Genomic DNA, 119,730 nt, shown 5'->3' with positions numbered 1-119,730 from the left:
GGGCCATTAGAAAAACAAGTATTCCATTCACCTTTGGGATAGCCTAGCTAATTTACGTATTTACATCTATTCTCAACTCAACCATATCAATGTCCATTTCTTATTAGTTAACGTGTGTTGTAGTATTTGAGTTGTCTTTTCTCTTTCATTGCAATAGGTTGAACAAACATCTGCATATTGTGACAATTCTCCAGCAAAAAAGAAAAAAGCACAGAGTAGTAAAACACCAGCTTCATACTCTTCAGATTTGTTTGAGGCTGAACTTGCAGGTATGCACATATTTGGTTTGGAATAATTTGTATCTCTATGTTTTATAGATTAGAATTATAAATGTTTAGCTCAATTGATACCATTTACAAGAAAAAATATTTATCTAACAATAGAATGTAGAGCATGGAGCTTGCAACGCAAGGATAGTGGGTTCAATTCCCGAGGCCCACCAGTATGTAAAAAGAATGCGCTTATGACTAAGTTGCTTTTGATAAAAGTGTCTGGTAAATGGCTGGTATTGATATATACATTATGTCTCTTTTTATTTTCCTTCAAATGATAGGTACAAATAGAGAGGTCAACATGCTATTTTCCAAATACTCTGAAGTGTTGAGGTAGGTACAAAAAAAGGTAATGTGACAAATGTGTTGAGAACAGGTTTTCATTCCATTCTTTGTCATGTCAGAACACATTTTGGAGTTTAAATGTCAGTACTTAATCCACATCACATATTACATTAAGGACCCAGGCAAGCATACTGCATACACACACAGTTTTTTATTATGATAAACAAGCATTAGGTGAATATGCTTCTCTTGAAATAATCTGTACACACTGTCATGTCCATCCTACGTAGTGCCTTTGTTTCCTACAGTGAGAGGGCTGCAATAGATGCCTCACAAGTTAGGGAGTTGGAAGACATATTGATGGAGGCTAGAAACTTGGAGTCACACCTGAAAGAGAAGAAAGAACACTTGAGGCGTACCTTGGCTCTTATTTCTGACAAACTACAGGGATAGATTAGCTACACAGGCCTGCATGCTACAGACATTTGTACATATTTCCTCACAGATCTCAATCAGTAACATGTCAGTACTTTTATTTTTACCTGTATGTATGCTTTTTATGTTGACTGTCTTCACTCTTAATCCCACACTGGCAAACAAAATGTGAGTGCCATTGTGGTTAATATCTTTATATATGAGCTATTTATTTGTAGCCTACTCTAAACAATAAATAGGGTTAAAAGATTGTCGTTTCAGTGTGTGCAATATCCAAAGTTAAGCACTCGTCTTTGAAAATGTATATAATCAGTTAACCTTTTTACTTGAGACAGTGAAATATAGCCTAGCCATTACCAATCAGGAAACTAACTTTTAGGAAGTAACTGTGTTGTGTGAGTGACCACACGTGTCAATGGATTCCGTTCAGACTAGGACTAATTCATCTGTGTATCACATGGAATATTGGGTAGTGTTATCATAGCCTATATTTCACTTTTTCTAATAATATTTTTTGAAAGATTTATTACGACCTTTTTGGTGGTGAGTGAAAAAAATGATAAAACATTTGCCCATGACTTTTCTTAATACATATTTTTATTATAAGTTGTTTATATAGAGGATTGATATATTCACAAAACAGGAGTGGACACACATTTTCTTTGTTTGCATGGAACTAACAAGTTTTTCACAGTGCTTTAAAGTAAACTTCACAATAAGGTGCTTTGATGGCTATCTATCTAGTCAATCATTAGAAAGGATATACTTTACAAGAAATGAAAAATGGAGAACACAGTACAATTCACACCACATACTCTGATGGGCCTCCTATTTTTTTTCTGATAGAAGCCTTCTATGAGTCATAGTGGAGTTGAATGTCCCATGGAAACCATAGGGAATGTTCACAGGCACCTCAGCTCTGCCCAACTCTTTGAATGTCTTGGCATCCAAAACCAACAGGAACGTGCTTTTGTCCTTGAGAAGGAGAACATGTTTACATTAAGTTAAGAAGCTAACATTGGGAGTTAGGAGTGCAACAATTGTTTACCAACATTCATAGGTGTTTAAAGGGGAACTGACCTTATTTGGAGTGATGACCACAGACATAATGACGCCTTCATCCTCTTCTGTAGCACCAGGCAAGGGTACAAAGACAGGCTCTGAAGGGTACAGTCCAGGATGCTCCCACACCTTAAAGCACAGTAGTGTGAAGGTCAGCATTGAACGTCCTAACATCAAACTGCCAAATATTACCTAGGCCTACATCACTCATCGCAATAGAGTACTGTTACTGATGCAGATATTCTACAGTGTGTTTAAAAGGGAAGGAAGAATCAATATAACTGAACCAACCTTCATTCTTTTGCCTTGGAGGTCCATCTTGATGAGAGTGTCTCCTACTAGATGTCTGAAACCGCAACCGTAGAAGTAGCGATATGGTTTGGTGTTGTACTTGGCATAGTTGATTTGTGGGAACTCGAGACCTCCGTACTTATGGAGTTCCTCATTGTGCAGATCCTCATGTGTACAAAACACCTGCAGAGAGTGTTTAGTGAGGCTCTGATGCTGAATATTCACATAATGTGGAGGCTAATCACATAACCTTTTGTTTAATGAACTTGATTGGAAAATGAGTGTTGTATTTCAGCAGTGCTGTATAACAGAAGACTTGTGCATGATTATTGTACACACACCTTGTCCTTCGCAGTCTTGGTGGCAGTGGCGGTACTGTCGGGGCGTGTGTTCAGATTTTGCCCACAGGGTGTCTCCATGTCGACGTTGAGAGGCAAGACAAATCGCCGGGGGAACACTCTGCACATAGTGTTGTACACCTAATTTAAACACACAAAAATCAACCTCAACTAGTTCACACGTAGGATAACTGATCCTAGTGACTTCAGCTGGTTACACTTACAGTTGAAGTCGGAAGTTTACATACACCTTAGCCAAATACATTTAAACTCAGTTTTTCACAATTCCTGACATTTAATCCTAGTAAAAATTCCCTGTCTTAGGTCAGTTAGGATCACCACTTTATTTTAAGAATGTGAAATGTCAGAATAATAGTAGAGAGAATGATTTATTTCAGCTTTATTTTTTTCATAACAGTCCAAGTGGGTAAGAAGTTTACAGACACTCAATTAGTATTTGGTAGCATTGCCTTAAACAATTTAAACTTGGGTCAAATGTTTCGGGTAGCCTTCCACAATAAGTTGGGTGAATTTTGGCCCATTCCTCCTGACAGAGCTGGTGTGAATGAGTCAGGTTTCTAGGCCTCCTTGCTCGCACATGCTTTTTCAGTTGTGCCCACAAATCTTCTATACGATTGAGGTCAGGGCTTTGTGATGGCCACTCCAATACCTTGACTTTGTTGTCCTTAAGCCATTTTGCCACAACTAACTTTGGAAGTATGCTTGGGGTTATTGTCCATTTGGAAGACCCATTTGCGACCAAGCTTTACCTTCCTGACTGATGTCTTGAGATTTTGCTTCAATATATCCATATCATTTTCCTTCCTCGTTATGCCATCTATTTTGTGAAGTCACCAGTCCCTCCTGCAGCAAAGCATCCCCACAACATGATGCTGCCACCCCCGTGCTACATGGATGGGATGGTGTTCTTCGGCTTGCAAGCATCCCCCTTTTTCATCCAAACATAACGATGGTCATTATGGCCAAACAGTTCTATTTTTGTTTCATCAGACCAGAGGGCATTTCGCCAAAAAGTACGATCATTGTCACCATGTGCAGTTGCAAACCATAGTCTGGCTTTTTTATGGCGGTTTTGGAGAAGTGACTTCTTCCTTGCTGAGCGGCCTTTCAGGTTATGTCGTTTTAATGTGGTATAGATACTTTTGTACCTGTTTCCTTCAGCGTCTTCACAAGGTCTTTTGCTGTTTCGGGATTGATTTGCACTTTTCGCACCAAAGTACGTTCATCTCTAGGAGACAGAACTCATCTCCTTCCTGAGCGGTATGACTGCTGTGTGGTCCCATGGTGTTCATACTTGCATACTATTGTTTGTACAGATGAACGTGGTACCTTCAGGCATTTGGAAATTGCTCCCAAGGATGAACCAGACTTATGGAGGTCTACAATTTGTTTTCTGAGGTCTTGGCTGATTTCTTTTGATTTTCCCATGATGTCAAGCAAAGAGGCACTGAGTTTGAAGGTAGGCCTTGAAATAATACATCCACAGGTTCACCTCCTATTGACTGAAAGTATGTCAATCAGAAGCTTCTAAAGCCATGACATCATTTACTGGAATTTTCCAAGCTGTTTAAAGGCACAGTCAACTTAGTGTATGTAAACTTCTGACCCACTGGAATTGTGATTCAGTGAATTATAAGTGAAATAATCTGTAAGTAAATTGTTGGAAAAATGACTTGTGTCATGCACAAAGTAGATGTCCCAACTGACTTGCCAAAACTAGTATACTGTATAGCTTTAATGAATCAGCCATTATAAATGCTTCATAAAGTATTTTTTTTTTAAAGATAAATGTTTACAAATAATGAAATACGTATTTGTAGTTAGGATTAGTCTTTTTTTTTGTGCTTATTCATTAAAGTTATGAAGTGTTATACTCTTCAGTTTAGACCGATACTAACCTCGTCGAGAGCCTCTCCTGACTTGCGCATGTTCTGAACCATGTAGTTGTTGATGGCTTTGCCATCGTCTGCGGCACAGAGGTCCATAACCAGGAAGCCATCCTCCTCCCAGGCATTGATCTGGTGGAACGTGGACAGGGCTTTGGCGTGATACTTGACTGAGTAGAGCTGGAAGAGAATAAAGGAAGTCAGTCAGTCATCAGAAATGAAGCGTGTAACTTACAAGTAATTACTGTTGGCTTAGTATCCTCTGTTGTCTCGTTCCTGGCTTGTCTCTTACCAAAACTTTCTAAACTAATTGAAAGACTCCAAGAGTTCCAGGGATTTCTATACCAAGGTCTTACCTTGCCTGTTTGCTTGTTAATCAAATGAAAGATGGTCTGAAGTTTAGGGTCCCAGTAGACCCCATCGCTGATACCCTTTCCTCTCAGCTTGCCCGTCACAATCTTCAAGAGGTCCATTTTGATAGGCTGCTCAATAAACACCACGTAATTCTCCGACATTGCTGAAATCGAATGAGCAGTATATCAATTGCCACTCTTTTGGAGTTGAGTCAGATCATATCAGTATTGATAGATCATTGCTGTGCATTCTGATTAACAAAAGGATGAAACATGACCATTTTGGTTTGAACATGGTTGTGTGAGTGAGCCATCTACTGGTTTACATGAAAGGCTGTTTACATTTAAATGTGTCATTAGCTCCACATTAGCCTGTGGAGGCTTTGTGTGGTCTGCTCACCAAAGCTGTGGTAGTATGAAGGTCTTGCCTTGTCCACTGAGGGAATAGAACAGACCACAGTAGCTCCCTCCAGGGTTTCCTCTGGGTTTTCTGGCGTTGTCTTTGTCGGAGGCACGCGGATTATATTGTAAATTGCACCTGATAAAAATACAGGTTTTATTTGGAACGTGGAAAACTAACCTTTGGCCATTTTTTTGCAGGCAGATTTCAGGTTTGTGGTTTATGTTTTGTCATTCTTAATGAAGGTGGTTAGTGAATGGGCAGGGGCTTGTTCCTTACTTACCTTTAGCAGAGTAAGAATTCCCCATGTTGTATGTTGTACCATCAGGGTCTGTGTGGGGGTGGGCAGTGGCTCCATTGACAGCGATGAATTTGCTCCAGTCCACCTGTTGAGAGCAGCAACAACAATGAAATGTCTTAATAGGCCTGCAGTCAAGCTGTCCTATAATGCAATAGGTATCTTTTAAAATATTTCAACCAAAACATTTGGCTATTTGTTTAGACTGAATGAAACCCTTTGTGTATAAAGGCTACTGTTGGTAGTGTGTGTAGGCCTTTAAAAAGAAAAGAAAAAGCGGCCTACCTTTTCCTTTGTCTCAAGTGTCTCAGGGTCCACCTTGTGCATGAAGTTTGTCTCCGTGCTCACGTAGTAATCACCTTTGTACGTCACAAAGCTCACATTGTCATTATCTGATGCTTCTGTGGACCAAAGGCAGTTTTCATTTGATTAGTACAATGCAAATCAATTCTCTGTCATATATTTAACACTCTTTTACCTCAAGCTCTTGAACTGCAGACTTGAACTGTAAACTCACTTGGCAGTTCGAACCGGGACAGAAAGCGCTGGAAGAAGTTCTTGCAGGGGTCTGGCATGGCCACAGTCCCGAATTCAGACACAACGATACGGCTGTTCTCACTGTTAGCCGTGTAGCAGTCACTGCCCAGGAAGCGGCTCTTGTAGGTCACCTGACCCCCTGCGATTTTGAACTGATGCAGGAGGGCCATTCCGTCAAACCAGTGGTTGAATCTGAGAAGCAGAAGAAATAGTTAATGTAGTACTTTGACTTGGTGAGATTTACAGTAAATAATTCCTTATATGGAGAAATAGTCATTTACACCTCATCTGATTCTGGTCAAACATATATAGCTTGTTAAAATATACTCACTTATTATTACCAATCTCAAACTTTCCTGGTCCGTTTCTGAGGAAATTGCCACTAATCCACTCTGGGATAGTTCCACTGATCTTAGTGCTGATGGCCTCTGGGGTCTCATCCACAGAGGTCACGATCTTCTCAATGCATGGCAGGCCGTGCACGTCTGTGTAATGATGATCCTTATTCTTCTTTTTCAGGTCTGCAAGGACAAAGTCCAGACAATATTATTACCCCAAAACATCTGAAGACCTACAAAGCAAAAACAGCAGATAGATATTAAAGCAGAACTAGAAATTGTATTAAAGGAGCTTGTGAGGATTAATAAACCTAAAATAAATGACTCTTTTAGATTTTTTTTATTTTACAAAGTGAATAGTCATATGTTCTAAAGATGAGATGAAAATAAATGAGGCAATATACAGTCTGGCTACAAAACGTTTTAACCCTCATTGGAGAACATCAACTTACCTGTATTGCTTGGAGGTGACATGGTTGTCAGGATTGAGAATGTCTGTGGCGGTCTTGCTTGATGGGAGGGCAAGTGATAGGACTCTTCTCATGTGAAGCTCCTGTGTGCTGCTTAGTGTAACAGGCTGAGCTTTTATACTGTCACTGTAGAGCAACCCTTTAGACCACGTGGTGGTTCTTACATAAGTCTCTACAGAACAGGTCTGTAAGCATAGGCGTGAGAAGTAGGGGTGCTGCCGCACGCCCTGAAAAGTCTAAACAAAAAAAATATTTTGGAATAAGAAATGTAATAAAAAAAATCTCACAAAGTGGTGCACTGGGCGTTTACTAGTCCTATATTTCCCTGTCAATGAAAAAACTGCAGCACTCCCAACCCCAAACATCTTCGGCTGCAGTCAAAAAAGAACTCTGATAACCCAATCAGGGGGATGATCTCTGGATCGGCTCCAGAAGTTGTAAACTAACACAGCAGGAGCTACACTGTATAAAACATGATATTTTGGAGTGTGTTCATTAGCTGTGTGTATATTTAAGAGATCTGTTTACATTATTTGTTATTTAACCTTTTACTGCAGTGGGCTAAATCAAGGTCATACAGTGTTTCTTGGTAGTCTTAAACAAATCTACTTTGAAACAAAAGTATACACCCCACACACATGGTTATGGGCTTAAAAATAAAATACACCTGTACCATGTCAGATATAGAGTTGAATGTATTTTGAGTTTGCATCCCAATATTAAACTTTATATACACACAGAAGACTGAAATATTACAAAACCATTTGAGCTATACCCCTTTCAGATATGGAATGTGGCTCCTTGAAAGCGCCTCGGCTATGGTATGTTTGTTTTGTCTGAAAGGGTACATACACTACAGCTTTTTAAATGCCGACACACAACTTTCTCGGGAGATAGCCAATAAAATGATCTCGAGCTGCCTGCCTGCTTGCAGACCACTCTCTCCTAAGCAAAGTACTTTGAAGTTTGTAAATACAATGACGTACCAATACATTTAGTAGAAAGAAAACACATCAATCTTACCATAAAAAAAACAGCAGAAAAACATCACCGCACATCAATCACCACTGTTTACTGAACTACTGAACATTCTGTACAGGAGCAGAGTTCTACTGTCTGAAAAGGTACAGATGCTTCTGATGTGGCACTTTGTTAACTGTCTGAAAGGTTATCAATTGTCGCTATTGACCTTAGCGGCTGCCTATGTATGAAAAAGGTCAAAGAAACACTGGATTTCGACGGGTTTTTGAAACAATGTTTATTAATTATGAAATTGTGAAAACTCTTAACCTTCCACCATGAGGCCACTAGGCCATTTGACTGCAGGAAAGGGCTACGATAAAGCAGCAGACCTCATTATTACAGTTTTGTTTCTAGACCAGGAAAGTCCAACAGAACAAACCGTCCAGTCATAATATTTGACACGCTCCAGCTCTGTATCCTTAGGCTGTTTTATTAATAAAACAGCAACAGCTATTTGTGTCAGGGGATTTTCAGAGGCATTGCTTATAATTTCCAGACAATGAACATGGAGCTTTTTTAAATGTATTATTATGCATGCTTTTATGTGAACTGAAATCCATCTTGGAGATCATGTTCCTCACCTTCTTTTTAAAAGTTTCATCCAATTTTCTAAGATGCCTCAGGGACATTAAAGTTGATCCTATCCTTATTCTATGAAATAATTTTCATCTTTATTATAATACACTTTTATAATATTTTTCAGTATAGTGTTATTAAATATTGTAGTGGCCATATTTGGCAGAACAATTGCTGTATGTAAACCTTTTAAAACATTGCCAAGGCAAAGAGTAATACCAAAGAGATTGGTGTAATACGTGCCTGGGTGTTTTAAGAGTTGACCTCAATTGCACAGTGCTGAAGTTTGAGATGAGGGTACGTTTACGGTCACGAACCGTAAATGTTAACTTACAAAAACAAGACCTACGATTGTATGATAACCGACCCCTGAACATGTCCCTCCGTTAACCCCATGAAGCATGTCGCACAGCGGCTGTTAAACTCGCATCATTATTACATGTCATGCTACAGCTCAAACACATCCTCACTGGACAGATGTATGAAAAGATGGAGATTAACAAAAGACTTGTGGTTTCACTTTATTTGGTAATACTAACTAAAAGTAATTCAGTCATTTCAAAAAATCACATTATGGGATGCCTGGAACCTTATCAGACTCCAACCGGGCAAAAGTCATCAACATAAAGGAATTTAGTGAATTTCTGTCTCCCCCCCCCTTTTTTTACTGATTTTTTAACGTAAATCCATTGACATGGTAAAAATGTTTGATTATTTCACTTTGAATTCACCTTAGTTGACAAAAATTGATGTTGAACTGACGTCTGTTCCCATCGAGTGGCTTCTCTGGCATTATCACTTAAATGTAGGTTTAGTGTTATTTTCCCTGCAGTACGCTGAACTGTGAATTTACTGTGTTATATTACCCCCAATGTGAATGTTATTACAATCTGGAAGTTGTTAGCCAACCCTGTCAATAAAGCATGTGTTTTTAGAGTGGGTTTATGATCTTTTTGATTCTCTAGCTGTCCCTACATTTGAAAGTAAGTAATTGGTTAAAATAGCTCATTTCAGTACAGGACATTCCCATGACAAAACAAATCCTCCATGCACTCATAATATTGAACATACCCTCCAGCTCTAAACACTGAAATTGTGGAATGAGGCTGTTTAAAAAGGGGAACTGCAGCTGTTTTTGACAGTATTATAGGGAATTTCCTGAGATATTTGTTTGTATTTCTCTGTGTATCCATAATTATGTGTGTTTATGATGTTTTATCTTGAGAGATCATGGTCTTCATCTTCCTTTTTGAGCCAGGTCAGTGGTGGTCACCTTCTACGACCCTATCAGTTTGGAATGTTTAGTCTAACTCTCGAGAATTTCCTCATTTAGCCAATAAAACCATTATTTCGGTCTTCCAAGATTGGATGGTCGCTGAACAAGCTGCTCCCTGTTAACCCTTGTTAATTGTATCATCCTTGATACATGTCATTTATTGCAGTGTAGAGAAGTAAAATGTCGAGATAACACACCCCAGATTTCTAATGACCTGTTCATGACGGATAAGCCTAACCCAACGGGACGATAGCACCTATCATATCTCTTGTTATATGCGGGTGAAACTGTCTGAATTGAAACGGTCCCTCTGACGTACAGTGGCAAGAAAAAGTATGTGAACCCTTTGGAATTACCTGGATTTCTGCATAAATTGGTCATTCAATTGGATCTGAATCTAAGTCACAACAATAGACAAACATAGTGTGCTTAAACTGATAACACACAAATTATTGTATTTTTCTTGTCTATATTGAATACATAATTTAAACATTCACAGTATAGGTTGGAAAAAGTATGTGAACCCCTAGGCTAATGACTTCTTCAAAAGCTAATTGGACTCAGGAGTCAGCTAACCTGGAGTCCTATCAATGAGACGAGATTGGAGATGGTTAGAGCTGCCTTGCCCTATAAAAAACACTCATAAAATTTAAGTTTGCTATTCACAAGAAGCATTGCCTGATGTGAACCATTCCTTGAACAAAAGAGATCTCAGAATACCAAAGATTAAGAATTGTTGACTTGCATAAAGCTGGAAAGGGATACAAAAGTATCTCTAAAAGCCTTTATGTTCATCAGTCCACAAAAAGACAAATTGTCTATAAATGGAGAAAGTTCAGCACTGTTGCTACTCTCCCTAGGAGTGGCCGTCCTACAAAGATGACTGCGAGAGCACAGTGCAGAATGCTCAATGAGGTTAAGAAGAATCCTAGAGTGTCAGCTAAAGATTTACAGAAATCTATCTATGGAACGTGCTAACATCTCTGAGTCTACGATACGTGAAACACTAAACAAGAATGGTGTTCATGGGAGGACACCACAGAAAGAAGCCACTGCTGTCCAAAAAACCCATTGCTGCACGTCTGAAGTTCACAAATGAGCATCTGGATGTTCCACAGTGCTACTGGAAAAATATTCTGTGGACAGATGAAACTACAGTTGAGTTGTTTGGAAGGAACACAAAACACCTTGTGAAGAAAAAAAGGCACAGCACACCAACATCCAAACCTCATCCCAACTGTAAAGTCTGGTGGAGGGAGCATCATGGTTTGGGGCTGCTTTGCTGCCTCAGGGCCTGGACAGCTTGCTATCATTGACAGAAAAATTAATTCCCAAGTTTATCAAGACATTTTGCAGGAGAATGTTAGGCTATCTGGCCGCCAATTGAAGCTCAACAGAAGTTGAGTGATGCAACAGGACTACGACCCAAAACACAGAAGTAAATCAACAACAGAATGGCTTCAACAGAAGAAAATACGCCTTCTGGAGTGGCCCAGTCAGAGTCCTGACCTCAACCCGATTTGAGATGCTGTGGCATGACCTCAAGAGATCAGACAAAGAATATTGCTGAACTGAAACAGTTTGTAAAGAGGAATGGTCCAAAATTCCTCCTGACCGGTGTGTATGTCTTGTCTGATCAGCAACTACAGAAAATGTTTGGTTGAGGTTATTGCTGCCAAAGGAGGGTCAACCAGTTATTAAATCCAAGGGTTCTGTCACGCCTTGGTCGAAGTATTTTGTGTTTTTCTTCATGTTTTGGTCAGGCCAGGGTGTGACATGGGTTTTTGTATGTGGTGTGTAGCTTAGTGGGATTGTAGCTTAGTGGGGTGTTCTAGGAGAGTCTATGGCTGTCTGAAGTGGTTCTCAATCAGAGGCAGGTGTTTACCGTTGTCTCTGATTGGGAACCATATTTAGGCAGCCATATTCTTTGGTTGTATTGTGGGTGATTGTCCTGAGTGTCTTGATGTCCGTGTTAGATGTTAGTTGACACATGTATAGGCTGTTTTCGGGTTTCGTTTATTGTTTTGTAGTGTTGTTTAGATTCGTGTTACGTTTGTTTATTAAAACATGAATCGCAATCGACACGCTGCGTTTTGGTCCGACTCTCCTTCACCATTAGAAAGCCGTTACAGAATCACCCACCACAGGACCAAGCAGCGTGTCAACAGGCAGGAGCCACAGGAGAAGCAGCAAAGGCAGCAACAGTGGCGCAATGAGGATTGGACATGGGACGAGATATTGGATGGCAAGGGTTGCTACACATGGGAGGAGATCCTGGCGGGAAGGGATCGCCTTCCATGGGAACAGGTGGAGGCAGCGAGGAGAGCAGAGGCAGCCGGAGAGAGGAGCCGGCGATATGAGGGAACACGGTTGGCAAGGAAGCCTGAGAATCAGCCCCAAACATTTCTTGGGGGGAGGGGGCTCACAGGGAGTATGGCTACGCTAGGTAGGAGACCTACGCTAACTTCCTGTGGTTACCGGGGGGCTAGAGAGACCGGGCAGGCACCTTGTTATGCAGTGGTGCGCACGGTGTCCCCAGTGCGGGTGCATAGCCCGGTGCGGTATATTCCATCTCATATCGGCCGGGCTAGAGTGGGCATCGAGCCAGGTAAGGTTGGGCAGGCTCGGTGCTCAAGAGCTCCAGTGCGCCTGCACGGTCCGGTCTATCCAGTACCACCTCCACACCCCAGCCCTCCGGTAGCAGCTCCCCGCACCAGGCTTCCTGTGCGTGTCCTCGGTTCATTACCACCAGTGCCAGCACCACGCATCAGGCCTACAGTGTGTCCCGCCTGTCCGGCGCCGCTGCCGGAGCCTCCCGCCTGTCCGGCGCCGCTGCCGGAGCCTCCCGCCTGTCCGGTGCCGCTGCCGGAGCGTCCCGCCTGTCCGACGCCGCTGCCGGAGCGTCTCGCCTGTCCGGCGCCGCTGCCGGAGCCTCCCGCCTGTCCGGCGCCGCTGCCGGAGCGTCCCGCCTGTCCGGCGCCGCTGCCGGAGCGTCCCGCCTGTCCGGCGCCGCTGCCGGAGCGTCCCGCCTGTCCGGCGCCGCTGCCGGAGCGTCCCGCCTGTCCGGCGCTGTCAGAGCTACCGCCCCTCATGCCAGAGGCGCCAGAGCCCCTCATTCCAGAGGCACCAGTACTCCTCTGTTCAGCGCAGCCAGAGCTGTCAGCCTGCATGAAGCATCCAGAGCCGCCAGTGCTACCAGTCTGCCCAGCGCCGCCAGTGCTACCAGTCTGCCCAGCGCCGCCAGTCTGCCCAGCGCCGCCAGTGCCCCCAGTCTGCCCAGCGCCGCCAGTGCCCCCAGTCTGCCCAGCGCCGCCAGTGCCCCCAGTCTGCCCAGCGCCGCCAGTCTGCCCAGCGCCGTCTGAGCTACCCGTCTGCCCAGCGCCGTCTGAGCTACCCGTCTGCCCAGCGCCGTCTGAGCTACCCGTCTGCCCAGCGCAGTCTGAGCCACCCGTCTGCCCAGCGCCGCCAGTGCCGCCAGTCTGCCCAGCGCCGCCTGAGCCACCAGTCTGCCCAGCGCCGCCAGTCTGCCCAGCGCCACCAGTGCCGCCAGTCTGCCCAGCGCCACCAGAACTGCCAGTCGGCCAGGATCTGCCAGTCGGCCAGGATCTGCCAGTCAGCCAGGATCTGCCAGATCCGCCAGTCAGCCAGGATCTGCCAGTCAGCCAGGATCTGCCAGATCTGCCAGTCAGCCAGGATCTGCCAGTCAGCCAGGATCCGCCAGTCAGCCAGGATCTGCCGGAACCACCAGCCAGCCAGGATCTGGTAGATCCATCTACCTGCCTGAGCTTCCTCTCACTCCTGAGCTTCCTCTCACTCCTGAGCTTCCTCTCACTCCTGAGCTTCCTCTCACTCCTGAGCTTTCTCTCACTCCTGAGCTTTCTCTCTCACTCAGCTTTCTCTCCTGAGCTTTCTCTCACTCCCGAGCTTTCTCTCACTCCCGAGCTTTCTCTCACTCCCGAGCTTTCTCACCTCCGAGCTCTTTCTCTCACTCTCGAGCTTTCTCTCACTCTCGAGCTTTCTCTCACTCCCGAGCTTCCCCTCAGTCCCGAGCTGCCTCAGTCCCGAGCTGTCCTTCAGTCCCGATCTGCTCCTCAGTCCAGTGGGGTTCTGGGTGAGGACTACTAGGCCATGGTCGGCGGCGAGGGTGGACTATCCAGGGACGCGAGGAAGAGGGACTAAGACAGTAATTGAGTGGGGTCCACGTCCCGCGCCGGAACCGCCACCATGGACAGACGCCCACCCGGACCCTCCCTATTTGTTTTGAGGTGCGTTCGGGAGTCCGCACCTTAGGGGGGGGGGTTCTGTCACGCCTTGGTTGAAGTATTTTGTGTTTTTCTTCATGTTTTGGTCAGGCCAGTGTGTGACATGGGTTTTTGTATGTGGTGTGTAGCTTAGTGGGATTGTAGCTTAGTGGGGTGTTCTAGGAGAGTCTATGGCTGTCTGAAGTGGTTCTCAATCAGAGGCAGGTGTTTACCGTTGTCTCTGATTGGGAACCATATTTAGGCAGCCATATTCTTTGGTTGTATTGTGGGTGATTGTCCTGAGTGTCTTGATGTCCGTGTTAGATGTTAGTTGACACATGTATAGGCTGTTTTCGGTTTTCGTTTCGTTTATTGTTTTGTAGTGTTGTTTAGATTCGTGTTACGTTTGTTTATTAAAACATGAATCGCAATCGACACGCTGCGTTTTGGTCCGACTCTCCTTCACCATTAGAAAGCCGTTACAGGTTCACATACTTTTCCCACCCTGCACTGTGAATGTTTACATGGGGTGTTCAATAAAGACATGAAAACATATAATTGTTTGTGTTTTATTAGTTTAAGCAGACTGTTTGTGTATTGTTGTGACCAAGATGAAGATCAGATCAAATTTTATGACCAATTTATGCAGAAATCCAGGTATTTCCAAAGGGTTCACATAACTTTTTTAGCCAGTAGTCTATAGCTGGAATGATAAACCCAACATTACAATCACTTATCACAGGCATTTTGCTGTTATCATTCATTATGATAATTTGCCTATACTTGAGAAATGTGAAATTAAAAAGTTAGCTGATATGGGTGGTTGTTAATGGGACATTTGATGACTACAACCATCAAATTAGTAGTATTTGTTTAAATTATAATTTTAAACTGTGGTCATATTATTTATAAACTTATGGTTCTAGTTATCATTTTCGCATGATATGGATGGGTCACCAATTACATTCAGCCGTGGGCCGATGGGGCGGAGCATAGTTATAAATAATTTGTACACTGCAAATTGACTGCAAGAATCCCAAACAGATATATTTGACAAAAACAGAACACTTCAAATCTTGATTACATTGGGAAACGATCACATATGCCTCCATGTATGCGTGGGAATACTTGAGTACAGATTTCCTAAAGTAAAATCATTTTGAGCTGATTTCCTGGTGATATTAGTTAAGATAGATTTTTTTCTTAATTTGGCATATTGGGGAACCCTGACCTACAGTATTCCAAATACTTTCAGATACTTGAGCTGTGCTTGATTAATTTTAGCCAGTACAATGGAACCAATAGTATAATCCCCAAAGTGCAAACGGTTAAATCAAGCACACATTTGACATGTGTATTTGACCCAGGTCTGAATTTAAATGCTCTCTGCATTTCCGATCATCTAACATCCAAAATTGTTATTTTTGTACAATAAGTACAGTGTCCTTTCAGCAATGTGTGGTCTAAAGCTGAGAGCTATTTCCTAATCCTTTCAGTTACTGTACATTTTCTTGTCCATTGGCGTCACTCTTGTCCCCATGGACATTCATCAAAAACACTAAATATGCAATGCTGCAGATGCAGAGCTCAGTCATTTCAGCATGTTTTCTTTCCGACTCTACTCACATCCTCTCACAGTGAGGCCAAACTATACCATAGCCTGCCTGTGTCATCAGTTACTGCGATGTCCCACTTAAATTGAACCAAACTGTCTGTTTGACAAAACGAGCACGAATGCTTTGACAAACTTGTCAGGGAAATAATTAGTAGGCAAGCATGTTAAAGTGGTTAATGCAATAACTGGTGTAGGTAGATAAACCATTTCCCCTCGTGTCAACCCATCTGAATTTATGAGCGCTGATTTATACAGTGTAGGCACAGATGAAAAGGGAAACCATATATGGGACATGAATGTGAAACCGCTCAATGTTATATCATCATCATAAATGCAAAGATAAGCCAGGGTTTTTTGACAAACTTGAAGTGATGTTGAATTCCTGACCATAGGTTGAATGCAAGTTATTGGAATATTGCCATGTGAGTTAACCCTCTTTTCCCTGGATTTAGGATAAGCTGTGCTATTTCAATCAACTATCATGGTTCCCTACTGTTATAATGACTTTTTATGAAGTATTAGTTCTCAAACAAACATCTTTTCATATCTTCTCAATTTCACCTTGAAGTCGGTACACATGTTTGATGATAAATCATATGATGAGTGTACTGTGCAGTGAGTTTTGATAATAAATGTTCACAAGACAGCAAACCTTCTACAGTATTTAGCATGTAAGAAATATTTAATAGTTTCAAAATAACTATAACTGGCATTTTGGTCAATACCACAGACGTCTGTTAGAGATCAATTATGTAAATGTAATAGTACGGTGTTTTTGCCATACTAAATTGACAGCCTTGGGACTACAGATTTGAGTTGATCAGTTATGCTAATTATGTTCCTCACTAAAAAACTAAACATAGAATAAAGTTTCCTTTTGTATCCATGGCCATTATCCTAACAGGAAACAACTTGATCATAACATCAATCTGTTTCATTTCAAATTGGGTACAAATTACACCATGCTTTCAAAACAAATGTGCCCTATTTTATTTTATATACAGTACCAGTCAAAAGTTTGGACACACCTACTCATTCAAGGGTTTTTCTTTATTTTCAACTATTTTCTACATTGTAGGTTAATAATGAAGACCGCAAAACTATGAAATAACACACATGGAATCACAAAAAGTGTGAAACAAACAACTTTTTAACAAAACGTGTTAAACAAATCAAAATATATTTGAGATTCTGTGTGCAAAGCTGTCATCAAGACGAAGGGTGGCTACTTTGAAGAATCTCAAATATAAAATATTTTATTTAACACTTTTTTTGGTTATTACATGATTCCATATGTGTTATCTCATAGTAGTTTTGATGTCTTCACTAGTACAAATAATGAAAAACCTTTGAATGAATAGGTGTCTTCAAACTTTTGACTGGTACTGTATATACATCCATTGATTCTTGAAGAATATAACTTTTATAAATGCCTCATGAGTTTAGTTCAATTGTCACACTCCATGAGAACCAAAAATATCAGCTTGTTTTCCCCCAATATTTGTAAACATATCCTGGATAATCAGTCCTTGCATTCATAGCTATGTCTATTGTCTGAAAACAGAGGTGGGGTGACTGTTTACTTATTATTTCATCTGATGATTTGTCCTTCAGTTACATATTATCAAGATATCAATGTGTCACCAACAAAAAGGTAAACAATAGGTCTATAGCAAATGCTGCATATGGCATTCATTTTTCACATGTAAATAGCACTTTTCAGTAGTGCTCAAAGCATGCAATTCCATGAGCGCAGCATCGAATCAATGAGCCCAATCAGTCCTCCATGACAACAAAATCATAAACAACAGAGTAGGGCTGGGTAATAAATCCTTAGATTTGGGGCCATGCTCAGATAAAACAATTTGGCTAATCTATACTTGCATATTTCCAAGTCCTATTCTTGAAGATCAAGGGGTATAACATTCTAATAGACTTTGGTTTTTAATGTAAAGATATAATTTAATCATATTATTATTATTATATATAGTAGAAAGCGATGGGTTAGAAGAAGCCTACATAACCAACTCTTAAAGTAAAATGTAACATCCATATATGGACAGCTATATAAACTTGACCATTGATTTATCCGGGAATATGTTGTTAAATTGGTAACGTACATTTCTAAAAGTTACTGAATGTAATCAGATTACGTTACTGAGTTTGGGTCATCCAAAAGTCCCGTTACTGATTAGTTACTACTTACTTGTCCAAAATGGTAAAGGATTACATTTATAAAGTGACGTACACAACCCTGCCGATTGACCGTGCAATTTGATATGTGCACTAATTTAGCGATGTCATCATATTCCCAAAAGTTTATAGTTTAAGGTAGACAAACAGTCATTAGCACCCTTTCTACTTTTTTTGCCTTACAAAATTTGGGAGGCGCATGGCGTTGTGGTGCTCGATTTGGCCTCTGCAAGCCTCCGGATGCGCCACGATTACATCACACCCTCCATTTGCAGCCTCCGGATCTTTATTGTTTAAAGCATAAATTGGGTTTAGCAGCAATGCGACCGAGTGTCGGAGGTGCCCCTCATGAATAGGCTACATCTGTCGGTACAAAGTATCTATTCTAAGTTCAAGTCATGACTGAATAGCCTACAGAAGGCGACATTTCCGAGGTAAGATATAGCCACACTTCATCTTTAAGAATACTGTCGAGTTGACAAGTTAAATCTAAATGGTTTATGATTGAAACCACTTCCTGGTTGTGCCCTAACTGACGGGCATTTATGCCGCATTCAAAGAACTGAGAACTCAGAAAACAACTGAGAACTGAGAAAATACGAGGTCAAATAATGACTTTAGTGAGCTTCAGGTCTGAGTTCCCGAGTAGGAATTTCGAGTTGGATGACTGTTTCAAATCGATTTCAGAGTTTTGAGCTCCCAGTTGTTCTGAACACGGCATTAAACACGTGTGGAACAAAACACACATGTAGCCTGAGAGTAAGCCAATTGGGTCGTTTTATTAAGACAATGTACATTGATTCAATGATAATGACAATAATCAGTATGATAAACATGTTAGGTTCTGTTTACTGAGTTGGCAGCGTTTCCTATCACTAAAAGTAGGGCTATGTGTATGATCGGATCTGCCAATGGCTCTTAATGATGGATCAAAGATGATAGCTCTAGGGTCCTTGCAATATAGGATCATTCAAACTTCAAATGTGGTAAGGTAAATGTAGGGGTAAGGTAATTGCGCAAACTGTAGTCCTGGAATGGCGATTACAGTGCACAAAACATTAGGAACACCTTCATGATATTGAGTTGCAACCCTCACCCGGTCAGTCTATGTCAAGAAAAGGGAAGGTATTTCTCAGTGCAGCTCGATTCATGGCATAATCATGTGAAATGTCTCCCTCTGGTGTTTGAAAGAAAATCCCACATCTGCATTGGTATGAGTAGAGGCTATTCTAATTAGTAGTGTTTTATTGAATGTAAATTATATAAGCTATATTATAGTATTTTAAAGGCTACTTGAGTAGGCTTTTTAACTAGCCTACTTATAGATCTATATATATATATATATGAAGGGCACATGGCCAGTGAGTGAAAAAATTAATGTATGACAATATTTGTCATAAATTTAGGCCTCATAACATATCTTTGCCTCTAGACGTTCAAGCTTGATCCGGAGAAGATGGCAAGCAGCTCCGAATGTAAGTGTGTTGAGTTTGCGGTAGTAGACAAGGAGGACATCTTTTTTCAAGGTAAAGTGGTGCTTTAAAAGGTTGACTGAACTTTGTTTTTTATGTCCACACGTGTAAACTACCAATTTAAATGATTATTATTTTTAAATGTGAATAATGTTCAAAGCTTTGTCAGAGATGTCACCCTCTGCTCCTTGTGTCTTTGTGTTTTCTTCATGTTATCTGTGTGGACTGATTCCCTGTAAAGTTGAACATGACGGTAATATACATTTCTAACAATTACTAAGTTATTATTAAGTTATGTAGATGTGGCTCGTCTTACCTAGACCATGTGCTATTTAGTTCCAGCTGAAAACATAGAATGTTAAAGTAACTGTCCAGTGAAAATCTCACATTCTGTTGGCTCATACCCAAATAATGTTGTTGACTCATGCTATACTCATGTTTGTGGCCAAAGCATACATTGGAGAAAAAACACTTCAAAAACCACACCTCAAACTTGTATCTCAAACAGAACAATTAAAAAATGCCTTCTATTTCCTCATAGAGGATGATGCCATCAGAGATGCTGTATATAATGACGAGATGGTCTTGTCTCCACCCTAACAATGGGAGTCATTGTCCTAAAGGTGGGAAGGCAAGCGGTCTGCTTATCGCAGTATTCCCACGCGGACAGATTTTGACGGGAGTGACTCTTTTCACTTAGCCTCTTCCTCTCTGATGTCATCCTACTGAGGACCGGTATATGCCCATACCATTCTGTTGTTGGTGTACACCCACACCATACCAACACAGATACGTTGCTTTTTAATATACTTTAAATCGTTTTTCTTTCAAATGATATTAATTAACTCGTATTGTAATTAATTCTAGGTCATATTTCATATAAATCTTAAAACACAGGACAGTTACTTTAAACATGTACACCGAACACCTTAATATTGAGTTGCACCCCCATTTTGCCCTCAGAACAGCCTCAATTTGTCGGGTCATGGACTCTACAAGGTGTCGAAAGCATTCCACAGGGATGCTGACTCCAATGCTTCCCACAGTTGTCGAGTCGGCTGGATGTCTTTTGCAGTTCTTGATACAAACCGGTGCGCCTGGCACCTACTACCATACCCCGTTCAAAGCCACTTAAATCGTTTGTCTTGCCCATTCACCCACTGAATGGCACACATACACAATCCATGTCTCAATTGTCTTAAGGCTTAAAAATCCTTCTTTAACCTGTCTCCTCCCCTTCATCTACACTGATTTTGAAGATGATTTAACAAGTGACATCAATAAGGGGTCATAGCTTTCAGGTGGATTCACCTGGTTAGTATGTTTTGTATACTCTGTGTATATCACACTGTCAGATGTTTTTTGTTGGGTTCACACTTTCCCTCCTCGTCTGCAGATTTAGAGTCGGATGATTTTCAAAAGGAGACTAGAAAATGCTTCCAAAAAATGATACAAATCAAGAACAACCGATTCCTGGTTGTAGATGAAGACGTTCTCAAGTTTAAAGAGCTGAATAAGGAGCAATGCAAAGCAGGTAAATGTACCTAGTGAACCCAATTTGCCGGGGTTAAAGTTATCCATCACTGTGGAGGATTTCTGTCATATGGAATTGGCCACTCACGGTTTAATACATGTACAAAATGATGAGAGTGAAGTCTTGAATCTCGCTCATTTCAAATCTGCGGTGTTGCTCGTGGCAACTTCCTTTCGCTGAGTCTACCTCTAAGTTTAAGTCATGGGATTTTGGGGGGGGCTTTAACCCCTGAATCTGTGTCCAGTAAACTGGCCCTCAAAGTATAATACAGAGATTAGGCTACTGATGCGCTTGCTGCATATCACAACCCCGTGCATCAGGGAAGATCAGGTGACATCCATATGACTAAAACGTGCAAAAGTACTTTACGCATATTTGCTGCAAGACATATTTCCCTCTGTTGGATGCATATTGTTTTCTTATCTGGTTTCTAGATGATTGCCGGTTCAGTATCCAACAATATAAAAACAATGACATTGCCAAGGCCAGTGGAATTGCTGTTATTCTCTCTGTGACATCACCTTGTAAGCAAACTTACATGGTGTGCTGCAAGAATGGGGACCAAGAAGGAGTTTCTGCTAAACCACTGGTAAGCATACATTTAGAAATGAAATGCTTACATCTACGTTACATTTAACGTATGGCTTCATTTCACATTTTACAGCTGAACTTTCCACAAAGCAATAGACACCCTCTGTAGTCTCTTTAGCCTTAGTTTGGGGTTGGGTTCAGCAGTTCAACAAAATCGGTGTTCTCCTTATGAGATAAGATCAGGAAGTACATTCCCACTTAGCAGTTTCTCCCTGCTGAATACAACCCAGGTGTGATTATTACTGTACCTTCATACCAGCTGTTCGCACAAACTTCACACTGACAAGACAAAGGTAACCCCCTCCCTCTTTATTTCCCCCCAGGAGCAACCTTTGCCTGACCAAATTGGCTGCACAAAACATGAGGCTGTGTTCTTCATGGAAGTCATTCCTGGTACATCTCAGTACAGATTTCAGTCATCGCTGTGGACTAGTTCATACTTGAGCTTTGAGGCTGGACCAGATGCAGAGCTCATAAAGTTAGTTCTCAGGGAGGTGCCTAAGGATGTTGTGGATGAGAACTCTAAAATGCGCTTACTGGCATGTTGAGTTTATGGTTCTTTTGTTAAGCCACTGTAAATACTCAGTGTTTATAGAATAGAAAGTTATTGGTCCAGTTTATAAAATTGTTTTTTTTATGCTTAAATACCCATTATAGAGTAGTATACACTTACGTTCGATTGCTTAGTCATTCTGAACAGTTACTAGAAGCTGTTTCTACCTGTGTGTAGTCTACCGTCCTCTGTATACGCTCTGTATTAAACTGATTTAATACATAATCAAATCCGTATCCACATTAATTCTGAAGAGGCTTAAGGTGCAATTTTCTTCCCAAAGCTAATTTGTGATTAACAATCTGAACGGATTGGTGATGTATAAATCGACGACAACTAATAAACAGACGACACAGCTGAATTTCCAAAGCCATTTAAGCTTTTAGACATTTGAGTAATATGAGAACAAATACATACCTTCATCTTTCTTAGATATTTAACAAGGACAACCCTTCCTTGTTTCTGCCAACACTCCCAACAGAACAAAGACAAAGCTCTGCCATTTTGACCAAGTGCATGCGCCCGCTGTTGACTTCACTTAATATTTGAGCTGTACTAGCTGTACTCAACTTGACGCTTAGCAGCTGTTCATACATAAACACACTTGATCAGATAAATGGAAAGTGAAATTCCTGCCAACAAGATTGCTAAATACTCAGGCAAGAGTATGATGCCAGGCACAGCTGAGAAAGTAAATTATGCACATTATTACAAAACCAGGATATTGTCATAGGATAATTATTGACTGACTAATTTAAAACACAGCCTGGTACAGGAGGAAGTGCAATGGTGTACAGATCAGTATGGCTACTCTTCTACATGCTCCTGGGATGTGATCAGTGAGGTGAAACGTTCAGAACATTGCAGTTAGACATTTAATGAATAGAGCTGTGGTGATGCCCAATTCCACATGACAAATCATATCAATTACACAAAATGCATCTCTCAATGTTCTATAACGTTGCACCCTTTCTGAACAGACCCCTGAAGTCCAGAACAGTATGGCTATGGGGTTTAAATACTGCCGGTGCTCACATCCATTTGCTCATGTCAATCAAACCAGACCAGCAAGGTCGAACAGACTAAATGTGTGGCACTAAGCTGACTGCAATGGTCTTGAAGGGCACTAGCTGGTATTTACAGACTGGAGACAGACACAACACATACCACAAATAAGAATGCAACGTCTACATAATAAATTAAGTTAGTACAGAAGAGATGAGAAGTCATTTGCCATACTGGAGCATAAATTCAGGTCAAATATGTAAATCACTGTGGCTACTTCCCCAGATAATAAGCAACACACAAGTGTTTGGAATATTAGCAGTTGATAACAGGCGTGCACTCAGTGAGAGGAAGCTAGAAATGCATTCAATAAACCTGACAATTCCCTATTCTATCTACATAAGATCATCACATCTGTTCTACAAAATGCATTTCTATCTAAGTGTTCTGTAAAATTGCACCCTCCTTAACAGGCACCAGGTAAAAGTTAACCGTATAACATTTAACCAACTGCAGCATGTGTATGCGTGTTTGGTAGGGGACAGGGGGACTACTTATTTAGTTTAGTCCACATAAATCAATAGGAGCAGATTATTAACATGCCAAAAACAGATCTGTTGATGCCCAACACAAAACCTCCAGAACTTACAAACAAGCAACAAAAAGTTCATTCCCCCCCCAAAAAAAATCCTGACTCAACATGATTTACGACACATGTGAATCACTGGTAATATTGTGAAATTATATATTTATAGAAATGTACATATAATCCCTTGAATGTTCACAATCATACCAGAACAAGACGGCTGATATCCCAGTGCCCACGCCACCCATCCCAAACCTCCAAGCCTCAATCCATTCATTTGCTCCATAAGAGGGCCACCGCTTTGCAAATGCCTACATCGTTGTAGTTGAAGTAGCAGAGACCGGCAAAGGTGACAGTCGACAACAGGAAGAGGCCTGCGTTGACCATCTTGATCTTCGGTTCTCCGTGAACGTAGTCCGTTAAGACTTGTCCAATCCCCCTGGAGATTGAAGACAATACAAGAAATGTATGAAACTGCTTAAAACCACAATATTACGTAATAGCCAGTGATGTATGGCCAAAATAAAAAGGAATAATAGGTGGGTAAACTATAATCGTGGTGAGCAAAGTAACGCTCCATATACCTTCAATGTATTTTTGCGCAAAAGGTGGGTAAAAGCTAGGGCAAAATAGAAGTGGCTAAACAGCGTTAACCAATGTTCCCTCTAATTTTTTGGGGCACTGAGCAAATTTCAGGTCTGTTGATTGCAAACTTGAACGTGTTTACTGTGAACACAGAGGCTGTAGCTGCTTTAATTTACGTTTAGCGGTGGCCAAGTAGGCTACTGTGACTATTTGATCATAATGTAGGCCTACCAGCGTGGCCTACCATCAAAAACAATGGATGAAACAACATTTTAACATTGAAATAGAACCGCTATCACTCAGCCTACAGTAGCAGAAAATGTGTGATGTTCAATGTAGACCTACATTCCATGAGACTGTTGAAAAAAAACATGCAGGGCTTGACATGAACCTTTTTTATCCACTTGTCCGTCAGACAAGGAAGTGACTGAAAATGTTGTTTGATGCAAGAAACCACTAAAAAGATAAAAAGCATTATTATTCCTATACCATTATTTTAGAGAATCAGACAAATTATGCTATCCTCTGCCTACTTAGCTTATTCAAGCCGGTTTTCAAATACAACACTGCCCCTTTAAGACAAAAAAGCTCCTTATGACTCGTTTTTCAAATATGTCTAGAAATGTACAAGTTTGGTGCTCTTGTAGAAAGCAATCAATCCCCTATTGCTGACTACAAATAATCTATAACTGGGATAACTCACTAACTAGCAAAGGATATGAACAAAATGTGCATATGTGGCTACATGCAGCTCTCGCTCTGATCTCAAAACAAGCACATCTACTCACGACTGCTCATGCTATAAACAAAGTCCAGTTCAAAGTAAATGGCACAGATCCATATATGGCAATGGGCTACTTGCATATAGGCCTACTGCAGCTCCAATTGTTTATGCCGCACAGGTCTGTGTAGAGTACGGGCTGAGTAGTGCGTGTCAATGCAATAGAATCTTACTCCGATATGTTCTGTATACAACAATCTCTTGCATAGTTGATTTTGTTTTGGTATGTTGCATTGAAAGGCTAATATTGCATTGATTCTATCACAGCTGCCACAGTAAAAGGAAACATTGATAGTGTTAACAAGGAAAACTCTAGAACAGTGGTCACCAACCTTTTCTGAGTCAAGATCACTTTGAGTCAAACTGCAACACGAGATCTACCGCAGAGATTAAAAATTTTAAAAAAGCTGACTTAAACTTAAGCCTATGCAACATTAACCAATTAAAAACAGTACTGTGGCAATGAGGTTTGTGCAGTAAGCCATCACCACATATTGGCTTTTCTTGAATTGCTCTGCCAATGCATTGTTCTTCGGTCATTTAATGTATTTTTATATACAAACATTTGAGGTAGGCAATATGATCACACATGTAATTGATCAATTGTTGTATTACTTGAGGCACAGCTGAGTGAGAATACATTTGAAATGTTTTGCTTATTTTTATTTTCCTGGGCTGATGGTACCTGCATCTGATGGTCAGTCTCAGTGGAGGAAAAGAGCAGCAGACTAAAGGTCCGCCTCAACATCCCTTCCCTCTCCCTTTCCTCCACTGACCAAAGGTATGTCTTCCAGCTGAGTGAAGTTTAATCTCGTGCTTCTCTCTGTGGGCTGATATTTCTTCTGCAAGCACTCTCGGGGCTACTGAGCGTAGCTTAGAGGGAACATTGGTGTTAACCTTCCACTACACCACTGGTTATAGCCATCCTAACTTCATAGTCATGATGGGACATTGTCCTGACTTCATAATCATTGGCTCCCCCAGGGTAATGTTTTGCAGAGGGAAGTGGACAAATGCATAATCTGAATGACTGAAGACCCACCAAGGAGCCACCAAGTCCTTGAGGAACACACCAATAGCTCAAGGAACCATCATGCGACCTTAGTTAGGCTATTCTTTGTTTAGACTACAGAGTGGGGTGTCTTGTTCTGTTTATGTAGCCCATGTGAAATGGCAAGCGAGTTAGCAGCGTTCAATCAATGACGCCGCTCTGAGACATAGAAGTAGTCGTTTCCCCTGCTCTGTAAGGGCTGCTGCTTTTGTGGAGCGACAGGTAACGATGCTTTGTGGGTGACTGTTGTAAATGTATTCAGAGGGTCCCAGGTTTGAGCCCAGGGCGGGGCAAGGAGAGGGACGGAAGCAACACCATTACATTGAGAACAAACAGAACTGGAAGCATTAAGGGATGAGAAATGGTCAATTCCTTGAATGATGCCTAAAGAGATAAGCCAATGTACAAAGCAGTGGCCTTGGAGAACAGAGTTTCGTAGGCGTACTCATAGTGTTCCTCAGTTAACTGGACAATGGTGCCATTTGATGACTCCAGTTCAAATAGTGGCACTCAAACATTAGCAAGTAAGGCAAAGTTCAATAGTACTGAGCTCAGTTTAAAAAATGGCTTCATTATAGTCCAAGGCACTTAACAAAAGTAGCAAATGGAAAAGCCACTGTGTATTACACATGACCAGCATTCTTATGTGTAATCTTGATGTTTAAAAAAATGATCATATGAGTGTGCATTTCAACTCCTCAGCGACAAGTTGGCAACAAGTTTGACAACTGGGAATTAGCTGGTTTTCATTAGAGGGGCATGCCTTGAGGATATCCAAGTACCCAAAATGAAAAACTAAGGGGTATTAACACCACACATAACTAGGATTTGTACTTTAAACCTGCCACTTATTTAGTCAGTGGTCTAGCAATGGCATAGTGCTCCAGGGAGACATTTAGCCCACCTCTTCAAAAATCTAAAAGCTCTCGTAAATGAAATTAAAATAAATGCTAAGAACAAAACAGTTTTTGCATGAGCAGAAATGTAGTGGACATAGACTTGGTTGGTTATCCCAACCACTTGCCTACTCTATTCTATTCATCATTGTCCTTCATAAAAGCTTCCGACTGTAGTCACAACCTAAGTCATTTTCTCAAGCTGAAAAACTATGGTCTGAGCTCATTCGGAACACGTACAACAATTTTAGTCCGGAAAGGATAGTTTGTGGAAATATGAAAGTAAAAATGTTTAAGCAGAATAAGGAAGTGAGACCGCTGGCCAGTGCTCTTTAAACCAACAAATAATTTGAGGGGAAACTCGTCTTACCAGTGGCCATGCAGGGTGAGGGCGGCAGCCAGCGAGTAGTCAACAGCAGGTCCGGGGAAGTAGTAGGCAGCAGGCCCCAAGGCCAGCAGCAGTACGCTCACCACACGCTCTCCTGTCCAATGCAGAGAGGCAGCTTTGGACACAGAGCCGGCTGCAAAAGGGCAAATAACAAAACATCCAATCATACATCCACATACAGAACTAACCTCTTGTGGAGAGAGGGGGTCATCATTTAAAGACTCATCATTGAAAACATGTATTTACATGTATTTTATAACCCTTTAGCCAGATAGATTTATAGTTGGCCTGACATGTTTTTAGCACATAGAAGCAATTACGTACATGGAAACCATGTGTATGATGTATTTGATACCATTCCACTGATTCCGCTCCAGCCATTACCGCGAGCCCGTCCTCCCCAATTAAGATGCCACGAAACTCCTGTGGCCCGCTATCATAAGTTGTTGCTTAGGTTCTCAAGTTTCATGGTTCACTAGATATCACAGTTCAAACATCATGCCACATGTTGGCTAACCTTGTTCTGAGAAAATAATCCAAATTGAGCTCAGGTGCATCCTGTTTCCATTGATTATCCTTGATGTTTCTACAACTTCATTTGAGTCCACCTGTGGTAAATTCAATTGATTGGACATGATTTGGAAAGGCACACATCTGTCTATATAAGGTCCCACAGTTTACTGTGCATGTCAGAACAAAAACCAAGCCATGAGGTCGAAGGAATTGTCCGTAGAGCTCTGAGACAGGATTGTGCCGAGGCACAGATCTGGGGAAGGGTACCAAAACAATTATGCTGCATTGCAGGTCTCCAAGAACACGGAGGCCTCCATCATTCTAAAATGGAAGAAGTTTGGAACCACCAAGACTCTTCCTAGAGCTGGCCTTTCGGCCAAACTGAGCAGTCCGGGGAGAAGAAGAACATAAGAATTTGTTCTTGACTGACTTGCCTAGTTAAATAAAAAGGGCCTTGGTCAGGGAGGTGACCAAGAACCCAATGGTCACTTTGACAGAGCTCCAGAGTTCCTCAGTCGAGATGGGAGAACCTTCCAGAAAGACACCCATCTCTGCAGAACTCCACCAATCAGGTCTTTATGGTAGAGTGGCCATGACAGCCAGCTTGGAGTTTGACAAAAGGCACCTTAAGGACTCTGACCATAAGCAACAACATTCTCTGAACGAGATTCTCTTTGGCCTGAATGCCAAGCGTCACGTCTGGAGGAAACCAGGCACCACTCATCACCTGGCCAATACCATCCCTACGGTGAAGCATGGTGGTGGCAGCATCATGCTGTGGGGATGTTTTTCAACTGCAGGGACTGGGAGACTAGTCAGGATCGAGGGAAAAATGAACAGAGAATAGTACACAGAGATCCTTGATGAAAACCTGCTCCAGAGAGCCCAGGACCTCAGACTGGGGAACTCCCCAAATAAAGGTGTGCCAAGCTTTTAGCGTCATTCCCAAGAAGACTTGAAGCTGGAATCACAGTCAAAGGTGCCTCAACAACGTGCTGAGTAAAGGGTCTGAATACTTATGGAAATGTTATATCAATTTGCAAAAATATATTAGCCTGTTTTTGCTTTGCCATTATGGGGATGGGGGGGGAAACGATTTAATACATTTTAGAATAAGGCTGTAACGTAACAAAATGTGGGAAAAGTAAAGGGGTCTGAATACTTAACGAATGGACTGTATGTACCAAATACACAAACAACATGTCAGTGGGGACATCACTAACCGGCTCCCTGCCAATAAATGACTTAACCCCCCCTCTCTCAAATCCTTCTCGCATGAGACAGCATATAAGAGCTCAGCATACAAGAGAGCGCAAAAAAAAATACTTGAATCGCCCTAGTTATAGGGCTGTAGGCTCTAATACTTATAATATAGGCCTACCACTATCACCTTACATACATAACAAGTATCCTAGCCTGAAAATTGATTACTTTAAGAAGTCACAAAAATCACAAACATACAATTATTATTAATCTTTGAGTGCTACAGGCAAACTTTAGGCTATTGGCAAAGCTCTTATATTGTGGAAACAAACCATAGAGAGATGAGGATCCATGAATCCTAGCAGTCAACGGGTAGGGACAGTCCTGGTCCTTTTGCTGTGCAACCAGGGTTCGAGAGAGGAGAGAGCTACGATAAAACAGAGCTGTGGGGAGAAGACGAGAAATCAGTGCCATTAACAATATTTCAACTAAATCACAATATTTACTGTTCAATTATAAGTATGGTTTTAAATGATGGCAAAGCAACATAAACCAATACAGCTTAGGGTATACTTTAATGTAGAAAGTTGTTCACACGTCTCGGTTTCAAAATGTGAATATTATTACACATAGGCCTTTATAAATCAGAGGAGGCGTCTTTCTTTCCTCAAACTGTAAGGAGTATCATGAATAAACCATTCCATTATTGTGGTTGTCACCAATCACAGGTAGCCTATCTGGTTTATACGTTTAGGGTAACTTGAGATCAAATAGAGATCAAATATGGTAATCAAATACTAGAGATCAAATATGGTAATGTCAGATATTCGACGAACTGAAGTATAGGCAGCCAAAGACCATATACTGTAGGAGTATGGATGAATTGGATTCATGCCACAGTATGTGGGATTGATAAGGGAGAATAGCCTAACATGTATATAGAATATTTTGAAAAGTGATAGATTATGTTGAGATGGCCTTAATTCCTAACAAGCATGAGGCCTAAAACTGATACGAAGAGTTTAGAATCGAGGTTGATCATTTTAGCTGCTTCAGGCTATTTTACGGGATGCGGAAAAAGATCCGATTCAATGCAGTGACGCCAATAATTGACTCCAGTGACAGCTCGCGCAGGAAGCATAGCGGTTAAGATCGTTGGGCCAGTGACCAAAAGATCCCCGAGCCGACTAGGTGAATTTGAAAAGTCGTACCTTGCTCATCCATCAGCTAAACATTACGTTAGCTGGCTAGCTACTAGCACATTACAATGTGTAACGTCACTTTTGGTAAGAACAACAATATGAAATACACACAAATGTGGAATTAACATACAGTTACACACAAAGACACTTACGTTTGACACCTCTGTGACAGACAGAACTTATCCTGACGATGGCCGCCATGACAATTAACCAACCAAGGTCACACAACTTACCCGGATGTAGTTGGTGTTTTGTCCACTGCTGATCAGGAGTATTTGAGAACAGGGTGATAGTCGACTGTGGATGCTTTTTCGTGTTATTCTCATGTGCCACATAAACTGCATTTTAATGCAAACAATGATGCAATGTTTGATTGATCTTGGTTTAATAGGCTATTTCCAATAATAAAGTATAAGAAACATACATACATTTTGAGCAAACGTTAGGGGCAATGTTGATCTGCAAAAATAGAAGACTGCACAAATGTATTATAACAATTTCGGTAAATGGGATGGGGCTAGAGAAATTTAACCACTCTCAAATTCATAGACAGAGATATGGTAGCAAGGACTGACCATCCATGATTTCAAAGGTATAGTTTTAACTATGTTTTGAGGCTAAAGTGTCTGATTACATTTACTTCGTTTACAAACATTGGAGTAAAACAAGCTCATATTTTGGGTTCTGATGGGGTACAACAGTTGAACTAAGCTAATGAGGTATTTATAAATTACATTCTTTAAAAATCTATTGGTACACCGCAGTACATCATTAAATTATAAAAAAAAAAAATGGATATAGCAACTGCAGATTACCCTTTTAATCTGAATAGATAGCAGTGATTATATTAAAGGGATAGTTCACCCAAATTAAACAATGGCATATTGGTTTCCTTACAATTTAAGCAGTCTATGGACAAGGTACGACGGCAATCAATGCTTTGGTTTTGTTTACCTGGCTACTGTTTCAATAAAAAATAAAAATAAAGCATTTGTGGCACAAATCCAAAGGAAGTCAATGGTACCTATTTTTGCATTTCCGTCCTTCATTTCCGTCCTTCATAAATCATCTATAAGTGACTTCATTGAGTTACACAATCCATTTTGAGATACTTTAGGTTGGTGCGTGAAAATTCAGTGGTGTAAATACTTAAGTAAAAATACTTTAAAGTACTACTTAAGAAGTTTTTTTTGGTATCTGTATTTTACTTTGTTATTTATATTTTTGACTACTTTTACTTCACTACATTCATAAAGGAAATAATGTACTTTTTACACCCATACATTTTCCCTGACACCCAAAAGTATGTAGCAGGACAGGAAACTGGTCCAATTCATGCACTTATCAAGAGAACATCCCTGGTCATCCCTACCGCCTCTGATCTGGCGGACTCACTAAACACACATGCTTCGTTTGTAAAATGAGATCTGAGTGTTGTAGTGTGTCCCTGACTTATGTAAATAAATAAAATAAATAAATAAAATTGTGCGATTTGGTTTGCTTAACATAAGGAATTTGATACTTAAGTATATTTAGAACTAAATACTTTTAGACTTTTACTCAAGTAGTATTTTAATGGGTGACTTTCACATTTACTTGAGTAATTTTCTATGAAGGTATCTTTACTTTTACTCAAGAATGACAATTGGGTACTTTTTTCCACCACTGTGAAAATGCTAATATATTGTAGGTTCCATTGACTTGCATTGAATTTGTGCCTCAAATGCCATATCTTGTCCAAATACTGCTTACAGTGTAAGGAAACCAATATATAATTTGGGTGAACTATCCCCTGAACAGAATCTATCCATTAGATTGCATGTGTGTATCCTATTATTAAAACGTTCACATTGTTTTATTAATGGTGCAAAATGCAGAAAATGCTCCGCCATTTCCTGTTTGAATAGTTCCCCTAATTTCATGTGATAAAAACAAGCAAGTATAGTGTAGAGAATCATTGTACCATCTAAACAGCTGTGAAATATATTTTCCATATCCAAAAATATTGTATTTTCAGCTGGTTGAAGCTGGTGTATAAAACCAAAAGTAAAATAGCAAAAACAAAACTTTAGAAGGGGAAGCATAGGAATATCGCACACAGAACAGATATACCGCTTCTTAGACTTGCGTTCAATGAGAATTATATATCTATAACTCACAATTCTATGTGGATTTGGTCAAGTAGCCCAAAAAGTTAGATATTGTGGCTTTAGAAAAAATGGGTTGGCCTTACATAAAATAGAGGCTGAACATTGAAAATATTGGAGAGTCATGACTCATGTGTTAGTCAATTATCTTCGTAATAGAGCAAACCCACAACAAACCACTGAGCAGCAAACGCACAAGCCTACAGAGAAGGTCATTATCAGCTCTACCGGTTGAATTAACCCGACTGTAACCAATCCTAGGTACTGTAATGGACTGCTTTGATTTAAATTCGTCAGAAAAGGCTGATGCTTCAGAGCTCCAAAGGATGATCGCAATTGAACAACAGAAAGCGCAGTTTCAGGCCCAGGTAGATAGCTTCGCTCCATACATCAGAAGTTATGCTACGAAGTTAGCTAGCCAACTAAAGCTAGGTACGTTAACTATTCTGAAGTGTATCTAGCATTAGATTTTTTATTATACAATCAAATGTGTTCTCAGAATGGACAAACCGAATTGCGAGTTGATTACGGAATCTTCTATTTATGTTTTGAGATCTCCACATGGAAGTTGACTTAGCTGATTCATTGCTTCTTTTGAAGGTGCATAACTTCACAGATGTCTGTCTCGACAAGTGCATGGAGGGGAGCCCGAGTTCAAAAATGGATTCACGGACAGAGGCTTGCCTCGTGAGCTGTGTTGACCGCTTCATTGACACTACCTTGTCTATAACCAACCGGTTCACGCAGAAGGGTGCCCATTGATGGGAGCTGGACAATGAGAAATAGGCTATAATGTTTTTATTTTGTAAGAGAACTGTGCATTATGTTTTCCCTTATGCATCGAACCCATAACAGCATTGCCTAAAATGATGATATGCCACAGTACAATTATTCAACAGGTGGGCCTAAATTGGACATGCTAGAGAATCAAAGTATTTGGTTGCAATACAGCTTTATTAAATTTTAAAAAAGAAAAAATAGGCCCAAGAACTACACCTACACAGTGGTACTCATAACAGCTCTATAACACCTACACAGTGGTACTCATAACATCTCTATAACATCTGTGTGACAACATCATTTGACATAGTTATTTTGTACAATACTGTAGGCTCTTTAACAAAGTTGCCATTTTAAAACAGTACACACAAAAATAACAGGTTCGAAAGGGTAAAAAGTATGAACATTGTGCCCTGAAGAGGACTTGTAAATAGGCCAGTAAACATTTTCAGTTCTGCTGAACATTTCGTCAACACTCCTCTCATCATGTTGTGCCATTCATATTGAGTAGAGCAGAACACATGAATACTAAAGAATGCATCATCAGACAGTACAAAATAAATCGTTTTTGGTTTGGCCATTGGATTTCGTCATTTAGTTTGTCAACATTCAACCTCTCAAGCTATTCAAAATAAAAATTGATGTGCCCAGGCCCCAGATGTCTATCCTTCCAGGTTACTGATGTTCCTGGCTGCCCTTAGTGCAGATTTCATGGCAGTCTCAATCCAAGCATGAGGTAGTGCCGTGTGCTCCCCAGCAAAGTGGACCCTGCTCTCATTCCTGAACAGGTCCGAGGCGTAGTCCGTCTGCTGGTAAGGTGTGTAAAGGGCAAAAGCCCCCAGGCTGAAGGGATCCAGTCCCCACTTCTTCACCAACCCTCCAGTGCAGAGAGGTCGTATAACCTCCCCATGGATCTTTACCAGGTCATCCATCACCAAGGCCTTCAGTTCATACTCGCTGACCCCCTGGAACAGAGTGGAGTCATCGGAACAGGTGTAGGATGCAAGGAGAGCCCCCCCAGCCGTGCCTGGGAAGCTGTGGCTAGGGTAGTAGATGAAACGAGAGGGGAGATCCATGATGCTTTTCCCACCTTTGATACCATCCTTTTCCCAGAATCTCTCGCTGAAGCTGAGGACCACCTTGGTGGAGCTGGCGTAGTGCACGGACCGCAGGGCCTCCATCTTCTGGGGTGACAGCGGGGGTTGGAAGTCCATGAAGAGGGTGGCCATTGTTGTAGCTGTCACCAGGGCATAGTCGACTGTGAGGTTGGTCATGAGGATGGATCACGCAAGTCCTGGTAGGATACGGTCACATTGCTGCTAGTTTGACTGATGAGTCGGACCTTGGAGTTGAGAAGGATAGTGCAGTTGAGGGCCTGGTAAAATGCCCTCGGTAAATGGTCAAACCCATCAGTGATCTCGTAATAGCTGAAAAACAGAACATTCCACTTCTTTAATACTCTACTTAACAAAAACTAGATGTAGGACGGGGTGTCTAATTTGATTGTACGTGCATAGTGGTTTTCTTACGCAGTGTTGTCATTGATATCCGACTGAATATACAGCATCTCAGAAAGTGATGCGTAGAAGAGGCTGTTCTCATTCAGGATATCTCCAATCATGCGCAGGGCACCACGACTCAGGTTCCCCTCCTTCACTAGATACTCCTGTCAGAAAACAACACTCATTAAAATGGCTGAATAAAGATATTTAAATACATTTGTTCCTGTTTCTAGTAAGGAAAGTGGCAAAGTGCCTACCAATTTAGAGTCTGACAATAATCCTGCATCTTGTCTGATGGTTACCTATAAGCAACCAAGTGTTTTCTTACCTTGACTGAGTACGAGTCATATTTTCTCAACATGGCCTCGCAGCCAGCTGTCTTCATATCATCCCTTATCTACAACAAATAATTTGTATAAATCATTTGTTATAACTGTTATGTGACACATACCTGTATATAACAACATTTAACATTACACAGTGTTCCACCACAGGAGTCTAAACATGCTGACCAGACCGCATGCGTCCACGTGCTCCATCTAATTTAAACATTGGGTTGTTATTTTACCTGAAATGCACAAGGTCCTCTACTCCCGACAATTAATCCACAGATAAAAGGGTAAACAGAGTTTGTTTCTAGTAATCTCTCCTCCTTCCAGGCTTCTTCTTTGGACTTTATATTGCGGTTGGCAACCAACTTTATGGTGCATTACCACCACCGACTGGAGTGTGGACCTCAGTTCATCTTTCAATCACCCACGTGGGTATATGCTCCTAAAAACCAATGAGGAGATGGGAGAGGCGGAACTTGCAGCGCCTCAAGCGCCACAAATAGAACCAAGTTATATTTTAGTGCCTGGCTACACAGATGTTCTTTGACGCGTGCAAGCTGTGTGGGTGCAATGATTGAATAATGTGTACATTTATTTTGCAACACGAATGGTGGGAGCCCCCCCTCTCTTTGCACACACCTTCCACAGGGCCAAGTCAAAGAGCTGACCAGCCGATTTTCCCCTTTCCTTGTCAGTCAAGGGATAGTTCAGCACGTCTGGGTTCTCTTTAACTCTGAATGTTTTCTGCAGCAACCCGTTCACATGGTAATATGTGTTGATGTCATCCTGGATAAATGGATTCAGTCCAAGGCCCATTTTTGATGAAAATGATAAAAGAATTCTGTTGAATTAAAAATGCCATAGTTAACATTGTATTGATGGTTAAAGTACACTTGCTATCATTCTTATGCAACTCTATAGGACATGCACCAGTATCTGATAATGATTCATTTGAGATAGGATGCTTGACCTCTTTTGAACAATAACATATGAAGACAGGGGATAAGAGGTAGCTACTTATTTCATGTGATAGGACAACAGGCCTTACTCACTTGTGAAAGCTAGGGATCCTCATAGCACCCAGCTCTGCATACCATCCCTCTCTTCTATTTCTGTAGGTCTCCACCCGTCCTCCAATTCGATCACTTGCCTCTATTAAAGTCACCTTGTCCAAAAAAAACAAACGCTATCAGTTTCCCCCTTTTACACTGTAGTTCTATTAGTCATAACCAGATAATTACAATACTGACACTAAATTCCTTTCTCACTATGTCAATCATAAGTAAATTAGCATATGTCAATGATATTAATTGTGTTGACATTGATACAGTAAATTATACAAAAGATACCGTACCTTGTGCCCTACGTCCTCCAGAAACTTTGCTGCAGTCAGTCCAGCAATACCACCACCGACGATGGCAATATGATGGGGTGTCTTTGTGAAGGGAAGACCTCTGTCCACAATTTCAAGGAGTTCGGCATAGTCTGAATCTTGCAGGCACTCAAAAAGAGGATCCTCAATGTATCCATTGACACTGAAAACTATGATCACAACTATAGCGACAGGAACTGGAAAAGAGCCAAAGTAAATGTTTAATAGGCCTTACAATATTAAACAAACATGTACAAATGTATTTTTAAAAGGGCTACATAGGGATATGTTATTAAAGTATCTGCAACATACATGAATGGCATACAATCTGCTGGGCTATTCTTATTTCCACCCAAAATCACAAAACAAGACCGAGAATGACTTTTAGAATGTTCCTGAACATCCCCTTCACTACTTTCCAATGATTTGTAAGAATTCAACAACACATTTTTACAAAAGCAGAAGGTATTGTTTTGCAATTATACATAGATGATCACATGTTTATTTGTATTTGCATTGCCCCATAAGGTGACACAATACTTATTTTGTTATTTTGATTGTAGAGTCAATGTATGTCTGGACTCCCTGAGACAATGCATTTTTACAAATTCTTCAAATAAACAAAAATATACGCTATGAACTTTGAACACAAGTCAATTTGTCATTATAACTAAGCTAAAGTAAGATGTGTTTAATAAAAAGGAAAATACTTACAATATTTGCACAACGCCACATAGGGTATCATCTTGATTCGTAAACCCAGAGTCCTTGCTTTCCCTTTTCTAGTGATGCTCACGCCCACCGGAGAAATAGAAACCTAAAGCAAAACGTGGAGGCACGTACTGTAGCCTAGAGAATGTGATTGACTTGGTTTTACTAATATTATATATGTTATATAATATTGAACCCCACCAATATTAAGTTACACATTTGTTTTCGTTGCTTATTAAATTAAGAACATTAACATTAATTTGCGAATCATGCATATCATAACGACTTACCTTAAAACACATATATATGAATAAATCATTAGGCCTACAGACATAAACTGAGATACAGGTAGGCTACCTTCCTTGGAGACCACTCACCTTCATCAATAGAAACTTATCAAAAGCGATATGCATGAATGAAACAAATATCTGTGAGCTATATAGTTTAGCTATATTTACTTAGCCTAAATATTTTCTAGGATTCTTATAAGTTGGCCGTCTCACCATGAAAGACTGGAAATCACACATGGTATGTGTGAAATTGCACCCAACGTATGTTAATGAGTGACCTATGTGGGCTCCTGAGGTCGAAAATAAATATTTTCCGACACCGGCTCGAGATTCAACCACACTGAACAAATTAGATTAGTGAGGTTTACTATTCACCAGCATTACCTCATAGTGCATTTTTAGTGTCACCTGAAGTGCACCTTGCCTTACCTAACCTGATATAGAGAAATTGTATTTTAAGATTCGAAGATAAGATTCTACAGTGAGTTATATTTAATTGGATACATACATTGACAATTAGGTTAAATCAATCAGAACGTCTACTCACCTTAGTGTGATGTCAAATGATAAGCCCGTCTTCGTTTATAGCGCAGGAGGAGTGCAATCGAAAGTAAACGTGAAGGTTTCAAAAGGGTTACATCATTGGAATTCCTTTGTTTCCGTTAATTGAGAATTTGATACATATCAAAAGCCGCTTGATAAGCATTTTAATTCATGTGATGTAAACAGTCAGCAACACATTAACTGTGATAATGCAATGGATGTGCTCCACAATGCACCTTTCACCATGCATAATAACCTGATTGCTATATTACTCTTTATAACAAACATTATAAACAGAAAAAGAACAAGACGAAAGTAAATGTTTCCTACTTCCTTGACTGCATTAATGATGCATCCCAATGGCACCATATTCTATACATTGCGCTTTGAATCCTGGTCAAAAGTAGTGTACTACAAAAAAAGAAGTCATTTGGGATGGGTAAAAGTAGTGTACTACAAAGGGAAAAGGGTGTCATTTAGAATTGAACCCTAAAACTTTGACGCTCACCTGGCTTTTATTATATTGGGTGTTGTAGACAGATTGGCATTTGAGCCTTATTAAAGCTAGGATACTTAATTGAAACAGTAACAAAGCGAACCCCGCATCTGTTTTAGTAAAAAGCTAAGCGACGGCGAAATATAACCACTCTCAAATGTATTAAGATCACTTTATTGGTAAATTGCACACAAGTTCCAACCGAAATTTGACTTCCGCTTTTAACCCAACCCTTCCGAAAGACACACATACAGGTTTTTGGAGAGGTGCGGGGGGCTGCTACGGTGGGCAACGGGAAGCTGTTGTTGCCTTGGTCAAGGGTACAACGGCAGGCAATGGCATCTAGGACTGACCATCCATTATATCAAAATTATAGTTTTAATATGTTTTGAGGCTATACAGGGTTTGTTTACATTTACATTGTTTATAAACATTTCAGTAAAACAAGCTTATATTTGGGGTTTTGATAGGGTACAATAATTGAACTAAGCGCCTTTATAAGTTATATTCTTCAAGAATCAATGCGTTTATATCCAGTGGTGTAAAGTTAAGTAAAAATACTTAGTTTTTGGTGGCATCTGTACTTTACTATTTATATTTTTGACTACTTTTACTTCACTATATTCCTATAAAAAACAATACACTTTTTACTCCATACATTTTCCATGACACCCAAAAGTACTTGTTACATTTTGAAAGGATCCAAGTCCACTTCATGCACTTATCAAGAGAAAATCCCTGGTCATCCCTACTGCCTCTGATCTGGTGGACTCACTAAACACAAATTAATGCTTAGTTTGTAAATTATATCTTAGATTTGGAGTGTACCCCTGGATATCCACCAATATATATACACATATTTATTTATTTTATGTTTTATTATTGTGCCATCAGGTTTGCTTAAAATAAGGAATTTGAAATTATTTATACTTACTTACTTTTGATACTTAAGTATATTTTAGCAATTCCATTAACTTTTGAGACTTAAGTATATTTAAAACCAAATACTTAAACTTTTACTCAAGTAGTATATTACTAGGTGACTTACACTTTTGCTTTAGTCATTTTCTATTACTTTTACTCAAGTATGACAATTGAGTACTTTTCCCACCACTGTTTATATCATTAATTTCTAAGTTCACAAATTGATGTAGCCTTTAAGGATTCTAGATTTAAGCATTTCCTATGCTACATTGTGCCACATTGACGTTCTTTGTGGCATATTTTTTCAGGTTATCTGAGCAGCCGCTGAACACTAGAATAGATTCTTTCAACAGCCAAAGTAGAGCCACATGAGTCAAATCAAATCCAATGTATTCGTCACATACACCGTTTACAGCAGGTATAAAAGGTGCAGCGAAATGCTTATGTGCTAGCTCCCTCAACAATGCAGTACATTAATCAATAATAATGATGAAAATAGAAAAGTAAAAATAACATGCAGTGGAAGTCATAGAAGTTGTAGTGTGCTGTATTTACACTGTATTTACAAATAGAAATTGGGTAGTGGAATCAATAGTATATATCAGAACAGCACTGTTGATCTACAGTTGAAGTCGGAAGTTTACATACACTTAGGTTGGAGTCATTAAAACTTGTTTTTCAACCACTCCACATATTTCTTGTTAACAAACTATAGTTTTGACAAGTCGGTTAGGACAACTACTTTGTGCATGACACAAGTAATTTTTCCAACAATTGTTTATAGACAGATGATTTAACTTATAATTCACTGTATAACAATTCCAGTGGGTCAGAAGTTTACATACACTAAGTTGACTGTGCCTTTATTAAACAGCTTGGAAAATTCCAGAAAATGATGTCATGGCTTTAGAAGCTTCCGATAGGCTAATTTACATAATTTGAGTCAATTGGAGGTGTACCAAGTATAAACACCGTGGGACCACACAGCCGTCACACCGCACAGGAAGGAGACTTGTTCTAAAAAATCCAGACTACGGTTTGCAACTGCACACAGAGACAAAGATCATACTTTTTGGAGAAATGTCCTTTGGTCTGATGAAACAAAAATAGAACTGTTTGGCCATAATGACCATCGTTATGTTTGGTGAAAAAGGGGGAAGCTTGCAAGCCAAAGGACACCATCCCAACCGTGAAGCACGGGGGTGGCAGCATCATGTTGTGGGGGTGCTTTGCTGCAGGAGGGACTGGTGCACTTCACAAAATAGATGGCTTCATGACAATGGAAAATTATGGGCATATATTGAAGCAACATCTCAAAACATCAGTCAGGAAGATAAAGCTTGGTAGCAAATGGGTCTTCCAAATGGACAATGACCCCAAGCACACTTCTAAAGTTGTGGTAAAATGGCTTAAGACACCAATGTCAAGGTATTGGAGTGGCCATCACAAAGCCCTGACCTCAATCCTACAGAAAATTTGTGGGCAGAACTGAAAAAGCGTGTGCGAGCAAGGAGGCCTACAAACCTGACCCAGTTACACCAGCTCTTTATTTATTTATTAATTTCACCTTTATTTAACCAGGTAAGCTAGTTGAGAACAAGTTCTCATTCACAACTGTGACCTGGCCAAGATAAAGCAAAGCAGTGCGACATAAACAACAACACAGAGTTACACATGGAATAAACAAGCGTACAATCAATAACACAATAGAAAAATAATATATATGTAGTGTGTGCAAGTGGTGTGAGGAGGTAGGCAATAAATAGGCCATAGTAGCAAAGTAATTACAATTTAGCAGATTAACACTGGAGTGATAGATGAGCAGATGATGATGTGCAAGTAGAGATACTGGTGTGCAAAAGAGCAGAAAAGTAAATAAAAACAATATAGGGATGAGGTAGGTAGATTGGGTGGGCTATTTACAGATAAACTATGTACAGCTGCAGCAATCGTTTAGCTGCTCAGATAGCTGATGTTTAAAGTTAGTGAGGGAAATATAAGTCTCCAGCTTCAGCGATTTTTGCAATTCTTTCCAGTCACTGGCATCAGAGAACTGGAAGGAAAGGCGGCCAAAGGAGGTGTTGGCTTTGGGGATGACCAGTGAGATATACCTGCTGGAGCGCGTGCTACTGTTGTTATCGTGACCAGTAAGCTGAGATAAGGCGGAGCTTTACCTAGCATAGACTTGTAGATGTCCTGGAGCCAGTGGGTCTGGCGACGAATATGTAGCGAGGGCCAGCCGACAAGAGCATACAGGTCGCAGTGGTGTTTGGTATAAGGGGCTTTGATAACAAAACGTATGACACTGTGATAGACTGCATCCAGTTTGCTGAGTAGAGTGTTGGATTTTGTAGATGACATCGCCGAAGTCGAGGATTGGTAGGATAGTCAGTTTTACTAGGGTAAGTTTGGCGGCTTGAGTGAAGGAGGCTTTGTTGCGAAATAGAAAGCCGATTCTAGATATGCTTTTGGATTGGAGATGTTTAATAGTCTGGAAGGAGAGTTTACAGTCTAGCCAGACACCTAGGTATTTGTAGTTGTCCACATATTCTAGGGCAGAACCGTCCAGGGTAGTGATGCTAGTCGGGCGGGCAAGGGCGGGCAGCGAACGTTTGAAAAGCATGCATTTGGCTTTACTAGCGTTTAAGAGCAGTTGGAGGCCACGGAAGGAGTGTTGTATGGCATTGAAGCTCATTTGGAGGTTAGTTAACACAGTGTCCAAAGAAGAGCCTGATGTATACAGAATGGTGTTGTCTGCGAAGAGGTGGATAAGGGAATCACCCGCAGCAAGAGCTATATCATTGATATATACAGAGAAAATAGTCGGCCCGAGAATTGAACCCTGTGGTACCCCCAGAGAGACTGCCAGAGGTCCGGACAACAGGCCATCTTCATCCTAGACCACAATATGTCACCTTTGTTTTTGTTTTATCTTGAATGAAATGAGAATTTATTGGCTAACCTTGACATCAATAAATCGTTTTTATCTTTAACCCTACTCTGTAAGCATAGCAAAAACCTTGAGCAACATTTTTTTGCAGCAGTTTGCTTCTCACTCGTTTTTAGATAATGTCAGGCCCTTCTAGCTGGTCCATTTAGAAAGGTTGTGTCTACGTGGAGTACAACTACGACTGGAAGTGACTTTTCGTAGCAGGTTATGAGAGGATTTTAGCTAACTCTAACCAATGACCCTGTATCATGGGTATGACAATTACTTTATACTGTTCTAATTAAGTTGGTAACCAGTTTATAATAGCAATAAGGCACTTCCGGGGTTTGTGGTATATGGCCAATATACCACTGCTAAGGGCTGTGTCTTAAGAACAGCCCTAGTCGTGGTATATTTGCCATAAACCACACATCATCTTGCATTTTTGCTTAATCATAGTAGTCAAATCAAGTTAAATCGACATGCATTGATGGAAAATGATCTGGCGAGTTTAGTAAAAGGAAATTATATTTTATATTTTCTTGCGATATATTCTGAAACTCTGAATAATCATTATTTTGATGGAAAACTGAATTTTGCATCTTAATCCACGTAGTTCAAATTACATCGATATTCCTTGTTTATTCGCTCCATAACGTTATTGAAAAAGGAGTTCATTGGATAAATTTGGCACGTTATTGAAAAAGGAGTTCATTGGATAAATTTGGCAACACCTCTCTTGCTGCGCCCCAAGTATGTGTCAGTTGACGCATCATTGTCTAGAAATATTAACTATACCTGGCAACCCTGGTCAAGGGATACAGGAAGTAAACAAACTAATGCCTGAGCTGTCAAAAAAAAGACAAGACGTTGCCTGCTTCTTGCAAGTGATACAGTTGCCATGACCGCTTGTATAATTTTACTTGTCGTACTTTCAGAAACATACAGCTAGCTACATTGACTAAGGTAAATTGAGCTTGGGTAATTTAGCCTAAAGTATTGGAATGCTTGGCTAGCAGCTATTAACCTTAGTTACTGTAGCAAGCTAACGAAAGGAAAGGCAACCCGACATCCCATCATATCAATAATGTAATATAACATATGATCAGTTCATTGTAAAGTCAATGTGTCATTACAAAATCGTTAGATGAAGCTAGATGAAACATTTTAACTTTTACATAGCAACAAGCTAGCTTAGTACAGTAGCTAGCTAACGTTAGTATAACGATAACTAGCAAGCTAGGTCCACTCCACTGCTGCTAGCCTGAGCTACTCAGCTAACTTAGCACCGGTAGCTAGCTAGTCAGGCAATAATACAAATTCTTCCTGCAGGTTGCAGGGAAAAAATTAGTTTATCACAGAGAATAAATTAACTAGCTGCCTATTCACATATGTGCTGCCAGCTAAATCATGTGAAATAAATGTAACGTTACTTATAAAAACATTTTTTGACACTGAATATAAAAGTCATATGAAGAGCCATGTCTCACACTCAGTCGGAGACTGTTGGCCCAATTCAGTGGACCACGCCGGAGCCAACTGGGCTTTGGAGCTCTTCTGACATGGCTGATTCTCTTCCATTGACTGTTAAATGTATAGCTGCTGTGTGTCTTCACGAGCCTCCTGAGGGGCTGGCTGGGATCTCAGGCTGTCCTGGACTCCAACAGCGCTGTTCACCAGGAGAGGTTCATCACATTGGAAAGGATCCCTCCTTCGCCTGAGAGTGAGCGGCAGCTAGACCACTATATACAGACCACCGTGCACAAGATCATCCAAGACTTCCTCCTGGTACTGCATAGTGTCCTCAGAGTGGGACTTTCAGGTTGAGGTGCAAAGTGCCATGTACTCCATGGCAATGGCTCTGAAGTGTCGGTCAAGAAGAGTGGACCGTAAGGTCCTGGCTCAGGGGGTTTTGGACCTGTGTGGCGGCCACCTTCAGAGTTACCTGAGAGCCAAAGATGTCATGGCCTAGCTGAAGAAGCAACCGGATGGAGAGAACAGCCTCTGGAAAGCATACTCCCGGGTCTGCACACCTCACCTTGCTGTGAAAAGCTCGGCCATGGAGGTGAACTACACCAGGGCTGTTGTTGACCTGCTGCTGCATGTCCTTGTCCCTCTGCCTCACCTGGAAACCCGAACGGGAAGGTTTGTGGTCGGAGAGCTCATCACGTGCAATGTCCTTCTCCCCTTCTTTACGAAACTATTGGATCCTGACTGGCTGAACCTGTTAATCTTTGCAAGCCCCCTCTGCAGACCTCCTCCCCCATGGTGACCCTGCCCTCCTTCAGCTTCAAGCCCCTCAGCAGCCGCGAAAGCCCGATCATCATCCAGAACCTCCGCATCCCCGGGACCATCATGGCCAAGGAGCACCGTCACACCGGCTCGCACACTCTCTACACGGTCAAGGTGAGTTATTATTGCAAGGTGATTCTGTTTGTTGTTTGATGTATGGAGAACATGACATGTTTTTGGTTTGAAAAGGCTAGGTTACATATGTATCTTCATATAAGCTACTGAAACACAACTTGTTCTGATCATTGATGATATGTGTTGGTCTTAAGGCCAGAACACTGAGTAGAGGAAAGAAAAAGTGGAAATTGAACTTTAGAGATTATTTTAGTCTATATTAATCTAGTTTAGTTTGTGTTAATACATACGTCTTTCAGGATGAAACAGCAATGGACTCTGATAACCCAGGGTCTATCCAGCCAGTTGCCTATCACACGGTCAACCGGCGATATAGTGAGTTTCTCAACCTACAGACCCGCTTGGAGGAGAAATCAGACTTGCGAAAATTCCTCAAAAGTAAGTATTGTTATCTGAACAATGACAGAAGTTTTAGTTCCATGTGTCATGTGGAACTAGACTGGGTGTCTTTCATACAGCTTCTAACTGATCTTATTAACATGGTTTAGATGTGAAAGCACCAAAGAAAATATTTCCAGACTTGTCGTTCGGAAACATGGATGGTGACAAAGTTGATAATCACAGTGGTTGTAGAGGCTGCAACAGGTCAGTACCTCAGGAGTAAATGTCATTTGGCTTTTCATAGCCGAGCATTCAGAGGTTGAGACACCAGGTGCGGGAGAGAGAGTGAGTCGAAAACAGCAGGTCTGGGACAAGGTAGCACGTCCGGTGAAACCGGTCAGGGTTCCATATCTGCAGGCAGAACAGTTGAAACTGGTGCAGCAGCACGACCAGGTGGAACGGGGGTATCCAGGAGTCATCAGGCCAGGTAGTCCTGAGTAATAATCCTAGGGCTCAGGTCCTCTGGGAGAGGAGAGAAAGAGAGAGAAAATTAGAGGGCGCATACTTATAAGTCACACAGGACACCGGATAAGACAGGAGAATTACACCAGATATAACAGACTGACCCTAGCCAACCGGCACATAGACTATTGCAGCATAGATACTGGAGGCTGAGACGGGTGGGTCGGGGGACACTGTGGCCCTGTCCGACGATACCCCCGGACAGGGCCAACCAGGCAGGATATAACCCCACCCACTTTGCCAAAGCACAGACCCCACACCACTAGAGGGATATCAACAGACCACAAAGTTACTACCCAGAGACACAGCTGAGTATAACCCACGAAGATCTCTTCCAACGCACAGGAAGATCACGTCTGTGACTCAACCCACTCAAGTGACACACCTCTCCTAGGGACGACATGGAAGTGCACTAGTAAACCAGTGACTCAGCCCCCGTAATAGGGTCAGAGGCAGAGAATCGCAGTAAAGAAAGGGGAGCCGGCCAGGCAGAGACAGCATACCAGACTGTTATATGAAGGGAGGGCCAGACATTCAAATGAGCATTTCCTATTTTACTGGCCACATTCTGTTTGGTGGCTGGGTGTAAGCCTATAATTTCGAAATCAAAGAATGAGCGATGGAAAAGCTATTTCTGGAACTTGACAGTAAAAGCTGTCATTTTAGTGATGCCATTTCATCAAGAATATGCATTATGAAGTTGAGACAGCACTTGCTCAAGGATTCAGGAGTTGAGTTGGCAGACTAAGGGGTCCGAATACATAAGTTCAGGTTGCTCTGTAGTTCATTTGGATGTTTTTGGAGTGGAGGTCTTAGTCGTGCTATTTGACATCTAACTAAAATATTTGAATGCAGTATTTCTCAAGTGAAAAGATGTGCGTGAAAAGTAGTCGTCTGTCGTTGAATGACAACACTTCATTGAAGAATCCCTACTGTTGACCAATCACCAACAAAGGGGCGTAGACTTCAGCTCCCGAACTTCGACAAGCCTCAAGAAAACATTTTGTGTGGTCAAACAGTAAAAAAAAACTCCTGCCGAACACCAAACGAACCAAAACCTCGCAAAATGTTGTCATAATGTATGCACAAACTGTTTCGACTGGGAAGCATGCATTAAAGCTTTAGAGATGGAATTGATCATTTGCAACATAAACTGACGAAGCAGATGCTGGTTTACCAAGGCGTTAATTCAAAAGTAATCAGATTAGATTACTAATTTTGACAATTATTTTACTAATTACTTTAATTGTGATGTAATCTGTAATTACATGTTTCAAGTAATTCGTCCAAACCTGAATATATAGACCTGTGTTTCCATGATATAGACTGACTAGGTGAAAGCTATGATCTCTTATTAATGTCACCCATTAAATCCACTTCAATCAGTGTAGATGAAGGGGAGGAGATGGGTTTAAGAAGGATTTGTAAGCCTTGAGACAACTGAGACATGGATTGTGTATGCGATCCATCCAGAGGGTGAAGTGCCTTTTGAATGAAGTATGGTAGGAAGTGCCAGGGCGCACCGGTTTGAGTGTGTCAAGAACTGCAACGCTGCTGGGTTTTGTGGGAATCATTGGAGTCAACATGGGCCAGCATCCCTGTGGAGCAATTTCCACACCTTGTAGAGTCCATGCACCGACGATATGAGGCTGTTCTGAGGGCAAAATGGAAGGTGTTCCTTGTGTTTTGTACACTCAGAATATGTATAACCGAGCAACAGGACAAGTACATTAGATTAGAGTGTCTAGTTTGAGAAACACAAGTCCTCAACTGGCAGCTTCATTAAATAGTACCCGCAAAAAACAGTCTCAACGTCAACAGTGAAGAGGCGACTTCGGGATGCTGGCCTTCTAGGCAGAGTAACTGTCCAGTGTCTGTGTTCTTTTGCCCATCTAAATCTTTTCTTTTTATTGGCCACTCTGAGATATGGCTTTTGCTTCGCAACTCTGCCTAGAAGGCCAGCATCCCGGAGTCGCCTATTCACTGTTTCTTTCAAAAGTGACCCCAAACTTTTGAGCACAAGTGTGTATATATATACAGTTGAAGTCGGAAATGTACATACACCTTAGCCAAGTTTTTCATTTAATCCTAGTAAAAAATTCCCTGTTTTAGGTCAGTAAGGATCACCACTTTATTTTAAGAATGTGAAATGTCAGAATAATAGTAGAGAGAATTATTTATTTCAGCTTTTATTTCTTTCATCACATTCCCAGTGGGTCAGAAGTTTACATACACTCATTTAGTATTTGGTAGCATTGCCTTTAAATTGTTTAACTTGGGTCAAACGTTTCGGGTAGCCTTCCACAAGCTTCCCACAATAAGTTGGGTGAATTTTGGCCCATTCCTCCTGACAGAGCTGGTGTAACTGAGTCAGGTTTGTAGGCCTCCTTGCTCACACATGCTTTTTTCAGTTCTGCCCGCAAATTTTCTATAGGATTGAGGTCAGGGTTTTGTGATAGTCACTCCAATACCTTGACTTTGTTGTCCTTAAGCCATTTTGCCACAACTTTGGAAGTATGCCTGGGGTCAATGTCCATTTGAAAGACCCATTTGCGACCAAGCTTTAACTTCCTGACTGATGTCTTGAGATGTTGCTTCAATATAGCCACATAATTTTCCATTGTCATGATGCCATCTATTTTGTGAAGTGCACCAGTCCCTCCTGCAGGAAAGCACCCCCACAACATGATGCTACCACCCCTGTGCTTCACGGTTGGGTCATTATGGCCAAACAGTTATATTTTTGTTTCATCAGACCAGAGGACATTTCTCCAAAAAGTACAATCTTTGTCCCCATGTGCAGTTGCAAACCGTAGTCTGGCTTTTTATTGCCGGTTTTGGAACAGTGGCTTCTTCCTTGCTGAGCAGCCTTTCAGGTTATGTTGATATAGGACTCATTTTACTGTGGATATAGATACTTTAGTACCTGTTTCCTCCAGCATCTTCACAAGGTCCTTTGCTGTTGTTCTGGGATTGATTTGCACTTTTCGCACCAAAGTACATTCATCTTCAGGAGACAGAACGCATCTCCTTCCTGAGCGATATGACAGCTGCGTGGTCCCATGGTGTTTATAATTGCGTACTATTGTTTGTACAAATGAACGTGGTACCTTCAGGCGTTTGGAAATTGCTCCCAATGATGAACCAGACTTGTGGAGGTCTACAATTTTTTTTCTGAGGTCTTGGCTGATTTCTTTTGATTTTCCCATGATGTCAAGCAAAGAGGCACTGAGTTTGAAGGTAGGCCTTGAAATACATCCACAGGTACACCTCCTATTGACTCAAATGATATCAGAAGCTTCTAAAGCCATGACATAGTTTTCAGGAATTTTCCAAGCTGTTTATAAAGGAACAGTCAACTTAGCGTATGTACTTCTGACCCACTGGAATTGTGATACAGTGAATTATAAGTGAAATAATCTGTCAAATAATTGTTGTAAAATTTACTTGTGTCATGCACATGTCCTAACCGACTTGCTAAAACTATAGTTTGTTAACAAGACATTTGTGGAGTGATTGAAAAACGAGTTTTAATGACTCCAACCTAAGTGTATGTAAACTTCCGACTTCAACTGTATGCACAGTACCAGTAAAACGTTTGGACACAGCCTACTCATTCCAGGGTTTTTCTTTATTTTACTATTTTCTACATTGTAAAATAATAGTGAAGACATCAGAACTATGAAATAACACATGGAATCATGTAGTAAGCAAAAAAGTGTTAAACAAAGTAGCCACCTTTTTCCTTGATGACAGCTTTGCACACTCTTAGCATTCTCTCAACCAGCTTCATGAGGTAGTCAGCTGGAGTGCATTTCAATTAACAGGTGTGCCTTGTTAAAAGTTCATTTGTGTAATTTCTTTCCTTAATGTGTTTGAGCCAATCAGTTGTGTTTTGACAAGGTATCTGGTATACAGAATATTTCCCTATTTGGTAAAAGAGTCCATATTATGACAAGAACAGCTCAAATAAGCAAAGAGAAATGATAGTCCATCATTACTTTAAGACATGAAGGTCAGTCAATGCAGAAAATGTCAAGAACTTTGAACGATTCTTCAAGTGCAGTCACAAAAACCATCAAGCGCTATGATGAAACTGGTTCTCACAAGGACCGCCACAGGAAAGGAAGACACCGAGTTACCTCTGCTGCAGAGGATACGTTCATTAGAGTTAATTGCACCTTACATTGCAGCCCAAATAACTGCTTCACAGAGTTCAAGTAACAGACCCATCTCAACATCAACTGTTCAGAAGAGACTGCGTGAATCAGGCCTTCGTGGTCGAATTGCTGCAAAGAAACCACTACTGAAGGACAGCAATAATAAGAAGAGACTTGCTTGGTCCAAGAAACACAAGCAATGGACATTAAACCGGTGGAAATCTGTCCTTTTGGTCTGACAAGTCCAAATGTGAGATTTTTGGTTCCACCCGCTGTATCTTTGTGAGATGCAGGGTAGGTGAACGGATGATCTCCATGCTCAGAAAATGTGGGAACTGCTTCAAGACTGTTGGAAAAGCATTCCAGGTGAAGCTGGTTGAGACAATGCTAAGAGTGTGCAAAGCTGTCATCAAAGCAAAGGGTGGCTACTTTGAGGAAACTAAAATATATTTTGATTTGTTTAACATTTTTCTGCTTACTACATGATTCCATATGTGTTATTTCATAGTTTTGATGTCTTCACTATTATTCAACAAAGTAGAAAATAGTTGAAAATAAAGAAAAACCCTTGAATGAGTAGGTGTGTCCAAACCTTTCACTGGTATTGTATATATATACACAATATTTAATGATGAAATGCACTTGACATTTATGTGAAATGGGTTGTGAAATGCATTGTTATAGAAATAAAGTTTGATTCCATTCAAACGATTGTGTTACCTGCTTTTGTGTCTGTTTTCAGGTCCTGGCTAAGGTTCTCCAGTAAATCACCCCAGTCCTTAATGTCTCTGACATGAGGTCTAAAGTGCTATACTGCTTTGATGAGGGGCGCACAGTAAGTACTGTGCTTTGCTGTGGTCTCTTGACTACAGTGATGCCTGTCACATTAAATTCTGTTATCAGTATTTTTATTCCTTAAACCCATGAATGTTTATGTCATGCTTCTCTTTTTGCAGGGGTTTAACAGCTTGTCAGTAGCTGGTCTAGAGGCCTTCATCAAGGAGCGGGAACTTGCGGTGATGCAGAGGCTGAGAGGGAAGGCAGTCCAGGCCTCAGAGGAGAAGTGGGAGGCCCACAGAATAATCTACCAGGTACATCCATTCAAGATTCTGGTAAGGACTGCAAGAAATGTGGATTGTTTTAGTAGTGGTGGATGGCTAAACTTACATGACCACTCACAATGTTGTTCATTGGCCCATCAGTTCAAACAGGAACTAAGTTCTTACATCAATCTTGGCTCGTGATAGTGGATGTTTGCGTCATGACTGCTTCCTGTTCTTCCCGACAGTGTCTGTCTGTGAGTCATTTATTGTGAAATGCTGTTTTTTTACTGTACTTTTTCATAAAAACAGGATTTGCTACTTTTCTTACTTAGTTTAAGTTCAGTGACTGGTCCTGTCTATGAATGTGTAGTGTTTTGGAAGGTGAACAGCACAGAAGGTTAAGGTCCTCTAACTGGTAAGATATTTTATGTCTCTAATCCAGTGAATGGCCTTAGAAAAAATGGGTGATCCCATTGACTCCATATGGTAACAATCTCCCAAGACTTGACATTGGAATGAATATGTCCCTTTTATTTGAATCCAAATAGCTGGGGCTTCCATGTTTAAAGTCTGCTCATTGTCTTGTCTGAAGGAGACGTGTTTCAGATGTGGGCCAGACTTTGATGGTGAGCCGTCTGTCTCCCTCTCGCTGACCAGACAGGTCTGAAACATCCTGTTCCAGATCTCTCCTGAACATTTCAAGGGTGAAAGGTAAACAACCTGAATGCTGTGACCAGCATACTCCTGAAGTACTATAATGTCACCACTAGAGGGAAGTCTTGGCAAACAGTTGTTGGGGGTATTTAAAAGAGAAAATATTTTATTGTCTATGCTGAGAAATCTTTCCAGGAGCAAGAGGTTACAGGTTGTGTCAATGTTTGACATTGTGCGGATCATAGGTTTTTCTTTTTTGACAGATTCCCTCTGACAAATTTTTGTCAATAATGTTGAAGCCATACAATAGATATCTAACACTTACATGAGGCTTTATTGTTTTGAGATTTTCAAATTTAATAGCCAGAATGCTATTTAGTATTTGAAAGGATTTTACTTTGGACCACTGCTAATGCATGGTAAATAGTGATACATAAACAAGGCTTCGAGCCTGTGGTTTTAAATGTGCTTGTTTTAAGCATGTGTGCTACTTAGTAAAGTGCGTGTCATTTACTTGTGTGTGTGTGTCATTTACTTGTGTGTGTGAGTTTTGTGGCACTGTCCACAGTGGTGGAGACGGCCCTAGCTGACTTGGCCCTAGCTGACTTGGCCCTAGACATCATGTGTCTGCTGATGAAGGACCAGTGGAGCTGGCTGTGCACCGACAACATCCGGAAGACTATCCGGCTGCTGTTTGGAACCCTCATGGAACCCTCATTGACAGGTACTGTACTAATGTCTATGGCATGGACCATAGAAATATAATTATTATTCTACTCCATTCTATTTCTATGGCATGGACAGCCTTAGAACACATCTGTCACCACTCACCAGTCAACACTGACCTCCCATATCTTGTACACTGTATATCAGAACATATGGAAATTTGGAACCTAATAATTTTGAAATGTGATCTTTTCAGAACATTGACAGTGTAGGTGGATTTAATTTAGATTTACTGTGCACCCAAACTCGTATTATAATTAAGCAATTAGGAAAAGGCTTATGTGGATACAGTATTGTTCCAGTATTATTTTGTCCAACAACTAAGGTATCTTACATATCTCAAGGAGTTTATAAAAGGGGCCAATGTGGTTGTTGTGGTGGTTTCTGCTGAATAACTGGAAACTGTTCGTCTATTGTGCAAGAGCACAATCTCTGTCCTTGTAAAGAATTTGCACCTGAGCGATGTTATGTACTTGGCTGTAAGGTACGTCTGGTCAGTAGTTGATGCCAGAGCATGTGAGCGGAGTTGAGCAGTCGGAAATCCCACTCATCGCTCACGGGGAAAACTGCTCCTCGCTTCACAGGAAGAAAAACTGCCAAACTGCTCCATTCATTAAAATCACAATTGAAACAACAACATTTCTGTGCTGACCTGGACCTATAATTTGGTTGTGAAGTATTGAAACCAAACCATCAGATCAGAATGAACAACAATAATAGGTGACAGTAAAAAGCACTCATCATTTTAAATAGGCTAAATGTTGCTTTAAACAACAACACTCTAAGTAGGTCAGGAGCCAGACAAAGAAGGAACCAAAGAAGGAACTAAAATTATTATTACGACTGTATTATTATTATTTCAATTATTTCAAGGCTATAGCCTACAAAGAAATACATGGTGGAGCATTGGCGAGTGCAACACACTAGGCTGGCATGAACATTAAGCGCTCAGCATTTAAACAACATTTTGGTGTATTTTTCTATAAATTGAGCATATAGTCTGTGAATCGAAAAATGCCTTATTAGGCCTTTGAAATCACTTTTAGAAACACTAGTTTGGCCAGAGTCTTTGGCTGATGCGATGGTGCCTGGTGAGCAGGCCAGCAGCGGAGAATAGCCTCTCCGCACTTGCAGAGCCACGGTGGACGCTAACAGCCCTCGGGCCTCTCTTGACAGGCTGGGCAGAGATGCAGAGTTGTCATTTTTGTATTTTTTTTATACTCAAGGTAGGCCTAAAGATTTTTAGGCAAAATAACCCCATCAAAACCGAAAGCCCCTTGCAAGAGGTAATATGTCAGCAGGCCTATTGGGCCAAAATCAATGATAGCCTATTGAATAGATAATTGAACGAAAAGGATGAAACTTTTAAGAGATATGATTTTTTTGTTTAAATACGCTACCGTTCAAAAGTTTGGGCTCACTTAGAAATGTCCTTGTTTATTAAGGAAAAGCAAAAAAAAAATGTCCATTAAAATAACATCAAATTGATCAGAAATATAGTGTAGACAGTTTTTTTAATATATATTTTTTATTATTATTATTTTTTCTCCCCTTTTTTCTCCCCAATTTCGTGGTATCTAATTGGTAGTAGTTACAGTCTTGTCTCATCGCTGCAACTCCCGTACGGAATTGGGAGAGGCGAAGGTCGAGAGCCATGTGTCCCCCGAAACACAACCCAACCAAGCCCTACTGCTTCTTTACACAATGCCCATCCAACCCGGAAGCCAGCCGCACCAATGTGTCGCTGACACCTGGCGACCGTGTCAGCGTGAACTGCGCCCGGCCCGCCACAGGAGTCGCTAGTGAACGATGAGACAAGGATATCCCTGCTGGCCAAACCCTCCCTAAACCGGACAACGCTGGGCCAATTGTGTGCCGCCCCATGGGCCTCCCGGTTGCGGCCGGCTGCGACAGATCCTGGACTCGAACCCAGAATCTCTAGTGACGATGCACTGCGATGCAGTGCCTTAGACCTCTGCGCCACTCGGGAGGCCAGTGAAGACATTGTTAATGTTGTAAATGACTATTGTAGCTGGAAACGGCAGATTTTTTATGGAATATCTACATAGGCGTACAGAGGCCCATTATGAGAAACCATCACTCCTGTGTTCCAATGGCATGTTGTGTTAGCTAATCCAAGTTTATCATTTTAAAAGGATAATTGATTATTAGAAAACCCTTTTGCAACAGCTAAAAACTGTTGTTCTGTTTAAAGAAGCAATGAAACTGTCCTTTAGACTAGTTTCAGCATTTGGAGCGTCAGCATTTGTGGGTTCGATTACAGGCTCAAAATGGCCAGAAATAAAGATCTTTCTTCTGAAACTCATCGGCCTATTCTTGTTCTGAGAAATGAAGGCTATTCCATGCGAGAAATTGCCAAGGAACTGAAGATCTCGTACAATGCTGTGTACTACTCCCTTCACAGAACTGCGCAAACTGGCTCTAACCAGAATAGAAAGAGGAATGGGAGGCCTCAGTGCACAACTGAGCAAGAGGACAAGTACACTGGCACCTTCATTCACTAGTACCCGCAAAACACCCGTCTCAACATCAACAGTGAAGAGGCGACCCCGGGATGCTGGCCTTCTAGGCAGAGTTGCAAAGAAAAAGCCAGATCTCAGACTGGCCAATAAAAATAAAAGATTAAGATGGGAAAAAGAACACAGACACTGGACAGAGGAAGATTGGAATGCCTGGTTCCTCTCTAGGTTTCTTCCTAGGTTTTGGCCTTTCTATGTAGTTTTTCCTAGCCACTGTGCTTCTACACCTGCATTGCTTGCTGTTTGGGGTTTTAGGCTGGATTTCTGTACATCACTTTGAAATATCAGCTGATGTAAGAAGGGCTATATAAATACATTTGATTTGATTGGAAAAAAGTGTTATGGACAGACTAATCTGAGTTTGAGGTGTTCGGATCACAAAGAAGAACATTCGTGAGATAGAAAAAATGAAAAGATGCTGGAGGAGTGACGCCATCTGTCAAGTATGGTGGAGGCAATGTGATGGTCTAGGGGTGCTTTGGTGGTGGTGAAGTGGGAGATTTGTACAGGGTAAAAGGGATCTTGAAGAAGGAAGGCTATCACTCCATTTTGCGACGCCTTGCCATACCCTGTGGACGGCTCTTAATTTGAACCAATTTCCTCCTACAACAGGACAATGACCCAAAGCACAGCTCCAAACTATGCAATAACTATTTAGGGAAGAAGCAGTCAGCTGGTATTCTGTCTATAATGGAGTGGCCAGCACAGTCACCGGATCTCAACCCTATAGAGCTGTTGTGGGAGCAGCTTGACCGTATGGTACGTAAGAAGTGCCCATCAAGCAAATCCAACTTGTGGGAGGTGCTTCAGGAAGCATGGGGTGAAATCTCTTCAGAATACCTCAACAAATTGACAACTAAAATACCACTGTAATTGCTGCAAATGGAGGATTCTTTGACGAAAGCAAAGTTTGAAGGACACAATAATTATTTCAATTAAAAATCATTATTTATAACCTTGTCAACGTCTTGACTATATTTCCTATTAGTTTTGCAACTAATTTCATGTATGTTTTCATTGAAAACAAGGACATTTCTAAGTGACCCCAAACTTTTGAACGGTAGTGTGTACTTTGCTACAATGACACACTTAGCTAGCTACCCACCTCATTCCTTTCTGTTAGCATGTGCACATAGTAAGTACATCATCATGCTCTCGGGATACGTGTCTTTTCAGTTGTGGACACTACATCACTGCACGCCCTCTCTTGCTCTTGGTCCTCCTGATCTTTGTAAGTCACATTGATTTAGCACCTGTGGGTTTTATCAGTTTCTTTATGAAAATATTTAGCGAACTCCATGACAGTAGCTAAAGCAAGGGGCTATAGCAGCACACAAGTAGACTACAAATGCATGCTGGGCCGGGAATGCCCTGAGCTGCTGAGGTGAGCTCTACTGGGTACGCTCAACGCCTCGCTCCACTCCAGCTCCGCTTACATTCTCTGGTTGGTGCACATATGGGACAGGTATGTTGGCTCTTTGGAGGGTAATCGTTATTTTGGCGTTCAAGTAGCCTGTTACTGTGCATGCCTCGATGTGTGTCACAGTCATTTATTTGGCAGGATAGTCTCAAGCAGGGGGAGATTTTTCTCCAATGACCTTTTGCCTCTCCCCACTGTCCGAGTCTGACATGCTCTCACTCGGGGCCCGCTCTCTCTCACACGCGCGCGCGCGCACACACACACACACACACACACACACACACACACACACACACACACACACACACACACACACACACACACACACACACACACACACACACACACACAGAGTTATAAACGTGTCTGTCATGGTCCCTTCAAATGGCTTCACAATACCATCTGTCAGGAGCTCGTGTTGTAAAAGAATGTTATTCCTTTTGCCCTGAGCCAGATGTTTTCTTCACATTTCGCAGAATCCTATTATTTATTTCACATTGCAAGTTTACAGTGATTTGGAAGAAAAGTAAATATGTTATATTGAATCACTTTGGAAATCAATTCTTTCCAAGTTTCCTCAACCTGCTACTTTATAACCGTCCACTGTGCCTCTGTACCTACAGTAGGCCTATGTTATGCGATTAGTTGCTTCTGTTTCCATTTTTTAGGGGGGAAACTGATTTTGAAACAGTATGTTCTTCTCTGCTGTGATCAATAGGCCTACCAACATATCCTAAAACTTGATTGACCTAATGGTAGTAACTTGATAATGCATTTAATCTGTATTAACATTTATTTATGGAGTCTGTGGATTATTAGAAGCAGTTTTGATAACTTTTCCAGCATTCACAAAGCGTTTCAGAGTAGGAGAGCTGATCTAGGATCAGATCCGACCTGCCTATATAAAGTGCATTCGGAAAGTATTCAGACCCCTTGACTTTTTCCACATTTTGTTATGTTAAAGCCTTATTCTAGAATGTATTAAATCGTTTCCCCCCCCTCATCAATCCACACACAATACCCTATTATGACAAAGCAAAAACAGGTTTTTATAAATGTTTACAAAGTTATTAAAAATAAAAAACTTAAATATTATATTTACATAAGTATTCAGACCCTTTACTCAGTACTTTGTTGAAGCACCTTTTGCAGCGATTACAGCCTCGAGTCTTCTTGGATATGACGCTATAAGCTTGGCACACCTGTATTTGGGGAATTTCTCTCATTCTTCTATGCAGATCCTCTCAAGCTCTGTCAGGTTGGATGTGGCGTGTCGCTGCACAGGTATTTTCAGGTCTCTCCAGAGATGTTCGATGTAGTTCAAGTCCGGGCTCTGGCTAGGCCAGGACATTCAGAGACGTCCCGAATCCACTTCTGCGTTGTCTTGGCTGTGTGCTTAGGGTCGTTGTCCTGTTGGAAGGTGAACCTTTGCCTCAGTAAAGTCATGAGCGATCTGGAGCAGGATTTCATCAAGGATCTCTCTGTGCTTTGCTCCGTTCATCTTTCCCTTGATCCTGACTAGTCTCCCAGTCCCTGCCACTGAAAAACATCCCCACAGCATGATGCTGCCACCACCATGCTTCACCGTAGGTATGGTGCCAGGTTTCCTCCAGACGTGATGCTTGGCATTCAGGCTAAAGAGTTCAATCTTGGTTTCATCAGACCAGAGAATCTTGTTTCTCATGGTCTGAGAGTCCTTTAGATGCCTTTTGGAAAACTCCAATCTGGCTGTCGTGCTTTTTACTGAGGAGCGGCTTCCGTCTGGCCACTCTACCGTAAAGGTCTGATTGATGGAGGGCTGCAGCGATGGTTGTCCTTCTGGAAGGTTCTCCCATCTCTATAGAGGAACTCTGGAGCTCTGTCAGAGTGACCATCGGGTTCTTGTTTACCTCCCTGACCAAGGCCCTTCTCACCCGATTGCTCAGTTTGGGAGGAAAAGCCTTGGTAGTTCCAAACTTCTTCCATTGAAGAATGATGGAGGCCACTGTGTTCTTGGGGATCTTCAATGGTGCAGACATTTTTTGGTACCCTTCCCCAAATCTGTGCCTCAACATTATCCTGTCTCGGAGCTCTATGGATAATTCCTTCAACCTGTTTTCGCTTTGTCATTATGGGGTATTGTGTGTAGATTTATGAGGAACATTTTTTATTTAATCAATTTTAGAAAATAAGGCTATAACGTAACAAAATGTGAAAAAAGTCAAGCGGTCTGAATACTTTCCGAATGCACTGTAATTGTATTCATCTGATCTAAAATGCAAAACTGATCAGTATTAACACTCCCACTCTGGGATCAAGCCTAAAGGATGGTGTATAAAAGCTTGACCTAGTACCATTCAAATAAATATTGGTGATGCTGTGATAATGCTTAGGCTAATTTGTTTTCCTAATGAGATTTTCTCCTCAATGACTCTTGCCGCTCAGACGACTTTTACAAGGGTTTCCGTTCGACGGGAGCATGGGAAAATATCGTATCACAGGGGCCCCATGGGCTTTGATGTGTGAGCTGAGCATCAGCCAGACTGGGATGTGATTGGCCACGAGCTAAATACAGCATTCAAAGACCAATCCTGTTCATGAAGTAGAAGCTTCCTCCTTTCATTCCAGTTCTATGAGTAAAAACTGTGATTCTCTTTAAGATTAAAATAAGGATTTTGATTCATATAATGATAGTTGATAAAGGTATATTTTTTCGGTTATTGAAATTTTGAATTTAGACTCATTAAGCATATTTTCTTGAATGGAAAGTAAGGTTCTTCTGGTGTCATAAAGGTACCTCTGACTCTTGAATTTGATATGTTTCGGTGGCTTCCCTTCTCTGAGAATGCCTTCAGCAACAACTTCACAGAAGTTTGGTCATAGACAAGTATAGCTGACCCTGTACCAGTAAACCCAACATGCGTACAATGTTCTCGGGTTTGTGTGATCTAAGTCACCTAACCCTCCCTAAAGACAGAGGGCCCTGTATTAGTGTCCCCTGTGTTGTTGGTCCCCACTATTTAAAGCATCAGTCTGTCAGCAGAGACCGTCAGCAGAGACCGCACTGTGGCAACCAGTCCTCTCTTCATCTTTTCACACGTTGCTCAGCTATGCTAACTCTACCCTAACAGACAGGCCCTAAGGACCCCCATGCCTCTGGAGATGTCAGTAGAGGCAAACACATTTGGTTTAAATTCTCTCACACTTTAAATTCTCTAACACAAGGGAAAGGATTGGCCTCAAGGTTAGCTATTCTAAACAGTTACTAGGCCTATAGCTTTGGCTACTGTTGACTATTGTCTGTATCTGTTCAGGTTTTCAAGACCCTACCGTATTTGATTAAAGATTCACAGTACTTCTCAGTGCAGTGCGTCGATGACTTCATTTCAGTAGGAGTATTTGAGTTGTTTACTTACATTTACAATATGAAAACGCCAAGAACGCCACCTATTTAATATGACATAAGCGTTTAGTAAAATGCAAAGGAGATGCAGGCTATGGAAACCCGGTTCATGACTGTCACCGGCACCGCTTGCATGTCTGCTCTGCTTTAATCAAGAACCACGAGTGATGGAGCCGGCCTCCAACACACAACGTCTGGGTCTGTGTGAAGAATTTGACTGGAGACTTGCTCTCGTAAATGGGATACAAGGCATTGGTTAGGGAGATGCATACTTTTATAGACTGGAAACTGGGACAATCATAGATGAAAATATTCACCCTTAGACAGAAGTCTGGAAAATCCACTCGAGGCCAGATTTGTGTCTTTTGTCTGTACATGAGGCATGCACAATCTTCAGAGGAACGGCATCGAAGGAAACCTCATATACTGTCCAGTACAGTTGGTAAGAGTGTGGTGTTAGCAACGCCAAGGTCATAGGTTAAATTCTTGCAGGGATCACAAAACACACACATGACATTAAGTGCATACATTTTGTAAGTATTTTTGGATAAAATCATCCTCTTAGTGAGATGTTATATATACTGTATAACCTCACACAGGGAACAGCAGCAACATATTCTTTAGGCTTTGTGAATGACAGCAATTTCATATGCGCAGATATGTCCTTCACACAAACACTCCTCTCAGAAAGGTGAGTAATGACGTAAGCTTTAAATATAACACATTTCCCCGTAAGGTGGTCTCACAGGGTGATGATATGCTTGTTTTTGTTATGTGCAGTATCCTTCAGTCATCAGAGTACTCAAGGGACCATCTTAAGCCAAGGGAATCTGAGATCTGTTTTGCATGACATTGCTCTCAAATTTGTCCAGTTGCATTCCCAAGGTGAGAAGAGGTGTTGACAAATAGGTGTCGGTGTCCTCTCCACTTCCTTCTTTGCATCATATCGCTTGTACTGTTTTCCCATTCTATTTAATTTCCACCCTTTAGCCCCTGTCTTGTCAGTTCAATAAAATGATAGTTTCCCCTTTTTGGTCATTCTGGATCCCACTTCTGACACCTGTAGTTTTAGTTTAGTTTGTGACACACGGGACTGTTGTCCCAGCATTGAATGTCATTCTTATTGGCCATGACATAACAGTGATTAAAGAAGTGATGATTAAACCTCCTAGTAGTCAAGTTGGATGAAGTAGCTTAACTTCGGTGCAACCTTTTGCCTGAGCTGAGCATAGTTGATAACATATTCCAGTGTGGAACATTTGCTCTCCCAAGTCCAGAAAATACGTCACTCAGTATTTGGGTAATGCATCGACAGCGTCACCAGCAAGCCAAGTATGACCCTTGACAGAATAGACAAAGTACAGGTGTTCCCTGCTGGAGTAGCACCTGAAATACCATACAAGTCCGTCAGCACACTACCTTCTTTCTCAGGGCTTTGAATGGAGCACTTGTTCGTGGTGGAGGTGTGGCGGCTAATCGCTCTGCTGTACGTTTCACATCTTTAACCCTGTTGAGCTTCGCTCCCCTCCCCTCCCCTCCCTCCCCCTCTGCCTCGCAGCACCTGTCGTGCAATGACACAATTCTTTATTTTTATTCCTTGATTGGAATATGAATACTTTTCATAAACAATGTGAGCCGGGGGCCTCGGAGCCCGATGACAGCTTGATGAAGGAAGTGTAGACTGTGCGTTTTAAACTTGTCAACGGGAGCGTCCCCCCCTCTCCCCTGTTCCCTTTAGCCGTTGTTAATATCTGCCCTGGGACCAGCCGTGGCACTGCAGCCGTGGAGCTTTGCTTTCAGCCACGGTGATAGCATGTGGTTTGGCTTTAATTAAAGGAGTTTCAGTCTCTGCTTAATTTAGCAATGACCGCACATGTTCAGGGATGCAATGAGCCTTTGAACTCTCTGGTCAGACTTCCAGATTTAACGATGTCGTTGGCCTAATATGTAATGATAACTTTAAAATAGCAGTGTTGGCGTATTTTCAACACGCTAAACACACACTCACACATTATAATGATCACACTGCATTCTCTTATTTGTTCAATTGGAAAAGACACGTTTAAGTGCCCTTATTTTCACAATGACACAATGCAGCGCTAGAGACAAATATGATCATTTCGGTAGGCTAATTGCATCTATATATTTCTGGATCCGGCTCTACTTGTTTATGCGTCTTCGACTCAGCCTGGCCTTCTTATTCCACTCCCTCCTCCTGCCTTTAAAGACAGTGTCTGCACTCTGCTGAGGACGAGTCTGAGCACAGCTTGTACAGCCCGGCTCTCCAGCTCTGCTGCCATGTGTGGAGCAGATCCATGCGGTGAGATGTTTAACCATGTCAAATGGGTCATTTGCACTGTAGTGTACAGCAGGGCTCCCCGCCATGTTGGATCCACAGCCAACATCCATTTTCGGAGAGGAACGATGGAATGAAGAATGGTGGACAGGCCCGAAACGTTACAGATGTGTATTACTGTTACCCAATAGTTTGTTTGAATTATTTTTATTGAGAACTTAAAAAAACACCAGCTGTTTCATGGCAATGTTTTTCTGTTGATGTCCTGGCTTGGATTCTGCCTTGTCCCAGAAGACACACTTTTTCTTCCTCTCAACTAAAATGTTTCATTAGCCGTCGTCTTTTTGGGGAGGTGTCAAAGCTGATTTATTTTCATCAGGAGTTAACAAAGTATGAGGCCTTGTTGTTCTTTAATGGTGAAAGCTTTTCATTGACAGCCAGGACGAGTTCAGCTGTTCAGCCTAAATGATTGGCCCCAAAATAGACTTCCCTCCGAGATGGTGGTTTCTAACAGTGGTGCTGGTTATTTTCATTGCACAGAGGGTCTTTCTGTTCTTCGTACTCTGTGAGTTATGAGTTGTTCACCCAGCTGTGAAGGAGCGGTGGAGGAAGACCCCAATTGCAGGCGCGAAGCTTTTGTTTGAGTCCACTGCACTGGTGGTCAGGCCATTCGTTTCCAGCAGATCTGGCATAGCAGGGATGGAAAAGAGCCCTATTATGTAACCCTATCACTCGTTGTTCTGTTGAGGAGGTGTGACATCCTGAACAGCCTGTTGTAACACGGCATCCTCTTCAACGGTGTGATCAGAATGAGACCAAAATAATGAGCAATATCAGTGTTGAACTGGTACCCAATGGGAAGGCCATTGGTGGAGGGAAGGTTCCTCGTGACTATGTTGCAATCAAGTCACCCACCACTGCTTAACATCTTGGCTGGAGGAAAGTGTACAGACACCCTCTATGGGTTCTAGTGATCTGCCAGGCAAGGATCAGGTCTTGGTGAGGTTTTTTTCTGCCAAAGCAAACGTTATGAAATGCATTGTTCTATCAAAACAGTATTCCCCATAGTGCAGTCAGCTAGCTGTGTCTGGAGGAGACTTGCAATTTAAAACACGCTTATATCGAACATATTGACTTCTGTTGGTTTTTGGTTCAAAAGTGCAAAAGTTAGCTGTTGTGGGGACAATGGCTAGGTAAGCAAATCCAAAGTGTGGATTGCGGTCTCATCTCTTCCTTCTTTCAGCATCAGGAAACAGATATGCCATTGTCATTTTCTAATTTGAGTGACGTATCCCTTTAAGCCGGACCATTTAGTGGCATTCACCCCTGTGCTCCTGACATTGGACATCAAGGACATAATGGAGTCAACTCTGGTCAACACGGTCAGCCCAAAAGGGTCCAGGGGAGATATTGTTTGATTCCCGAAAAGTGCGTAAGCTGCAACACGATCTGAGGGTGGGTAAAATTAGCCCTGATAAGCGATAAACGCACTTGTCATAAACAGTCAGTGACATGAAGTCAGCGGTAGGCTAATGCCTCTGTTCACACTTCAGCTATCCTTTTTCTTCCAACTGAGCTGCATGGGGACGACGTGCTCTGTTACAACAAACCAGAGGCATAGTTCTGTGACCTTCGGGTTCAGAAAAGTTGTTTGGTAATTTTAGTTCAAATGGAGGTCCTATCAATGTTCCTTTGACCAAAAATAGTAGTGTTCAGCTAAAAGCAATGCAGCCCAATGTCAACAACACGTGAATAGTTTCAGGCCCAACTTGACAGTCTTTTATGCATACTAGCCTGACTAGTCACCAGTATTCATCATTACTGATTCCCGGCCAAGTATTCAATCTATATTCCCTTTAACTGTTGAATAAATTAGTTAAATTCCTAAGTTTAAGGTATTTTGATTGGGGCGCCTCTGGGCACTGATTGTAATTGCCTTCACTGGTATTTCATCTGAGTTACGATGTACAACAATGTGTTAGTTAAAGCTCAGTAAAAGAGAGCCATGTGTATTGAAATGGTGGATTACCTCAGTAGGTTAAGCCAGGGTTTCCCATAATCTCCCCTGGGCCCCCCTGGGTGCACGTTTTGGTTTTGCCCTTGCATTACACAGCTGATTCAAATAATCAAAGCTTGATGTTGGTAATTTGAATCAGCTGTGTCATGCTAGGGCAAAAAACAGCTTATTAGAAAATGTTGGTCATTTATTAAAGCTAAAAAAACAGAAATACCTTATTTACTTAAGTATTCAGACCCTTTGCTATGATACTCGAAATTGAGCTCAGGTGCATCTTGTTTCCGTTCATCATCCTTGAGATGTTTCTATAACTTGATTGGAGTCCAGCTGTGGTAAATATAATTGATTGGACATGATTTGGAAAGACACACACCTGTCTATGTAATGTCCCACAGTTGACAGTGTCAGTGCAAGAGCCAAGGTATGAGGTTGAAGGAATTGTCCGTAGAGCTCTGAGACAGGATTGTATCGAGGCACAGATCTGGGAAAGGGTACCAAAACATTCCTGCAGCATTGAAGGTCCCCAAGAACACAGTGGCCTCCATTATTCTTAAATGGAAGAAGTTTGGAACTACTAAGACTCTTCCTAGAGCTGGAGTTTGCCAAAAGGCACCTAAAAGACTACCAGACCATGAGAAACACGATTCTCTGGTCTGATGAAACCAATATTGAACTATTTGTCCTGAATGCCAAGTGTCACATCTGGAGGAAACCTGGCACCGCCCCTACGGTGAAGCATGGTGGTGGCAGCATCACCTTCCAACAGGACAATGACCCTAAGCACACAGCCAAGACAACGCAGGAGTGGCTTCGGGATAAGTCTCTGAATGTCCTTGAGTGGCCAAGCCAGAGTCCGGACTTGAACCCGATCTAACATCTCTGGAGAGACCTGAAAAAAGCTGTGCAGCATCCAACCTAACAGAGCTTGAGAGGATCTGCAGAGAAGAATGGGAAAAACTCCCCAAAAACAGGTGTGCCAAGTTTGTAGCGTCATACCCAAGAAGACTTGAGGCTGTAATCGCTGCCAAAGGTACTTCAACAAAGTTTTTTAAATTTTATTTTTTACCTTTATTTTACTAGGCAAGTGAGTTAAGAACAAATTCTTATTTTCAATGACGGCCTAGTAACCGTCAGGGGCAGAACGAAAATTTGTACAGATTTGTACCTTGTCAGCTCGGGGATTTGAACTTGCAACCTTCCGGTTACTAGTCCAACGCTCTAACTACTAGGCTACCCTGCCGCCCCTAGTACTGAGTAATGGGTCTGAATACTTCTGTAAATGTGATATTTTTATACAAATTTGCAAAAATGTCTAAACCCTGTGTTTGCTTTGTCATTATGGGGTATTGTGTGTAGATGGATGATAATGTTTTTTAAATCCATTTTAGAATAAGACTGTAACCTAATAAAATGTGGAAAAAGTCAAGGGGTCTGAATACTTTCCGAATGCACTGTATTTATAGTTGCCCTGCCATAAAGTGTTTATGGCCTGACAGTTTGATTAGGCTATGTTTCTGATAATGTCACTCGGGTTGATACATTTTTCTATGGTAGGTGGGACGGTAGCGTCCCACCTGGCCAACATCCAGTGTAATTGCAGAGCGCAAAATTGAAAAATACTCCATTCAAATATTTAACATTCTTGAAAATATATGTGTTATACATCAAAATAAAGCTTAACTTCTTGTTAATCCAGCTGCCGTGTCAGATTTCAAAAAGGCTTTACGGCGAAAGCCATTGAGGACAGCGCCCCACATACAATCACATGAAAATCATATTTCAAACAGGCAGGTGCGACACAAAAGTCAGAAATAGCGATATAAAAAATGCCTTACCTTTGATGTTCTTCTTGTTTTGGCACTCCAAAAGGTCCCAGTTACATCACAAATGGTCCTTTTGTTCGATAATGTCATTCTTTATATACATAAAAACGTAGTTTAGCTGGTGCGCTTCAGTCAATAATCCACCCATTTTCCCTCCATCAAAATGCATACAAAATGAATCCCAAACGTTACCAATAAACTTTTCCAAACAATTCAAACAGTGTTTATAATCAAACCTTAGGTATCCTAATACGCAAATAAACGCTAAAATTTAAGACGAAGAATCATTATTGTCTTTACCGGAGAAAAATACCAAAGAACGCTTTCTTCCACGTGCTTGGAAACACAACAGCCAAAATGGGAGCCACCCAGAAAAACTACAATTTCTGGGTCATTTAAAAAAGAAAAAACAGCCTGAAACTGTTTCTAAAGACTGTTGACATCTAGTGGAAGCCCTAGGAACTGCAATCTGGGAGGACTTGGACTTGTAATTAAAGGAATAGTCATTGAAAAAAATGGTAAGCTGAATTTATTTTTCTTGGGATGGTTTGTCCTCTGGGTTTCGACTGCCAAATCAGTTCTGTTATACTCACAGACATTATTTTAACAGTTTTAGAAACTTTTGAGTGTTTTCTGTCCAAATCTACCAATTATATAAATATCCTAGCTTCTGGGCCTGAGTAACAGGCAGTTTACTTTGGGCACGCTTTTCATCCGGATGTCAAAATACTGCCCCCTACCCCAGAGAGGTTAACATCTTGGATTTGATTATAGTTGTCTGCTGAGCTTTGAGGTACTATTTATTACTAAAAAAGATTGCAGTTTTGAAACCTCAGTAAAAGTGCAGTAACTGCAGTCGACTGTGGTATTATAGACGCAGTTTAACTGCATTTATACTGCACTGTAACTGCAGTTATACTACACTCCGACTGCAATGCACTCTGACAGCAATCTTTTTTTGTAAGGGTGGGATTTTGGCGAGTACAGCTCCTCTCCATCACCCTTTCTCCCTCTCGGTCCGTGCTTATCATGGGCTGGCGGTTGCTCATGGCTCCTGGTATTCTTCTCGTCGTGTGCCGCTCCGACCGCAAGGAAATTCTGCCGGGTGATTTTCTTTTCAGGATGACATGTCACCTGCTGCCGTAAATTGCTCTTTCCTGGCAAGCCCCAACCCACAAGAGTAATTACTAACAGAGAGGAATACTGTCTGGCAGGTTCCCCCTCTCATTTCTCGTGTGAGAGACGTATTCCACCCAGACTGACTGGTCTGCTACTATGTCTTCTATAACCGTCTCATAGGCTGCATATATTCAATCACTCTCGTTTACTAATATCTATGGCAGTGAAGAGTTTGCAAATGAAAACGATGAAACAAGCTATTGGCAAAGTAACTCATCCGATCCATGTATGGTAATTGAGTGTTAGGATTTGGGTACTGGCTTGGCACCTATTGGAATGTTAGGTGTATCACTTTTTCCTTATACTTTCTTTGATTTTCACCCCATACTGTAGCAGTATCCAATCTTTATCAACTTTATGCCATTTCTTAGTAATTTAGTAGTATATTTTAGATGGACTGTAATGAGAAAATTTTTCTGGTGCTTCTAATGGTAGCTATAATGCCATAGTTCTCCAGACCACAATCGTTGGTATAGAATTACATGCCATTTGTCACCAGAAATTGGTTCAAGGGAGCCTGCCGTATGCGCAAGTGAATCAAAGAGGACAATTAGCAGGAAAAGGGCGATTTTGAGATGGACGCTGGATAAATACATGGCCTCTTACTGTCCTGGATGCGATGCACTAGACTGTGAAATCAGCCTTTCTGCAAACCTGCCCCAGCCACACACGTGATCTGGTTTGGTAACGTCAGATGTCAGTGTTTTGACCAGCCGGTGGAATGAGGCACCACGATACTCCCAATAAAAACAGCCACCGACACGCACGCGCACACACACACACAGCTATGTCTTACTATATTTGTGAGGACTTTTTGGGGACCAACAATTAATTCCCATCAAAATCCAAAATCTGCCTGGAGTCTGGAGGTGTCAGTCTGCCAGACACCTTTTGGATGCTAACCGGCTCAGCAGAGGTTTCAGTGGAACGTGTTCGCACAAGACCTGCATTCAAATAGTATTTGAAATCTTTCTAATACGTAAGCCATGTTTGATTGAGCTCGCCTGGCGGAATGGGACCAATGAAATAGTCCTGAGAGTGCAAACCCCACCCATCTGGCACATTCCAGGCGGCTTAAGAAAACAGTCAACGTATTTGCAATATTTCAAATACTATTTGAACCCAGGTATGAGAAGCACTAGCTCTCTGATGCGACACTCTCCTCACATACCCAGGCATGCCAGAATGATTAGCACACCAGACACCATACAAGGTTTTCAGAATAAAGACCACAGTGGAGATGGATCTATTTGAAGAGAAATGCACCCCAGACGATCACACTCCTCCGTTCTTACCAGGAAGTTGGCTGTATTGAGTGGGGCTTGATTATCACTTCAGAACAAAAACATTGGCTTATTTGGCCAACTACTAATTTTGTCCCATCCAAATGGCTTCCCACTCTTGGTGGTTCCCTGTAAGCACAGCTCAAGTCTGGCTCATGGTTATTTTAATATCAACTCTGGAAGTGCATTCCATGAACAATCACAGTGAAGACTGTCATAATCTATTTAAGAAACTTAAAGAACTCTGGCAACAAGATGACTATAGTATTTTAATAGCCAGAACCATCAATTTATAGTCTATGGTTCTGTAATGAAAGTAATTTACAAAGACTTCTGAATCTTTATTAGCATGTTGTTCTACCATCTTTTTCTTGTTCATTTGGTCTTCTAACCTCTCTTGACCACTTGTGTGCAAAGAACAGAGGGAGATTGTTACGGGATTTTGGATAGCATTGTGTGAGTTTGAATTAAATGCTCTCACTGTCTCTACTACACAATTCAGATTGAACGCAATTTGAAAAGCTTGCCTAATAGACCTACATAGAAGCACAGCATAGTGTGTTCTGTTGAGGTCAATAGAGGTTATTTGAGGTGGTCACCAAGCTATCAGTCTCCCTCTGATCAGCACACTTTGCCGGCAGGCCAATGTGCCACCACACGTGTTCACAGAACTTCACACACAATATTCATCCCCGGTTTTTAACAGTCTCATGAGTCTCCCTCCAAGCCATTGTCGGATCCAGAGGAGATTCATAGTATTGCCTCCCCAGCCCCTTTTGTGGGAGCTGCAGTGAACCCAGTAGTGTGTGTCTATAGTATGCCTGCAGTGCTAAAGACACTGTTCATAATGGCGCCACAGGCCCCAGCACTGCCACTGAATAGCCCCCACTCTGCTGTGTCATTATTTGTCAGCCCCCAACCTCTATCCCTTATGAGGTTCTGCTGGGCCTGTAATTAACATGAGTCATTCAGCGTCATTCAGTGGCAGACTTCTTGTAAGTCCTTTCCAATTGATCGACATTCAAGACGTTGGGTCATAAGGAAAAATGTGTGCTCTTTCCTGAGAGCTCTCAAGTGAAGAGGACACAGCTTTTTTTTATAGTGGGGGTGGGGGGCAACATCCTGGCTGTTTATAAGTTGGAAATTATGCCTTCTGGTGCCCCTGTCCCACACACCCATCTTCACACAGAACTATCAGCCTTAGCTTTGCCTCTCTCTATGTCCATCTGTCTCTTTCACTCTCTCTCACCCCCCCAGGCTCTGGACACACAGACAGTTAAGGACTTTCCACACAGCAGACATCCACCAGGACTCGACAGACAGACCTCTCAAGAGCCCCTCGATGATGCACCTTATTGCTCACAGGCCATCTGCCCAATGTTCTCCTCTTCGGAGATGTAAACTCTGGCTTGACTTTGATTAAGCCTGAGATTTCTCCTCTCGTACTTTACACAAACCTCTGATGTAGCCCTTGGCCTTGAGGGCCGAGACTAATTGAGACCCAGAGTAAAAATGTCTTGGCTTCACATCGATGTGCAGAGATGTTATCGGGGTTCAAATGCAGCCGCAGCGCCTCTTACTGAAGTAGAGGTGGTTTTGAGACCCAGAGTAAACAATGTCTTGGCTTCACATCGATGTGCAGAGATGTTATCAGAGTTCGAATGAAGCCGCAGTGCCTCTGACTCAAGTAGAGGTGGTTTTACCGGTGTTGAGGAAGGAAGGCGTCACGCAGATGAGATGACATCCGTCTGTCGGAAGACATTTCTGTTCCTTTTTATCCTATCTCAAGATCCTAAAATGTTTCTTTTTGTTTATGGTTAAAGTTCCAAATAGACGTTTTGTGGATCTGTCATTAGCGCTCTGATACATGGAGAATGGCATTGTGTTTCAGGTGTTTGGCAGTTAGTGGTGGCCTAGCCATACAATTTTCAATTGTCTTTGGACAGAAGAGTGGCATTCATTTTGTGGTTGCACGATATGGTAGTCCCTTTGGTCAGAAATAATCCCCAGCTGTCCTCCTCTCCAGCCAGTGTTGTTGGTCTGTACCTGAAGGCCATGTTCATTCATGAGGCTAGCTCTCATCTGACAGAGTTTGCAGCACAGCCCATCTGGAGCCACTTTGGGGATGCAGCCGGTGGATAAAGACGACGCTCTCGTGTAACCGACCGTATTGTAAATACGTGTTTATTTGTTTGTCTTTCAATCTTTATTACATCCGTGTGGTTGTGTTTAGTTTTTACAAACAAACAAGTCCTCCCTTACAGGGAAACTTCGGGATTGAACTCGTGGATACTATTTTTACGTCTGTGTTCAGTATAAAGGAAGGTAGAGGTAGTTTTGTGAGCCAATGCTAACTAGTGTTACCCATAGACCTCCAGTCATTGCGCTATCGACTAACATGCTAGCAGATACCCATATACTTCAAGTCATTGTGCTAATGCTAGTTAGGAACTTCCTTCAAACTGCATGCAGAGACTGCAGAGACATGAAAATGGTATCCACAAGTTCACCTTACTCTGGGGAAATAGATAGGCTTATTGTGAAAATCCCGAAATATCCCTTTAAGTCCTTTAAGTGGAATCTTTCCCTGAACCTTGGTTTAGGTGGTTGAGGAGAAAAATGCTCTTGTTGTGTATGACAGGCTTTAGTATTGTTGATGCAAATGAGTACTGTGAGCTAAAGCGGACACGTTGCACTGAGGAGGAACACTTTGTCTCAGTCCAGTGTGCCTCTGGGTTTGTGGAACAGTCTGTTAACATGTAATGAGTTGTAATGAGGCTGCAGACCTCTATTCCCAGTTTGATTATTCTGCTAGCTAAATAGATTGATATAATGAATCTTTTTGGCTGCCTAGGCATCTTGCTCTGTTTGGCACCAGCATTGTCGGAAATCAACTAGCAGTTGGCCTTTTTTTCTATATTTCCCTGTGCACTTACACTGTACATCTGCATACACTAACACCTGCCATGCTTAAAATCCATCATTCTGACTTTTGTTGGATGTTTTGGTTCTGGTAATTAACTCAACACAACTTTGAATCTTGAGTGAAGTGGAAATGTATCAGATATGGCTTAGGTCATCGAGACAATTTAAGCGTTGTCGTAATTTAAACTGAAGTGTGATGCAGGATTTGGACGGGGTGTTTCATCCAACGTCTATTTTTAAAATAGTACGCTAATTCAGCTGTGCTGGAGTCTGACCTTAGAGAAAGTAGTCGTTTCATTTCCCCCATTTCTTTGAGCTCTGTAAAAACACTTTCATGTCCTCCACATTATTGTTTGAAAAAGTGTTTATCCCATTGGCTGCCGAGTGCCAAGTCCTTGTGCTATTTTCACCCAAGGTTTCAGAATAATAACTACAGTTTATGTGATTGGCACCGGAGGGTTTTTACATGGATCACATGGAATGAGTGTTAAAGCCTGAACCCAGACAGGCCTCACATTTTAAACTGGTTTGACAGGCTCGCAGCCCACAGTCATGGCAGAATATCCCTAACAATTAAGCACAGGTTCTTCATTCTCAAGTGTTGTAGTGCATTCTTCATGATGGACTTCTAAATCCTTAAGTCCATTTTGGTAATCGTCTGTCACGTGTCAAACTCATTCCATGGTCTGCGGGTTTTCGCTCCTCCCTTGTACTTGATTGATGAATTAAGGTCACTAATTAATAAGGACCTCACCTCACATGGTTGTCCGTGTCTTAATTGAATGGAAAAGAACAGAAACAAGCAGACACTAGGCCCTCCATGGAACGAGTTTGACACCTCTGGTCTACATAAAACAACAAGAAGATGCCTTTCCATACGTTTCATCAACCCTGTGTGTATCAAGGTATTAAATGTAGGTGAGAGAGTGGTCTACTGCGTCTTCAACTATCATGTCACTTAGAAGCAGCTAGGGAGTTCCAACAAGGGCTCCAGTGAGAAGAAATGACAATCAACTAGCAGAGCCAATATGCTCCAAATCTGCTGATATTAAGGGGTTCTTCCCAGCATGTGCATCACGGTCTGTCTCTGTCTGTCACAGACGATGAATTAACTGTCTTTCTCACTCTCCTTTCCATTGTCTACCCGACCAACACCACGTCTCTGTCTGTCACAGACGATGAATTAACTGTCTTTCTCACTCCCCTTTCCATTGCCTACCCGAACAACACCACGTCTCTGTCTGTCACAGACGATGAATTAACTGTCTTTCTCACTCCCCTTTCCATTGCCTACCCGAACAACACCACGTCTCTGTCTGTCACAGACGATGAATGAACTGTCTTTCTCACTCCCCTTTCCATTGTCTACCCGACCAACACCACGTCTCTGTCTGTCACAGACGATGAATTAACTGTCTTTCTCACTCTCCTTTCCATTGCCTACCCGAACAACACCACGTCTCTGTCTGTCACAGACGATGAATTAACTGTCTTTCTCACTCTCCTTTCCATTGCCTACCCGAACAACACCACGTCTCTGTCTGTCACAGACAATGAATTAACTGTCTTTCTCACTCCCCTTTCCATTGCCTACCCGAACAACACCCCGTCTCGGGCTGTCACAGACGATGAATGAACTGTCTTTCTCACTCCCCTTTCCATTGCCTACCCGAACAACACCACGTCTCTGTCTGTCACAGACGATGAATTAACTGTCTTTCTCACTCCCCTTTCCATTGTCTACCCGACCAACACCACGTCTCTGTCTGTCACAGACGATGAATTAACTGTCTTTCTCACTCTCCTTTCCATTGCCTACCCGAACAACACCACGTCTCTGTCTGTCACAGACGATGAATTAACTGTCTTTCTCACTCTCCTTTCCATTGCCTACCCGAACAACACCACGTCTCTGTCTGTCACAGACGATGAATTAACTGTCTTTCTCACTCCCCTTTCCATTGCCTACCCGAACAACACCACGTCTCTGTCTGTCACAGACGATGAATTAACTGTCTTTCTCACACCCCTTTCCATTGCCTACCCGAACAACACCCCGTCTCGGGCTGTCACAGACGATGAATGAACTGTCTTTCTCACTCCCCTTTCCATTGCCTACCCGAACAACACCACGTCTCTGTCTGTCACAGACGATGAATTAACTGTCTTTCTCACTCCCCTTTCCATTGCCTACCCGAACAACACCACGTCTCTGTCTGTCACAGACGATGAATTAACTGTCTTTCTCACTCCCCTTTCCATTGTCTACCCGACCAACACCACGTCTCTGTCTGTCACAGACGATGAATTAACTGTCTTTCTCACTCTCCTTTCCATTGCCTACCCGAACAACACCACGTCTCTGTCTGTCACAGACGATGAATTAACTGTCTTTCTCACTCTCCTTTCCATTGCCTACCCGAACAACACCACGTCTCTGTCTGTCACAGACGATGAATTAACTGTCTTTCTCACTCCCCTTTCCATTGCCTACCCGAACAACACCACGTCTCTGTCTGTCACAGACGATGAATTAACTGTCTTTCTCACTCCCCTTTCCATTGCCTACCCGAACAACACCCCGTCTCGGGCTGTCACAGACGATGAATGAACTGTCTTTCTCACTCCCCTTTCCATTGCCTACCCGAACAACACCACGTCTCTGTCTGTCACAGACGATGAATTAACTGTCTTTCTCACTCCCCTTTCCATTGCCTACCCGAACAACACCACGTCTCTGTCTGTCACAGACGATGAATGAACTGTCTTTCTCACTCCCCTTTCCATTGCCTACCCGAACAACACCACGTCTCTGTCTGTCACAGACGATGAATTAACTGTCTTTCTCACTCCCCTTTCCATTGTCTACCCGAACAACACCACGTCTCTGTCTGTCACAGACGATGAATTAACTGTCTTTCTCACTCCCCTTTCCATTGCCTACCCGAACAACACCACGTCTCTGTCTGTCACAGACGATGAATTAACTGTCTTTCTCACTCCCTTTCCATTGTCTACCCGAACAACACCACGTCTCTGTCTGTCACAGACGATGAATGAACTGTCTTTCTCACTCTCCTTTCCATTGTCTACCCGAACAACACCACGTCTCGGGCTGTCACAGACGATGAATGAACTGTCTTTCTCACTCTCCTTTCCATTGTCTACCCGAACAACACCACGTCTCTGTCTGTCACAGACGATGAATTAACTGTCTTTCTCACTCCCCTTTCCATTGCCTACCCGAACAACACCACGTCTCTGTCTGTCACAGACGATGAATTAACTGTCTTTCTCACTCCCCTTTCCATTGTCTACCCGAACAACACCACGTCTCTGTCTGTCACAGACGATGAATGAACTGTCTTTCTCACTCTCCTTTCCATTGTCTACCCGAACAACACCACGTCTCGGGCTGTCACAGACGATGAATGAACTGTCTTTCTCACTCTCCTTTCCATTGTCTACCCGAACAACACCACGTCTCTGTCTGTCACAGACGATGAATGAACTGTCTTTCTCACTCCCTTTCCATTGCCTACCCGAACAACACCACGTCTCTGTCTGTCACAGACGATGAATTAACTGTCTTTCTCACTCCCCTTTCCATTGCCTACCCGAACAACACCCCGTCTCGGGCTGTCACAGACGATGAATGAACTGTCTTTCTCACTCCCCTTTCCGTTGCCTACCCGAACAACACCACGTCTCTGTCTGTCACAGACGATGAATTAACTGTCTTTCTCACTCCCCTTTCCATTGTCTACCCGAACAACACCACGTCTCTGTCTGTCACAGACGATGAATTAACTGTCTTTCTCACTCCCCTTTCCATTGCCTACCCGAACAACACCACGTCTCTGTCTGTCACAGACGATGAATTAACTGTCTTTCTCACTCCCCTTTCCATTGTCTACCCGAACAACACCACGTCTATGTCTGTCACAGACGATGAATGAACTGTCTTTCTCACTCTCCTTTCCATTGTCTACCCGAACAACACCACGTCTCGGGCTGTCACAGACGATGAATGAACTGTCTTTCTCACTCTCCTTTCCATTGTCTACCCGAACAACACCACGTCTCTGTCTGTCACAGACGATGAATGAACTGTCTTTCTCACTCTCCTTTCCATTGCCTACCCGAACAACACCACGTCTCTGTCTGTCACAGACGATGAATGAACTGTCTTTCTCACTCTCCTTTCCATTGCCTACCCGAACAACACCACGTCTCTGTCTGTCACAGACGATGAATTAACTGTCTTTCTCACTCCCCTTTCCATTGCCTACCCGAACAACACCACGTCTCTGTCTGTCACAGACGATGAATTAACTGTCTTTCTCACTCCCCTTTCCATTGTCTACCCGACCAACACCACGTCTCTGTCTGTCACAGACGATGAATTAACTGTCTTTCTCACTCTCCTTTCCATTGCCTACCCGAACAACACCACGTCTCTGTCTGTCACAGACGATGAATTAACTGTCTTTCTCACTCTCCTTTCCATTGCCTACCCGAACAACACCACGTCTCTGTCTGTCACAGACGATGAATTAACTGTCTTTCTCACTCCCTTTCCATTGCCTACCCGAACAACACCACGTCTCTGTCTGTCACAGACGATGAATTAACTGTCTTTCTCACTCCCTTTCCATTGCCTACCCGAACAACACCCCGTCTCGGGCTGTCACAGACGATGAATGAACTGTCTTTCTCACTCCCTTTCCATTGCCTACCCGAACAACACCACGTCTCTGTCTGTCACAGACGATGAATTAACTGTCTTTCTCACTCCCTTTCCATTGCCTACCCGAACAACACCACGTCTCTGTCTGTCACAGACGATGAATGAACTGTCTTTCTCACTCCCCTTTCCATTGCCTACCCGAACAACACCACGTCTCTGTCTGTCACAGACGATGAATTAACTGTCTTTCTCACTCCCCTTTCCATTGTCTACCAACAACACCACGTCTCTGTCTGTCACAGACGATGAATTAACTGTCTTTCTCACTCCCCTTTCCATTGCCTACCCGAACAACACCACGTCTCTGTCTGTCACAGACGATGAATTAACTGTCTTTCTCACTCCCCTTTCCATTGTCTACCCGAACAACACCACGTCTCTGTCTGTCACAGACGATGAATGAACTGTCTTTCTCACTCTCCTTTCCATTGTCTACCCGAACAACACCACGTCTCGGGCTGTCACAGACGATGAATGAACTGTCTTTCTCACTCTCCTTTCCATTGTCTACCCGAACAACACCACGTCTCTGTCTGTCACAGACGATGAATTAACTGTCTTTCTCACTCCCCTTTCCATTGCCTACCCGAACAACACCACGTCTCTGTCTGTCACAGACGATGAATTAACTGTCTTTCTCACTCCCCTTTCCATTGTCTACCCGAACAACACCACGTCTCTGTCTGTCACAGACGATGAATGAACTGTCTTTCTCACTCTCCTTTCCATTGTCTACCCGAACAACACCACGTCTCGGGCTGTCACAGACGATGAATGAACTGTCTTTCTCACTCTCCTTTCCATTGTCTACCCGAACAACACCACGTCTCTGTCTGTCACAGACGATGAATGAACTGTCTTTCTCACTCCCCTTTCCATTGCCTACCCGAACAACACCACGTCTCTGTCTGTCACAGACGATGAATTAACTGTCTTTCTCACTCCCCTTTCCATTGCCTACCCGAACAACACCCCGTCTCGGGCTGTCACAGACGATGAATGAACTGTCTTTCTCACTCCCCTTTCCGTTGCCTACCCGAACAACACCACGTCTCTGTCTGTCACAGACGATGAATTAACTGTCTTTCTCACTCCCCTTTCCATTGTCTACCCGAACAACACCACGTCTCTGTCTGTCACAGACGATGAATTAACTGTCTTTCTCACTCCCCTTTCCATTGCCTACCCGAACAACACCACGTCTCTGTCTGTCACAGACGATGAATTAACTGTCTTTCTCACTCTCCTTTCCATTGCCTACCCGAACAACACCACGTCTCTGTCTGTCACAGACGATGAATTAACTGTCTTTCTCACTCTCCTTTCCATTGCCTACCCGAACAACACCACGTCTCTGTCTGTCACAGACGATGAATTAACTGTCTTTCTCACTCCCCTTTCCATTGCCTACCCGAACAACACCACGTCTCTGTCTGTCACAGACGATGAATGAACTGTCTTTCTCACTCTCCTTTCCATTGCCTACCCGAACAACACCACGTCTCTGTCTGTCACAGACGATGAATGAACTGTCTTTCTCACTCTCCTTTCCATTGCCTACCCGAACAACACTACGTCTCTGTCTGTCACAGACGATGAATGAACTGTCTTTCTCACTCTCCTTTCCATTGCCTACCCGAACAACACCACGTCTCTGTCTGTCACAGACGATGAATGAACTGTCTTTCTCACTCTCCTTTCCATTGCCTACCCGAACAACACCACGTCTCTGTCTGTCACAGACGATGAATTAACTGTCTTTCTCACTCTCCTTTCCATTGCCTACCCGAACAACACCACGTCTCTGTCTGTCACAGACGATGAATTAACTGTCTTTCTCACTCTCCTTTCCATTGCCTACCCGAACAACACCACGTCTCTGTCTGTCACAGACGATGAATGAACTGTCTTTCTCACTCCCCTTTCCATTGCCTACCCGAACAACACCACGTCTCTGTCTGTCACAGACGATGAATTAACTGTCTTTCTCACTCCCCTTTCCATTGCCTACCCGAACAACACCACGTCTCTGTCTGTCACAGACGATGAATTAACTGTCTTTCTCACTCTCCTTTCCATTGTCTACCCGAACAACACCACGTCTCTGTCTGTCACAGACGATGAATGAACTGTCTTTCTCACTCTCCTTTCCATTGTCTACCCGAACAACACCACGTCTCTGTCTGTTACAGACGATGAATGAACTGTCTTTCTGACTCTCCTTTCCATTGTCTACCCGAACAACACCACGTCTCGGGCTGTCACAGACGATGAATGAACTGTCTTTCTGACTCTCCTTTCCATTGTCTACCCGAACAACACCACGTCTCTGTCTGTCACAGACGATGAATGAACTGTCTTTCTCACTCTCCTTTCCATTGCCTACCCGAACAACACCACGTCTCTGTCTGTCACAGACGATGAATGAACTGTCTTTCTCACTCTCCTTTTCATTGCCTACCCGAACAACACCACGTCTCTGTCTGTCACAGACGATGAATTAACTGTCTTTCTCACTCTCCTTTCCATTGCCTACCCGAACAACACCACGTCTCTGTCTGTCACAGACGATGAATGAACTGTCTTTCTCACTCTCCTTTCCATTGCCTACCCGAACAACACCACGTCTCTGTCTGTCACAGACGATGAATTAACTGTCTTTCTCACTCCCCTTTACATTGCCTACCCGAACAACACCACGTCTCTGTCTGTCACAGACGATGAATGAACTGTCTTTCTCACTCTCCTTTCCATTGTCTACCCGAACAACACCACGTCTCTGTCTGTCACAGACGATGAATTAACTGTCTTTCTCACTCTCCTTTCCATTGTCTACCCGAACAACACCACGTCTCTGTCTGTCACAGACGATGAATGAACTGTCTTTCTCACTCCCCTTTCCATTGCCTACCCGAACAACACCACGTCTCTGTCTGTCACAGACGATGAATTAACTGTCTTTCTCACTCCCCTTTCCATTGCCTACCCGAACAACACCACGTCTCTGTCTGTCACAGACGATGAATGAACTGTCTTTCTCACTCTCCTTTCCATTGCTACCCGAACAACACCACGTCTCTGTCTGTCACAGACGATGAATGAACTGTCTTTCTCACTCTCCTTTCCATTGCCTACCCGAACAACACTACGTCTCTGTCTGTCACAGACGATGAATGAACTGTCTTTCTCACTCTCCTTTCCATTGCCTACCCGAACAACACCACGTCTCTGTCTGTCACAGACGATGAATGAACTGTCTTTCTCACTCTCCTTTCCATTGCCTACCCGAACAACACCACGTCTCTGTCTGTCACAGACGATGAATTAACTGTCTTTCTCACTCTCCTTTCCATTGCCTACCCGAACAACACCACGTCTCTGTCTGTCACAGACGATGAATTAACTGTCTTTCTCACTCTCCTTTCCATTGCCTACCCGAACAACACCACGTCTCTGTCTGTCACAGACGATGAATGAACTGTCTTTCTCACTCCCCTTTCCATTGCCTACCCGAACAACACCACGTCTCTGTCTGTCACAGACGATGAATTAACTGTCTTTCTCACTCCCCTTTCCATTGCCTACCCGAACAACACCACGTCTCTGTCTGTCACAGACGATGAATTAACTGTCTTTCTCACTCTCCTTTCCATTGTCTACCCGAACAACACCACGTCTCTGTCTGTCACAGACGATGAATGAACTGTCTTTCTCACTCTCCTTTCCATTGTCTACCCGAACAACACCACGTCTCTGTCTGTTACAGACGATGAATGAACTGTCTTTCTGACTCTCCTTTCCATTGTCTACCCGAACAACACCACGTCTCGGGCTGTCACAGACGATGAATGAACTGTCTTTCTGACTCTCCTTTCCATTGTCTACCCGAACAACACCACGTCTCTGTCTGTCACAGACGATGAATGAACTGTCTTTCTCACTCTCCTTTCCATTGCCTACCCGAACAACACCACGTCTCTGTCTGTCACAGACGATGAATGAACTGTCTTTCTCACTCTCCTTTCCATTGCCTACCCGAACAACACCACGTCTCTGTCTGTCACAGACGATGAATTAACTGTCTTTCTCACTCTCCTTTCCATTGCCTACCCGAACAACACCACGTCTCTGTCTGTCACAGACGATGAATGAACTGTCTTTCTCACTCTCCTTTCCATTGCCTACCCGAACAACACCACGTCTCTGTCTGTCACAGACGATGAATTAACTGTCTTTCTCACTCTCCTTTCCATTGTCTACCCGAACAACACCACGTCTCTGTCTGTCACAGACGATGAATGAACTGTCTTTCTCACTCTCCTTTCCATTGTCTACCCGAACAACACCACGTCTCTGTCTGTTACAGACGATGAATGAACTGTCTTTCTGACTCTCCTTTCCATTGTCTACCCGAACAACACCACGTCTCGGGCTGTCACAGACGATGAATGAACTGTCTTTCTGACTCTCCTTTCCATTGTCTACCCGAACAACACCACGTCTCTGTCTGTCACAGACGATGAATGAACTGTCTTTCTCACTCTCCTTTCCATTGCCTACCCGAACAACACCACGTCTCTGTCTGTCACAGACGATGAATGAACTGTCTTTCTCACTCTCCTTTCCATTGCCTACCCGAACAACACCACGTCTCTGTCTGTCACAGACGATGAATTAACTGTCTTTCTCACTCTCCTTTCCATTGCCTACCCGAACAACACCACGTCTCTGTCTGTCACAGACGATGAATGAACTGTCTTTCTCACTCTCCTTTCCATTGCCTACCCGAACAACACCACGTCTCTGTCTGTCACAGACGATGAATTAACTGTCTTTCTCACTCCCCTTTACATTGCCTACCCGAACAACACCACGTCTCTGTCTGTCACAGACGATGAATGAACTGTCTTTCTCACTCTCCTTTCCATTGTCTACCCGAACAACACCACGTCTCTGTCTGTCACAGACGATGAATTAACTGTCTTTCTCACTCTCCTTTCCATTGCCTACCCGAACAACACCACGTCTCTGTCTGTCACAGACGATGAATGAACTGTCTTTCTCACTCTCCTTTCCATTGCCTACCCGAACAACACCACGTCTCTGTCTGTCACAGACGATGAATTAACTGTCTTTCTCACTCTCCTTTCCATTGCCTACCCGAACAACACCACGTCTCTGTCTGTCACAGACGATGAATTAACTGTCTTTCTCACTCTCCTTTCCATTGCCTACCCGAACAACACCACGTCTCTGTCTGTCACAGACGATGAATGAACTGTCTTTCTCACTCCCCTTTCCATTGCCTACCCGAACAACACCACGTCTCTGTCTGTCACAGACGATGAATGAACTGTCTTTCTGACTCTCCTTTCCATTGTCTACCCGAACAACACCACGTCTCTGTCTGTCACAGACGATGAATGAACTGTCTTTCTCACTCTCCTTTCCATTGCCTACCCGAACAACACCACGTCTCTGTCTGTCACAGACGATGAATGAACTGTCTTTCTCACTCTCCTTTCCATTGCCTACCCGAACAACACCACGTCTCTGTCTGTCACAGACGATGAATTAACTGTCTTTCTCACTCTCCTTTCCATTGCCTACCCGAACAACACCACGTCTCTGTCTGTCACAGACGATGAATGAACTGTCTTTCTCACTCTCCTTTCCATTGCCTACCCGAACAACACCACGTCTCTGTCTGTCACAGACGATGAATGAACTGTCTTTCTGACTCTCCTTTCCATTGTCTACCGAACAACACCACGTCTCTGTCTGTCACAGACGATGAATGAACTGTCTTTCTCACTCTCCTTTCCATTGCCTACCCGAACAACACCACGTCTCTGTCTGTCACAGACGATGAATGAACTGTCTTTCTCACTCTCCTTTCCATTGTCTACCCGAACAACACCACGTCTCTGTCTGTCACAGACGATGAATTAACTGTCTTTCTCACTCTCCTTTCCATTGCCTACCCGAACAACACCACGTCTCTGTCTGTCACAGACGATGAATGAACTGTCTTTCTCACTCTCCTTTCCATTGCCTACCCGAACAACACCACGTCTCTGTCTGTCACAGACGATGAATTAACTGTCTTTCTCACTCTCCTTTCCATTGCCTACCCGAACAACACCACGTCTCTGTCTGTCACAGACGATGAATTAACTGTCTTTCTCACTCTCCTTTCCATTGCCTACCCGAACAACACCACGTCTCTGTCTGTCACAGACGATGAATGAACTGTCTTTCTCACTCCCCTTTCCATTGCCTACCCGAACAACACCACGTCTCTGTCTGTCACAGACGATGAATGAACTGTCTTTCTGACTCTCCTTTCCATTGTCTACCCGAACAACACCACGTCTCTGTCTGTCACAGACGATGAATGAACTGTCTTTCTCACTCTCCTTTCCATTGCCTACCCGAACAACACCACGTCTCTGTCTGTCACAGACGATGAATGAACTGTCTTTCTCACTCTCCTTTCCATTGCCTACCCGAACAACACCACGTCTCTGTCTGTCACAGACGATGAATTAACTGTCTTTCTCACTCTCCTTTCCATTGCCTACCCGAACAACACCACGTCTCTGTCTGTCACAGACGATGAATGAACTGTCTTTCTCACTCTCCTTTCCATTGCCTACCCGAACAACACCACGTCTCTGTCTGTCACAGACGATGAATGAACTGTCTTTCTGACTCTCCTTTCCATTGTCTACCCGAACAACACCACGTCTCTGTCTGTCACAGACGATGAATGAACTGTCTTTCTCACTCTCCTTTCCATTGCCTACCCGAACAACACCACGTCTCTGTCTGTCACAGACGATGAATGAACTGTCTTTCTCACTCTCCTTTCCATTGCCTACCCGAACAACACCACGTCTCTGTCTGTCACAGACGATGAATTAACTGTCTTTCTCACTCTCCTTTCCATTGCCTACCCGAACAACACCACGTCTCTGTCTGTCACAGACGATGAATGAACTGTCTTTCTCACTCTCCTTTCCATTGCCTACCCGAACAACACCACGTCTCTGTCTGTCACAGACGATGAATTAACTGTCTTTCTCACTCCCCTTTACATTGCCTACCCGAACAACACCACGTCTCTGTCTGTCACAGACGATGAATTAACTGTCTTTCTCACTCCCCTTTCCATTGCCTACCCGAACAACACCACGTCTCTGTCTGTCACAGACGATGAATTAACTGTCTTTCTCACTCTCCTTTCCATTGCCTACCCGAACAACACCACGTCTCTGTCTGTCACAGACGATGAATTAACTGTCTTTCTCACTCCCCTTTCCATTGCCTACCCGAACAACACCACGTCTCTGTCTGTCACAGACGATGAATTAACTGTCTTTCTCACTCCCCTTTCCATTGCCTACCCGAACAACACCACGTCTCTGTCTGTCACAGACGATGAATGAACTGTCTTTCTCACTCCCCTTTCCATTGTCTACCCGAACAACACCACGTCTCTGTGTGTCACAGACGATGAATGAACTGTCTTTCTCACTCCCCTTTCCATTGTCTACCCGAACAACACCACGTCTCTGTCTGTCACAGACGATGAATGAATTGTCTTTCTCACTCCCCTTTCCATTGCCTACCCGAACAACACCACGTCTCTGTCTGTCACAGACGATGAATGAACTGTCTTTCCCACTCCCCTTTCCATTGTCTACCCGAACAACACCACGTCTCTGTCTGTCACAGACGATGAATGAACTGTCTTTCTCACTCTCCTTTCCATTGTCTACCCGAACAACACCACGTCTCTGTCTGTCACAGACGATGAATTAACTGTCTTTCTCACTCTCCTTTCCATTGCCTACCCGAACAACACCACGTCTCTGTCTGTCACAGACGATGAATGAACTGTCTTTCTCACTCTCCTTTCCATTGCCTACCCGAACAACACCACGTCTCTGTCTGTCACAGACGATGAATTAACTGTCTTTCTCACTCCCCTTTACATTGCCTACCCGAACAACACCACGTCTCTGTCTGTCACAGACGATGAATTAACTGTCTTTCTCACTCCCCTTTCCATTGCCTACCCGAACAACACCACGTCTCTGTCTGTCACAGACGATGAATTAACTGTCTTTCTCACTCTCCTTTCCATTGCCTACCCGAACAACACCACGTCTCTGTCTGTCACAGACGATGAATTAACTGTCTTTCTCACTCCCCTTTCCATTGCCTACCCGAACAACACCACGTCTCTGTCTGTCACAGACGATGAATTAACTGTCTTTCTCACTCCCCTTTCCATTGCCTACCCGAACAACACCACGTCTCTGTCTGTCACAGACGATGAATGAACTGTCTTTCTCACTCCCCTTTCCATTGTCTAACCGAACAACACCACGTCTCTGTCTGTCACAGACGATGAATGAACTGTCTTTCTCACTCCCCTTTCCATTGTCTACCCGAACAACACCACGTCTCTGTCTGTCACAGACGATGAATGAATTGTCTTTCTCACTCCCCTTTCCATTGCCTACCCGAACAACACCACGTCTCTGTCTGTCACAGACGATGAATGAACTGTCTTTCCCACTCCCCTTTCCATTGTCTACCCGAACAACACCACGTCTCTGTCTGTCACAGACGATGAATGAACTGTCTTTCTCACTCTCCTTTCCATTGACTACCCGAACAACACCACGTCTCTGTCTGTCACAGACGATGAATGAACTGTCTTTCTCACTCTCCTTTCCATTGCCTACCCGAACAACACCACGTCTCTGTCTGTCACAGACGATGAATGAACTGTCTTTCTCACTCCCCTTTCCATTGTCTACCCGAACAACACCACGTCTCTGTCTGTCACAGACGATGAATGAACTGTCTTTCTCACTCCCCTTTCCATTGTCTACCCGAACAACACCACGTCTCTGTCTGTCACAGACGATGAATGAACTGTCTTTCTCACTCCCCTTTCCATTGCCTACCCGAACAACACCACGTCTCTGTCTGTCACAGACGATGAATGAACTGTCTTTCTCACTCCCCTTTCCATTGTCTACCCGAACAACACCACGTCTCTGTCTGTCACAGACGATGAATGAACTGTCTTTCTCACTCTCCTTTCCATTGTCTACCCGAACAACACCACGTCTCTGTCTGTCACAGACGATGAATGAACTGTCTTTCTCACTCTCCTTTCCATTGCCTACCCGAACAACACCACGTCTCTGTCTGTCACAGACGATGAATGAACTGTCTTTCTCACTCTCCTTTCCATTGCCTACCCGAACAACATCACGTCTCTGTCTGTCACAGACGATGAATGAACTGTCTTTCTCACTCCCCTTTCCATTGTCTACCCGAACAACACCACGTCTCTGTCTGTCACAGACGATGAATGAACTGTCTTTCTCACTCCCCTTTCCATTGTCTACCCGAACAACACCACGTCTCTGTCTGTCACAGACGATGAATGAACTGTCTTTGTCACTCTCCTATCCATTGTCTACCCGAACAACACCACGTCTCGGGCTGTCACTTTTTCCCAGCGAATTTCGCATGTCAATTAGGCACTTTTCCAAATGGAATATAGTTATCACGTTGATGTTTTTGCAGTGTCAGAAGAAATCAAAGCACCTATTAGAATTTGAAACGGGGTTGTTTAAACATGGCTGGCTGCGGGAGAGCGCAGTAACCCTTTTTTTCCATTCTTCCTGAGGTGGAGAAATGTATTCCCTGCTAATGCTGCGTGTCCCTGTCAAAGCCGCTGCCAGTCAAAATGGGCTGCACTTCATAAACTGAACACCGGGTCAGTAGTACGAAATAAAATGTACCACTGTTGATTCCAAACAACTCGCTTTTTAGTTCCATCACCTTACATTAGCTGTGGTCCAACGACAGCCCTTAAATGGTTTGTCTGGACAAGTGCAGCGTTTGTCTTCTTGTTATCCCAGAGACGCCAGCATTCCATCCACCGACGCTAATGTTGAGAGGCTGGTTAGCTATTGCACTTTGTGTTGCATCATTTTCATCAATGATACTGGAATATGTACTGTACAATATAACGGATTTAGATAGTATGTGGTGGTGGGAAATCACGGGTGCCATTCATCGATATATCAAGATGCCTGATCTTTTCCAGAGTCAACATCGCCCACTGTGAAACATACCATTCTTTAGTAGGCTTACTTCTTAGGTTGGTTTCCCTACATCGTTACTCACAGCAGAAGACCTTCACCGGGTGCACCAAGTTAGGGCAACGTTATTTCAATGTGAACATGACGTACTCTGATGCTGACTGTGAAAGACATCACAGCGTATCAAAGAGTGCAAGGCCCTGCTGGGAGTGTTTCCAGGGCCTCCGTGTTTCCTGATGAAATAGTGCAGCCGGGCTGCTATAAACCTCCCTAGTGACTGGGTAGGAGGAGCTGGAGTGACTGCTGCTTCCCCAAGACATAAACCACGGCCGTGTGCATGTCAGACCAGACCAGCCCTCCCAGGACATTATAGATGGGGGAGACTTGGGAGGTTCCCAATGCTTTAAGAAGGATCTGCCGAAAAGTCTAAAGATTTTCCCCAAATTAGTGAAAAAATAAAGCACTTTTTAAATGTTTGTCTGGAAGAGAGTATGTTTGGTCTCGGCACCTTGTGCTCACGTGCTTGTGTTTTCGACTCGTCTCTGTCGTCGTAAGCGACCATTATTTAGGCTAATGCACTTGTCTCCGGTTGGTATGCGGCATTGAACGGACACTCATCATTGTCCACATTCTGAGTTTTTAATGAGCAGAGTAAACTTCAGAGGCATGAAGAGTAGGAGATCCGTGGCAAAAAGAAATCACAGTCCACTTCCCAGAATTCATAGCTGCTCTGTGAGACATGGCAGCTTCTTCAGTCAAGCACAAGTATTGAGCTCAATATGCATCACATTTTTGGACGGAATCCATTTGACTTGTGTTACATAAGTTGTATTTTCTCATTAGAACTCCTAGTCATTGTTATTTGTTAGTTGAACTCTGAAGTAGACTCTCATTGGAACCTATTTTTAATATGAACGTATCTTCTCTCTCCCTCCAACGCATACAACATACTGTATGTGCAAAGATAATAATTGCTCACATCAATCTTGAGAGAGGTTCTTAGCAGGCAATCCTTCATAGGCTTTTTTGTAGTAACATTTTCTCACAGTCCCACATCGTGGTTCCACACAGATGTCATCATGTATTGGTTTGGTAAGCCAGCCTCGCTGTTATGAAACATACTAACAATGACAGGGGATAAGACAGTCAAAACAAAAACGAGATCCATGTTTTCTCAGAACCGTCCATGTCCCTCAGCAGTGTAAAGAAAAAACCTGTAATGAAATAACTAAATTAAGGGCCTTGAAATGTGCCATGAACCATATTTTTGTGGATTTTACAGTATTATGTAACATCTGCAGAGTGTTATTCATTGATTTTGATCAAGTCTCTCATCCAATTGAATAGAGTCTGGATACAAACTATTTTTGTGTACACTGTTTGCGTAAGCCCTACTCAAGAGACCAACAGCAAATCTTCTCTCCCTGTGTGTGTATGACTGTAAACACACCGATCATTTTACAAGCATGGCACGTTCTTTGGACGACTTTTGTTTAGTTGATTAATACCATCTACTGCATTTCTGTAAGGCTATTGGAATGTAGTACGGCCGTTTACCTTGTGCTCAAAATACCTCTGCACATGTGGATGGGGGTTGTTGCGTTCTGTGCCTTTATGCTATAAGTCAGTGTGGAGTGGACCCTATTGTTTGTGTGTGTGTCATACCGTCTCTTCAATGTATTTTTTTGCGAACAGGTTTTAATCTTGTTGGGCGTAAAATGTCCTCTCCATGTGACAGCATCGTCATACACACGTCTTCATTTAGAAGTGGACGGTTTACCTTGTCAGAATTTTAGGGATGCACGATATATCGGTGAATATATCGGAATTGGACGATATTAGCTAAAAATGCCAACATCGGTATCGGCCCAATGTCTAGTTTAACGCCGATGTTAAAAACCGTTGTCAAAGCTACCGTGTATATAAAGTAGGTACATAACGTAATGACGCCACGTAAAATTTTGTGCTACACATGCAACACAGCATTCCTAACCTAGCCCACAATGTCTGCTGTGTGGATCAAGCAGTCATTTGAAAGAGTAACAACATTTCATAGAGACATTTCATCCATTAAAGTCAAGATAATGGAATTCATTGCCCTTGACAATCAACTGTTCTCTGTCGTGGGTGATGTTGGCTTTCGCCAACTGGTCAAGCACCGGTACACACTACCAAGTGCGCTATTTTTCAGATGATGCCCTATCGGAGTTACACAGTAATAGTGCCACTGCTATTAGCTTCATGACATTCATACTATGGAATGCTGTTTGGGTCTTTTCGTGTAGAAAAAGATACAGTAGCACTGTCAAAGTTGTACCAAAAAAGTATGCAAACACCGGCCACGAACTATGTGTTTACAATACCGCGTTGGTAATATTTGTTTGACCGCAACTTCTGGGGTAGCTAGCTAGCTTTAGCATGGTACCTAGCTAGCACCAATACAACCAGCCTGAAAACAATGACCAGTAGAAACTGCAGTCATTTTCATTATTCTTAGCAATGATTTAGGAATCCTTGTAACTATTAGCTAGGTTGCCACTTGTTGTTCGGCTAATTGAAATTGAACTTCAGTTCATGAAAATAAATAGCTAGCCAGCTACTTAACCCTGTTGCCCAAAACTAACGTTATAAGCAGCCAGCTCTTATTAGACAGTTCTTATTTGATTAATGGTGGTCGGACCCATCTATGTGAAGCTAGCCACAATATGGATTAGTCGAATTTGCAGTTTGCCTTCAAAATAAATGTGTCATTGACAGTGATGCAAATGAATACAAATAGTAGAATTATGCCATACTTTTATCTTGAAGGCTAACCGCAAAGTCCAATATTGTGGCTAATCCTTATTGTGGCTAGCTTCACATAGATGGGTCCGACCACCATTAATCAAATAAGAACTGTCTTATAAATTAGGGTTATTTTAGATGATGACACTAACTATATAGTCAGCTAGCTACTGAAACAGATTGTTTTGTGTTTTTTGACGTGTATCTTTTTTGACACGCAAAGACCCAAATGGCATTCCATAGAAATCCTGGTGGAAAATGAAATGACTGAACAAATGAACAACGAAACAGCACAGCAAGTAAGTGAAATAAATAGGTTTTGATTATGTTTTACTGGTTATGGGGACATATGTAAATGCCAACAAAATAACTTGTGTGTGTGTGTGTATATACACAGTGGGGCAAAAAAGTATATAGTCAGCCACCAATTGTGCAAGTTCTCCCACTTAAAAAGATGAGAGAGGCCTGTAATTGTCATCATAGGTACACTTCAACTATGACAGACAAAATTAGAAAACAAAATCCAGAAAATCACATTGTAGGATTTTTAATGAATTTATTTGCAAATTATGGTGGAAAATAAGTATTTGGTCACCTACAAACAAGCAGGATTTCTGGCTCTCACAGACCTGTAACTTCTTCTTTAAGAGACTCCTCTGTCCTCCACTCATTACCTGTATTAACGGCACCTGTTTAAACTTGTTATCAGTATAAAAGAAACCTGTCCACAACCTCAAACAGTCACACTCCAAACTCCACTATGGCCAAGACCAAAGAGCTGTCAAAGGACACCAGAAACAAAATTGTAGACCTGTACCAGGCTGGGAAGACTGATTCTGCAATAGGTAAGCAGTTTGGTTTGAAGAAATCAACTGTGGGAGCAATTATTAGAAAATGGAAGACATACAAGACCACTGATAATCTCCCTCGATATGGGGCTCCACGCAAGATCTCACCCCGTGGGGTCAAAATGATCACAAGAACGGTGAGCAAAAATCCCAGAACCACACGGGGAGACCTAGTGAATGACTTGCAGAGCGCTAGGACCAAAGTAACACACTTCGTCGCCAGGGACTCAAATCCTGCAGTGCCAGACGTGCCAGTACATGTCCAGGCCCGTCTGAAGTTTGCTAGAGAGCATCCAGAAGAAGATTGGGAGAATGTCAGATGAAACCAAAATATAACTTTTTGGTAAAACCTCATCTCGTCGCGTTTGCATCCAAAGAACACCATACCTACTGTGAAGCATGGGGGTGGAAACAACATTATTTGGGGCTGTTTTTCTGCAAAGGGATCAGGACGACTGATCCGTGTAAAGGAAAGAATGAATGGGGCCATGTATCGTGAGATTTTGAGTGAAAACCTCCTTCCATCAGCAAGGGCATTGAAGATGAAACATGGCTGGGCCTTTCAGCATGACAATGATCCCAAACACACCGCCCGGGCAACGAAGCATTTCAAGGTCCTCGAGTGGCCTAGCCAGTCTCCAGATCTCAACCCCATAGAAAATCTTTGGAGGGAGTTGAAAGTCTGTGTTGCCCAGCAACAGCCCCAAAACATCACTGCTCTAGAGGAGATCTGCATGGAGGAATGGGGCAAAATACCAGCAACAGTGTGTGAAAACCTTGTGAAGACTTACAGAAAAAGTTTGACCTCTGTCATTGCCAACAAAGGGTATATAACAAAGTATTGAGATAAACTTTTGTTATTGACCAAATACTTATTTTCCACCATAATTTGCAAATAAATTCATTAAAAATCCTACAATGTGATTTACTAGATTTTTTGGATTCGAACCAGGGACTGTAGTGGCGCCTCTTGCACTGAGATGCAGTGCCTTAGACCGCTGCGTCCGTGTGTGTTTAGTATTTAACTGTACTAGAATGCATAAATTATGCATAATATCGGTTATCGGTATCGTTTTTTGGGGGGAGGGGTCAAGTAAAATATCGGGTATTGGCCTAAATGTAGTATCGGTGTATCACGAGTAAGTTGATATTTCAACTAAAGTTACTGCGATGACATTTATGACGGATGTGAAGGTCCTGGGCTGGCGTGGTTACGTGGTTACTCTTGTTCTGCGGTTGTGAGGCCTGTTGGATGTGCCAAATTCTTTAAAACAACATTGGAGGCGGATTATGGTAGAGAAATTAACATTTAATTCTCTGGCAAAGGCTCTGTTGGACATTCCTGCAGTCAGTATGCTAATTATATGGTCCCTCAAAACTTGAGACATCTGTGGCATTGTGTTGTGACAAAACTGCACATTTTAGAGTGGCCTTTTTATTGTGCCCAGCACAAGGTGCACCTGTGTAATGATGAAAAATGGGACCAACACTTTACATGTGTTTATATTTTTGTTCAATATATCTACAGTATGTTGTCCTGATCACATCCCTGATGTGTCTGTCACTTGCAGTTGGCTTAACGGGAGCGTGGCCAACCTGACCTGTACCCTGCGGGTCCTGCAGGAGGTGTGGCATGGGGGCAGCCTACCAGCCCAGCACCCCCCGGCGCACAGCCACCAACAGAAGGAGGACACCAAGCAGCAATCCATGCACTGCCTCATGAAACTACTACCAGGCAAGTGATTATTAATAACGAAGAGGCAGGCTCATGTTCATTAGGCACCAAATGGAAGAAAATGGACTGAAACCAGGAGGGATTATGGACATGTTCAATAAGAAACGCTAATTTTAGTTTTTACGTTCAAATGTACTATTTTATGAACATTACAAATAAACAGGACCCAGGAGTTTATCCTGACCTTGTGACCTGACCATGAAAAAAAACCCTGGCCCATACTCTCATTCCTATCTACCTCTGCAAACATACAATTCATTTGTATTACGGTAGTTTATATTGCTTATGTGCAATACAATGGCATTTCATGTAAATTCAATTTTGTAAACTAAGAAGCCATTTCAGGGACTGCTGGTCTTACTTTATCCAACTAGCTATGTTTTTAGTTAATATATTTTTGGTGACCTTGGCTGTTCTAATTTCTCTGTGGAGTCCTATATGGCCTCTCAGTTCTATATTTGTACTCTTCTGTGTTTATAGATCTGCTCTCAGAAGTGCTGGGCTCGGACAAATACAGACTAAACCGGCAGACTGCACTGGAATCTCTGCAGAACCCTTACATAAACAGGTGACCACACACACAAAAAACAAAGTCATATACACTACGTCACTTGCCTGTCTGTCTGGCTATGATTTAAAGAGCCTGACATCATGGTCTTACAATAGATTATGAAGGAACATGGCATGAGGAGTTGATAAAGGGTTCTAAAGCTAAGTGATGAGCTGGTTGTGAATCAGTGGGCATCAGCCAAGCTTTATAGCGTGTTCCATATGATATACCTCTTTCCAGACACGTTTCCATTGGGTCAAGCTGATGATTTATACATTGCCAGCCCTTTGTTCTTAAGATGCATCAGTTTTGATTATAGCGGCATGCATCACCCTAATCTTCTTATTGAAATGTTCAAATAAGGTGTGTGTGCGTAAGGTACAGTATAATATATTTACGACTCAACTAAGTCCCTGTAGTGTTTGAAACATGCTGTTAAAATCACAAGAGTTGTCTCAGGAATTTTCTTCACTGGAACGAAGAACACGGCCAATTGTAAGGATTCCATTGCTGAAGTAATTTGGCTCGTTGAACCTCGTAGGAGCTATCAGAAATATCAGGTTGTGATTTGGCCCAATTTGTGATTTGGTAAAACTCGCAAGCCCCAAATGACGAAGTTTTCAACATTTTAAACAACCTTAAAATGTCCACCTGTAACTGTCGATAGTTAAATGGTGGATATTTTTGGAGGGCATGTTGGAGAGTTGATTTCTGGGAGACCCCTGACCTTTAACCTGTGACTCTTACCCTGTACAGACACTTGGTCTACTGTATCTGGGACCTTTTCCTCAAGTTCCTCATCCCTGAAACATCTGAGGAAAACTTTTAGAAAACCCTGCTGCAAAGTCTCTCCGAAAACGCAGAGAAACTACCACCATGAATGTCGTGGGAGCAATACTGGTGTACACACGCACACACACACGTTTAATCAACTGTCAGTGAATAGCCCTCAATGAAAGTCCAGCCTAATGTATCTGTAACGGCTTTCTTCCTGGGAAGGAGAGGACCAAAGCGCAGCGTGGTGAGTGTTCATCTTATTTAATAATAAATACAAACTGAACACTTCAAATACAAAATAACAAATGTGGCAAAACCGAAACAGTCCTAACTGGTGCAGAAAACACAAAGACAGGAAACAACCACCCACAAATCCCAACACAAAACAGGCTACCTAAATATGGCTCCCAATCAGAGACAACGACTAACACCTGCCTCTGATTGAGAACCATATCAGGCCAAACACAGAAACAGACAAACTAGACATCCAACAAAGAATGCCCACTCAGATCACACCCTGACCAAACAAAACATAGAAACATACAAAGCAAACTATGGTCAGGGTGTGACAGTATCTGGATAAATTCCATTATTCATGTGTCCCCACCTTTAACTCTGACATTTTGGACCCGAGGTCATCCGGGTCTGTCTCTGATTTAGTACATAACATTTGTGGGTCTCAAACATCGGCCACACATCCGGAGCAGCTTTGATTACCCAACACCTGTTTTCTGTTTGATCAGAATAAGTGTCTGATCTCCAAAAGCCCAAACACACGCACGTGTGGGAAAAGCTGCCTTCCCAAACTTCCCAAATCCATCCTTTTTCCTGCTTCCTAAAGCCTCCAGCTTTGGACCAAACTCATTTCAGATTTACTCCACACCAACATGATCCCTTGTGGTCTTTCTATATTCTATTGGAGAAGTCCAATTAGATTGTTTCCCCACATCAGGCTTACTGTGTCGTGCTTTGCCCTTTCGGGATGACTTGCCTATATGTTCCCTGTTATATGCCGCTATTCCTTTTGATCCCTTGGCCCTACACCAAGCTGCACATGTGCTGTGTTGCATTCATCCTCTACTCCCTTACTCCTGAGGCCTGGCTCGTACTGATATGGTCCACGGACATGTTTCTGTTGAAATGGTCACTCACACGTTTTCAACTTATGATGAAGGCCACTGCATTTTAAAGCGCTTGATAGCCACTTTTCCCATGGATCTGACATGGTTGTTTTTAATCATATACTCTACAAGTACATGCCATTTTCAGTGGTCTCTCTGCTACTTTTTAAAATTATGATATATTTTATGAGTACCACCAACACAGTGAATGGGAAAATGGATTCAAAGGGAACTCCCTCAACTGGTGATTTGCTGAATGTGCTGGAGGGCTGTGATTGGTTAATGGCCTATAATGTAAATGTTGATGTATAGCGTTTATAATTTCTTTGAAAGTAGTAGAGAGCCCACTCTGGAAATGTGATGTTTTCGAAGAGTATATCGTTTCAAACAATATGTTTAAAAATAAGCTAAATCAAAAAGGGCACTTTTGAGATATTAATGTGAAAAAATGTATTTCAGATTATAGCCATAATGAATATTTCAGAGGAGTATAATGACACCATGATGTCTGTACCATGTACCGTTTACGGCTCATAGGGTCTTACAGGAGGCATGTATAGGTAGGTCTAAAAAGGGCCTAAAATGGCCACTTTTCTCAAAAAGCATGTTACACATCCTTCCTCCCAGTAAAGTTTTTATGCGAGAATTGCCAGAACAATCTGAGATGCCCAAAATATTTTTGGGCCATGCTACTGTGTAATCGCCTATCTATGCCTAACCTATGTCTTTGAAACTGGCAAAAAGACTTCTCAACATTGCATGAAACAAGATGTTCACCGTGTTTAACAATCCCCACTCTTACTGATGCTTATTAATGCCTTTAAATGTGTATGGTAGGTCTGATGCCAGGTAAAGCTCATGCAGGCAGCATAGTAGCATACATCTCATGTCAGAGGTCCAATACGTCCAACACAATCTGCTGCACTCAACGTTGTCTGAAAATAATATATGTCATTCTTTATTTCTGTATTCTTGTTAACGTGATTGACTTATTTGAGTGTGTCTATAACTTATTTGTTTGATTGTAATAATGCTTTCTGTGAAAATGTATATTGATCAAAAATAATGAGAGGGATACCAGTAGTACAGAAGAGAAGGATATGAATACCTGTAGGAAATGCTTTTAAATTGCCTTAAACATGGCTGGAAGAGGTCTCGTCTGTCTTTACTATGGAGTCTGTGGACATGCCTTTTGTAGATCGTGTCATAAAGTAGTAGCAAACCCCAGTGACAAGGCGTGTTCTAATGTTGTGCTGAATGTTGTGTACTGTGATGTTTATTCCCTCCTGAACACATTCCTAGCTGTTACCTCTGTTCCTGTTGAATCCTTTGTGATGAACATTAGGGTTCGCTTGCATTCTGCAAGACCATTGTCCTGTCCTCAAATGTATCCCGTCACATGAAATGTTCAACACGTAACTCATTTAACAGAATTCTGAGGGCTTTTCTCACACGGAACACACTGCAAATCTGAAAGTTTGTTACGTGGCTTTTGTTACAAGTTGTTCGAGTACTGAATTTTTGTTGTTGTTGTGTCAAATGATATTATGTCCTCTGTATGGTGCCATGTATAGACACAATAATATGTTTACCCTCACGATAAAAATAAGTTATCAGTGATTAACTAACTTACAGAAGAGGTATTGTTTGTCATTTGTTTGGTTTCTCGTCAGAAGGGTTCTGCTTGCAATGGCTACTAGTCTCGCCGTTTCTCAGTAACTTTTGTCAACACCAAAGCTCTTTCTCAACTGTATTTTCTCAATTCCTCTTGTCCTCTCTGCTTGCCTCCTCAAAACACATTGGAAGAGAAGGTCAGAGGGGAGGGAGCTAGGAATCGAGAAAATACAATTTACCACGTGTCTGATTTGACATTACAATCCCAATGCAGTTTACACCCGTCAGACTTTGGGTGCCATTTGACATATTAATGCTTTGAATGACTCTTTGTAACTCTGTCAGTGTGGTATAACTGGACTCACAGGGTTTTACATTTGCTGGTGTTGATAATTTCCAAAACCAATAAAATTACCAAAATTGGATTAGTGTACATCATTTGTCATTCAATTATTATCAAACTAGGCTTTTAAAAATGTATACGTTTGATGACGAGCCTTTTATAATGTCTTATTACAAGGCTAGTTACATGTTATGTCTCTCTACATAGCAGATTTGCCTCAATGACACAAAATGGTTGTTAATAGTTTGAATCATTATGAGAAGAGTTTTACAAGGTGGTTACGCATGTTTATGACAACAACTCTACAATGCATTTAAACCACATCCCAATGCATTCTATGTCTTAGTGTCGGCTAAAGTGTTATCAACATTTAACATGAATGCAAACTTATTTTCTCCAGACCATAATAGCGAGGTCATTGAGGCGGAGGCCCAGTAGTTTCTTTTGATTTGAGCATTTCATTGGCTAAATCATTTACAACTCATAGCCATATAGCCAGCATGGCCCCATTAAGAAGAGCCAGAATGTGTTCATGACTAGAACATAGGTAATCCATCTTCTTTAGGCAATGGCCCAGAGCTGCAACATCAAACACAGTCATCGCCTCTCTACCTGAGAGCTCTATTGGCCTTTGTCTCTCTGTGTTGATCAAACGAGAGGCTATACTATAAATTAACACAGGTGTGAAGAGAGAAAACACTGTCTGCAGGGCGTCCATGCCCTGATCCCGATGACGCCGTCTTTTAACCAAAGCCGTATGGTGAGTCAAGGAGGAGCACCTGTTGACTGGAGAACACTGGTATTCTGTGCAGGGTCTGCTTTGCCCATAGCACTACTAGTTTATATTTACGTGTTATCAAGGAACATTGAACCAGAACACACCAATCTGGTCTGTGTTCATTAGGGCATGCATCTGAAACAGTTTTTAAAAGTTTCGCAACGGAAATAAAAATGAGTGGCTTACAGTTCATTTATTTAGCAGACACTCTTCAGTCCAGGTAGTCCCTCCCAGTTTCAGCCTACTCTTATGTTTGGTGCCAGATGAACATGACCCTGGTCTTCTTAGCATTGGTCCCTTGTTGAAGTTACAAAACCAATTGCATGCAACCACCAACCAATGAGAGCCAAATATGTTGCTGTCTCCAAAGGGGTGGGACATTCTAATGTTCATGGCCTACTCTGGAGTCTAAAAGCCCAATGTAATATTATACTAGACACAACATTGGGTGAACGTTGCACGCACTGTAGGGATGATAGTGGCCAAAGCAATATATTTATTGATTCATCTAATGAAACAATCCCTCTAGGGTGTGGGTCTCGCAGCCTCAGCATGTTCTCATGTTCTCCAGTGATCTCGTATGAAACGATAGCTGTAACAAACATGCACACAGCCACACAAACGTACGCACACACACTGCTTTGTGGCCCGCTGTGAGAAGGAGAGTTTAACTTTGCATATACAGTGGGGCAAAAAAGTATTTTGTCAGCCACCAATTGTGCAAGTTCTCCCACTTAAAAAGATGAGAGAGACCTGTAATTTTCATCATAGGTACACTTCAACTATGACAGACAAAATTTGAAAAAACATCCAGAAAATCACATTGTAGGATTTTTTATACATTTATTTGCAAATTATGGTGGAAAATAAGTATTTGGTCACCTACAAACAAGCAAGATTTCTGGCTCTCACAGACCTGTAACTTCTTCTTTAAGAGGCTCCTCTGTCCTCCTTACCTCTATTAACGGCACCTGTTTGAACTTGTTATCAGTATAAAAGACACCTGTCCACAACCTCAAACAGTCACACTCCAAACTCCACTATGGCCAAGACCAAAGAGCTGTCAAAGGACACCAGAAACACAATTGTAGATCTGTACCAGGCTGGGAAGACTGAATCTGCAATAGATCAGCAGCTTGGTTTGAAGAAATCAACTGTGGGAGCAATTATTAGGAAATGGAAGACATACAAGACCACTGGTAATCTCCCTCGATCTGGGGCTCCACGCAAGATCTCACCCCGTGGGGTCAAAATGATCGCAAAAATTCCAGAACCACACGGGGGGACCTAGTGAATGACCTGCAGAGAGCTAGGACCACAGTAACAAAGCCTACCATCAGTAACACACTACGTCTCCAGGGACTCAAATCCTGCAGTGCCAGACATGTCCCCCTGCTTAAGCCAGTACATGTCCAGGCCCGTCTGAAGTTTGCTAGAGAGTATTTGGATGATCCAGAAGATTGGGAGAATGTCATATGGTCAGATGAAACCAAAATAGAACTTTTTGGTAAAAACTCAAAGAATGCTGAGTTGCATCCAAAGAACACCATACCTACTGTGAAGCATGGGGGTGGAAACATCATGCTTTGGGGCTGTTTTTCTGCAAAGGGATCAGGACGACTGATCCGTGTAAAGGAAAGAATGAATGGGGCCATGTATCGTGAGATTTTGAGTGAAAACCTCCTTCCATCAGCAAGGGCATTGAAGATGAAACATGGCTGGGCCTTTCAGCATGACAATGATCCCAAACACACCGCCCGGGCAACGAAGCATTTCAAGGTCCTGGAGTGGCCTAGCCAGTCTCCAGATCTCAACCCCATAGAAAATCTTTGGAGGGAGTTGAAAGTCTGTGTTGCCCAGCAACAGCCCCAAAACATCACTGCTCTAAAGGAGAACTGCATGGAGGAATGGGCCAAAATACCAGCAACAGCGTGTGAATACCTTGTGAAGACTTATAGAAAACGTTTGACCTCTGTCATTTCCAACAAAGGGTATATAACAAAGTATTGAGATAAACTTTTGTTATTGACCAAATACTTATTTTCCACCATAATTTGCAAATAAATTCATTAAAAAATCCTACAATGTGATTTTCTGGATTTTTTTCCCTCATTTTGTCTGTCATAGTTTAAGTGTACCTATGATAAATTACAGGCCTCTCTCATCTTTTTAAGTGGGAGAAATTGCACAATTGGTGGCTGACTAAATACGTTTTTGCCCCACTGTACATGTGAAACCAAAAATCCCAATAATTCAACGTTTTGTCTTATAGATCAGTGTGAAAAAAATGATAATAATCTGCCGAAGCGCCTTGCCAAGTTTCCCACTGTGCCCTGAAGACAGATGGTTCTCTTCCAATGGCAACAAGTAAAATGGATGAAACCTGTAGACCTCCCATAATTGAAATCAGAACAGACCCTTGGAAGAGATTGTTCTGTTCTTGCTTGCATAATACCAAACTGTTTTATACCGAATGGCATTATATGACCATGAAGTATAATCCAATGGCGTAAATTATTTCATTCATTAATGATCTTTTCTCAAAGTACACATACTAAACATGATCGTCAAATCCAAGGTCCCTTTTTTTATTGACAACCTGTGAACCGGTGAATTGTTTTACATGGCAGGGGTAGACCAAGCAGCCGCGTCTAGGGACATGCTGTACTGCTGCCAGTCAGAGAGGCCCCTTAGAGACCCTGCTGCTCTCTGACCATCATTCTACGTGAGAGAGAGCCCATAATAACCATGGTGATGACTACCCCCAACTCCCCACACCTCCAGCTTCACCCAAGACCATCATCATCATCACTGCGTCTGTTATCCAACATGGAGATGATCTAAATGATTGTTTATCATGAAAATCTCCCATCCAACCAAGGGCTGTTTAGATAGATTTTCTCTGTCAATGTTTCCATGAAGTGCCTGGGATCCACATCAACTGATCTATATCGTGTTTCCACTGTTTTTTCTCTCTCCCTCTACTCTCGTGAACGTTTCAGTGACAGCTTTGATTAGAATGAATGCTTACGTAACAGCTGGGTGAAGTGGAGATGATAAAAGGGGAATCATTTTGTCTGACTAGGCTATACACAATAGTTCTGGTCTGGAACTGTGGTTAAGAGGGCGGTTTTCTGAACCATTAAGGCTTGGCTTGCCTCCTTAAACATACACAGAGGCTATCTAGTGGTATATCACACTCTATACATACTATACACACAAGGGGAAGTGGTATGCATAGAAATAGGATTACCAGAAGGGACCACAACAATTTGACTGGAACACTCATGGGTACACTCAGTATGACAGACCTGGTATTCTGATGCATAATTATATTTCTATAGGGGTACGTACATCAAAGCTCCCATGCAAAGATCTGACGCAAATGGGTGGGCAAGCCCCTACACAATAGTCATGGACAGACAAAGCTGCTTAGTGTAGCCTAGCTACCCTTGACAATGGCTGTCCCTCATACAAACATAACAATCGGTGTATGTGTGTGTGTCAGCCCATCTAACAAACAATGTGAACTATGTTAAGGTTTACATGTAGTTATAAAGATGTCATATTAACATGAGATTCAGCTCCGTAAATGTTTGCTACAGTATGATGAATGAGTGAGATCCCGGTATGCTCTCTGTCTTATGCAAGGTGGCAGTCATTTGAATGGGATTGTTCCTTCAGAGGCCCTGTTCTATTGAATGGGCCAGCTATTCCTGGAGAGATATGCTGGCTTTGTCCCAAATGGCACATAGTTCACTACTTTTGACCGGCACTGAGTATCTTCTTTTATCAATCTGTGGGGGGTTCTGTGATGTGGCTGTGAGCCAGGGAACAGTTTGACTATCTACAGTACGCATAGTACATGCCTCTGCAGGCTACATTTCACGACTGCACTTTTCCACAATTTGTAAAATTGTGCCTCGTTTAATCAGAAACCAAGTTTTTAATTTTTATTTATTTTACCTTTATTTAACCAGGCAAGTCAGTTAAGAACACATTCTTATTTTCAATGATAGCCTGTTCAGGGGCAGAATGACAGATTTGTACCTTGTCAGCTCGGGGGTTTGAACTCGCAACGTTCCGGTTACTAGTCCAACGCTCTAACCACTAGGCTACGCTGCCACGCAATAGAGGAGATTGATTTTGCGTTGTCTCATGTGCACTGGTTGCAGAGAATCATAAGTGTGTCTCAAATGACACCATATTCCCTATTTAGTGCTCTACTTTTTTAACCAGGGCCCGTTAGGACACAGCCTCAGTGTTGGGGCGAAAGGAGATACTTATGGATACACCATAACCTCACATTTACAGACTGTCAGGACTGGGTCGCTGTGGCAACTGAGAAGGTTCCAGCTTTTAGCTGTCAGAGACTTATATGACAGTGAAATGTAGGCCCCAGGAAGCAGGCTTTCAGGCCAACCTATCTTCACACACATATCCAGAGCAAAGCCTGTGGTTGCTGGGGTGAAGCCCCCCCCCCACCCACCCGCCCGCACCACAATACAGAAGCTTATTCTTCACAGGAGAGTGGAACAAGTGAATCGATGAAGCTCCCTTACTGTGGAGGGACATTGAGAAGGAAAGTAAGGATGTTGAAAATTGTCAGGTTTGCGCTATGCAGAAAGCTGGAACATTTGGGAGAGAAAATATGTCTGTTTCCCAGCATGGGATAACTTCCTTGAGAGAGGGAACAAACAAAGGAGAGAGAAAAAATAAACAATTTAGAGAGGAGAGGATATAGAATAGTATGTCTCCATTTTGACTTTGAAATATACAGTGTATATTTTTAAGATTAATTCACTCAGTTCCAAAGGTGACTTTTATGTTATTTCACCCTTTAGCTATTTCCCCAAGAGAGCAAACAGTAAGTTGAAAAAGAAAGAATAATTCAGACTACACAACTTTTTCAGTGGCGCAACACAATTTGATCATCCGTACAGTTAGTTGCTCAGGTTCTGGGTGTGACTAGGCCATAGCATTGATGCAAGGCATGCATGCATGGATAGGGCTCTCCAGATGGATGGTGCCCACAGGTATTTGTTGTTGGCGCACAGCATGGAGTTTTAATAGAGTAAATAAAAGAAAGACTTGTTTAAGATCAGCAGGAACCCCACCAGTCTTCATGTCCTCATTTACATCGAAAACATATGTTTCCAGTGAAAGTTACGCAATCTCTAGACTTTGAATCTCCAACAGTATTTGACACGCTTTGGGTTTTTGGCAGTGTTGAAAGGCACATTGTGCCTGTTTTCTTTTGTTTTCTTTTATGTAGAAACACGTGCCTGGCAGAAATTCCTGCTGGGACTGAAAAAGAAGGAAGTTCAAGTTGAGTCTTTTAAGCCTGCTTAGGTTACTAGTAATACCACAAATGTGGACTTATTTGTAACCTATATGTTTTCTGTATAATGTGTCTCACATTGCGGCTATTATTTTAACCTCTCTCCTGTTCATTGTTATAGTGACTTTATACATAGAATCCATGAGCATGATATATGCTATATTATAAACTGGGTGGTTCGAGCCTTGAATGCTGATTGGCTAACAGCCGTGGTATATCAGACCGTATACCAAGGGTATGACAAAACACACATTTTTACTGCTCTAATTACATTGATAAACAGTTTATGATAGCAATAATGCACCTCTGGGGTTAGCGATATATGGCCAATATACCACGGCTAAGGGTTGTTCTTAAGCACAACACTACGCTGAGTGCCTGGGCACAGCCCTTAGCCCTGGTATATTGGCCATATACCACACCCACCCCCCCCGGGCCTTTTTGCTTAAATATAAACATGTATACATAGTTTACCATATACATTACCTTTAATCCTACACCTTATTCTCAGAAAATGATTTCCTTTTTACATGACTCCACTGCATACCAGAGTCACATCGGCTGTATACTGTACCACACCTCTCCTACTAAATGTTATTGAAATGTTGATGAAACACACTATACCATTAGTTCAAACTATAAACTTCAGTCATCCATGAGACTGCGTCTTTATTGAGCCACACACTCTGACTGGTATGATTCCTGGCTGTGTGTGTGTTCAGTACAGTATGTGACAGCACTAGAGGGTGAGGAGGGTCACTTTGCTGTACAACATTGCCCTCTGGTGCTTATCATGTTCCTGTCATATGGTCTTGGTACAGTATGTCGCTGGCTTCTCAAGGACAAACTCCCTGCTCTATATCCGTAGCAGCTACACAAATAGTATCCAGTGTATCTTTTCCAATGTCAGTGTAGATATTCAGGTTAAACTGTGCAAATCATTTCCATTGCAACTAGAAAATACAGAAGGGTCATTCTCTGTACTCTACTGGATTGATAGTTATCTGGGTAATTCATGAAACACCAGTTCTCCCCTGGTATCACACGAGTTTAAGCAACAACTTAAACTTTTTACATAAAAATAAATGACTTATGCCCATCTTTATGTTCATATCATTTTTCTTGGTTGTAAGTGAGCACATTTGCCCCTAGGTGGAGCTTTAGCCAAATAGTTGAGTTTTAGTGCAAATCCACAGGATTGATGTATCAACCACAGGGAGGCATTATCATAAAACATTGGGATCCACCTGTTACTGTAACTTCTTATCTCTTCTATTAGTCACCTCCTTTTAGAACGTTTTTATATACTCTTAATCGATTCCCCTCCCTGGGCCTACAAATACTTTTGTAGTAGTACATGACAGTTGTACAACTGAAATGTTTCTTCCACATTAACCCAGCCCCTCTGACTCAGAGAGGTGCGGGGGGCTGCCATAATCGACATCCACAGCACCCGGGGGTTAACTTCCTGGCTCAGAACAACAGATGTTTACCTTGTCAGCTCAGCGATTTGATCCAGCAACCTTTCGGTTACTGGCCCAACGCTCTAACCACTAGGCTACCTGTAGTAGTACAACTCATTTAGTCGTTTCTAGTTTCTGCATGTGCAGTCAGATAAGCACCACTGTACTCTGTATGTTGTACTTTGTTTGATGATGAGAAAGGGCTGACCACACGATGCGAGGAATACAGTCGTTTCGTTCAGAGGATTCAGATGTAAATATCAGTTTGACAGTGTCGCAATGCGGCTGGAAGTCATAGACTGAGAAAATGCTCTCATTCACAGCTGTAACCAAAATCGTGTCTCTTTTTTTCCTATAATTGACGGCACCTGTCTTTTCGAATGGACTATGTTTGTTTTGATTGCGCCAACAAAATGAGAGCTCCGATGACTGTGGTATTGAAAATGCCCTCAGCAATTTCAATATCCCTTCATAACAGATCATTAGATGGTAATTTAGTTTCTGTCCTTAGGTTAGTCTGAACATTGTTATGTTATAATCAACAGTGGCGGGCTGGTATGGAATCTATCACCATTGCTGCCAAATCTAACAGGTGCACAGAATGCAAAAGCCCCAAACAAATCACAGATCTTGGTGCTAATGATCATACAGCTCATTAGTCATACCATGCTGTAACAAAAACCTACTGCTCTCCTGAATAACCTAAGTATCTGACTCATTTCATCCATCTTTGTATTTGTGGTTGCACTTTACACGTGGGATTCTTTTTAGCCCAGTGTGCAGCTGTACTCAAGTTTGTTTTCTTTCACATTAAATCAACAGTTTCCTCTGGTAAAGTTGCTTCCCACTGGGCACAGACGTCAATTCAACGTCTATTCCACATGGGTTCAAAGTCATTTAATTGAAATGACGTGGAAACAACGTTGATTCAACCAGTGTGTGCCCTGTGGGTTGTTTGCTCAAGGACATTTGAAATCTAACATGGCTGCCAATCAAAATGATAATACATACAGTATACAATAGTCAAGACATTCCAGAAACTCACAATCAATGTTAACTTTATGCGCAGCACAGTACAACACAGTGGAAGAATACAGTGTCAGAATTCTGTGACTGTGCTCGTGCAGGTATCTGTGGGTCTGTTTTTGGAGGTAGTTGCCTGTGTTGGAAGAATGTGTCCTCTAACTTACAAGTTTAGTGTTCACTATTGCTAGCTAGAGATGCAATACAACAGAACTTTCCATGTGTTACAATTTTATAGGTCAGATTGAATACAGCTGGAAGTGACATAATATAGCCTGATGTTTGCACATTTGTGTGACAACTTCCATTGAGGGTATTATCCAGTTGTACCTGTCTATACTATTGTGCCCGTGAGTTGTTGATTTATGATACCATGTTAATATACTGTAGCTCCTCATGATGTTTCAGCTGTTGCTCTTTAGTCAGTTAAAGAGAAAAGCATCAGACATGATTGGAATCTTGGGCGGAAAAGGATCAAATCTCTGTTCATCATACTCCTCAAATGGTCATCTCAATTCAAGTTAATTTGTCTTAGAGAAGACTCGTTAATTTAATCTCTGTTCCATCTCTTTATTGCTCGTAAGGGACCTGAAGGATAAAAAAACAGACATTAATGATTCAGAATTGACATTCATTTCACAAAATTGAGTTACCTCTGCTCCATCGTGCAGCTCCTCCCCAAGTCAAGGTATCAGAGCAGGGGTAATAGGAGAAGGTGTCACATCCTGACCTTAGTTCCTTTTTTTATGTCTCTATTTTAGGTTGGTCAGGGAGTGAGAAAGGGGTGGGCATTCTATGTTTTGTTCTATGTTGTATTTCTATGTGTTTGGCCTGGTATGGTTCCCAATCAGAGGCAGCTGTCAATCGTTGTCTCTGATTGAGAACCATACTTAGGCAGCCTGTTTTCGCCCTGGAGTTGTGGGTAGGTGTTTTCTGTCTCTGTCTCAGACAGGACTGTTTCGTTTGTTCCGTTTTGTTCTTTTTGTTCTAGTGTTCAGTGTAATTAAAAGATCATGAACACGTACCACGCTGCACCTTGGTTCTCTCCTTCTCCTTCCAACAGCCATTACAGAAGGCAAAGCAGGGGTTAACTCATGTATGAGTGGTGCCATTACCGTGACCCTAAATGACTGTGACCCCAGAGCCAACCCGAAGGAAAGAAAAGGGGACTTATTTGGATATAATTTGTTCCTATTAAAATGGCTCTTTTATAGGAAGACCTGATGGCTGTCAGATAGACTTCTTAGATGGCAGCTGATTATACGGTGCTTATGATTGGTCGATGATCAAAGCCTGAACCTTGTTTGACCCTGTCAGGCTGCAGCTTGATCTGCAGCAAATATTTACATACGGCCATTTAAAAGAAGATTGAGCAGAGCATTACTTGTTATCTGTCAACGGAAGACAACAGCAAATACTGCACAGTGCTGTCATGAGTTTATTGCCAAGTGAACTCCCATTGGCATATCCTCAAGCTAACGCTAAATCCTTTGTTTCTTTGCTCTGTGTCCAGAGTTGTTATAGAACAATAGCAAGATGTGCTTTCTTTATAAGTCAGTGGCATTTTGTACAATTTATACTTTGTTGTGAGTTGCATGACAAGGGGGAAAAATACTTTTATTTAGAAGTTAATCAATTTAACTTAGTAGAAGGTAGAAATCTTCCCCCTCAGATGGAGTGAATCAAATTGCATGCTTCCACTTTTTGTCAGCAGTGATGAATTGATTTAATAAAATAGGATTTGGTTTTGGCAGTTCAAAAGCTGTAGCGAGACACTTTATTGCATCTGCCTTTCCTCTGGTGAAGGGTGGTCTAATCAAACCTGACCTGCTGCATTGAAATCCACTCTACTTCCCATATTAACCCTTAACCATTCACCCAAACCATCATTCATTATTTACCCCAAATGCAACGATACCCAACCTGGTCCCAGATCTGTTTGTGTTGTCTTGCCAACTCCTATGTACATTGATCACACCAGGAGTTGGAAAGACAGCAGAAACAAATCTGGGACCAGGCAAAATGATACCCACTTCCAAAGGGTACATCACTGTATGGCTATAGTCTCACCACTGACAAGACCATCTGCAAGAGTGGTGTTGCTGCTTCTTAGGAGTCTGCTATGTGTTTGTTGAATTCCCGATTAATGGCACTCTCTTGTCTTTCAGCTGCAGTGGCTGTCTTTGTCAATCATCCTTCTCTAACAGACAGGTCAGGAAAAGTACAATTTAAATCAAATTCAAAAGTATAATGTTACTATCCCCACTACAACAAAATATTACTTAAATACATGTAATTTTGTACTTGAAACATTTAATTGAAATACTGTAGAATTCCATTCATTCTTATAGAGGACTGCTCCTACTGGGGAGTGCCAATATGGCCGACCGGTGGCTTCAAAGCCTCTCAATGGCCAATACATAGGATCAACAATCCAGGGTTTATATAGATCATGGGTCGAGACAGTTGAGTAACAGACCCTTAGAAAACAATTACTAGACAGAACAAAGCCCCTCAGACTGTGGTAATTTTCCAAGAGGACTTATGGTCATTCTATTTTTATCAACAGACCACCCATTCTAGGCAGTACTCCATTCTCTTTCCCCCACAGTTTGGAACTCAGGTTGAATGAAGGCAGTTGTCTAACATAATATCTGTTATACATCTCTGGATCCATAATGTGGAGGGATTCATATTTCAGTTTAAATCAACCTGATTATCCCCATAATAGTTTCCAAGTATGTGATTATGCAAAAGAAACTATTTAGTTTTTCTCTTCCCCCTGGATTGTTTCCCATCCATTAACTGAAAACAAAGCCTCAACAGAAACCTAATTTGCTTCTTTCCCTCTTTTATTCTCTGGAGAAATACTTTGGTGGCAGTTACCCAAAGTAGTACCGCAGACAACATGAGCAAAGCCGTTACGAACTCTGTATACCTTGCCAGTGTTATTACACTCAATATACTTGTAATCAGATGAGACTTGGAGTTGTACTGTAATCATGATCGTAGATAATCGTTAAAATCTCAGAAGTGCAAGACGTCAGGAATAAACACAATGTTGACAGCTTGGAAGTTGGACCATACATCAATAATACTAGCTTGACTTGTCCAGCATGTTTCAGCAGTCAAAAGCCAGTTATATTCTCTATGGGGGAATATAAGAGGAGGGGCAGATGTTTCAGTGATTACTGAAGAATTTCTCATCTTCTTTGGCACACCTACAGGGGGAAGTTTGGTCAACAAGCCATAGTAGCCCTCTGATGTCATAGAGCATAGTTGTCTCCCTCCTCTGATGGATGTCTCATGTCTGTGTTTCTTGTCCTGCTGTCTGTCCAGATGGGAGTCTTTCCATCTACTGTGAGTGTTGATGTGTGTCCTCTTCCTCGCTTCTCCCTCCTCTCTCTCGGAATACCAGAAGAGAGAATTCCAGGTCACGTTCTCAGAGCATGCGCAGACCAGCTGGCAAGTGTCTTCATTGACATTTTCAATCTCTCCTTGTTGCAGTCTATAATCCCAACATGTTTCAAGGTGACCACCATTGTCCCTGTTCCTGATAACTCCAAGGGAAACTTCCTAAATGAGTATCGCCCTGTAGCACTCACATCTGTAATTATGAAGTGCTTTGAGAGGCTGGTCGTGAGATACACCAACACCATCATCCCTGACACCCTGCACCCACTTCAATTTGCATACAGATCCACAGATGATGCAATCTCAATTGCACTTCACACTGCCCACTCCCACCTGGACAAGAGGGGAAATTACTATGTGAGAATGCTGTTGATTGACTGCAGCTCAGCGTTCAACACCATTGTCCCTGACAAGCTCATCACCAAGCTCCGGACCCTGGGACTGAACACCTCCCTCTGGAACTGGATTTCAGGTGGTGAGGGTAGGCAACAACACCTCCGTCACGCTGACCCTCAAGACGGGGGCCCCTCATGGGTAAATGCTTAGTCCCCTCCTGTAATCCCTGTTCACCCATGACTGCATGACCACGCATGACTCCAACACCATCATCAAGTTTGCTGATGAGACGACGGTGGTAGGCCTGATTACCGGCGAAGATGAGACAGCCTACAGGGAGGAGGTCAGAGACTGTATGGTGCCAGGACAACAACCTCTCCTTCAACGTCAGCAAGACAAAGGAGATGATCGTGGACTATATGAGAAAGAGGGGAAAGCACACCCACACCGACATCGACAGGGTTGTAGAGGAGCGGGTCAAGAGCATGAAGTTCCTTGCTGTCCACCTGAACAGTCGTGGAAAGGGCATGACACTGACTTTTCCCCCTCAGGAGGCTGAAAATACTTGTCATGGGCCCTCTGATCCTCAAAAGGTTCTACAGCTGCACCATCGAGAACATCTTGACTGGCTGCATCACCGCTTGGTATGGCAAATGCATTGCCCTTGACCGCAAAGCCTTACAGAGGGTGGTGTGGACAGCCCAGTACATCACTGGGGCAGAGCTCCCTGCCATCCAGGACCTCTATATCAGGCAGTGTGAATGGAAGGCCCAGAAAATTGTTAAAGACTCCAGCCACCCAAGTCAATCTGCTAGGGTTATCTGCTCGGCTCTTGGACCAACTGGCTCCATGACAGCTTCTAACCCCAAATCTAAGACTGCTAAATAGCCATAATATGGCTAAATAGGTAATTAAATGGTCACCCAGACTATTTGCATTGACCCTATCTTGCACTGACTCTATGCTAACTCACACGACTATATACAGTATACACACTATATATGCACTCACACTACACACTTTCACATACACTACATATGCACACACACACACACACACACACACACACACACACACACACACACACACACACACACACACACACACACACACACACACACACACACACACAGGTACTGGTACTCCCTGTATATAGCTCCACATTGATCTGATACTGGTACTCCCTGTATATAGCTCCACATAGATCTGGTACTGGTACTTCCTGTATATAGCTCCATTCTTGTGTATTTTATTCCTCTTGTGCTACAATTTTATTATTACAGTTTTTAACAAAGGCTTACACAAGATTTCTGAAACTATGGCTCCTTTTCGCTTGACTCTACACACAAAACCCAAAACACACACACAACATGCAAAACGTCACACATCTCGAATGATAAGCTCTTATACACGCCAACTACACATGGATGTAAAACACTACTATCTTGTGTCTTTTGCATGTTCAGTGTGCAGTGGAGTCCATGGCAGTTTGTCATAACACTCACACGTGCATGTATGTGCACAAATATATACAGTATGTATGCATGTTTACACTATAAACAGAAATGCAAGGGGGGAAAAATTAAATGTTTTTCTTTCTCAAAACATTGTATTTTCATCCAGATTTCGGGATGAACAGTAACAGACAAAACAAATACAGTAGAAGATAAACAAATAGGCTTGTTACTGTAAAGAAAAAAACTATTAGAGTGCATCCTGTCTCCTGTTTGGGTCTGGCCATAGCAGCTCATCAACATCACAAGCGATGTTTTCTCTGGCTAAACAGCGGGGGAAGTAGCATCTGGAGTGGCGTGTCCAGCCCTGTCACGCCCCCTCGTCTGTCACCACAGGCCTCCTCCTCGTCCCCCCTCTTACTCTCACTCCTCTTCCTCTGACTCTCTCTCCAAAATTGGCCTCCATTGTTGTCCAAACCAAAAAAGCCAACCTGAAGCCTATTTATAGTGCTTAAGCTCTGATTTCCTAAGTCAAGAAATTAGCTATATGTGTTTTCACACGTGAACACTGGGTGTAGGTAATCGGTAAATGAGTGTGGCATTTTGAATGACAGTGTTTTCCAAACGAAACACAAGACCTGTTAGTTTTGAATGACGTGTCTAATGTAGAGAACTGTTTAGTGTTTTGCAAAAAGTGTGTTTTACAATTGCAAACTGAGTGTAAAGCAGATAATGTGCTTGCAGTTTTGGTCTGAAGATCAGGTACATGAGTTAATGTTTTCACTGAGTGTGCCTCAAGTACCACTTTTAGTGTGTAAGCGATTCGTTTTTTTTTAACAATCTTTTTTTTTACTCTGCATTGTTGGGAAGGTCTCTTAAGCAAGCGTTTCACGATAAAGTCTACACCTGTTGTATCTGGCGCATGTGATAAATACAATTTGATCTCTCCCTCTCTCCCTCCTACTAATCCTGAGTGGCTTAAACAGATGCAGCTCCATCACAGCTCTGCATATCACATTGTTGGCCAGTGAGGCAATCAGGCACAGAGAGACAGTTTTCGGTGGGAAAGTGAACCGATCCGTTCACAGACGCATTAGACACATCAACAATGGCAGTCATGTGAACGCTTCGGCACATTTTGAGACGTGTGAGTGAAAAGGAGCAAAAAAGAAAACAATAACAAAATGTATCAACATCATCTATGGTTTGATTTGAGGTGCTTGTTTGAGTTGGAGGAGAGCTGAAAAGCTGTTGATGTACAGTTTATTGCACAGTTAATCATGTACAGTTTATTGTACAGTAGATGAAGTATGTGTGCTTGAGAGATTGTTAATGGTGACAGCTCTAGTCTCGTAAACAGTGCAGCTGATCCATTCACTGTGTAAACAGCTTATAACGACACGAGGCGAGACCCAGCTGCAGATGGTTCGAGTCTCTGATATTTATTGAACAACGAGGGGAGGCAAGAGGCAGGTTGAGGACAGACAAAAGTTCATAACCAGGTCAGAGTCCAAACGGTACAGGGCGGTAGGCAGGTTTGAGGTCAGGGGCAGGCAAAAGGTCAGAACCGGGAGGACTAGAAAAGAGAGACTAGGAAAAATAAGAGCTTTGAAAAACGCTGGTTGACTTGGCAAGATGAACTGGCAACAGACAAACAGAGAACACAGGTATAAATACACTGAGGGTAATAGGGAAGATGGGTGATACGTGGAGGGGGGTGGAGACAATCACAAGGACAGGTGAAACAGATGAGGGAGTGACAGTATGCCCCCTCTAGGGGCGTCAACTAGCGTCCTACCTGTGCGCATACCTGGTTTACCGCAATGGAAGTCGGCGATGAGAGCCAGGTCCAGGATGTCCTTAGCGGGGACCCAGCACCTCTCCTCTTGGCCATAACCCTCCCAGGCAACCAGGTACTGGAAACACCTGCCCCGTGGTCGAACACTCAGGAGGCGTTTCACCGTGTACACCGGATGGCCATCGATGACATGGGGAGGGCCTGGAAATGGAAGACAAAGGGCTGTGAGACAAGGGCTTAATCCTGGACACATGAAAAGAAGGGTGTATGCGGAGGGTACGGGGTAACAGAATACGAACAGCAGTGGGACTAAGGACTCTAGAGATGGGGAAGGGACCAATGAAAGTTTGCGGAACTCCATCTGGAGGGGCAGGTCCTGTGTTGATAGCCATACCCTCTGCCCAAGACGATAGTGGGGAGCCGGAGTCCGGCGGCGGTCCACTTGTCGACGATACCTGGAGTTGGTCTTGAGAAGAGCCGCCCGAGCCACTACTGTCAGGATGATGCTGTTGCCATCAGACGGAGGAAGCCCAGTGACAAAATCCAGGGATATATGGGACCAAGGGCAATGAGGAACGGGCAGTGGCTGAAGAATGCCTCACGGAGCTTGCCGCAGAGTTTTATTCTGGGCACATACCGTGCATGCGGTGACGAAGGCAGAGCCGTCAGGAACCATAGTGGGCCACCACAGGCGTTGTCGGAGGAAGGCCAGGGTTCGACGGGAGCCAGGATGACATGTAAGCCTGGAGGAATGAGCCCAATCGAGGACCTGGACCTGGGCCGAATCAGGTACAAACATCCGGTTAGCTGGGCCTCCTCCAGCATCCGGTTGGAACCATTGTGCCTTTCAGACCAGGGTCTCAACACCCCAAACAACTGAAGCCGCAAGGCATGAGGTAGGGAGGATGGTCTCAGAGTCAGAGGGTGTGTAGCATTGGAAATGTATAGGCGAGAGAGAGCGTCTGGCTTCACATTCTTAGACCCTGGGCAGTAGGAGATGGTGAAGTTGAACCTGGTGAATAACAGAGTCCAACGGGCCTGCCTAGAGTTAAGGTGCTTGGCAGTGTGGAGCTATTCCAAATTCTTATGGTCTGTCCAAACCAAAAATGTATGTTCTGCTCCTTACAGCCAGTGCCTCCACTCCTCCAGCACCATCTTGACCGCCAGAAGTTCCCGGATACCTACGTCGTAGTTTCTCTCAGAGGAGTTGAGACGATGGGACAGGAAGGCACAGGAATGGAGCTTTTGGTCATGGGAAGATTGCTGGGACAGGATGGCCCCCACTCCAAATTCAGAAGCATTGACCTCAACCACAAACTGACGGGACGGGTCCGGATGGACGAGGATTGGGGCAGTAGTGAACCAATGCTTCAGATCCACAAAGCCCTGTAAACAGCTGGGGACCATGTGAACGGTACCTTGGGAGAAGTGAGTGCAGAGAGGGGAGCCGCCTGGGTGCTGTAGGCCTGGATGAAGCGGCGGTAGAAATGAGAAAACCCCAGGAAATGTTGCACTTGCGCTCTGGATGTGGGTTGGGGCCAATCCACCGCCACTCTCATTTTCAAGATCCATCTGGACATTTCCTTCAGTGATGACGTATCCCAGAAAGGAGATAGTAGAGTGGTGAAACCCGCACTTCTTCACCTTCACAAACAACTGGTTCTCCAGGAGGCGCTGAAGGACGTGTTCTTGGGCAGCCCGGGAGAAGGATGTCATCGAGGTAGACAAACACAAAACGATTCAGCATGTCACGGAGCACATCGTTGACCAGGGCCTGGAAAACAGCGGGAGTGTTGGTGAGCCCAAATGGTATGACCAGATACTCATAGTGTCCACTGGCTGTGTTGAAAGACTTCTTCCACTCGCCCCCCTCGCGTATCCAAACAAGATGGTAGGCATTCCGAAGGTCCAACTTAGAAAAGATGGTAGCCCCCTGGAGAGGTTCGAAAGCAGAGGAGAGGAATGGCAGGGGGTAATGATTCTTAATCGTGATGTCATTGAGGCCCCGGTAGTCGATGCATGGACGCAGGGCCTTGTCCTACTTTTCCACAAAGAAAAACATGCTCCAGCAGGGGATGCAGAAGGGTGAATGCTCCCAGCAGCCAGAGAGTCCTCAATGTATTCCTCCATGGCCTTGGCCGGATAGGGAATATAGCCGAGCTCGAGGCGGTGTGGTGTCCGGGAGGAGGTCAATGGCACAATCGTAGGGACGATGCGGAGGAAGAGAGGTAGCAAGAGCATTATTGAATACCTCCAGGAGATCATGGTACTCTGCAGGAACAGTAGAGAAATCCGATGCTTTACTTATACCCAGAGGAGGATGTCTCGGGGGCGGCCGTGCTGCTTTAAGGCAGTGGGAGTGACAGAACGGGCTCCAACCCAGGGTTGAACCCGGGGTCCAGTCAATAACGGGATTGTGTTTTAGGAGACAAAATAATCCCAACACTACAGGGACGGGAGGGGATTCAATGAGAAGCTGTGTAGACTCACTATGATTGCCAAATAACCTCAGATTAATGGGAACTGTGCATAACTCGTTCAATGGAGCGGCCGATCATTGCCCTAGCGTCCTTAGGAATGGAGAGGAGTTGAGTGGGGATACCTAGTTCCGATACAAGGGTAGCATCCATAAAACTCGCATCTGCCCCAGAGTCAATGAACACCCGGAGAGACTTAGACTGGTCTCTCCACAGCAGGATCACAAAAAAAGGAGCACAGGTAATGGTAATTAGAGAATTCCCAGTTGGAGCTCAGCCTACGTGAATGTTCCCTAGGCAATAATCTAGTTCTGCCCAGTTGCATAGGCTCCAGTGTGTCCAACTCACCCATCGCCAATGATTCTCGAGGGAACTTGGGTGGCTTCGGATCTTGTCAGAAATGCAGCTTTCGGGGACTTCCGGATTCCTTCGGAGGTGAGCAAGCAGCAGCAGATGAACGAGCGTGACCAAGACCTCTCACTCCTGCATTACCGTAGACACCCATCAATCCTAATGGTAAGGGTGATGAGGGAATCGAGGTCCAAAGGTAACTCCCGAGCTGCTAGCTTGTCTTTATCTCCTCCAATAGTCTGTGAAGGAAAGTATCGAACAGGACTTCCGGATTCCAGCCACTCTCAGTGGCTAATGTGTGAAAATCTACCACACTACGGGAGTTCTGATGTAATTTCAGTAGTTTTCGGGCCGCCTCTCTGCCGAGCACCTTCCTCACCTCCACCATGAAATCTTTCAGACAATAGCAAACGGCGGATTGTTGCTCCCGAACGACCGTAGCCCAGGAGAGTGACCTTCCGGAAATTAGCGTAATAAGATACGCTAACCTCGACAGATCCGTAGGGGACAAAAATACAGGAGCACTGGGAAAGAAACTCCCGGCATTTTCCAAAATCCTCAGCATATCGCTCTGGATGAGGTAAGCGGGGTTCTCCGGGAGTCGGGGTAGGCTGAACAAACCCACCACTGGTAGGGGCGTTACTGAGCAACTGGGAGGTATCAGATGTGGCATGCTGCCTGAGAGACAATTCACAGAACTGCTCCATTAACGCCTTGAACCCCTGGTCGTGGCATTCTGCCAGAGATTGGAACCCTTCCATAAGGTTCTGAAGTAGCTCCTCGTGTTTTTTAATGGTGACTGAGCTGGTCTGAGTCTGCTGGGTCAGTCATGGCCAGTTCGTACTATAACGACACAAGGTGAGACCCAGATGCAGACACAGGAGGCAGATGGTTCGAGTCTCTAATATCTATTGAACAACGAGGGGCAGGCAAGAGGCAGGTCAAGGACAGGCAAGAGTTCATAACAGGTCAGAGTCCAAACGGTACAGGGTGGCAGGCAGGCTTTAGGTCAGGGGCAGGGGCAGGAAGAATGGTCAGGCAGGTGGACTCAGTGTCAGGGCAGGCAAAGGTCAGAACCGGGAGGACTAGAAAAGAGAGACTAGGAAAAACAGGAGCTTTGAAAAACGCTGGTTGACTTGGCAAGACAAGACGAATTGGCAACAGACAAACAGATAACACATCTATAAATACATTGAGGGTAATAGGGAAGATGGGTGACACCTGGATGGGGGTGGAGACATTCACAAGGACAGGTGAAACAGATCAGGGAGTGACACAGCTAATCCTGCTGTTGTTCATGATGGGGTCAGTAATGCAGGGAATGACGTAAAAGTTTAGAGAAAGAGTTCAATTCTTGTTACACTTAATGAATGACAGGGAAACAGACTGGTTAGACAGTTATTTGAAAGGTTACAGATGCTGTTTTTCTTGTCAGTCCCATAGAATAAGACCTTAAAATAACCATTAACAATCGTCCATATTCATCAGAAAATATGGCAAAAGCTTTTTTTGTAGTCATTCAATATTTGGGTTCGAAGCAAAAGCCTAGATATTAGCTTGGGGAGCTAATAAACACTCTTCAAAAATAAAAACGCTTGGATCCTGTATTTCCAGCATGTGTCCAGCATTTTTGCTTGCATCTGTCAAGTATTTGGACTCCATTGTGTGCTGATTTACTCCATGTAACTCTGTTGTGTCTTCCAGGCCATATTTGCAGTGTTTTTCCTTGGCAGTTGAATCGTGACTATACAGGACCAAGACGCTCTGGATCATTTGGTTGCCCAAGACGCTCTGGATCATTTGGCTGCCCAAGACGCTCTGGATCATTTGGCTGACCAAGACGCTCTGGATCATTTGGCTGCCCAAGACGCTCTGGATCATTTGGCTGACCAAGACGTTCTGGATCATTTGGCTGCCCAAGACGCTCTGGATCATTTGGCTGCCCAAGACGCTCTGGATCATTTGGCTGCCCAAGACGCTCTGGATCATTTGGCTGACCAATCTGATGAGGTGATGCTCTAACTTCTCCACCAAGTCAGTTGACCTAATGCTACAAGGCTCTCGCAAGCTACTTCACCATAAACATCACATACTGTAGCTGCCATAGCTTTAGGAAGCATATGCTTCCTCCCAATCGCTTTCCAATCTAAGCAGAGGATATTGATTCAAAAGTCATATCATGGACTTTTCCTATATCAGGATGACATTGCTGTGTTATCATTGGTGGACGGAATAGGAAATGAAGAGGCTACTTACAACATCTATACCCATTTACAACTATACTATGGTCTCGGAATCAGCTGTTCTATTAGAGAGTGATTGGTTTTGGAACACCGTGCAGCAACAGGCGGGGCCTATGCCCATGTGCCAGCTCAGCATTTAGACAGCCGTTCCCATTGGTATTATTATTTAAGATGGAGCTAGGGATTTGGGCACTGGGCTAATGTCAGCCTGGCCAATCAAAATTCATTATCCTGTGTTTTTAATAGGGTAGTTATGGTTTCAACTGATTGCCCTTTAAGGTGAGCAAATTGGCATGAGTATTAATATGACAGTATAATATTATTTGACCCATTTATGGCAAATGGAATTACGATAATGGACTTTTTGTCTGTGTTGAACATTGCCATATCTACAATCTATAGCCTAAGTGTATTGTTTAAATAATAAAGCGTCACTCCGCCCCGTTTTGGTGGGGCTGGAGAAATGTAACCGCTCTCAAATGAGTTAACAGAGCTATGGATGTAAGGACTGATATATATCAAAATTATAGTGTTAACCATGTTTTGAGGCTACATTGTTTACATTTACTTTGTTCACAAACATTGGAGTTAAACAAGTTTATATTTTGGGTTTTGATAGGTACAACAGCTGATCTAAGCTCATGAGGCAAGTTATTCTTCAAGAATCAATGGGTGCATGTCATTCATTTAAAAGTGAAACAATTGATGTATCAATTGCAGATTGCTCCTTTAATCATCGTATTTGTCAAGCCATTTTGTGTTTCTAAGAGTGTTATGTTTCACTAAATTGGATCACTCCAATATATTGGTAACACTCTGCGGCGGAGGGATACATCCGAGGTGAGGATTTACAGATTTACTCCCGTGTACACCTGTGTCACGGCTGGGGTCCGCCCCTATATATAGACCCCACTGCCGCGACACGTTCTTTCATTTTCTCGGCGGACGTCCGTATGGTTTGAGGTATAAACTTTCTGAAGTGAGCTTGGTAAGTCACTGGTAAGTGTAATATCTTGCTTGGAAGTATACTCACTGGCAGTTTGCAGCCCGGACCAGCCCCTCCTTGTGAGTGCTTCACTCGCTGCACACGGTTGATCTGTATCTTCCGCTCGTGGTTTGTCGTGCTTGTGTTTCGTTAGCGGTACACTACGACTCCGTGTGCATTAATTTATTGGTGGCTTTTGCTACCACAAACCGTCATTTACCTTACACAACTTGTCGACTGGCTCGATCTATGTGTGTGTTGTGAATTGCGTAACATGCCGCTCCCCGCGCCTCTCTGTTAATTATCTTGCAGTGTTTTTATTGTTCTTTCCCCAGCAGAGTGTGAGTATCGTGGAAAACTACGTTGAGACATTAACTTTGGGGTTCGTTAACAGGCGGTACTCTATATGGTGCTGTTTGTTCTGCTTGGATATTAAACCAGTAGGTAATATTGCAGTTGGCGTAAAACCAAAACCAAATAAATCAAAGCCGTTACCTGGTTGCTGTTTTTTTGTCTGCCTGTTTTTCCCACAGGGGTCTTCCACGTTTTTTGCAGAGGTACTGGGTAATTTATCCCTCACCGGGTTCCTATTCCTCCAAGCGGGTCACGACATAGCTCTCCCAGGGCGTCGGACCCTTGTTCTGTGGCAGTGTTGGCTTGGCTGAGTTTATGGCTTCCCTTTGTGACAGGTGTGATGGTGGCATCCCCATGGGGATCCGCATACCCCGTGTATGCACTGCCTGGGTTTGAGCCACACATAGAGGGTGGTGGAGCGCCCTACTGGATGCATGTTTTGTGTGGTTCTCAGAACGCCTGCACCTGGCATGATTGGAGGCCATGTGCGAGTGGGTTGGCCAGGCTCAGGCTGGGGACGAGCTCCTTCCCTCAGGAGAGGTGCGGCAGCGAGCTGTTAGTCCCTCCTATTGGGCCCAGTACCCCTCCCAGGAATTGTGGCCGGAGCCACCGCAGGCAAAGCTGGGACCACCTTGAACGGAAGGCGCATGCCCTGCGTCAGGAGGTTGATAGCTTCGATGGCGACAACAGCTGTTCCCTGATGGCCAGTGATAGGCTGTTCCTGGGGGATGATGTTGGCATTGTTCACCACCGTGAGCGGGGTTACCAAGCTGACAGGTCATCAGAAGCCGCCAGGAGGGGCTTCATCGTCCCCCAGCGGCTCGAGAAGCTATGAGGAGCCTACTCACTTGGTAGCCACTGCACTGAACATCAACTGGTGGACAGCGATGACTCTCCATCTGTCCCCATCTCTGCTGAGTTCCTCGAGGCCTTGCAGGAGATCTGGGCATCTGCCAGGGCGGAATCCACGACTGAAGGAGGGACCCCCCCAGAGTCTTTAATGCGGACTTGAAAGCCACATATGGGTCCCTCTGCTCTCTTGGACACTTTACCAACACAGCCATGCTGCTGCAGGCCTACCTGCATACTCTGTTTTCCTGGATGCAGGAGGGCACATAGCAGCTCCACCGGGAAGTGATGGCGCACCACTCCCCAGCATTCTTCTTGCCAATGTCCAGTCTCTTGACAACAAGGTTGATGAAATCCAAGCAAGGGTAGCATTCCAGAGGGACATCAGAGACTGCAATGTTCTCTGCTTCACGGAAACATGGCTTACTGGGAAGACGCTATCCGATGCGGTGCAGCCAACGGGTTTCTCCACGCATCGCGCCGACAGAAACAAACATCTTTCTGGTAAGAAGAGCGGCGGGGGCGTATGCCTCATGACTAACGAGACATGGTGTGATGAAGGAAACATACAGGAACTCAAATCCTTCTGTTCACCTGATTTAGAATTCCTCACAATCAAATGTAGACCGCATGATCTTCCATGAGAATTCTCTTCGATTATAATCACAGCCGTATATATCCCCCCCCAAGCAGACACATCGATGGCTCTAAACGAACTTTATTTAACTCTTTGCAAACTGGAAACCATTTATCCGGAGGCTGCATTCATTGTAGCTGGGGATTTTAACAAAGCTAATCTGAAAACAAGACTCCCTAAATTTTATCAGCATATCGATTGCGCAACCAGGGGTGGTAAAACCTTGGATCATTGTTACTCTAACTTCCGCGACGCATATAAGGCCCTGCCCCGCCCCCCTTTCGGAAAAGCTGACCACGACTCCATTTTGTTGATCCCTGCCTACAGGCAGAAACTTAAACAAGAGGCTCCCACGCTGAGGTCTGTCCAACGCTGGTCAGACCAAGCTGACTCCACACTCCAAGACTGCTTCCATCACGTGGACTGGGACATGTTTCGACAGCGTCAGATGGAAATATTGACGAATACGCTGATTCGGTGTGCGAGTTCATTAGAACGTGCGTCAAGATGTCGTTCCCATAGCAACGATAAAAACATTCCCAAACCAGAAACCGT

The 119,730-nt window shown here is 42.8% G+C and overlaps 3 protein-coding genes, 1 long non-coding RNA gene and 2 pseudogenes across 6 annotated transcripts; 3 read left to right on the top strand and 3 right to left on the bottom strand.

Moving 5' to 3' along the window:
* Nucleotides 1-240: 240 nt before the first annotated feature.
* LOC115136889 (uncharacterized) lies at nt 241-6,979 on the top strand. The gene is made up of 3 exons (XR_003864720.2): nt 241-269; nt 554-605; nt 6,698-6,979. It is a non-coding gene; the product is annotated as an uncharacterized LOC115136889 (long non-coding RNA).
* LOC115136873 (carotenoid-cleaving dioxygenase, mitochondrial-like) lies at nt 1,572-7,052 on the bottom strand. The gene is made up of 12 exons (XM_029672749.2): nt 6,969-7,052; nt 6,510-6,699; nt 6,159-6,370; nt 5,927-6,042; nt 5,627-5,729; nt 5,344-5,481; nt 4,947-5,107; nt 4,603-4,770; nt 2,687-2,824; nt 2,346-2,528; nt 2,073-2,183; nt 1,572-1,967 (listed from the first exon to the last, which is right to left on the bottom strand). Exons 1-12 carry the CDS (start codon nt 6,988-6,990, stop codon nt 1,821-1,823), a joined length of 1,689 nt encoding a protein of 562 aa, XP_029528609.1. The 5' UTR covers nt 6,991-7,052; the 3' UTR covers nt 1,572-1,820.
* An 11,139-nt stretch (nt 7,053-18,191) lies between these two features.
* On the top strand, nt 18,192-22,290 carry LOC135573975 (uncharacterized). 3 transcript variants are annotated; one of them, XM_065024527.1, is made up of 6 exons: nt 18,192-18,344; nt 19,343-19,436; nt 19,624-19,635; nt 20,779-20,916; nt 21,351-21,505; nt 21,831-22,290. In XM_065024527.1, the coding sequence occupies exons 2-6, from the start codon at nt 19,367-19,369 to the stop codon at nt 22,053-22,055; spliced, it is 600 nt and encodes a 199-aa protein (XP_064880599.1). In that variant the 5' UTR covers nt 18,192-18,344; nt 19,343-19,366; the 3' UTR covers nt 22,056-22,290. The 3 variants fall into 3 exon arrangements, with proteins under 3 accessions (XP_064880599.1, XP_064880598.1, XP_064880600.1); XM_065024526.1 differs by lacking the exon at nt 18,192-18,344 and having other exon boundaries at nt 19,349-19,635; XM_065024528.1 differs by lacking the exons at nt 18,192-18,344; nt 19,343-19,436; nt 19,624-19,635 and adding an exon at nt 19,652-20,005.
* Nucleotides 22,291-22,417: 127 nt separating this feature from the next.
* Nucleotides 22,418-30,526, bottom strand: LOC115136882 (succinate dehydrogenase [ubiquinone] cytochrome b small subunit B, mitochondrial-like). Its single transcript, XM_029672765.2, has 4 exons — nt 30,423-30,526; nt 29,401-29,511; nt 27,335-27,485; nt 22,418-24,090 (listed from the first exon to the last, which is right to left on the bottom strand). The coding sequence occupies exons 1-4, from the start codon at nt 30,469-30,471 to the stop codon at nt 23,925-23,927; spliced, it is 477 nt and encodes a 158-aa protein (XP_029528625.1). The 5' UTR covers nt 30,472-30,526; the 3' UTR covers nt 22,418-23,924.
* Nucleotides 30,527-33,352: 2,826 nt separating this feature from the next.
* On the bottom strand, nt 33,353-37,938 carry LOC115136874 (L-amino-acid oxidase-like; annotated as a pseudogene).
* Nucleotides 37,939-43,760: 5,822 nt separating this feature from the next.
* On the top strand, nt 43,761-95,754 carry LOC115136884 (sorting nexin-19-like; annotated as a pseudogene).
* The last annotated feature ends 23,976 nt before the right edge of the window (nt 95,755-119,730 follow it).

The sequence above is a fragment of the Oncorhynchus nerka genome, linkage group LG11 (genome assembly GCF_034236695.1).
Source record: "Oncorhynchus nerka isolate Pitt River linkage group LG11, Oner_Uvic_2.0, whole genome shotgun sequence".
NCBI lineage: Eukaryota > Metazoa > Chordata > Actinopteri > Salmoniformes > Salmonidae > Oncorhynchus > Oncorhynchus nerka.
Note: the sequence above shows the minus strand (reverse complement) of the source record. Positions and strands in the feature narration are given on the sequence as shown.

What these genes read in the sequence shown, in the direction of transcription:
- LOC115136873 (XM_029672749.2), bottom strand. Translation starts at nt 6,990, where the DNA reads ATGTCACCTCCAAGCAATACAG. An exon ending in GTCACCTCCAAGCAATACAG is followed by an intron (nt 6,700 to 6,968) that starts GTAAGTTGATGT and finishes TTGTCCTTGCAG; the next exon opens with ACCTGAAAAAGAAGAATAAG. An exon ending in TCCAAGGCAAAAGAATGAAG is followed by an intron (nt 2,184 to 2,345) that starts GTTGGTTCAGTT and finishes CTGTGCTTTAAG; the next exon opens with GTGTGGGAGCATCCTGGACT.
- LOC135573975 (XM_065024526.1), top strand. Translation starts at nt 19,533, where the DNA reads ATGTTCAAAGCTTTGTCAGAGATGTCACCCTCTGCTCCTTGTGTCTTT. An exon ending in TAAGGAGCAATGCAAAGCAG is followed by an intron (nt 20,917 to 21,350) that starts GTAAATGTACCT and finishes TCTGGTTTCTAG; the next exon opens with ATGATTGCCGGTTCAGTATC. An exon ending in GAGTTTCTGCTAAACCACTG is followed by an intron (nt 21,506 to 21,830) that starts GTAAGCATACAT and finishes ATTTCCCCCCAG; the next exon opens with GAGCAACCTTTGCCTGACCA.
- LOC115136882 (XM_029672765.2), bottom strand. Translation starts at nt 30,471, where the DNA reads ATGGCGGCCATCGTCAGGATAAGTTCTGTCTGTCACAGAGGTGTCAAA. An exon ending in CTGTCACAGAGGTGTCAAAC is followed by an intron (nt 29,512 to 30,422) that starts GTAAGTGTCTTT and finishes TTCTCCCCACAG; the next exon opens with CTCTGTTTTATCGTAGCTCT. An exon ending in TGGATCCTCATCTCTCTATG is followed by an intron (nt 27,486 to 29,400) that starts GTTTGTTTCCAC and finishes GCCCTTTTGCAG; the next exon opens with CCGGCTCTGTGTCCAAAGCT.